At 51.0% G+C, this 141421-nt stretch overlaps 3 protein-coding genes, 1 long non-coding RNA gene and 1 pseudogene across 14 annotated transcripts; 4 read left to right on the top strand and 1 right to left on the bottom strand.

Moving 5' to 3' along the window:
- Positions 1-34801: 34801 nt before the first annotated feature.
- LOC112932170 (uncharacterized) lies at positions 34802-70386 on the bottom strand. Of its 2 annotated transcripts, none has more exons than XR_011996843.1 (3): positions 70226-70386; positions 66175-66351; positions 34802-38239 (listed from the first exon to the last, which is right to left on the bottom strand). It is a non-coding gene; the product is annotated as an uncharacterized lncRNA (long non-coding RNA). The 2 variants fall into 2 exon arrangements; XR_011996844.1 differs by lacking the exon at positions 70226-70386 and adding an exon at positions 67976-68336.
- Positions 57528-58447, top strand: LOC112932169 (neuroendocrine secretory protein 55). Its single transcript, XM_072735514.1, has one exon. It carries the CDS (start codon positions 57704-57706, stop codon positions 58445-58447), a length of 744 nt encoding a protein of 247 aa, XP_072591615.1. The 5' UTR covers positions 57528-57703.
- Positions 58363-125713, top strand: GNAS (GNAS complex locus). 10 transcript variants are annotated; one of them, XM_072735512.1, is made up of 13 exons: positions 58363-58489; positions 110391-110463; positions 113744-113788; positions 118101-118155; positions 118242-118361; positions 120306-120403; positions 123573-123627; positions 123760-123833; positions 123948-124006; positions 124115-124235; positions 124411-124541; positions 124871-124938; positions 125175-125713. In XM_072735512.1, exons 1-13 carry the CDS (start codon positions 58447-58449, stop codon positions 125319-125321), a joined length of 1089 nt encoding a protein of 362 aa, XP_072591613.1. In that variant the 5' UTR covers positions 58363-58446; the 3' UTR covers positions 125322-125713. The 10 variants fall into 10 exon arrangements, with proteins under 10 accessions (XP_072591613.1, XP_025870801.2, XP_025870800.2 ...); XM_026015016.2 differs by lacking the exon at positions 58363-58489 and adding an exon at positions 70689-72612; XM_026015015.2 differs by lacking the exon at positions 58363-58489 and adding an exon at positions 70689-72612 and having other exon boundaries at positions 118098-118155.
- On the top strand, positions 95775-103539 carry LOC140595384 (uncharacterized). The gene is made up of 3 exons (XM_072736328.1): positions 95775-95780; positions 102271-102632; positions 102904-103539. Exons 1-3 carry the CDS (start codon positions 95775-95777, stop codon positions 103499-103501), a joined length of 966 nt encoding a protein of 321 aa, XP_072592429.1. The 3' UTR covers positions 103502-103539.
- A 7982-nt stretch (positions 125714-133695) lies between the features above and the next one.
- Positions 133696-135836, top strand: LOC112932216 (phosphorylated adapter RNA export protein-like; annotated as a pseudogene).
- Positions 135837-141421: the final 5585 nt, after the last annotated feature.

Genomic DNA, 141421 nt, shown 5'->3' with positions numbered 1-141421 from the left:
GGCAAACCCCTAAAAGAAAAAGGTTTCCCACTTGGATGGGCAAGCACTAACTTACAAAATCCAAATTTTGGAAGGTCTTTGTTGGAGACGATATTTGGAAATCTTACAGATCAGCCGTCCCCTTTTTATTTAGTATCTAAGTAAGTCTCTGGATTTTAAATCATCTGTTGAAAGTCCTACCCACCCCCCAACACCCCATCGGAATAATGCTTATGAATTAAAATTCTCTCCGATGCAAGCATTTTTTAATTAGATTGAGCCCTTGGAACCTGGTAACCATATTTCTTCTCTGAGTACTGTCCGGGTGATTACAAGAAGATGAAATGGAGAAATATTGGAAAGAAGATTGGCAAGGAAGGAAGACTGAAGATGGCCCTTGGCGCGTCCAGGCTCTCAACTGCCTGCCCAATCTGAAGTTCCCGGAGTGGAGAGGCGCTCAGACACCCTCGGTACTCACACAGAGTAACAACTTGGCATCCAGCTCTTGGCAAAGTCTGGAAGATACAACCACTTAATGAGATTTGAATGTATTTCTGTACTGTGGTTCTCCGTGGGTAATCTGTAAAGGAAGGAACAATTTTCTTTTTGTCTTCATTATTTTTCTAAAGATCATTGAGTCTATGTTCTGTTAATGCTTCTTTCAAATCATAGGGAATGTCTAAGATGTCAGATGAGATGTCAAGGTCAAGAGAAGGACTCTTTTTTTTTTTTTTTTTTTTTTATAAGTTGAGAGGATGCTGAGAACAGCCTCAGAGCCCTGTCAGGTGACTTGCCTTGGGAAGCCTGGACCAGCTCTGCCTCTTGGTGTTTGGAGCACCTCACCAGGATGCCTGCCTTCCCTGGGGGGCCCTTGGTCGTGGTCCACAGGTGGCAGAGCCAGGTGGCCCTCTCCTCCCTGGGGCCTGGGAAGCAAGGGAGAGAAACTAGTAGAGAAAAGAGAAGCACCAAGGAGGAAAGGAAGAAAGGAAAGGAGAGTTGGGGGAAGGCTAGGAGAGCAAGGGTGGAGGGAAGAGCGAGGTGGGCTGGTGGGAGGCAGAGGCACGGCACACCAGAGCCTCCAGGAAGAAACATGATGGTAGCCTCAGACATGGTCCCAGGAAACTCGGTAATGACCAGAATTGCAGGTGTTAGGGAACCAGTACTTAAGAGGAGAACAGAGGTTTTCAATCTGACTCAGGACATGAAAATCCAAGGAACAGGCTACCCAGGTCCTGACCTGCAGCCCAGGGCTCCTTTGGCCTGTACCAACAGGAGCTGTTAACCATAGTCAGGAAGTGGCAATGTCCTTTTTCCCCATCCCTCCACAGGGGATGGCGGCCTCTGGCCAACTTGTCCCCATGGGACCATCTCTGGGGACAGAGGTAGAAAGGGTTGGGGAAGCAGCGTGCACCCGGGTGGAAGAAGGTGAGGTGTTGCCCTGTGCCCTGCCCCTTTCATCTGAATTTGCTTTTTAGGACAGAACAGCATCAACTGCTCCTCTCAAGGCAAGCCTGGGTGGGCTTGGTGGGGCTCAACTGGGTTGCCAGACCGTGTCAGCCTGGCTACAGGAAGTCTCAGGTGTTGGGCCAAATGACTTCCAAAGCCCTATTGTTCCTCAGTACAGTGATTCTTGTAGAAAAGGGAGCTGGAGACATGGGAGCCCAGGTGCCCCCGCCCAGGGAACCCAACATATCCAGGGCAAAGTCAGCATTCACCAGAGCTCAGCACTTCCCCTGGAGGGTCCAATGGGTAGGCAAGTGGTTCAGTTCACCTTTGCAGAGAGCAGGAGGCAGCCCCAGACACAGAAAATACTGAAAGGTCATAAGACTGACGAGGAAAAGCACAGTATCTGGGCCAGACCTCAGCAATTGCTTTTCTCCACTGAAGATTCAACAAATAAATCACCCGGATGACAATGGATGAGGGAGTAGAAATCCATGCGCTGCCCTGTGGCATTGAGGGCGGCCACAAAACACAGCTGAAATGCAGGATGAAAGACATGAGACAAATGTCCATGAATGCCAACAAGTGAAAGGCAGGGGCAGGAATGGCCACCTCGGTCCCCGGGGCAAGAAGGTTTGGGGCTTTGCGGAGGGCGGGGAGTTGGGTTCGTTAACTTGTTTTGGCTTTACTGCTTGTACGAAGCACCCAGTAGCCTGGAAATTCGTTCCAACCATTTGACGTATTAGCAAATTGGATAAATAACAAGACACAATTTGTTAAAGACTGTCCAGAGAGAAAACAATTTGTTAAAGACTGTCCAGGGAGAAAATGAAGCGGAGTCTGTCGACCGCAAGGTGATAAGGAGGCAGGGGGCCGCTCTGCGGGGAGTGCTCTCCCCGGGTCTGAGGTTTAAGAAGAAAGGAAGACAAAGGGCAAGAGCTTGTGACAAAGGTCACTGGTTGTGAAATTGAGGGGTTCCCTCTGGCCGAAGACGGGGCAATCTGAGCATTGCTAAGACAACGGCTTCAAAAGATGGAAACTTTGAGAACGCGCTGAGCACCTCGGGAGAGCCTTACAAAACCAGCCCCTGTTGTGAAAAATCAAGCATTTTTCTTGCCTTTTTGTTTTTTAAATAAGAACTGTATCTCAGGGAAATTGAATGGTTGATGAGGGAGTGTTTCTCTTCATAGAAGTCTTTCAGTTAATTAATAAAGAAGACACGATAGACCCAGAATATCACCATTTGAAATGACGCCGTGGGGATGCAATCAACAGCATCTAGGCAGTAAAAAAAAAAAAAAAAAATCCTACTGCATTTGATCAGGTTCCTTCAACCAATAAATTGCAGGGATGTAGAATCTGTAGATTAAGAGCTTAAATGCTGTATCGACCAAGGAACCAATTACAACGTGTGGGCCTTATTTGGATCCTGACTCGCACAAATTTTCTATTAAGGTTCTGGGCCTGTTAGGAAAATCTGGACAGGGATTGGGGATTTGAGGAGCTGCTCACTTTTCAGGTGTGATGAGGGTACTGTTTCTATGGCTTCTGAGGAGTTCATACTTTTGAAAGATATACATGGGAATATTCATGAAGTTCAGCATTTTCTTCAAAATAATCCGTGGTTAGGGGTTTTTTTGGCGGGGGGAGGGACCGTTGTTGGGGAAAATAAAAGCAAGACTGGCCAAGAGATGATCATTGCTAAAGGCCAAGAGTGATCCGTAGAGGTTTATGATACTATTCTCTCCACTTTCACATACGATTGATATTTTCCTTGCTAAAATAAATAAATTAATTAAAGCAGCAATCTAGGAAGCGGGAACATATGCAGTGATGTCACCCCACGCCCAAACTTGTGAAATCCATTGTTGATTAAATACGGCAAAGTGCTCAGTAGTCAAGATATCCTTGAGTGGTGGTGGTATCAGCGGAGCAGGCTGCTGGGAAGCCGGTGGGCCTCTGATGCCACCCTCTGTCACCCGCAAGGTCCTGGGGGCCAAGATGGCCAGCTGCCCAGCGAGCAGAGCGTGCCTGAATCTGTGCCCGCTGCAGGGAGCCTCACTGCACGTGGCTGCTCATTGGCAAACAGCTGAAATTTGCACCCAGACTCCCCATCTTCAATCCCCTGGGGAAACCGTGGTTCAGATGATCAAGGCCTTTTACCAACCCAGCCAGCCGCGTACTCCCAAGAGAAAGCCCTCGTTCCAGCAGCAGCTCTGACAAAGAAGAGCGGCTGCTTCGAGACCCGGGCTGTCAGAGGACTAAATCATATTCCCCATGTTTCCCAAATACTTCCTTTCATTTCTTCCTATCAGAGATGCTCTCCACAAATACCAGGGTATTGATTTTCCAATTGATCGAGGTAGAGAATGCTTCATACAGTTATGACTCTTGACAAGCTGGGAATAAAAAGCCAATCATAATGAGTTCATTTACTTTGCTTGATTATATTACTTTATAACACAATGTGTATACCATCACACCCTTTCAAGGACGCCTCCCCTTCTAAGCGGCCGGCTCTTAATAATGCTACTGGTTAATGCTCAAATCCATCTTGCTGCATGATGTGTGAATTTAAAAATCATCCTTAGTGGGCTACTGCTGCTGCTGCTGCTTCTGCTTCTTCTTTTTCTTCTTCTTCTTCTTCTTCTCCTCCTCCTCCTCCTTTTTTTTTTTTTTTTTAATGCCATTGCCATGCTATGGAATCTTTCCTGCACCAAGAAGTCTTGATTGATAGAATAAGAACCACTCAGATTAGGGTATAGGGTCTATAGAGGGTGTTTGTTGATGAGCAACGGGGGGTGGGGGGCAATGCAGTGAAAGCCTAATTGTGGGTTATAAATATGCTGTATTTTCCCTATTGATTATATGACACGGAAATGAAAAGGATTACCTTATTAGATCATAGCCATAAGTATGCCCTGTGTGCTTCAACTCGGGGCCCTTGCAAGAGACTAACTAATTATTTGAGATGAAGAGCGAGGTCTGTTCGGGGCTCCAGACGGTCCGCGCACTGTCCCTATTCCTATGCAGATGCTGTTGGCCTCTTCGCCGTCTTTCATGAACCTCATAGAGATTCTCTGTTCTGACCAGGCTCCCATGGCTGCACAGGGACGTCCTATGCATCTTCTCCGCAAATTAGAGGCTAAGGCTAAATAGGACTTCTGTCTGAGGATTTGCATGGCTGGCTCATCCTATTCCATAAGTTTTTGGGGCAAGGTCTGGAGTCGAGTGGTAACCAGAAGAGGCTGACACTTCTTAAAATAAAATGTCTCACAATGAGGCACCAGCTCTCTAGAGTTCCCAAGAAATGAACAGGGGGGTGAAGGGGTGCTGCCCATGGTCACTTAGAAGACTGCGGAGCGTTGGCCCCCTGGGAGCACTACAGAAGCTTGTTGTTAATCTTCTTGGGTAACTTGTTTGCAAAAATGGATTGTCCCCCCACCGGCCCCCTGCAGCCCTTGCCTTAACAGTGTGTACTGAACACAAGCAGTTCTCCTTCCTTGATGAGCGAGGTCGGTCTTCTGTCTCTTTTTGGAGCCCATTTTGAGAACAGGCTCCAAAACCAGGCCGGTATGGTCGGCCTCTCCCTATGGAACTGAGCAGTGGTGGTCCGAGCCCTCGGCATTGAACGGTGCTCTTCTGAGAAGTGTCCCTCTTGCAGAGCCAGAAGAAGAATTCACTGAACAAAGGCAGGGGTCGGCCCGGGGGGATGCCAGGGAACCGGTTCTGGCACACAAGCATTAGCAGCTTTTGGTCATCACCTGCCCAGTGTCTTGCACTAGATTTCTGGCCCGCCGTGCTCGCTTCCTATGTGCGTAGGCAGCGACTCGGGCCTCCCTTTATTTCCTAGCTAAGTCCTCCTCTTTGTTCTAGGCTGAACCGGGAGCGCCCGAGCACCCGGAGTGAGGACAGCGGCACGTCCCACTCTGCTGCACCTGACCTTCCTGCCCTCTGTCCTGCTGCTCGGGGGGCAGGGAGAGGGGGAGTCTCCTCTGCTTCATGCTCCTCAGGTGTGACCTGGCAAAACGAGATGTTCCACCAGCTAAGTGGTGGCCCTGAGATGGGATCTCATTCTGGCCCCACCGTTCCTTCTCTGCGTGACCTTGGACATAGCACTCTGTCTCTCCGGGCCTCAGGATCCTCCTCTGGAAAACGGGGCTACGACCCTTATGCCACGGGGTTGGGCTGAAAGAGGATCACGAGAGAGAATCCCTTGCAAACTCCCAGCACTTTGGAAGGGGCTGGGGAAAGGGAGCAATTAATCTCCCCGCTCATACAGGCAAGGCGCTACCAGGCTTCGATTTTGGCTGAGTTGTTTAATTTTCACTTCTGCTAACAGCCCGGCTTTAATGTCACCTCTGTCCTTATTCATTCCTGGCTTTCCGAGCTGCCACAGAAACCTCTCTAGGCAAAACAGTAAAAGTGAATGATAAGTCGGAGCCAGGTTCATTCTCAGTAATATATAACTTGGCCACTAAAGCAATTACTTAATGTAATGCTCCCCGGGAAGGGAAGGGGATGCTAAGCTTACTGAGTAGGTGCCTACCGTGTGCCAGGCCTAGGCCGGGCACTTCAATCTCCTCCCTGGTGTATGGATCCCAGAGGGGTGCGCTTCCCTGACGCCCCACTTGTCTGTGCCCCCACCTTCAGACAAGGTGACACTTGACCACCACACCTCCTCAGGGCTCTGGACCTCTCTGCGGGGCCCACAAGCTGCAGGTGGAGGAGCGATCCTTTGGCAAACTTGGCTGGTGGGCACATTCTGCTTCTTTCCACACCTTGGGGTAGACAGAAATGATGCCAGGGCACTTGGTGGTGAGTCTTCCCCATCCGTGGATCCTAGAAGTGACCCAAGCTGCAGGATTGCCCAGGAAGGGCCTCTGGCTGAAAGACCAGGTGGGCCCTTGCACCCTGCGAAAGCCCAGGATGGACCAGAAGACCTTTCTGATGACTTGATCCTTCTTTGCAAGTCCTACAGGCCTCCTGCCTGTATTCCTTCCCCAGCTTAAAGCGGAAGGCCTGGTGGAGGAGCTCCCCGTTAAGAACGAGGCCATCTTTTCAAAGTCTCTTCCAGCTCCTTGTCCAGGTGGGCTGAGCAGGCCTTGGACCAGCCTGGGCAGGCTGGAGTTGCAGAGGGGTGGCACAGTATGGCCTCTCTTGTGCACAAAAGTCCTGCGCCTTCATAGGCATGGCTCTCAGGAAGCTGCACCTCTCACGATCCCCCACTTCCATGCCTGGCCCCCCACAGAGGTGACTCTGGAGCCTCCTGCAACGTGAGCAAAGGCCACGGCTGCTCCAGCCACCCCTCTCCCCACCCAAGATGGGCTGTGTTCCCACCTCTTGCATGCACTTCAACGAGCCAGGGCAGGGGGGCACCCAAGGCCCTGTCCCCTCCCTGTCCTCCCCCTACCCCGACTCTTCCTGTGCCCTCCTCAGGGCTGGCTTCTTCACAGCTCCTCCCACTCCCTCTAATTACATGATCTCTGTGTCCCTGCGGGGGCCCGTCTATCCCTTCAGAATCTCATCACCAGGGGCTCCCGGGGTGCCCCACTGCCAGCACAGCCCCCAGTGCAGGGCAGACCTTCCGTGGAATTTGTGGAAGGAGTAGATGGATGGAATGTGGCTCTCCAGCGAGTCCTTCGCACCCCTCCCACCCAAGTCTTAATTTTCTCACTCTTGAAAGAGCAGACATTGCACTAGACAGCTTTTTCCAGATCACTGTGTTTTAATGGTTCGTCCAGCAGCTCTCCTTGTAGAAGACTCCTCGAAGCCAGAGGCTGGGGAGATTGAGACTCAGTCCCTGCCTCTGCACAGGGAGCTCCAGTGGGGAGAGAAGCTGCAGCTCAGAACAGAGCTCCTCTGTGCACGTGTAGGGTAGACAATGGTTGGCCCACCATCTCGCAGGCCAGCATCACACATGCCCAAAGGGTGAACACAGGGCCGGGGATGCAGACGGGGCCGGGGATGCAGGAGGGCGTGATTTGGATAAAGGTGTGGCTGCCACCAGGAGGGTATAAAATGGGGAATTCATCAAAGAAACCTACCGGAAAAGCGTTGAGGTCTGAGGGTGATCAGAGCATTTCAAATTAGGGGGGAAATGGGAGTTAAAAATACACCCACCAGATCTTCAATAAGAGGTCAACGTTGTGCAGAAGAAAGAGAAAGGCCTCAAAATCTGACTCTAAGCCTCCAAAACGTGACAGCACCTCGTCCCCCTGAAAGGCCACTGGCCTCCTGCAGCGTGAGCCAGATGACTGCGAGGACACAAATCTAATGACGTGGGTTTCCAGGACGCACCACAGAAACACTTGAGTTCCATTAACCATTTCTAGAAGCTTCAGAAAACCAGCGGTCAGCTTGCCAACTGCCGAGTCCCAATCACTCATTCCCTCCTCTGGGGGGAGAGAAAGGCTTTAACTGGCTGCCCCCGGTGATGCTGTGGGTCTAGTTCCTTGTTTAAAACAACGCAAAGGCCTCTGCCTTTGAGAGAAAGCCAGACAAAGCCGAGTACTAGGAAGTGGTTGTTTTTGTTGTTGTTTTTTTAAAGAATGCTTTTTCCCGGTAATACTAACTGCCTATCCACATGCTGACCTCCCCCTCCGCTGCCTGGGCATCATCTGTGTGGCCGTCTGCCATCACACAGCCCCCATGGGGACACTCCCATCCCCCTCCAGAGGGCCCCATGGCAGGTAGTGTGGACACGGGGTGGGGGTCACCCCATCTCTGTCACAACTCAGCTCCACCCATGTAGCAAGAAAGCCCCTGCGGCCAGTGGGTAGGTAAGTGTGCTTTTGTCCACAAGCAGGAGGGCGGGATGTGGCCCAGGGGCCACGGCGAGCCGGCGTGTACGAAGCCGTCAGAACAGGCCAGGCACCACACCGAGTGTCTCCGTGTTTCTTCTTCTGACCCGAAGCAGCACAGGATGAGTCAGACACATACGTGGGCTCCAGTCACCTGCAAGCAGCTGGCTCCCGAAGGAAGCAACACAGATTCCAGGAACCTCTGTCACTTTTAATTCACAAACTGTGTTGTGATTGAAAGTATGGCGGCAACTGTCAACCCAGCCGCTACCAGAAAGGTCATGGAGACCTGACTTTGTGGGTCCAATGGATGGGAACTGGCTCCCCATCTGGAGAAGGAAGAGAGACAGGGCGGTGTGGGCCAGTGCAAGTGGGCAGATGGCAGGGGGGACGACATCCGGGCACCCTGCACCTGGGACAGCTTGCACGTCCCCTAAAATAAAATGTGAGGAGGGTGTGCGGAGGCTGTGTCACATCACAGAATCAAGTCAACCACCTTGGTGGATTATTTTTTTAAACGCATCAACTATTTGCTTATGTGCCCAGGGTTCTGGGAAACACCAGAAAGCAAGCTGGACAGCATCATGCAGGATTTCTTGGGGCCGGGGGGCGGGGTAATGGCATCTCCGACTCAGACCTCCCCCATCACGGCTTCCCAGCCCCCTTGGCTTCCATCCATTCTGCACAACACTGCTTGCTTTGTCTGCAGAGTTCGGAGCTCCGTCCCGTCCCCCACCAGGTCCTAGGCTAAAAACTGAACGCAGAGCACCCTTAGGCGCTTAAACACAGGGAATCAAGTGCCAACTGGCAAGCCTGTTTCATCGAAGCCCGTACATGAAATGGGTCCAAGGCACGAGGAAATACGCGTAGGGGACACAGTCAAGTCCTTGGTCATTAGACAAGTCTTCTGTTTGGGCTGGTTTGCTCCGTACTGTCAGGAGTCACATTTATGCTTTTCCTCAGGGCGCCGCCGACCGCAGACGTCAAGCTGAAGAACGCATTTTCCTTCACTATTTGGTTCTTCCTTCTTCTGAAGTTTCCAGAGTGTATGTAGCCTTAAACCTGAGAGAGAAAGAGAGTGGGAGGGAGGGAGGGAGCCTCCTCTGTTTATAAAAAGCATCAGTTTTCTATTGGATTTATTTGAACAAAATCTCCAATAGATTTTTAATAGTGTATTCATTTATTATATTGGCTAGACGGTGCATGCTCATAGTTAAAAAATAATTCAAAAGGTACAAAAGGGTGTACGATGAAAATTAACTGACCTTCCCACCTCTATCTCCCTCCCCATTTACAGGCTTTTTCTGAATTCTTCTGGAGCTACGCCGTGTATGCGTGAGCGTGTGTGTCTATATATCTTTTCCTTAAACAAATGGTAGCACATTCCACGTACGGTGTTCTGCACCTTGCTTGCTTCGCTTGGCACTCTATCTTGAAGCTGATTCCCTATCAGTATATACGGAGCGGCCTCATTCTTTCTAGCGCCTGCAGAGCGCCACGCTGCCGAGACACACCATCATTTGTTTAGCCAGGCCCGAGTGATAGGCATTCATCCACTGCTGGAATTTTTTTTTTTTTAAAGAACTAGATTAACACTCGAGCGCACAGGAGCTCGGGGAGGCTGAGCTGGTGCTCCCAACGCGGGGCGAAGGCGCCCAGGAGAGAACCCCTTGCAGCAGGAATTTTAAAGAAGAGTCTCACACGTCTGCCAGGGGCTGCACGTCGGTTTCCTGCGTGTTGCTGGGGGATACAGATCACAGGGCGCTGGTGTTGGCAATGCAGTGGGGGCTGGTGCTCGGATTGCGTTACCATGGCAACCTGGTCCCAACCATCATCAGCCGCCTCTGAAAACCTTCACCCCTTCATGCCATCCCAGGAGCTGACCCGGTGGGGCCCTGGGCGGCCTCACAAGACAGTGTTTGTCCCCACGGCTTGTCCTTCCTCCACAGCAGGGCTCCGTTGGGTGTCACGCGTGTCCAAGCACGTCACTGGGGGGAGTGGGGGAGAGCGCGCCACGCTGCTCCCGGGTGTGGCTGCCCTGCTCCCGGGGGACCCGTCGAGCTCCAGCTCCCAGCACCCTCGCCGTTTTCTTTAGAGCTTTCACATCCCACCTCGGATCCGAACAAGAACCGAAAACAAACCACACGATGTTGACAAAAAGGAATGTTTTACGACCCCTGGGGAATAAAAGAATCAATCTGCGGTAGTACACAAAATACTCTGTGTACTTTTTCATGTAACCTGTGAGGGGTTTGCACAGTTGGAGCTGAAAAAACAGATCCGGGCCTTCAGAAGACCACAGCCTCGTGCTTCATTTTTCTTAGTGAGAAAACGAATGGCTTTGGCAGCGTCCCCCCCTTTTAAAGGAAGAATTCTGCGAAATAGCCTAACGTATTAATGACTCAGTCTAAAAATTAGGAAACCTTTAAAAGCCAAGTTTCACAGCCAGAGTCTTAATTTAGAGTGCAGAATGGTAAAAAACTAAAATAAACAAACCCTCAGGCACATAAAACATCCCATGAGTAGACTGCTCTCCCAGTGTCGCCAGAGGAGCCAGAGGGAGAGCCAAGTGCCAGCTCGCCCGAGCGCGGGCCGGCCCTGCAGAGAGGTGCGGAGTCCCGCTTCCCCACCAAGTTCACAAGAATCCCCACAAATGGATGACTCAGCAGATGGAAAGTAAATCTAATTCCCATCCCCTGAGCAGAGCCCGTCCCTGAGTCTATTAGCAGAATCTCCAAATGGTACCCCAGGGACAGCGGTACCTGTCACACGTGCCCTTCCACTTAATGGGAATATTATGCAGATTGGAGATCTTTGGGCGGCTTCAGCAGAGTAGCAACACTGAAGGGCACATGTCAGCAGAGAGGCAGCAGGCTCCGAGCGGGAGCCCACAGGGCTAGGCTGCCAAATTCCTCCAGGCCCGCGAGGCACGGCCAGGAGCAGGTCGGGAGGATAGCCGAGGAGCCTCAGGGGCAGGCCCCCACCTGGGTCCCACCTGACAAAGACACCTTCCCCCACAGGCCCCTCAGCCCTTCTGTTGGTAACCACACGGTACTGATCCCAAGGGACCCAGGCGTGGCTACCACAGGCAACAATGGCCCAGCTTTGGGCCCCAAGGGGTTCCTTGGTAGGGGTGTGTGTGTGGGGGGGTGTGACCTGGGAAGCCCAGCTCTCTCAGGAGGCCATCTGGGACGTGTACTCTCGGCGCAAATTCAGACTCCCAGTTGAGAGTGAGGGCTGCGCAAGTCCGGCGCAATCCCGAGGTTGGGGTGAGGCCCCAGCTGCAGAAGTAATCTGGTAGCAAAGTCTGGATGGGCTCCCCGCTCCCTGGATTTGGGGCTCTGACCTGGAAGCCACAGACCTCGGGGAGCCGAGAACTTCGCAGACGTGCCCAGAAAGCACAGTACCGACTGGAGGGGCCCCGAGCCTGCACGTTCACCTTCGGGGCTCCCCGTAGGGCCTCACGAGCAGCTCCTTTGGCAAATGCCCACCCCGGTGAGTGATGGCACTATCTCCTCTGCAGGTTTCCACCTGATACCACATTTGGTCCTCATCCCAGAAAGTCATGGGTTCCGGCAGGACTGGGAGCCTTCAAACACTGTGGGAGATGCCACCCACCCACTTCAGGGGCCAAATTCTTAATCCTCCCCAGACCTCCCCAGACAGCCCCCAGAGTTGGGTTGGAAAATCCAGCAACGATCTAAAGTGCTAAGTGTAGACTGGGATCAGGACCACCTCTGAACGAGAGGCCGTAGCCATCACAGAGTACTTTGGACACTTCTCCATGAATTAGAGCAAATCTGCAGTTCAGACACGCACCCTGGTAAATGCACTGCAGTGATTACAGAAATGGACAGGCACCAGAGCCAGCCAGGGCCGGAGCGGCTGCCACCGGAAGGGCCAAGAGAAGGTTGGGAAGGAAAAGCTCCCTGTGCAAAATCATCTTTTTGAAAGACAGAGGCTTTGCTGGCTGGAGCCCAAGCTCATTCTCACATGAGCGTCGAAGCAAGTTTTTATGAGACGCCGAAGTGAAGCTAGGGGTCCGTGCCTTGAGCTAAGTCACCTGCAGAAAAGCAAACCGAGAGCTTGAGAAGTGCACCACCCAGAGAGCTTGCGGCCCCGGGGTGGGGAGTTGTGACTGTTGAGCGAGGGTGTGGGGTATTGGAAATCCACACGTCCCTCCACGTGTGTGGCTCTCGTACAGGTGCCCTGTCTTTCTACCTGGGCGTCAGAACTGCTGGGTCATCTCAAGTGAAGTGCTGATGCGTCTAGTGGTGGGTCAGGCTGTATGACCTCACTCCCCAGTGCGGGACTCTCACCCCCCAGCGGTGGCTCTCCAGGCCTCCGTGGTCCTATCGCGCTGCGGGAGGCGCCGTGCTCGCCACTGAAGAGGCCCGCAAGCCCAGCCCCTGGCCTGCTTAGTTAGCTCTGTGGTTCTCCAGGCCCTCTGGCCAGAGCGCTGGAATGCAAATGGTACGGGTGCCCACAAAGCCAGAGTGTCAGGGTGGGAGGGACCCGAGGTCGCTGGGCCTCATCTTCCGCCCATCGGATCCCCAGAGGCTGCTGTACGAAGCCCCTGCTCCCTCCGCATCACCTGGTACCGGGACGTACCAGCCAACTCAGCCTAAGCGTGCATCCCTGAAGCCCTCGACTCGGGGTCAGGCACTGAGCTAACCACAGGGGTGGAGCACATGTGCGGCGAGCTCCCCTCCGGCACAGCCTGGCTGGGGCTGGACGTCAGTGTGCAGGGGTTGGGGGGCACCCGCTGCAGGCAAGGGAGCAGGGACGGGAAAGTAGAGCAGGGGCTGGGGGCTCGAAGACAATGGTATAAGGTCACACAGGACAGGAAGAGAGAAATGGACGTGATCTTGCACGTTGCCATGGTGAAAAACATGGCAGCACAGATGTAGAGCCCGTCCTTGGCCAGGAGACCCTTGAAGACAGAGACTGGGATGCCCACCAGGACACCACTGGCCCTGTGCCAGAGTGGGGGAGGTGGGGGGAGCAGGCAGGCAGGCTCCCCAGTTCTGGCTTTCTTGCCTCTCCCTAACTCCTCCTCAGCACCTAAAGACAGTGCCAATGTCCTGGGGTGACCAGCCATGGCATTCACCTTTTTGGGGTTTCTACCGCGTTCCCTTCCTAAAGGAGCTAGCGTGGCCCTCAGTCAGATGTCTCTCACAGACAAGGGCAAGAACCCTACAGGGGTGCTGAGAGAACTGGACCAGAGGTACGGGAGGTCAGCGGGAGACCCCCTCGCCCCCTTCCCAGTGGCCAGGAAGAAAGTGTATTCAAGGATAGGGCCCTGGACTCAGAACCATGAGCGGCCAGAGGGCTTCCTCCAGAGACCCCCTGCTCACCCCCACCCCAGGGGGATTGCTCTTTTCAGGATGGGGGCTGTGGCTCATGTCCCACCCACGGCCAGGGAGCTCTAGATTCAAAGTCTTGAAAGACACAGCCCAGCACCAGAAGAGACCTTGCTTGACGCTGGGCACCTCCCTGATCGAGGGGCTTGCTGTGGACCCCGCCTGAGCTTCTGGGAGTAACTGGGGCCGGTGGAAGGCAGGCCAGGCCAAGGGCCCAGAGTTTCTTTCTCTTGCCCTCAGATTCTGGGATTCCCAGGAGGAATGGTTAACTTCAAAATATGCGCATAAATGTCCTTTGAAGCTTCTAGGGCAGGAGGCAGGCCATCCAGGGTCCTCACGACTCTCCTCCCTTGCTTCTCCAAATTCTTGCCTCTACGTCTTCCTTGGCCTGTGCCAGCATCCGCCTCTCCAGGACCTGCTGCCGTAGCAGCAGCCAAAATAAAAATGCATAGAGACTCTGCAGTGGAAAACAAACGATAACTTCATTGCTTACCCGCAGCCTCCCTGGGATATGAATCATGAGTCTCCATCCTGTCACTGAGTCCAGGAGCGGAGATAGGCTTCTGTTTCCTTCGGAGGCCCAGGGGGTGTGAGCCGCAGAGCCCTGTGGGAGGGGGCACTGCTGGGGGGCTGGGGGATGGCCCGGACGTGTCCACCCTGCTCTGGAGCACACCTGCTTCGCACCACTCGAGTCATGCCCCACAGAGCCCACAATGTCAGATTGGAGGGGTCGTGCTGCCATCTCCTCCCCATTTCAGAGGTCAAGGAATCTGGAGCCCAGAGCTCCAAAGATGACTGTGCACGGATCCCCAGGGAGCTGGGGGCTCTGATTCCCTACCTGCCAGACTCCCATCCCTGCCCCACTGGACCAAACCTGGTGCTGTGGTCTGATCTGCAACGGAAAATCCCCAGGCCCCATCCCCACCCTGAGTGACCCTACATTGGCACCCAGGTGGAGACATGGCTGGGGGTAGGGTTTGAGATCCAGCTTGGTGGGGATTGGGGCCAGCACCCTTGCAAACAGCTCCTCTGAGACAGAGACCCACAGCAAAGCTGAGGAGGACCAGGAGGCTGGTGTGGCCAACCAGGCAGGGCGAGCCACTCAGGGCCAGGCAGCAGCCCCTCTGGACCACCCAGGTGACCCAGGCCCAGAGCAGTGGGACGAAGCCCCACCAGCTGGTGTGGGGGATGCTCCCCACCTGCGGGCAAGGCAACACAGAGGCCCATGCATCTCTCACCGGCACATCTCGGGGACCATGAGTTCCAGAGCCTTCTTAGGACCATGTTTCCAAATCGAGCTTCTCCCTCCCCCACCAGGAGCTGTCACCCCGTCACCAGGGCCGCCAAGCTAGGCTTTCCCCCTTGCAGCACGCACTGATCTGGTCCCTCTCGCAAATCCCCTCTGGATCTCAGGTCTTGGGGGCATTGCGTTCTGCCAACAGCCGGAGCTCCATCTCGAGCAGGGTGGCTGGACACTTGGGGCTGCAGGACTCGGGTCTTAGTGTCCCGAGATTCTCCCATTCTCGAAGCCACCATCAGACAATGAACAAGGAGGCCCAGCCCCTCCTCCAAGATCCCCCTTGACCTGCGACATTATTTCCCACATGAGGACCTTTTTAATAGTGACCCAGGCTTGGCCATCCCAACCACAGGGACAAGCAGAAGACACATTTTACCCAAAAGAAGACTCTGTGAAGATGATACATGGGCCTCCAGCCTACCCCTCCTGCCCTCGGGCCCCGGCCAGGGCCCTCCAGCTCACGTGGGCTCCCTGAGCCTTCATTCCACGTGCAGGGACCACAGACACACCTCCTTGAACATGAAGGCCATCCAACGGCCATGGGATGAGGTAATGCCCAAGAGGGTGCCATCCCCAAGGGCACCCGTCAAAGCAGCTGGTGAGAAGTGGGGAGTTCATGGAGGGGAGTGAGTGCATCTATAGAACGAGCTTAGGGTTTCCTGAGCCAGTCTCCCTGTGTCCCCGAGCCTAAGCAGACTGCACCCCCAGGAACTCCCTCTGCTCCCCAAGTTCATGTGCCAGAGTTGGGCACAACGCAAAGAGCCTGTGCCTTCACCTGCAGGCAGCCCATGGCCTGCTGCCCCCACGGTGGCCGAGAGATGGCCTCCCCCAGTTTCAACCTCTAGGTTACAAAGTGCCCCAAACATTCTGGGTCTCCTTTAGAGACTTTGTGTTCCCTGCACCCACTGATTCACCTGAAAGCCTCCATAAGGGTCTGCTATTCCCGGGGACCCAGGCCTTTCCTGTGGGAGTGTCTGTGATCAGCTCCAGGAAGAGGTGGCTCTGCTCCCAGGGCTTACCACCATGCTGTCAGGTGGCCCCGAGTCATGACCCCTGACTCCCTGGGGGTGGTGATGTGCCCCGCCAGCAGAGGACACCTGCAGGGGAGACACACTGGGCCCCCATGGCAGCACAGAGGACCTGGGACATGCAGGCGGACTCGGTCAGCACATCAAGGACTCTGGCCTAACTCACCCACCGTGGCCAGACAAGAGGGCCCCGGCCAGCTTCGGCCCCCACCCACCCACACCTTCGCTCGGAACAAAACACGCATCCTATGAGCCTGGCCTGTCCTTGGGCCCAGTGGCACCTCTGGCCAAGTCTTGAGCCAACATCATGGCTGTGAAGGGCTGTTCCTGGAGCCTCCTAGAGGGCCCAACAACTGGTAGGTTCTTGGTAGGTATTAGCAGAATAAATGAATGAGACAGAAGTCCCCACTACAAGAGCCCAGTGCAGCCTTGGGAATCCCCTCTCAGTGGTCCCTGGTATCCCCTCAGGCCAGAGGCCATGATCGAGTCCCTCTGTATGCCTCACCCATGCCAAGTATCACAGGGGCCACCAAAGAGGTCAAGGAGGTAACATGTGGTTGGTCAGAGACAGTCCCAAGAAGTCACTGGGAACCAGAGAAGATGGCGGGTGACCCCAATGGGAGTGAGGATGGGAGATGGGGACGTCGAGGACTGCCCTCACATCTTTGGGTCATCCCAACGTGTCTGGAGACATTATTAGCTGCCCCAACAGGGGCAAGGCCAGGGCGATGAATCTGGTGTCTGGGCGGGAGGTGGGGGTGTCTGGGGTGCTGCTCAGATCACGCAACGCCCAGGACAGCTCCCGGCGAGGAGCCTCCGGCTGCAGGTGCTGATGGTGCCGAGGTCCGGAGACGCTGCTCTCCCCGTCGGGGGGTCGAGGGCGTGGATTGTGGCGCGTGGGCCATTGCTTAAGCACCACGACCCCGCGGCCCCGTCCGAGCGAGGAGCACGATGATAGCACCTATTTACGCTGTTCGCTTCATCTCCGGGAGGATGGGAGGAGAAGGCGGAGGTCCTGAAGGCTCCAGGGCACGGCCTCACTTCTATTCGGAACCTAAAAATCGCCAAACTGGGACAGAAAGTCCTGAGCTTTGCAGCCCCAACCCAGATTGTTCCTGCCCCAAGAACATTCCCCAAGAGAATGTGGGTGGCTCGTGGCTTCTCTGGGGAGCAGCTGTGAGGCCCCGCCCTGTGCCCATCCAAGCGCCAAACCCCTCCAATGGGGGGACAGGCCTCACCCTCCAAGGTCTCCGTCCTTCCGTCCATCTGTCCAGGAGCCTGAGATGTGCCGCGCATATGACAGTGAACAAACCCTCCCCATGCCTGCCCCTGTCCAGCAGAGGGACGTGACAGGGTCACACGCACCAATGTGAAATTACAGCTGTGATCAGAGCCCCGGGGAGAGGCGCAGGCGTCACGCAGGTCAGGCGCAGTCCCGGGGGATGGGGGGGAAGGGGCGGGGCGGGGTGGGGGGCTCGAGGGAGGAGTCCGGGGCCCTGCGGCCCAGAACACAGGGGGAAGCGGGTCTGCCCTGAGACGGGGACATCGTCTGGCACCCACCGCCAGGCTGAGGGTAGTGTCTTGATCCTAAGAGCGATGGGGCGCTCTCCTGAAGGCTTTCGGGGCACGGGGCAGGGAGCAGGGCTGGACATCTTGAGACTGGACCAGCAGGGACAGGACAATGGAGCCTTTGCAGAGGCCCAGGGAGGGTGGGAAGAGGTGTACGCAGTGCGCAGGGGTGAAGAGGGACCTGGGGGCTCCTGGATAACTCAGGGCAAGGCGACAGCATCCTTACGTGCCCTAGGTTCCGCCTGAGGCTGAGGGAGGGAACTTGTTGGCAGAACTTTTGGCGGGACAGAAATACCGTGTCCCTGAGAGGGGACATTCAGGGAGACCAGATCAGGGGGACGTCTAGTCTGGTTTGGGGGCAGGTGCGGTCTGAGGGCCCCCCAGAGCGTGATGCACTTCGGCCGATGCCTTTTTCCGACCCGAGGGCGACCTGTTTCCTACCCGCACCTACAGACTTCGTCGGGGCCATTTCCGCAGCCAGGAGTGGGCTTCCGCCTCCCCTCGACAGGGCCGGGGACCCACATATGCTTGAAGCCAAGCTCTGGTGCAGGAACCAGCCGGCACCCACCCAGGGGCGCCCGGCTACAGCGGGCAGGGGCTCCCCTCACCGAAGGGCTTCCGATCGGCTCCCAGGCCTCACCCCCCGCAGCAGTGACGCTCGCACACCTCCAGCGCCCCGGCCGGATGTAAAGCCAGAGGACAGGAGCCCAGCCTTGTAGTCCCTGTAGCCGCCACGACCCCGCGCCCAGGGGGCTTGCCTGGAGCCGTCACTCAGAGCCTCCCCTCGGCGCCCCGGAGGCCCGGAGCCACATGTACCTCGGCACACGCATTCCAAACAGGCCGCGGGGGTGCTCGCTAAAACACCTCTCCATCCTGCGCTCAGGGCCGAGGTCAAGCAAATGGATCTGTGCAGAAAATGCTCTTTAAAATGCATTACGTGCCGGGGTTTAAAGAGATGCCCGCTGCTCGGTGAATTTCAAAAAGGCCCAAGCCGGTGATGAACGACCTCGGGTTGTTAGCAGCTAAGGAACAAGGGGCTCTGTCTGTCTGCCGGTAAATAAAGTATGGTCATATGTCACCTTCGGGCTCTGCCGGAGGGAGGCTCCCGAACCTGTTGGGCAGGAAAGTGCACTTCCCAGTTCATCCGAGCATCATACAATAAGGTTCTGATTGGGATGAATTGTGGAAGGAGCCACAGTGTGCAGCGAGGGGCCCCCGTGGCCATCTGGGGTGCGGGGTGGGGGGTCTCAGCTCCTCTGCTCCTGGGCAGTAAGGAAACTCTGGGAGGCGCCCCCAGGCATGGACCAGCATGGCCTGATGGCTGTTGGTTAACTGTCGGGCCGATTCTGCCGTGGGACGTTTCTCCCCCGGGCAGCACTCGAGACTGCACTCGAGGCCCACGTCGTGGGCGGAGAAGCAGTCGGTTCACCGACAGTGTATGAATTGCATCCTCCGTTTCCTTGCCTCTGAGGGCGGTCAGGGAAATCAAACCGGGAAAGCAGGGTGGTTTGGGGGGGGGGGTTCTTAACAAGCCGGCAGGACACATGCCCCGTGTCCTGAGCACCCCGCCAGGCACGGTGGAGAGGCCGGCGCCGCCCGAGGCCACTCTGACACCCCCCGGGTCTGCAAGCACGTGCAGGGCGGCCATGGGGCAGCCACGACGCGTCGCTGAGTCCAAGTGATAGACTCCAAGCAGACGAACTCGGGAACGCGCCCGGGCAGAGGAGTCTCAGGACCGAGAGGGAAGGAACGTGTCCCGCGGCTTGCTCTTGCTTCAGGGGACCAGGGGACGGAGCCGGCTGTGTGCACGTTTCCTCTCCCTCGTGTCTGACAGATGCATCCTGGGGCCTGGGCGCCGGAGTGCGTGGTCACGGGGCTGTGCACAGAACCAGATGCGAGATAAAGGATGGGCCGTCCCGCCAAGGTGAGCGGGAATATAATCACCCTGGAGAGACTGGCGTGGGCAATTACTCATCCCGCCCCTTTCTTCCAAGATGGACAGCTTCTCATCGGGGCTCGGGCAGCTGGGTTTGTGACCTTGGGCAAGTTGTTTGCTTCTGGGAGCTCCACCTCTCATCTGTGGACGGGCAGCGCCTGCCAAGCAGTCCCCAGCACATCTGCAAGCCACTCGAGTCGAGCCCTGCCACCCAGGTGCGAGCGCCCCGGACTCGGCCCCGTGCAGAGGCCAGGCCCCTCCCCTGGCTTCCCCCCAACCCTGTAAGCCGCGTGCACTGAGCTGCGTGTCCCGCGCTCGCCGGGTGCTGAGGCCTGGAGCCCCCGCTGCCAGGCTGCCCGTGGGCACCATCTCAGTTTGCAGACGTGGTGATCCTCCTGGCAGTTTGGACTCCAGTTGGGCCTCGTTCACAGCAGGCCTCCCGCCTCCCTCCTGCTGAGGAGGCCGTGGCGCGTGCTGTGAAGGCCGAAGCTCTCATATCACAGTGCCCGGGCTAGGGTTTCGGTTTTACCACCTGATCCAGGCATCGGCGGAGTGGGTGCTACTCCTCTGGGCCTGGTCCTCATCTCCAGGACGGCGATGAGGATAATGCAAAGGACTTGAATCCTTATAGGGAGGAGCCCCTCAACAAATGAAGGTCTGATTGTAGCCGTTACTATTATCATGATGCCGGTCTGAGAAGACAAGTGGGTGGTCGCTGTGGCATGTGCCCCCCCAGGGATGTCTTGCTCGGTCCTCCTCGCTTACCCGAGATCCACGGGTCTTCAGCTTTGCGCGGCCACCCTGTGCGGAGCACCTCGGTCTCTTTCCATCCTCAAGGCAAATCCCCGGGCACCAACGGGATCCCCCCTTGAGACCCCTCATTACCCGAGAAGCCCTCCACCGGACAAGGCCTCAGGGTAAAATATTTAAAACTGAGGCTTTCCTGCCAAGAATCCCTGGCCTCTGAGGTCTCTGGGCCATAGCGTGGGAATCCCTCCTCGAAATCCCGGCTCCTCTCGGCCCTCCAGGGGCAGGGACCACTCTGCTGGTAGGAGTGGGGCTGTGAGCCGCGCGTGGCCGCTCACAACACCCGAGACGTGAGTATTTCAACAGGTCAGCGATACGCAAAGCTGTTGGGATACCTCGCGTTCTTTTCGCCGCAGCAAGTTCTCAAAATCTGGTGCGTGTTTTCCTCTGATCACGTGTTGCAATCTGGACGCCAAGTTCTCGACAGAAGTACTCGATGTGTATTGAGAGTTCATAAAATTTAAAGCCGAAAACACAGATACACGGCACCCAAGTTGCTCCCAACAAACTTCAAAGTTTTCCGATAAGCGAGTCAAGCGTTAGCTTTTAAATTCTCGGTCTTAATTAAGTAGAACGAGACATCTGTTCCTCAGTCACATGAGCCACATTTCAAGCGCTCGGAAGCCACGTGTGGCTGGTAGCGGCTGACGGCACCTGACAAAGACCGTCTCCTCCATCATCAGAGGAAGTTCTGCTTGCTGGGCAGAGCTGCTGAGAACGGTGCCCTGGGGGGCCCTGTGTAGACGCAGACCCCGACCATCGGGGGTGGGGGGCGTCTAGGGTGCAGGGGGTCCGGTCCCATGGATCGCACTTGGGGTGGCGAAGCTATAAAGAGCAGGGACTCTGGACGCAGCCGGGTGTCCGGTTCTGGCTCTGCCTCCCACTAGGGCGGTCGACTCCCTTCGCTTCCCTGGGGCTCCTGCCCCACTGATTACCAGGCTTGGCCGGACCTCCATGGAGTTCTGTGAGCCTGTCAGGACACTACAGGGCTTGTGCGGGGGATGCTCAGGGACCTCTGTCTCCGTCAATGAGCAGCTGTAATCTCGTACAGCTCTTTTGCACAATAAACTGAAACTTGCCTCTTCGTACCTCACACCCTCCCACCTTCCTTCTGTTCTCCACGGCTAAGCGGAGACACGCAGATTGCCTGAGCCACACAGTTGGCCTTCAAACGGTTTAAAGCAACTATCCCATCTCCTTACTCTTCCCTTCCTGCACTCTAAACCATCGCACCCACTCTGTGTAGTACCATGGGAGGAGAAACCTCGTAAGCCGCTATCAGCCGTCCACACTTTAGTGAGAACTGGCTCATCAGCTTACTTTCCTCTGTAGGAGCGGGCAGGCAAACAAACAGTCTGACTCCCCGGGAACAACTTACCTGAGGTTGTGGGGTAGCAGGACAGCAACAGAATTAGAAGGTTTACAGGCTCTGGCCATTTGCCACGTGGACTGTATGGTTGGTCCTGATGAGCCCAGTCATCCCCAGCAGCCTGCATGCAGAGGCAAATGGAAAGTCGCGAGATTGTACCATGGACACCCCACATCCAGCCACCCCTCACCTTAGCCTTCTCTGCTCCAAACAGCCTTTTGCTTGGAGGGTAGATGACCTGCCTTTGGGTGAGGCGTGAGGACAGGGCGAGGGGTCCTTCTCCCCAGCTGCCTGAGACCAGGCGCTTCCTAGGTGGCCTTTCTTCCCTAATATGCCCCCGAGGTCAGCTTCAGGGGCTTCCCATGTACAGTGCCAAGGCCCCCTGCCCTTTCCCTGCTGTGCTACCGTCGCCCCATTCAGCTACTGGTCTGCCTCCCCCGACAGACTCCAAGACCCCCTGGGCCTCGGTTATTGTCCTCAGCGCTCACCACCCCGTTGTGACTCCCTTTCCCTTCAGAAGGGCATTGGAAGCCAGTCTGCAGGTAAAAATCCCTAAAAGAGGCTGTGTCTTTCCTGCTTGTCCCTCTATCCCCCTGGGCCAGTGTCTGGGATATTATAGGACCTTAATTCAGGCTTGTTGAGTGAATGAATGACATGACATGACATGACAGCAGGTAGGACGGTACTGTGGGCACAGAATTTGGATTTCCCACTCTCACGAGGCTCTGCCAGCCCGAGGCTTCCCTGGGGTCTCTCCCGGGGATGCACGGCCCAGGGTGCCAGCACAGTGATCAGGCACAGCCTCCAGGCTGCATCAGCCATGGAGGGTTACGAGACCCTAAACTGGGGACACGCCAAGTAACTGGGCCGGAAGGGTTCACCTGTCCAAACAGAGGCCTTCCTTTAGCCCGGGCTCCTGGGAGGAGGAGATCTCTAAGCCCTAGGGATGTCCTGATAGGGTGCCAGTGTTTACCTGGGAGTCTTGGGTCACGCCTGACGGTCTATGCTGATGACATGACTCACCGTGGGCGCCTTGGCCCACCCAGTCTATCAGCCTGACCTCCAGAAGCACTGGACGCCAAGGTCAGCCAGTGGGCCGTGAATCATGTCTATGTGGTCAGGCGCCCACAAAAACCCTGGGCCTGAGGGGTGTGGGGGAGCATCCTCGCGGGCAGTGGCAGGTAGTGGCCAGCGGCCAGATCGTGGGTACTTTGCCTTCATTTATAAGGATTTCATTTCTTATAATGAGCATGGATTTCCATTGTAATCGCAAAAGAGCTTAGGCCATAAAAATATATAAAAATCGATTTAGAGGGAATAAATGTAACTTCATGTTCTTACTCGACCTCTCCACGGCTCACGAAACCTTGTGGGGAAGGCCCAGGAGGGGGATTACAAGGGGGGGGGGGTCAGCTGGGGAGTGAGAGTGGGGCTGTGGGGAGAGGATGCTCTCCTGGTCAGGAGGCACATAGAATACAGCACAGATTCCCAAACGGGACAGACTTGTACTGAAAAAGTATCCGTTGTTTCTCTGAAATTCCGTGTCACCGGGCATGCTTTATTTGAGTTTGCTAACTGGCAGCCCTGTGTTGTGGCGACCTGGACCCCTTCGAGAGTTTGATAGAAACCCCAGGCTTTCTTCTGGAAAAGTGCCCGGGCCCCAATCTGCCAACAATTCCAGGGAATTCATGGAACCCTCTGAAAGCCTATCCAAGAATTTAGTTAGATCAGGGCTCAGCAAACTTTTTCTGCAAAGCTCCAGATAATAAATATCTTCAGCAAAAGCAGCCATAGCTGATACATACACACAGGCATGGCTGTATGCCAATAAAACATTATGGGAAATTCAAATTTCAGTTCCCATAAATAATTTCTGTGTGTCAAGAAAAAATCTTTTTGATTTTTTTTCCCAGTCATTAAAAAAAAAATAAACACCGTTCTCAGCTGGCAGGTCACAGTGTGCCTAAGCCCTGCTCCAGAGCCCCCGCCCGCCCCCCGGTGGGGTCTCCTTGCCCCCGTGTCCACCCCACCCCACTGATGCCGCTGCCCCCTTTCAAATGAGGCCTGAGCAGTTTGGGAGGTGGGTGTTTGTTTGTTTTAAGAAAACAGTTGTTGGGGAAGGAATAAGGGCAGGTCCCAAGTGGTCTTTCGGTGATGACTGAGTCACCGGCCCGCCCACAGCCTGGGCCCCTTGCTTCCGTGCTACCTGCAGGGGTGGAAAGGTTGAGTGACCTGAGCAAAAGCCGGTCCGCATGGCCTTTTGCAGCTGGTGGAAGAGGACCCTGTGGCCCACACGGCTCAGAGGACGTTCTCGCAGGAAGCAGGGGAGGTGACAGACGGGTAGGGGGTTCGGCAGCACGGGAGGTCACAGGCGACTCCTTGTGATGCCAGGCCCTGCCCTCGGCACCAGCTAGGTCCCTGGGGACCCTACAACCTCCAACAGGGTGGTGGCTTTCTCGAGGTGCTCCGGAGCAGCAATTGAGTGGGCCACCCCTTCCGCCTGTCTCCTGTCACTCAGCCGTCCTGGAGATGTGGGCTGACTGGCTGCCCTTCTGGTGCAACGCCGTCCCGCCTGGCTAGCTGTGACACAGGCGCGTCCCAACCCCGACAGCGTGCGTGACTGGCCGCTGCAGGGGAGAAGCAGGCACTTGGTCGGCAGCGTGCTAGTGAGCATAGCACGGCGGCCCGAGGGTGGGGCCGCTCCACGGGAAGGTGAGCCGAACGGGCACAGACAGGTCTTCGTGGGGCTGGACGCTCTCCAGTCAGGGGGAGTGTGTGCTGCGGGACCCGGTTCGCCCCGCAGCCCGGGGGCCTCGAACGCTGCTAGCCCAAGAGCGGGTGCTCAGCAAACGTCGGTCTGGGGCTGAGTGCTTCCAGCTCCCACTGCCCTTAGAAAATCTAGGCGGATCCCTGGGTGGCTCAGCGGTTTAGCGCCTGCCTTTGGCCCAGGGCGCGATCCTGGAGTCCCGGGATTGAGTCCCACGTCGGGCTCCTGGCATGGAGCCTGCTTCTCCCTCTGCCTGTGTCTCTGCCTCTCCCTGTGTCTCTCATGAATAAATAAATAAATAATCTTAAAAAAAATAAAGCCTAAAAATAAATAAATAAATAAATAAAGTCTAGATGCTCCCCCTTTCTGGAGAATGCACCTTGGAAGGTGGTTGTTTGTTTTGTTTTACTGCTCCGCAAAATCTCGAATCCGACAACCAGTCAGTCCATCGGTGTGTTCATTGCCTGGAGAGGGGTATCCCTAGAGCACCTGAAAACTGCCCATAGTTACCCACCTCCTGTATATACTACAAAGGGTTTTTTTTTGATACCGGATGTTTCTGCCTTGCTCTGCCAGCTTTGTAAAACAAGGCACTGCCAAGTATTTAATATTGATCTCTGGGAAGACACTGAGGACACTCGGGCTCAAGCCAACACGCATTAAAAGGCTGGTTTTCTCAAGGCTACACAGTGGAATCCACACGTTCGGCATCTGTTTTTGTCCCCCCCGCCCCAAGCCCGCTGAAAGAGGCGCTCCAGGTGGGGTCGGCCTACCCCTCCCGGAGCCACCGAAGGGATGGGGAACAGTGGAATCCATTATACCTGAATAAAACGGCTGAGGCAGACATGAGAAGGGAGCTGGGTCTAAGGTACCTTGGGTAGCCAGGCAGGAGAATGAGTGGAGAACAGATGTGCTGAAATTTCATTAAGAGGGTCTTGAAAATCAACCTGTCAGGATTAGATGCTTGTTCTTTCCAAGTGGTTTCTGAATTTTCAAGGTTTTCTTTTTCTTTCTTTCTTTCTTTCTTTCTTTCTTTCTTTCTTTCTTTCTTTTTTTAAGGAAATAAATAATTCTATAGGTCCTTCTCCCCAATCAGTGGCCTATCTTTGAAATTAACCATTTCTCTGGCTCTCCCTCTGATTGGGATCATGTTCCTCCTCAGTCTTTCTGAAGTGCTATTGTGCCGGGTGTTATTCGCTTAGCCACACACAATGTAACTTCGAAATGTGATGGAAAAAAAATTAGCATTTCCAGTGAACTGGAAAGAATGCATCTGATTTCAAAATGTGTACTTAGAAAAGAAAAAGTGCACCCAAATTGATTCTACCAACTTGAGGGCTTATTCCGGCAAGCCAAACCTGAAATGCATTTTTGCAAAGGGACAACTTTTATTTATGATTCTTTAGAGGAAGGAAATATGAAGATCCAGGCACAGGGAGGGAGGGGGGAGCGGGAAAAAAGCATCTTGAGGATTTAATATAGCTTGGATTAATCAAAGCGCCTGCTTTTAAGCTGTGTGCCCCCACAAAGGAGTGAATTAATGAGCGATTTTATGCAATGAATATATTTTTTTCTTTAATTATCTAGGTATTTCAGATGAGCATGCTTCTTCTGACTTGAATTCTCCAGATACTTCTCTGAAATTTTAGCTTCACTTTGCATGGATAATTACTGCCTCCAGTTGTTCGGAGAGCAAGTCTCGAGGAAGTGGAAACCTCTCTCGCCCCGGACCCTCATGCAAATCAAGTGGGTTGCTCGCCACTCAACCTCAACTATAGCCTGAATCCTTTTGAATGAAGAATCTGTTTTAGAATTATCCTTAGGCCGGTGTCTCCTAGGTTGGTTTGGGGGAGCGGTTGTTGTTTTTTTTTTTTTTGGTTTTTTTTTTTTTTTTTTTTAATAAGAGTGCAGACCCTGGACCCCACCCCAAGAGACTCAGGACCAGCAGGCCTGGGGTGGGCCTGGGAGCCTGTATTTTCAAAGGTCTCCCAGCAGAGGGGCCAAGCCCTCCCCTCCCCCTACTCTCTCTCTCTCTCTCTCTCTCTCACACACACACACACACACACACACACACACACACACAAGACACAGAAGAAAGCCTTTGATGAGGCAGGTTAGCTTCTCCGCTGCGTAGACCCAAGGCTGATCCCAAAGGCTGAAGGTCTATGAGCATCGAGAAGATGGGTGTCCTTTCCCATAGCACTAAGCTCAGCAGCAACGCAGACCCCCAGGAAGAGGGTGGGGGGCCCTGGAGACAAGCTGAGCGCGTGGTCGGTGTCGCCCCATTTGTAGGTTCCATGACTGTCCCAGCCTCCAGGAAAGGGGGGAGGGGATGAGGACGCTGGGCGGTGGAATTCCCAGGCTGGGGCCTAAGCACTCAAGGTCAGTCTTATCTCTGCCTCGCAGCTTGACCCAAAAGGACAGTCAGGTTTTGAGAAACAATAAGTGGGCACCGCCAAGAAGCCTGGAGCTATTGAAAGCCCTGGGCGGCAAATGTCGTTTGGAGGAAGGATTGCCCCTTCCTCTCGTAAAAACAATCCTGGATCTTACCTGAGCATGGGGGCAGGGCAGCAGGGCTCAGGGGCAGGGCCAGAGGGGGCCTCAGAAGCCATGGCCCCCAGGCCACCCAGCCCAACCCCCATGGGCACCTGCCTGTCCTCCCCTGGGTCCCTCCCTGACCAAGCCCTCTTCTGAGGCCAGAGGAGGGGGGAGGGGGTGGTGCCCCACCTGATAGAAAAGTGCTAGATCAGCGGGAAGCCTGGGCCCTTCCGGCCCTCGGCCCTCTCCCCTCGCAGCCAGCACCTCTGGGGTCTGCGGAGTCAGATCCCACCTTCACTCCTTCCCACCTTGACCCGCTTCCGAGGAACAGAGGGAGCCTACTTCTGACGCTGGCATCTCCTCTCCCCAACTCAGAATTTTTGGGAACCAGAAACCTCAAGTTCAGGAAAGTACAAGTGTGGCTTCTTCTTCCGGCCACCCCTCCCTCTGCCACATTTCCATTAGCACCAAAATCATAGCTGCCAGAGCCTCGGCGGCTTCCCGGCTTGGATAATTATTTTCTTCTTATTTCCATTCACATTCACCTGCAAACTTCATTAGACACTGGTGTATAAAACAGTCATGTCTCAGTACACGTGGCCAACCGGGCCCACGTCGTGCCGGGGCCTGCCTCCCAGCCCTCCCTCCCACGCCCTCTCCCCCTCCTGCGGGAACCAGGACGAAGCCATCCTGACCAGGGGCCTGCAGAAGGTGGCCTCCTACCCTCCAGCAAATACCCTTCTGCTGCCTCTCTGCGCCCCCCGCCCCCTCGGCAGGTGTTGATCTGGGTTAAAGCGAGTGGTCTTGGTCTTCCCTTTCCCAAGCTCAAGCCTAAGTCAAAGTTGGACAGAAGGGTTGGCGGGGCTTTCCAGGGGAGAATAACCGCCAGAAAGGTGTGCAAAGGCCCACGCAAGGCGACCGTGCTGTAACCAGCTCCAAATGAGCAGACACTCTGGGCATCTTCAAGGTGAACGGGAGAGCGACGGACCCAGGAAGCACGACCTCCGTGTAGCAGTGACGGCGACACGTGGCCCTCGTCCCACTCTGCTAGAATTCAGGAGAAACCACCCTGTCCCTTCTCCACTGGAGCCCCTCCCCTGGGTCTCTGACATGTAACTCTGCTCCGCGGAGTAAATGGAAAGGTCACTGCAGGTGCCTATTTCTTCTCTTTTCTTGAGCCCATCGAGTCAGAGAGCCCAAGAGACCAGGCCACTGAACGGAAAGTCACTTTGCTGGGGGCGGGGGGCGGGGGGATGCTGCACGGAGCCGCGTGCCCCAAAGTTCAGCCCACCACGTTTCCACGTCTGTGGCTTCTGCGTATCTGCTGGCTTAGCTATTGTGCCATTATTTACTTAACTTTGTTTTGCTCTTGCATTATTTAAATGAATTACTTGGGAGAGATGTTTTACGCTACACCACGGTGAATGGAAAAATCTGTATCACTCGCCACAAATAGGAAATGCACATAAAAACAAGTCCATACTTATCAAACGTGGTAACAGCAACCCTCACCACCTCGCTTAGGGGCCCAGGACTAGGGGGACGAGGGTCCCGGAACACGACTAGAGGGTGTCGGTGGCCGGGTTACAGTGTGGAAGACACCAAAGTATCACCAAAGAGTATTGGCAAAGCAAGAGAATACTGCAGAGTTTGGAAAAATTCTGAGGGCCAGAGAGGGGCCTGGGTGTCCCCAAGGCGACACACTTGCGTGCTTCACAGGAATTCACCATCCCTTCCCTATGGTGTGTTTTTCGTAACAAATTAGCACGGTGTGGGGTTTGTTTGTGTTGGTTTTTCTTTTTTTTTTTTTTTTTTGTAAAGGGAATTTAATTTCATGTATTTATTTCTGAGCACTTATTCCTGGTTCTCAAAAACCAAAACATACAAAAGGGTGTGCGGGGAGGTGTCCCGTGGCCTCCCTCCTCTCTCTCTCTGGCCTCTCCACCCCCCTCCTGGGAGCCAGCCAGACTAGGGACACACTAGGTATATACAAGCCAATGCATACGTGTATATTTTTTCCTTTTTTTATAAACACAGATGGTAGCATACTATAAACATTGTTCCCCACCGTGGCTTCAACAATGTGATGACGCATCTCCTCTCACTATACAATGAGCCTCCGGGTTCTGTTTTTAGCGCTACATGGTAATTCCATCGCAAGGGAGGAATGGGGTTTATTTAAGCAGCCCTCGATGGCAGGCATCTACGTTGTTGCCAGCCTGTTGCTGTTACCAACCACTCGGCAATGAATAAACCTGGGTATTCATCATCCCCGGCCTGGGCAGGGCATCGGAAGGAGAAGTTCCTGGCAGTGCAATTAGCAGGGGCCTTAGAACGTTGTTCGCACGTGTTTGTGATGTTCCTGTCCTCGTGGGACGGAGGGCTCCACCAAGGAGGTCAACGTCTGGGGACAGGAGCTCCAAAGAGCTGGTTTTATTTCCTCCAATTTAAGAACAGGCCTCTCCTAGTCTCCATCTTTGGGAAAAAAATGGAGAATTCCATTGAGCTGCACATACACACACACACACACACACACACACCATTGGGTTCTCCATGAATTACGGATTTTTCAAAAGACAGGAAGGGAGGTGAGATATTGAATTTCCAAACTGGTTTTATCTTACTTAATTGAAAGTTCATCTTGCGCTTCGGATTTTGGCACGGGTGTGCAAAGTGGCCGCGGCAGCCCCTCACCAGGCCCCCTCACGCTTAGGAGGTGGGCTCATGGGCTCCCCAAGAGACGCGGGCTCCTTCTGGGTGCCCCGCTGGCGGGGCTGCTGGAGCACGGCCTGCCCGTGCGGCAGCATTTGCAGGATCACTGGTACCCCAGCCTCAGGCCTCGCCGTGGCCTCGTGGCCGTGGGACGTGTCCCAAAGACGCGGGGGCACCTGGACCTCTGGGTGCCCCCCCTCGTGAGGGGCTCCCCTGGGCCCGGTAGGCACAAAGGGAGACTTTTGAAGGCGGACACTAGAGGCAGTGACTCAGAAATACGGCCACACGTGGGGTTCTGGTTCAGGAGCCCGAACCGCCTCTGGGGGTCCTCACCTTAGAGCACCACGTTAGAGCCCACACCGTGGTTCCACGCAGGTCCCGATCTTGGCGCTCCCGCGTTGGACTGTTTGACCTCAACGAGGAGACACTTTGGGTTGTCACGACTTGGGCGAGGAGGGAACTATTCGTGTTCTGTGGGCGGAGGCCAGAGAGGCTGCTTAGTACCCTACGACGTCCAGGATGCCTCCTGGCAGCGGTGCGTTACCCCACCCCAAATATCAGTAACGCGCGGGTTGGCCCGACCGTGCGACACCATCAAAAATGGTCTGGGGACTCAACGCTGTCTTTGTTTGTTTGTTTTTAATTTTATTTGTTCATGAGAGACACAGAGAGAGGCGGAAACGTAGGCAGAGGGAGAAGCAGGCTCCATGGGGGGAGCCTGATGCGGGACTCGATCCCAGGACCTTGGGATCATGCCCTGGGCCGAAGGCAGACGCTCAACTGCTGAGCCACCCAGGTGTCCCTCAACACTGTCTTTGAAAGGTGGAAGCACCCGGTCCCCTCACCTGAAGGCAGGAAACGTGCTTGATGTCCCCACTCCCCCTTCTCTGTTTCCAGGTCTCTGGCACTTAGACCCTCACTGAGTCCCCCGTCTCCTCAAGTCTAGGCTGCAAACATGTACACATCAGCTCAGAGGGGAAATATATGAGAGAAGCAATATCTTCGTATTCTCAACAATTTTTCTCCTCTGAGCTCAGAGAGCTTTTCCAGGACAATGTTACTTTATATTCCTATAATATAATGCAAGAAGGGATTGCTCTTCTCACTCTCCAGATAGACATATTTCCCAGAGAGCTGTTCCTGACAGCTAGTTAGTGGGAGAACTGGATCAGAATCGATAAGTCCTGAGTACCCCCCTTTTATTTTTTATTTTTACAAAATGAAAACAGTTCTTTTTTTCCTGATTATAAAAATGATACATGCACATTGTTCTTTAAAAAAAAAAATTCAAACAGTACAGAAAAACATAAGAAAAATAAAAAATTACCCAAAACCCTTCAGCAAGAGATATAAACAAATGTAGACGTTTTGGTGCCGATCCTTCCAGCCCTCTCTGCATGCGGGCGTGCATGTACTTTACCCACAACACCCTGCTGGCCGCTCCCGGGTCTCTCCACCTGCCCCTCACATTCTGGGCTCTGCTGCAAGGCCGTCCGGGGCATGGCAGGGTGCTCAGCAGCATCCCAGGCCTCTACCCATTAGATGCTCAGAGCATCTCCCCATCCCTGAACTCTGAGAACCCAAATGTCCCCCCAGAGGGAGGAGGCAAAAAGGACCCTAGTTGAGAAGCCCGGAGATAAACGGAATCATGATTCTACTGCTCTGTTTATACCCAATGTTTGGAGAGAGAGAAGGTGGGGGCGGAAAGAGTAAGGGTTTTGACTGTTGTGTCCCTTGGTATTTAGCATCAGTCGCGGGCAGGGGGCGGGGACCAGCTGTGATGTTTATGAGGTCAGAGCTGCAGGTAGATGACCTGAGGTCTCCAGAAACAGGGACAGGGTGCCTGTGCCGGGAATGACCCCACGGGCCTGTCTGAAGTCCTTGCTTGGGTGGTGTCACCACGTGCCTGGCTCTGTGGCTCTGGTGGCAGGGACCCCAGGGCCGGAGGGAGGCTGGCCCCTCCTCGGGGACGAGGCCGGCTGCAGGGTTTCAGGGTGATTTATTCCAGGCACCGAGGCAAGAGGAGCAGCAAGGGGGCTGGTGCAGACAGCGTCGTGAGGTTCTGTTTGTGGGCTTTGTTTTTTAATTCAATTCTTTTGGAAAACAGATAAGCACACGTCTGCTTCAATCTAGTGTGCTAGGTTTTTTCTTTTCGTGTAAACTTTGGTTTCTTTTGAGCTTTAGATATTAAAAAAAAAAAAGACAAATGTATGAGATCAGTTGGAGGTTTAAGCAAATTGGTTTATTCCATTGCCGGGGGAATTGGGGTGGATGAGTCACAGTCCTCCCGTTGTCAGATTTTTACAAAGTAGCGTATGGTTTCAATGCTGGTGCAAAGCCTCTGGCTCCTTGCTCTCCCCACCCCCACCCCCACCCTTCCCCCACCTCTGCACGCACACCCCTGGGTCTTCCTCAAAATGCAGACTCCAGCACCTGCCCCTCACCCAGCCCAGTGGGACCAGGAGAGCCTGACTGCTTCCTAAAATGATCCCCACTCCCTGAAACATCAGTGCACCCCCCAGCCTCAGGTAACAAGTGCAGTTCTTTCCAGAGCCCACAGGCCCTGCGCAGACCCTGATTTTCTCCCAGGTGGCCCAACCTTCCTTGGGCCCCCCTGCTCCCGTGGTTCCCTCCCACAGGGCCTTTGCACATGCAGTCTGCCCGTGCCAGGTAATGCCTCCCTGTCCTTTGGATCTCGGCCCCACAGAGCATCATCTGGGTCGGGACCAGCCCCCTCTGCTGCACGTCATCGTTGGTGGCAGTTTGACACGTGTTTCTGTGATTATCCAATTAATCTCATTGGGCCATAAGCACCCTGATGGCTGAGGCACAGCTGATGAATATCTGAAGGAAGGAAGGCAAGAAGGGAAGGCGGGAGGGGAGTCCCCTCCATCTTTAGAAGTGTGATTTCCTTTTTTTTTTTGTTTAACCTTCAACATCCCAGTCTTCCATATTCACGTGGCACCTGAGTATCAGCACTCTCTGCCCGCCTCTCCTCCCCTCCTGGGGACCGAGGTGAGCATCTCCCATTAGTGGATTGGGGAGACACATCCATTAAGCACCTGCGACGGCCATCCGCTACCAGCCAGCGCGGGGGAGGAGGAATGACTCAGTGCCTCCCCGGCAGGAGTGACCAAATGGCCCGCTCCAGCCTTCCCGAGGAGCCGTCCTCCGCCCGTAATGGAGAAATTATGTGAGGCGTAATTTATAGTAAAAATCAAATGAACATTAATTCTGGTGAGTCACCCATGCAGAAAGGGCACCCGGCGGCTGTGGACGTGGGCTGCGGTGGAGGACGGCTAAATGTTCAATCAGAGACAGGGGACCGCACCGCACACTGTGGGTCCCAAAGTTTGGGGCGGCGGGTGGGCGCAGCAGCACGGGTCCACCGCACCTCGGGCTCCCGAGCTGGGAGGGCACTTGGCCAACGGCCAGTTAAGCTCCCCTATTTCATAAAGGGGGCCTCCAAGACCGCGGGAGATGCCAACCTGCCGCATGTCCTGCCCAAACCGCCTTCCCCAGCTGTGCCCATTGTGCGTCTTTGGGACCCCCTCTGCACCGGGGGGCTGGCACTCCTCTCTCCTCCCTCTGCCAGCGCCCTTTCCCCGTTCAGGGGCTCCCATCGACCAAGGGGTGACGCCTCCAGGCTTCTCGAAGGAACTTTCCCAAATGCAAGCTGGATTGTCAATGTGTCTAAAATGCTTCAAGTGGTTCATCCCTGCCCTCTCAGTAAAATCCAAGCTGGGGTGGTGGGGGGAGGTTGGGGGAGTCCTGAGGGTCAAGACCACCCCATGCATTCCCCCTCCCCATCACGGGCACACACTTCCCTTCCGCCTGGCGAGCTGGCTACCTCCTCCTCATTCCGTGTCCGTGCCGCCTCCTTCAGGCAGCCCTCCCTGCTTCTCCTGGCCAAGCCCCTGTCATTCACAGGGTCACAGGCTCTGAGCTCTACATGCACAGACCCATGTCCATCTTGTCCTCTTCTGTGTCCCTGCGGCATACGTCATTTCAGACTGCTGTGGGGAGGGATGGGTAGTGGCTGGCCCCAGAGAACTGGGGATGGCCGGGGGGGCACCTCTGCTTCCCTTCCCCTGCCCTTTCCGGACCTCTTCCCAGGAGGAGGATGGTCCTCAAGAAAGCCAAGTTGGGGGGTGCCCCACCACAGCCACCCCAGCCTTGGTCAGGGGACAGGGACCCCGTCACGGCCCTGGCCTGGACCACAGGCATCACAGCTAGCTGTGAAGGAACAGGCCACAGATGGCTCCCATTCACAGGCAGGTGCCAATGCCCAGTACACAGGAACACCTTCATTCTGAGAAGCTGGTATCAGTCCCAATTCACCTGATTACGAGAACATTCTTCCTTTTGAGAAAGTGAAGAGAGTGTCAGTGGAGTTTGGGGAGATACTTTGGGGCAGACAGGGCCCCTGCCCTGGACTTCCTTCCTCCAAGAGTGTGTTCTGGGTTTTCTTCAACTTGTGCAGACCGTGGCCTGCAGCTGGGAAGCCCAGGCCCCACAGACTCGGGGCCATGGGGAGAGCACCTGCCAGGCCCGAAGTGGTCATGGAGGCTCAGGAGTTCCAGCCCAAGGAGGCCTGGGCCTTTCCCGGGAGGTCCTGGTGCACACACGCTGGAGTATTAGAGCTTCCGTAGGGCTTCCGGGCAAGAAACCCCACCCACCCCCCTCCTGTGACCTACCTCCGGCTCAGCACCACCCCTCTGACCTACCCACTGCCCCGCTGGTCCCAGCCAGGGCCCCAGGTGCCTCCCGGGCACCAGCTCTTCTCCCTCACCAGGTATCCGGGCCAACTTCCTCTCTCCTGTCCAGTCACCCCCACATAAGGGACGGTCCTCTCTTGTCTCTCCTTCCTGATGCTGGCTATGCACCTGCTGGTGCCAGCATCCTAGGACATGCAGGGACACCAGTGGGCAGAGTAGAGCAGCGCCCCCATACTGTGCAGCCTGCATTCAGGCAGAAGAGGAACCCCTTACACTGTAAATACACAATGCTGTGAGTCAGGGCACAGAAGAGAGATGAGGATGGGGGGTGACGGGGCATCCAGAGCCCACGTGGGTATGGGAGAGGGTGCGATTTTACCTTAGTTCTCTCTCTGTGGTGCTGACCTGCATCCAGGAAGGCCTGGTGCCTCAGTTTCTATTTCTCATGAGACTGGGCCACACGTGCCTATATTTTTAAAAAAATTTTATTTTAAAATCGTTTTAGATCTATAGAAAAGTTACCAAGAGAGTCCAGAGTTTCTGTGTGCCCAGCACCCAGTTCCTACTATTGTTACATTGCTGGGCTAATTTGCCGCCGTTACTGAGCCAATATTGATACATTATTAACTCAACTCCAGGTGTTACTCAGGTTTCACCAAAAGCCCTTCCCCCCCCCCCTTTTTTTTCTGTCGCAGGATCCATTCCTGGACACATTACATTTTACTGTTAGGTCTCCTCTTGGCTTTGAGTTTCTCGGATTTCCCTTGTGTCTAATGACCTTGACCATCCTGAGGAGTGCTGGTGGATATTTTGTAGGACGTCCTCAGGAGGGACTCTTGGACATGGAGGCTACTCATCACACCCTACCTGGGTCCGTGTTCCCGGCCAACAGTCAATGGGAGATGTGAACCTCGGCCCCGGCTGCTGTGCGGTGCTCCCCTCAGCCAAGGTTCTCCGCTGTGCTCTGGAAGCAAGACCCTGAGCATTGCCCAGACTGAAGGGGTGGGTAGTTGTGTCCCCGCTTCTAAAGGGGCTTTTATATTAATTCTTTGCAATTCTCCATACAAGAGATTTGACTCTCACACGCATTCCTCTATTTATTCAGTTATCTACAACAGTGTAGACTGGATCCTAATCCCGGGCTAGCCTGTGAGTCAAATGGTTCCACTCTGGGTCCCTGGGAGCACTCTCCTATGTGCTCCTATGGCTCCTATGTCCCTTGCCGGGCCCTCATTTTGGTTTTTGAGCACATCCTTACTTTCTGCCATGACGCCGGGTTCAGGCTCATCACAGTCCTCGCCTCAGCCCAGGAAGAAGCTCTTGTAACAAGGAGGCTGGTTCCTTCCACCAGATACTGGCATCGGAGACCAAGTCCGAGGTGAGGCACGGATGCAGCTGCTGGGGTGCCCCTGCTTCCAGGGCTTCCCAGGGCCCCGAGCAGAGCTGCGAAATCCGTCTGTGTGTTGTGCCCCACGATGCCCACTGATCTAGAGCTATTTCTGCAATGTCGGATCAAAGGCCCTCCATCACCAGGACCCGCGGAAGGGCACAGACTTCACATCTCAGCTACCCTGGGACAGGAGGATCGAGTCCAGAGCAAATGGTATGTGAAATCTTTTTTTGTCCTGATTTATTTCTTCCCATCAGGTCAAGGTAAAACTTGGCTAAGTCTCTTAACTGTAGTCTCCCAGTGGGGTGTGGGATCCCTCCCAGGATACCAGGTGATGTCTGGAGATGGGCAGAGGGGCGGCCACTGGCATCTGGTGGGGGCGGAGGCCCAGGGTGTGGCCAGGCACCCACCGTCCCCAGGACGGTCCGCACATGGACAGTGGGCCAGCCTCAAGTATCAGTGATGCGGAAGGTGGGGAAGCCCAGGGCCTGGACACAGGGTGGGGAGCGCAGGGTCCCCAGATTAAACCTGCAGCCTGTCCTCCTGTTCTGCCCGAGTGCAGGTACACAGAACACTAACATGCTACCTAATTCCTAGTTCTCCTGTACAGCCTTCCACTCCCCACGGAGGGAACGCCTCGAAGGGACTCCTGCTTCTCCTGTGCAGCTCGGCGGGGCCGGCGTGCCCACGGCTGAACGGGCGGCAGGGAGGAGGAGGCCACAGTGGGCAGAAGCCACGAGGAAGGAAGGCTGGCCTTGGCAAGGACGGGCATGTGGTCTTCGCTGGGGACAGGAGGAAAAGCTACAGGCGAGAGAAGCAGGTGGCGGTTGGCATTACAGCTGTGCTGGCGGTGGGGAGTGGGTGGGGGTGCCTGGCCCCAGAACCGGACCATTAGGCCCATTACCCACCCCCACCCCCCACCCTGAGACACGGGCTCCAGAGCTGCTGATGCTGAGCCTCCCCTGCAGCTGCACTCTGGGAGCAGAGGCCCTGTCCTTCGTTCTTCTCTCGGCCACTCACAGTGCCCGCGGCCCGAGCGTCCCAAGCACTGTCAGGAAGCCGCCCGGCACTTGGGACACTCCTTCAGTTGCCTTTTTCATGTCCCAAGGATCTGAATTTTTCTGCGCTGTCCATCCAGTTGCCTGCTTCGTTCCAAGTGTGTGACAAAGACAGGCCCTGCCCTCGGGGGTTCAGTCTGCGGGGGGAGCCAGGCATTAGGAAAGTAAGTTCTACGCTACGGTAAGTGCCACGAAGGAAGAGAGCCACCTGTGACCGTGGGAGAGGACGAGGGGCACCTGGGCATCACGCTCCCTGCGGAGCCCCTAGAGCAGCAGCCACGAGCTCCAGGGAACCAGAGAAAAGGCGAGGGAGCCATGGGTGCAAGGCGAGCAGGGAGGGCTCTATGGAGAATGAACAAAGAGAAAGACGTCTACTCTACTCAAGCTCAGGTATTTATTAGGCACCCACTGCACACCTTGGGAGAAGGCCTGGCTGGTGAACATAGTAATCCCCAGGACAGCTCTGGCCCCCAATCCCACAAGCTCTCGGACTAGCATAGGGGCAGCAAACATTACCAGCAAAACGACAGGGATGATGGGGGCTGTGAGAGCTGGGTGGCAGGGGGCTTCCTGCAGGTGGGAAGCCAGGGTGAGAAAGACCCCTCTGGCCCCCAGGAGAGGAAGAGCAGGCCCAGGTGCAGGTCTTCAGGCAACTGTGGGCTGAACAGCGTGTGGAACATTTGGGGGCATTTGGGGGCAATGCTGGTAGTCAAGGCCAAGCTCAGAGGGTGGGCTGTACTGCAGGTAGCCACAGGAGGCTTGGGGCAGAACAACAGTAGGACAGGCGACCGCGTGGGATACTCGCTGGAGTGGGGACAGGCTCCCCATATCCCGCCTCCTGACAGTACAGCCCAGCCAGTGGGCACAGCACTCCTCAGAGCCCTTCAGGAAAGCCTCCACCCAACCCTCTGCATCCAGCACAACAGGATTGGGGGGTGCCCTCCGGAAGAGCCCTTCATCTTCATTATCACCCCTCCTGGCCCGGCCCTGCACGGGGACCTCTGGTGGCCCCAGGTGGACAGACAGCACAGGACACCGGTGGCCCCTCTGCCCCCCAAGGGCTAACGCCACCACGAACCTCATGGACTCCACTCAAATGCGCATCGAAGCCTGCCTTCCGACCGACCGCCCGCTCCCCATCCCAGTTCAAAGGCAGCGCTGTTGACTTTGAAGAAACGGCCTTTGAACGTGGGTTCGCAGGGGCCTTGGCGGCAGGCTCTGAGCACCACGGAGAGGAACTTCATCACGGCTCTGTCTCGGCCTCACGCGCTGACAGCCGGCCTCAGCAGTTCATCTTCTGAAGGCTTCTCCCTGAAGGTTCTGTCGCCACCTTGATTTGAGCAGCGGGTGCGTGCTCACGACGCTGTTCTGTGCGGGGCCCCAGGAGAAGAGTCTATGAACAATGGCCAAACTTGAGTGTTGCCACCACGGCGAACCCCTGCCTCGTTCTGAACAAAAGCTGCAAATCAAAAAGGAGCTGTCAGTTCACTCCTGGGGAAGCAGGAGGCTGGTCCTTCCTGGTGGTGCAAAACCACGGGAGCGCAGCCTGCCCTCCGCCCTCAGCCCACCGTGCGCCCTGCGTCCTGCTCCAGGGCTCACCCCCACCGCCGACTTGGGTGGTTCTAGGCCGATGGCACTGGAGGGTGAGGAGTGTCAACGGGAGCCTGGACGTTCTGCCTAGAACATTCACTGCGGCCGAGAGGAGATAGTGAGAAAATGACGACGGCAACCGGAGCAGGAAGAGGACGTCTGAGTGGGACCTTCTCCTCGGGGGGCAGAAGACCACAGACCTAACAGCCTGGCGCCCCAGACAAGCAGGTAGTGGGGAGACAGGCCCATGGCCACCCCAACCAAGGTCACCGCATTCCACATTTATTATGCAGCAGTACAAAGTGTTTGCTCTGTGGATGTTCCGTTATTAAATTTTTTTTTTTTTTTAACAACAGATGGTCTGGAGTTCCCTGCTTTCACCTGATATGGCTTGGCAGTAAACTGGTACAGTAAATCCTCTCATTTCAGGTGGCTTTGGGTGGTGGGGTTGCCACTGTGAATTAATCAAGCCACCTTACAGAAGCCCGGTGGCGAACCCAAAGTGAGCTCTGACGCGGTGTCTGTAAGGGGCCACCGCCCGGCCTGTGCTCAAAGCTACAAATGACTCAACTCCCAACTGACATTTGCAGAGAACGTGCCTTAGAAACCCTTAAGAATGGCTGGGTTCCGGTAGAAGGCAAAGACCAGTCTTTATCTCCTAAGACCTTGTTCACACAAATCTATGTTTTTAGCTGACCTTTCCTTCAGAGAGCAAATGGTAAACGCCCATGGAGAAGAGTTTGAAGCATTAAGATGTCAAATCAAGGAGGTGGCATTAACAAGGCTCAATGGTGCTGGAGTTTCAAAGGGGACACTGTTGCTGGAGGTTCCAAGGACACCCGAGAGCAAACAGACTTGGGGTAGAAAGAAAGCAGAAAAGGGGAAGGGTTAACAGGATAAACAAAGCCAGACACACACACACACACATGCACACACACCACAACCCCCAAGGTCACATTCCGGGGGCTTTTCTACTTGATCTTTCCTCCAATGGCCAGAAGAGCCATCAGAGCAACTTATATTTACAGGCAATCTCTAGACTATTGTCTCCTGTCAATCTGAGAGAGAAGCAGCAATGGTTTTGGAAACGTGGCCCCTTTTCTGATGAGAGAGAACGATGGTTCACGAAATCAGCCGCGAGCCACATTCTCCAAGGCCTTCCTGTGTGATGATCTTAGATCATCCACCCACAGTTGACTCCAGAGCCTTGGCCAGCCAAGAGCAAAGCACAAGGAGTCAAGATCTCAAGTCAAACCTTCTCTCAAATCTTTCTGGTTGGCAAGAGGAAGGAGACAGAACTTGGCGGGCCTGTTGATCTTTTCAAGCAGGGACAGGGGCTAGGGAACCCAAGAAGACACAAGGCAGTTGAATTCGTGGCATCGTTCACCATCGAATGACTGCGCCGATGGAAACCCATCATCTCTGTACCCAACTGGCATTCCAGACAAGGAAACACATGCAGGTGCCACCACTTATCTGAGACCAATTGGCCAGGTCCAGAGCAGGTCCAAGAGGTCCCCTGGGCCAAGGGGACCATAGGAACCCCCACCCCAGGGACGCTCCTGAGAAAGGGGCAGGGAGAGCAGTCGACATCATCACTGCAGCTGCGCCACCTAGTGGTGAGGGACTGGGGCACTTTGTGGCACGGTCCCAGCCCCTGGGAACATCGATCACCCAAAGAGAGGAAGACGGAGGGCAGGGCTCCAAGCCAACATGGGGCTGTCCAGAAGACCTCTTCACAGTGCACCCACAGTGAGCAATGGTCACCCACACACCCACTTAGTTGACCATTTTCATGGGACGTGAGGCGTGGCTCAGGCACTGACCTCTCAAGGCTCAGTCCTCCCCTACCTGAGAGTGAAAATGGGGAGTCTCTGGAACTCCACATGTACAGGTCCTACTGCTCCTTCCAGAAGTGCAGGTGAGAGGGAAGGCACTGCTGGAAATCGGGTCACCATGCACACACTGGTGTCTGCCCTCAGCCTGCCCACACCCTAATAGTCACATCCCACACCCCAGTCAGTGCTCCAAGGCCACCTTGCCCCAAGGCCATGTCTGCTCCAGGCTGGAAGGAACCAGCTCTGACCATAGGCTGACAAACATTCCAGAAGTAACAGGGACCCTCCTCTACACTGTCCAGACACAGGCCTCAGAGCCAAAGCCTCCTTCAGACTGGACCACGTCAGGAAATCAGACCCCAACTACCCCAGCTCAGCTCTGTTCAAATCAAATTGACCTCTCACCGCTAGCACATCCTTAGGCAAGCACTATGAGCCTCCAAATGCATCCCAAACATGCTCATCATCCCCGCTGACCATCCCCACTGACGGGACCAGCCAGGCCTCCTCTGGACCAGCTGGTCTCCCAGCTGCTCCTCTTGCCTCTGGCAATGCCTCTTCCACACAGTAGCAGAGAGGGCGCTAGAGGTGGTAGATTCAGACCCTGGCCCTGGTCCAGCCCATCCCCTCCCTCTCACCCCTGCAGCCAGCTCTTCCCACCCCAAGCCCTTCCCCTAGTGTGCGACACAAGGGGACACAGGGGCTCCTGACTCAGCCCCAGCACCACCTCAGACTCCTCCCTGGAGCTCCCCCCTCCCATCCCTAAGCAGCGGTTCAGAAGGTGGGCTCCGGAGTTGGAATCCTGACTCCACACTGTCCAGCTGTATGGCCTTGCACAGGCTATCTGACCCAGGTGCCTCAGTTTCCCGGTGAAGTTGCTATGAAGATTGTATGAATTGCTGTATTTCCCTAATGCCTTGGATGTGGGAGGCACCACGAGACATACCCAATAAAGGAGCAAACAAGTCAGGAGCAGGGGCCTTCCCGAGCATGAGGCTGGCTGTGTGCGCGTCTCTCCCACAGAAGAGGTGGTTCTTCAGAAGAGGAGTGGTCTCCCCAGCCCTCACACCGGGGCCGCCCCACGGCTGCCTCGGGCTCTTCCCAGGGGCCTGGATAAACAGGAGGTTCTGCACAGCCACGGGGGTTAACTTGAGGGCCGCCTGCCCCCAGTCAAGGGTCCCAAGAGCCCCCTGAGCACGACCCCCACCCTCCTGCCTTCCTCCTCCGCTCTGGAAGCCACATCCAGGCTCCAGACCCGCTCCGGCCTCCCCAGGCCTCCCCAAGCCCATCCTCGTGGCTGAGCGGCCCAGAGCCGCACGGATGCTGGCACGGCCACAGAAACTGCCCTGACCCTGGGGTGTTCCCACTCAGGTTACCGAGGGGCCACAGGGAGGGAAACCGGAGCCGAGCCGCCTCCAGGGGCCTGCCAGAGGCCCTCGTGAGAGCTCGTTGCCCCCTTCCCAGGCCGGGCCACTCGGCGCTCTCCCACGAGCCCAGGTCTCCCAAGATCAATGTCATGGCAAAGTCAAGGAGGCCCCAGCCAGCAGTTGGGTGGCTAATTCTGACAGCCGTCGCCCCTCCTGAGATAATAATAGGTCCACTTCACTGCACGGAGAGCAAGTGCAAATGCCTACAGAGGCCAGGCCCTGCTCGGAGATGAGTGACGAGGCCAGGTGGCGGCCGGCGCGGTGGCGGTCCTCGGCTCCCCGACAGGGGGCGGCCGCCCCTCGCGACGGCCGCCTGTGGACAGGGCCCCGGGCGGCTAGAGGCTCCCGGGCGTGGGCCAGGAGGTCAACCCTCCAAGCTTTGGTAACATCTCCTACCACCTGAACGCTGGCGGCTTCCATGATGGAGACTTGGGAAAACCGTTGTGTGCGGTCGAAGCACGAGCGGTTTCCAACTCCCTTCCAGAACCGATGTCCTTGCCCCGACGTCAGTGTTTGCCGGCAGTAATAGCGGCCCCCGTTTCGGACTTAGCTCTGGGCGTCAGGGGCTGCTCATCTAGTTTAAGGGCGCAGAGCCTTGGTTCCTTCCTCGTAAACCAGGAGACCGACTGGGCAGGCCATCGAGGCGCCCCCAGGGGCGCGGGGCAGACAGCGGGGGCTGAGGTCGGCGCTCGGTTCTGCGTGACACCAGAACCAGGGACCTCACCCACAAGGCTTGCTCCCTGGGGCCGTTGCTGCGAGCGAGCGAGGGGGCTCAACCCCGCTGACCTCTGGGCTCCACACTTGTCCTTGGCGTTTCCCCACGTTTCCACCCGCCCCCGCCCCCGCCCGCCGGCGCCTACCGCTTACTCAAATGACCCTCCTGCTACCTCTTCACTGAGCTGCACACGCTGGGCTCCTTCCCAGGCACTAATCCTTCCCAGCTCTCCTGACCATATCTAGCCATGGTAGTGCAGTGTCCTCCAAATCCCCCTGCCCCTCCATCCTGCTGCCAACGGAGCTTCCATTTGGCCTGTGACATTTAAAAATATCTGTCCAGCCTTGGCATATAGAACCCAATACCCCCAGCTGTTTAAATACCACTGCCTCATTCGGCCCGCACATGCCCGTGCTTCCAGTAAAAGCGTAAGTTGACCCAGAACATCGGGCCACCCGAACCCTCTATTCCAATCACGCCAATCTTAATTTGGCTCCTCCGTCAAGTGTACCATCCGCTGGAGCCCATTCCTGCCCCTACAAGGAGAAGACAGGCGTGGGCCCGGGGGGCTTTGAGCGGCAGGGCAAGGTGTGGGCCATCTGTGTGCCCAGGACACGGGAGCACATGCCTGGAGCATGGTGTGATGTCCGCCACAGCTGTCCCTGCCCTCCCTGGCTTCCCACCCCACTGGGCCCCATGGCCCTGCTATTAATATAGCGCCAAGAGGCCCAGCAGCTGGCCGTGGCAAAATCTTTCCACACGGACAGTGACAACTGACATCACACTGATTTGGGCTCTGTACGTTCCAAATGTGCATTCTTGGAGAAAGAGCATTGCTGAAATTTGCCTGGTCACTGAAAATGTGTCTATGTTGTTTCGGGAACTGGGAAAACATCTCCAGCGACCGATTTGGGGGCCTTGAAAAAGGGATCCAGAAGATGGGTGGGAGCCCCAGGAGATTCCTGGGGCTCATGGGGATTAGAGTCTACTCCCCTCTCGAGGGTGCCCCAGATCTGTGCAGTGACTAAGTGTCTCATGGAGAGGAGGAGGGAAAAGCAGGGGCAGTTACGTGACTTGCTCTTCTTAACGGAAAGAGGGTGGCTTCAACAGAGCCCAAAAGAGCCCAGAAAGAGCAGAGTGAAATGGTATGATTTCTGGGACATGCCTTAATAAAGCTACCCGAAGGAGTAGGGGTGAAAGAGGGAGCAAGAGCTGATGGGCTAGCACAGCTGTGCTGGGGCCCCAGGGTCTCGTCTCCACCTCTGTGTGCTGGCAAACTTCCCTAACAAGGTTAAACTTCAACATGTGAAAAAAGACTCAACAAAAATTCAACAAAATCTGAACTCACTCAAAAATACTCACAACATACATGTGAAAAAACGAATCAACAAATCACGGAGAACCTCATGTGTGCTAGGAACCCTTCTGGGACACTTCTCAACGTGTACGAAAGAAAGAGAGGTGAGCAGAGAGCCCTGGTGTGCCGGGCAGCAACTGCCCCGCCTGAAAACGACCTCCTTTTGGCCACAGCACAACGGGTCTCCTCCCCAAATGCCCTGGATTTGTTTCAACTGTCCCATTCCAATGACCCATGGAGACAGCCTCAACACATACTTTTTAAAATTTAGTATTTAAAAATACACAACGAGCCAACCCAAGCAAGACACAGCCGGTAACCTCATCTACTAGAACGCCTTTCTCGCCTGCCCTCACCCACCTTCGCCGCCACAGCAACACGGTAACAAATCTCCAGTTTATCATACGCTTTCTGTGAATGTGTTTCTTCTATCATGTATATACTGGCTTAGTTTTGCTGGCTTTTGACCCATATGAAAAGCATATCCTACCACACTTCTGAGGGCGTATTTTTAGGCACAGGCTCTTTTCTGGCATTTTCTGGCATCCAATCAAGAACCAAGTGCATGATGGGAGAAAGACCCACCTCCCCCCACCCAAATCCCCAGAAAAGCCCAGCATGAGAGAAGAGGCCTCAGCTCAAAGGGGGTGTGGGTGGGCCCTGCAAGACGTGCCAGCAGGAAGTAGAGAAGGTGCCTGAGCTCACGCTCCTGTTGTTTGGGACAGAGCTCTGCTGAGGCCAAGGGCACGGGTTAAAGCCTCACTGATAAGCCTGTTTCTTGGCTGCGTCTGCAAACAAAAACATGTGAAGTGACGGCAAATGTCATGGTAAAGGCAGATCAAGACAACTACATCTGTCGATTTATTATTAGAAGGCAAATGTCATGGAAAGAAAATATGCCCCAAGTAATTTAGTCCTGTGCAAACTCAACAGGCTTCAGCTGGTTGGAACCAGAGGCCTTCCCAGCACTCCTCAGCTAAGAGTTGCCTCATTAGATACTGGGGTCAAAATCTAATTTGTCCCCCCTTGATGGTACATATCTGTTGGCGAGGGAGACCAGAATGTGCTGTCACCTGTCATGACATCTTTTCTCGGGTCCAGACAGTACCTCCCGAGGGGGATGAGCAGACTCAGCTCCTCGCCGTCTGCCAGGGAGAAGACAGTGCTGCACTGGACCAACCGAACCTGGTGCCCAGGATGACCCCAACGGGCCAAGGGCCAACGTGGCCCACTCTGAGCTTTGCATTTATCTTCTCACGTATTTAAAAAATTCTTAGCCAGAAGCGAAGCAATAACGGTGTAATTTTCCTTTAAAACTAAATTCATTTACACAGATACAACAAGTTGATTTAAAGAAAACCATTAAGTGCAGCTATCGTGCGGGAATATGGCAAAACTCATCCAGCTGGTATGGAAATAATTGAAGTTTGAGCAAAAATCTCAATTATTTCTAAGGGACTGTAAAATTTTTTCTAACTTGTATAGTGCTTTTGAGCTCTGAGAGTTCTGACCACATTCCATCCACACCACAGGCCAGCCACCTCCAGCCTTCTCTGTCCCATCCGTGTGCATGAGAGGGGAAAGAAGGAGCCCAGAGTCCCTGCCGCTGATGCTGAGCGGAGCCCCTAGGCCGGTGGTCACGCACCAGCTCTCGGGTCAGGAACCCACATGAAAGGTCAAGTTAGTGTTTTCTTTTTCCCAAGTTTGCTCTTTTCCTTCTTTACGTTTCCACGATGACTTCAGAAACACAGATGAGCAAACCTCCCTTTTCACGCTGATAGTTCACCCAATGTAACAGGTGCTCCTAAGAGCAGACCTTTCTCTCTTCAGACAGAAGTCTATTTTAAAACTAGTTGGAAATGGGAAGTTACTCTTTTAAACCTACTAAACATAATATTAATGTCAATCATATTATTTCATTAATTTTGTAGATATATATCTCCCTACAATGTTACATTATGGATAATAAATTAACGTTACTATTGAGGAAAAGCTAGGCAGCCCGTACAACCCGGTCTGCAGGAAAGCCCTACATTACCCCTGTCATCCCAGAAACCCCTCCAGTTAACACGGCCTTCCACACTCAAAAACGTCCCAGCTGGATGACAAATTACACAGTAACCCTGGTTATACACCGTGACTAACTCGTCTAGCCTGCAAAGAGCAGGGCAGGGAGGGGAGTGGGGGACAGGGTCCCCCGATCTCGAAGGCTGGAGAGCATTCTTTCCATTGTGGCCATTCCCAATTTAAACTGCTTAGATGGGGGATTAGGCGGGGAGGCCTACCACGCGGGTTCAAAATGATCAGAAGACCAGAGCGCAGCTCAGAGTTCTTGAGGGATCGCCAGCAAGAACGGTTTGTCAATGCCGCCTCCCCAAAGGCACGCTGCCCTTCACCAGAACTTGAAGAAGCTGAGTGCACAGCCTGTGTCCCGGCCGCCTCTCGGCCAGGTCTCCCCCCACCCCTCTGGGCGGCAGGTCTCTGAAATGTAGTTCACTAAAGTTTCACTCTTCTTCCTGACCGGTCAGAGCCAAGGTCATGCCCCTCAGACCAGGTGGGGGTCTGGGCACAGCACTGGTACCACTGCCCTCCTGGCCAGAGCAACTGGGTGCGGAGAAAGTGAGGGTCAGACACATGCTGCCTGGTAGCCTCGGGCTAAAGGGCCACGGAGGCAAAGCGCTGTGTCTACCTGTGACCTCCCTTAGGACTGACCCTAGAGAACCCTAGTAAATGTGTGCAGAAGTATGTGCCAGGATGGGGCACCAAGTCGAAACAGCAAAAATACACATCAACAGGGAAAACGGCTATTGGCAGTCCTTTACTGGGACCACAGCCGATGGGGCGACGATTAAAAAGAACCACAGAGATCTTATGTGAACCGACGCACGAGGGTCTGCAAGATAACGCTGCCAAATGAAAAGGCTGCAAGGTCACTACTTGTCTTTAAAAAAAAAAAAAAAGACACTTTTTGAGGGCACTCGGAAGGCTCAGTGGGTTAAGCATCTGACACTTGACCTCGGGGTCACAGGTTCGGGGCCTGCACTGGATGTGGGGCCTGGAAGGGTGGAAGGAAGACGTTTTCCATGGAAATAGGTCATTCTGTGTGAAGCTGGTCCCTCGGGGGAACGTGAGGGGTGGGCTACGGAGGCTGCGGCTGGACGAGGGCCACTAAAGCAGACTCTAGGCTTAAGCCTCGGTCAGTATCACCGAATTTATGGAACGTATCTAATCCACGCCCGCCATACGTAACGCAGTGCTGTATTTTTTGCCATAACGGAGAGGAGACGCTGCTAGGACATCACAGCTTTCAGAGTAGGCATCTCACAAAAGGGTCTCTGAGGGAAACGGGTGTGCCTTTCTTATACTACTCCCCCATATCCCAGGGGCTGGCTTCAAATAATAGCTGGCGCTTTGGGCCTTGGCTGGATTTTTGAATAACCAGCAGGAAAAGAGCACTACCGAGTGCTCTTGGCTCTCACCTTGCCCAAGTCGTCCTCGGCTGCCGCGGGGACCCTGCCAGGCCCGAGCAGCGAGGCCACGGTATAGTTCTATTTCGAGCTTCCGAGCCACGTCCAGCCAGCTCTCGACCTGCTCTTTCTCTAACAAGAAGCCAGCAGAATGTCAGTTCTAACGTGATCAAGAAAAGAATGCGAAGCTGCGAATTGTCCGTTTGGATGCTGACAAAAAATAGATCTGCTATCAAGGGGGCTGACATCTGAGCGCGGGGTTCACGTTCCATCCCCCCACAAAGACACTCGGCTCGGGGCGGCGCACGGGGACAGCAGCAGGGCCCAAGAACCCGATCTTTGAGGGCTCCCGCCCCACGTGGAGCTGTAAACTCAACTCCGGGGCCCTGTCATCCCCGGGCTTTCCCACTAGGCTCCCGGCTTTCACCACAGCCCCTCCGTCCAACTATGGAGGATCCTACCCTTTGGCCTAGTGGATTCCTTCTCGCAGGGCATGCAAGGCACCTCTAACTCAACGGGCCGGGGGCAGAATTTGCCCCACAAGGCTCGGCAGGACTTGAGGTCCGCCGACCCCCTGCGCTCCACACCGCCCGCCCCTCCCGTGCTCAGTGGAAGGTAGCCACTATCCCTTCCAGTTCCAGCTGCGTGTCCCCCCTCACACAGCCCACTCCCCGACTCCACGCTGCCGCCAAGCTGTCAGCTGACGTCCCCAACAACGACTCTCGAGGTCACTCTCACTGCCACCAGTTTTGTATTTCTAGAATGACCTTCCCCAGACCCAACTACTCCTACCATCTCTGGCTTGCCTCCAAATTCTACCCCCAGACCCCAGCCAGAGAGAGTTTTGCCACAGACAACTTGATCGTGGCACCTCCCAGCCACCAGGACAAGGGCTTCCCACCGTCCTAAGGGTGGTCGAGACACAAGACCACTTTCTGTTCTGCTGGGCCAAGGAGGCCCCAGCCCCTGGGGCCACCTCCCCGACTCACTTCACTCTTTCCCCCAGGTTCTGCTGACTTTCTGCCAGTTCCCCTCATCCGTCCAGTCCCTTCCAGCAGAGGGCCTGCAAACACGCTATTCCTGCGCTTGGACCCGGGCCACCCCTGCCGCTGCCACATGCTCATCCTTCAGTTCACAGCTCAAGTGTGCACATATCACTTCCCCAGGAAAGTATTGCCTGACATGCCCAGATCTAGGGCAGCTTCCTCTGCTGTACGCTCTGAAAAAAGTTTCTTTTCCAGTGCCCTTAGCTCAGGTTGTAACGAGACTCTCCTTAGCGTGATGATTCATTATTTCCAGATCCCCCGCCGAATAAAGAGGCTGGTTTAGCTCACCAACACATTCCTGGTGCCTAGCACAGTGCATGGCCCACAGCAAGTATTCCATGCACTTCTGTACATCAAACCACCGCTCCTAAGACCTTCATCAGGAAGCCACTATGAGAGAACTGGAAACAAAACCCACCATCACCACCACCACCACCATCACATTCACCACCGTCACCAGCACCACCACCAGCACCAGCATCATCGTCACTACATCATCCCAACCACCACTCACATCACAAACTTCACCACCATCACTGAGAGCTGCCATCAGCCAAACTACTGGTTCAGAGTTCACCTGTTCTAGACCCTTGCTGGGCACTTTCTATTTCTTTCCTCATTTGATGCTCTCCATAACCCTGGAAGGGAGAGTTTTTTGGACCCTTGGAAGACCTTTCCTGCAATGGAGGAGATGGAAGTCCAGACAGGTGATGCCACTGGTCAGCTATGAAGCAGAATATATAAGACGCACATCCGGGTCCATCCGGTTCCAACACTGGCTTCTCACCTCTCACACTTCTCAGCCTTTCTACTGAGTCCCTCTCATTAGATGCCATCTTGCTTCCTCTTAGAAGCCACCCAAATACACTCAGAGAAAGGACATTAAGAGAAAATCCCTTAAAAAAAGAAAAACAGTGAGGTTCCCCCCCTCCCGTTCCCTTGTTTCATAAAGGAATAAGGGCTCTTCTCTGCCATATGCTGTCAGACAGCATGTGGAGGCACCAGGGAAGAGTGAGGAGACTAGAAAAGGATGAAAGAAGACATAAAACATCAATCTAATGAAATGACGTGACTAACCAGAAGAATATAAAAGAATAACCCAAACTTATTTTTAAATAAAAAGAGAAGCCCAGAATTACCAAATATCACAAACTGTACCACTGGTCAAGAGGACAATGAGGTGGAAGTCCCTGATTCAGAGATTTCAGACAACGCTAAAACTTCAAAAGAAATGTGAGATGCCAATCTGGGGCAGCCAATTTATTTTTTTAATATAAGTAAAATCATTTTTAAAAAATGAAATAAAAACATTTTGTGAAGCTCTAAAAAAAAAAAAACCTCTAAAATCTTAAAACAAAAACCTCAAATTACTATCTGTTTGATTCAAAAGGGGGGGACACTGACATACTAATAGGAGGGAAGCTTCTGTAGGCTCCGTGGACAAGAACAGTCCCTGCGGTGCCTGGCTGGCTCAGTTGGTGGAGTTGATCTCGGAGTTATTAAGTTCAAGCCCCACGTTGGGAGTAAAGATCCATTAAAAATAAAATCTTTAAAAAAAAAAAAAAGTCCCTTCTCTGAATAACTTGAGCCTGATGAAAAACCCACCCCATCGTCTTTAATTTTTCACACTTCACCGCGGGTTTGCATTTAGTGACCACTGACGTTGTTCACCTCTCTCTCTTATGTAGGAATCCCTTCGACAAAATCCTCTTCAACCTTCGTTGAGTATTTGCTTGAGCAGGCTGCTGGTTGCCTCATAAACCAACCAATTCTAAAAGTCACAGAATATGAGAAAAATGCACAAAAATCAATACCATTCCTATAAACGCACAATAAACAGCCTGCAAATAAAATGAAAAGAGAGAGCCCATTCATAATAGCAACAAAAGTATCAAGTACTTGGGAAATACATGATATATTTTCACATACCAAACTCTACATATGATAGGTGGACATTATATAATGAAAACACAGATCCTTAATGGGAGAGATAGAAACTCAAGTAAATGAAGAGTGAGATCATACTGGGGCTGAAGGCTAAACGCAGAAAAGATGACTGTATTTCCCAACTTAATTTACAGATTGAATGGAATTCCAGTCAAAAGATCACCAAGGTCATTACAGAACTTGATAAAAATGGTTCTTAAATTCTATAGGAAAATAAGTGCACAAAACTATCAGAGGGTTCTGAGATAGTATCCAATAAGAAGGCATTTGCCCCAGTAGATCTTAAAATATAGTATAAAGTGATGATCATTAAGGCTGTAAATCAATCAGGGTAAAACAATGGAGAAAGACGTTACGATTTAACAAATGCAGCAGGAATAAAGTAGCTATCAATAAACAAAAAATATACAAGCCACCTAATGTCACAATAGTCTGGCCCTGATGTTTTTCAAGACCCTCTTATCTCAAATGTGGAAAGGAAGTTTTAGCTTTAACTAAACATCAGGCAATTTCCAAGTGACAAAGATGAAGTTGTCTGACAGTCTTAAAAAAAAACACCTTTCTGCCTCTTCTGTTTATTTCCCCATGGTCATCTCAAGCCCCGCAGCCTCCTTGCTGGGGTGCTTGTTAATTAGATCCTCTTGTTCCCTGTGAGCACCAGTGTGGGTGAAGGAGACATGGACAGTGGACAGGCAAGAATCTCCCACCGGGGCTCCCTGGCCAGGGCCCATGCCCGGCGTCCCCCAGCAGGCCCCACGCGGCCCAGCTTACCCGCTGGTTGGCTTCCTAATGGCAAGGACTGTCCTCAAGGGCAATTATGATTGAAGTCCGCACTTGCCTCAAAACAAAACAGACCTCTGTGCTTTGGAAAAACAGGAGTCTTCTCTTGCTCTATGAGTGAAGAGCTGGGAGGGAAGTGATGGTGTTTTGTGAGCGTATTTCTAGACCAGCAAAGGGAAAACCCCCAATTTACAATGATGTTTAGCCAAAACCATGAGTGCAAGAGGGAAAAGCCATGGCCAGCCTATTGATGAGTTTTCATTTCCGATTTTGTTCATTTCTGTTGTGTTAGTCTAGTTTCACGATGTTTTCTGTGTCATGCATAGTTCATGTCTGACCGTGGGCCCCGCTGGAACCTGGATGGTCCGGGCATAGGGATGACCCTGTCAATCACCTGGCCCATGTCTCAGGATCCTTATGGATCCTGAGGAGGGAAGGGGTGTGGAGAAAAGACAGGCGAGCCCAGAGCTACCTCCACCGGAAGCAGAGGTGGTCAGGTGAACTGCTGATTACATAGAGATCCATTATCACTGTCCCCCACGTCTGACTGGTCAACAGTGCCCTGCCGCCAAAAGCCACGTGCCCTAACATCTGTGCAGGGTGGGATGCAGCTTCACCAGACTGCCTTTTAGAAAAACAAAGCCCAGCTCAAATAACAAACAAATACCTAGAATCCTCTTTAACTCAGAGCAGCGTTACAGTGAATGCGGCTGATTTCCCCCGTTACCAGGCCGGACTGATTACAGAGCCCAGAGCCATTTGCCTGAAGATAATTGCCCCAATTCCCCACTTCACTTTGCACGTATAGAAACAGTCCCAATCTACCAGAGCCTCAGTGACTAGACATGTAAAATTGGTCTAATCATATTTTGAAGAGCTCGAGCTGAAAGGGTTTCTGTGAGCATGAGCCTGAACCATGACACCAGGCAGAGTTTCTCCCCTCTGGGTGCGTTGCTCGTTTGCTCACTCCCCCACCAAATCTGAAGGGGTGAGTCACTTTCTCAGCAGATGAGAGAAAAACAACTTTGAGGCTCTCTGTCAGTGCTGGTGGCTGAAGGTAAAGGCTGGATGCCCAGGAGAGCTGGACACGAGCTAAAAGCACAAGCCAGAGGACATTCCTGATAGCAGAGCCCTCTGCGATCAGCAGCCCACCTCCAGGAGGAAGATGGTGTGCAGGGCAGCGGGGACATCAGACACTAGAATCACAGGGGCTGTGGGCATCTTGGGACACCAGTGTCTCAGCGGGCCATGGGAAAGAACCAGGCAAGCTCAAGTGTAAGTTGAAGGCAGGCAGATGGAGAGAACCTAGTCCTAATTTCTGTAGGACAAGGCCAGGCAAATGGCCAGAGTCCAGGCTGTCAACCAGGGACCACATGAAAGCTGACAGCTAGAGCAGAAGCAGAGAAAAGGAGGCACCATGCCCAAGGAGGACCTGTGTGCCCAAGTGTATGCTTTGCCTAAATAAGGGAGCTACCAGACACTTCCTGTTGGATTAGGAGCCTAGAAAGTGCTCCACCTGTGGCAGAGGTGGGTACGTAGGTAGGCAGGTAGGTGAGTGGGTGCTGGATGGATGGGAGAACACTGGTAGAACCCAAACCCAAGGGAAAGAAAGGCCATTCTCAAGAAGACAACTCCCAGCAGCTCTGTCCACAGGGCACAAATAGAGTATTATAATCCCAACAGTGGCCTGGACAGCATCCGGCCATGTCAAATAGGTGATTATTTCACCCTATCATTTGCTTTTAGCTCGAGATGGCATTCCCCCAAAATCACAGAACCAGGAGTTTGGGGCTGTCACTATTTCTACTGGTGAGAGCCAACCCGGATCAGTGCAGTCTGAGTAACAGCAAAATAACGCCCCAGAGAATTGAGCCAAATGCTCTTGTACTGTACCCAGACCTGGGGGCAGGTGGGACGTACAGTGCCAAATTCTCAGTAGGGCTGAGGCTTTCTGGCTGATTGCCACAGTCAGGGGTGGGGAATACTTCAAGCTCCCTGAATTCATTTCTACCCAAAAGAAAGTTTGAAAAGCTCTCCATCTCGAAAAATAGTCCTTTTCAATGATTGTCCAAAAAATACATTCAAGGGTGATTATACCCACTCACCTGGCGGAGCAGAACCAGTCTTTTATCTCGTGTCTCATCTTGGAAACTGTGTTGGTGTCTAGGGGAACCCATGACAATAGTCTGTCAAGCCTTTTGAGAACTCATGGGATTCCTCTCGGTCTCTCTGAGAGACCAGCACAGCGATCTTCTCACCACAGAACTTTTAAAAAAATCTAAAAAGTCAGGCGGGGGGGGGGGGGGGGGGGGGGGGGGGGACGACAACAACAACAACAACACCACATCTTTTTCCAGAAATCTCCCCCCACAGATGAACTTCCCCTGACTGTATCAGCACTTCCCCAATACTGTAGGGTTCACTATTTGGCACTGGTTGGCAGCCCACTTTGTAGAATTTGGGGCACCTCGCACTGACATGCATGTTGGAGGGGGAGCTGCAGTTCATTCTGTTACTGCCATCCCCCCACAGCGCCTGCGACAGCGTCCTGCTCACACAAGTGACTCAACTCCTGATCGCTAAACAGCCAATTTCATTCCTAATTTCCGAGACAGCTCTGGGAGGGGAGGCAAAGGACCGACAGAATTAATAGACAGGGGATCCCTGGGTGGCTCAGCGGTTTAGCGCCCGCGTTCGGCCCAGGGCATGACCCTGGAGTCCCGGGATCGAGTGCCACATCGGGCTCCCTGCATGGAGCCTGCTTCTCCCCCTGTCTATGCCTCTGCTTCTCTGTGTGTCTCTCATGAATGAATAAATAAAATCTTAAAAAAAAAAAAAAAAAAAAAGAATTACTAGACGGACTTGACAAATTTCTTTGCTCTGACAAGAGGGCTGTGGAACAAAGTGCCTCCGAGCCTGAGCCCGATTATAGAAGCCGCACAGCAGCCCTGCTGGTTCCCTCTGCATACACCTGTTTGCTCATGTCCTGAAACTGCCACCCAAACATTCCTTCCTGTCACTGAGCCGCTTGCACTTTCAAATGCTTCTAAAATAGAAACAGAGTCGGAAGGGCATGTCCATCAATAGAGCCCCCAGCCCCTCTCCCAAGGTCTCCAAATGCCTTTCATGGAATCAGAATCTGAGTTGAAAAGAATTTTGGCGCGCATCGAGTTCCAACTCGGCCTGGCTCATGAGTCCCACGGAAAACATCTCCAATATGTGCTCATCTGTCCTTTGATTTAACACCGCTTCTGACAAAGAGCCAACTGCCTCCTGACAGCCATTCCATTTCAGAGCCCTAATTGTTAGAATATTCTTCCTTGGGTTGAGCTGAAATCTGCCTGTTGTAACTACTACCCATAGGTTATAATTTTGCCCTCTGGAGCCACGTAAAATACATCTCAATGCCTGTTCCACAGGACAATCCTTTAAGGGGCTGAAGACAATATTCTTCACAATTCATCCCAATCAGAACCTTATTGTATGATGCTCGGATGAACTGGGAAGTGCACTTTCCTGTCCAACAGGTTCGGGAGCCTCCCTCCGGCAGAGCCCAAAGGTGACATATGACCATACTTTATTTACCGGCAGACAGACAGAGCCCCTTGTTCCTTAGCTGCTAACAACCCGAGGTTGTTCATCACCCACTTGCTCCTCTTTGAAATTCACTCTGCAGCAAGCACTTTTTAAAGTCGTGCACGTAATGCATTTTAAACAGCATTTTCTGCACAGATCCATTTGCTCGACCTCGGCCCTAAGTGCGAGATGGAGCAGTATTTCAGTGTGGTCCTGCTGCTCCTCCCGGAGACTATGCGGAATGTTCACCAAAATGTATGTGTAACTATACAGGACCGGGGCTCTAAAATGCAGTGTTTTGTTAAATGTTCATTTGCTGATTAAAATGCATCTTGCAAAGAAAGTGCATTACTAATGCAGAATCTAGTCCAAAAGTACGTATTATGTAATGCACATTTGTTAATAATGCAGGCAATCTCGGTGTATCTATATTAGTGGATCAGCTCGGGGCTGCCATCTCCATTATAGGCATAAAGCACTCCTTCTGAAAAACGAAGTACTTTCTTATGAACACTAAAGAATCATAATCCACCTTGTTGCTGACAGCTGGCATTCGTCTCCATTGAAAGGGCATTCACCAGCACCCACATATTCCTGATTTTTTTCCCCAGCGTGCCTTGAAAATCCCTTGAACAACATCTTTATGCTCCATGCACTGTCAGTGGGGCTGTGCTAATTGAAAGAAATAAAGCAGGTGGGTCAATGTGAGCAAAACCTTCAGAGACGTCCCTCCTTGATGGAGGCAGAGAGATATGGATTTGAGGTATGCAGGACCCAACAGCCCATCCAGTGCCCCCTACTAATAATCACATGATGACTGGAACCAGGCTCTTGTGATGAGACCCTTTCATTTCCTTTGCAAAATGTGACAGTAGGCACAACTAGAATACAGACGTTTGTCCTCTTATGGGGTTTGCCAAATCAACCCTACTTTCTTAGACCAATCAGTATTTTAATGCCACAGAAGAACTCAAAAGAACACAAGAGGAAAGACAGACACAGCCAAGAAGCCGAGTCAGGAACATTCAAGAACATCCACAGCCAAGATGCAGAAATAAAAAAATAAACCCTCCGCACATCAAAAGCAGTTGCTAGAATCTTGCTAAGGTCTGGTCTACACTCTGGTTTTGACAGCTGCATGTAAGCACGGTGTTGAAGGTATGAGGACAAGTTCCACCATGCCAGGTAATGGCTGTAGGCACAGGACTCTTCAGCCTCCAAGAAGGGGGTACCAGGAGCAAAAGCCTGGTGGGTGACCTCAAAAAGGAAAGCAGAATTGTGAGGTCATGCCTCTCCAGATTTTCCCCATGTTGACTCAAAGACAAAAAACCCCCATGTGTTCCAAGTGGAGCAACTCTGTTGACATGTCCAAGAATTCTAGGAAAGACGGTGTGGCTCTGAATTAGGCAACTACCTTTCGACTTGCCACCATGGCAAAAGGGCCACTCCATACTCTAACAGGGAAGGCGTCATATACAACCCAGAAGCAGCAGTCAGGTTATAGATGGAACTCAAGAGCTTTCCGAGGACCATGCTTCCCTGAGCTAAGATCACTCCAGGGATCCCCCTTCAGGAGGACATGGAGCTCATTTGATTTTCCAGGGCTGAGAAAGAGAGGTACTAATTTCCTCCAACCTTTCAGCCTCCGGGGTTCAACAAGGTCTAGGAACATCTAGCCACATCACCTAACCCTAATGCTCTGATGGACCCAATAGTTTTCTCAGAGAATTAAAGACGGATTAAATATTGGTGGGCAAGGAGGAATTCGGAGTGGCTTAACGCTCTGATTAACAGCAGATTAGTCCTAAATGGGCTTTCCTTAATGTAAGTTTCTTTTCTTCATTTTTAACTTCACCTTCAGCACCTGGAACAGGGCTTGGCATGTGCCAGGCACTGAATAAATATTCACTGAATGAACTAGCTTTGTTGAAAACCTATCTGTGTATGAAATGAAAGCGCTTTAAGGGGTACCCCGTGAGATTTCCTTGATGGCTAACCGGCCTGCAGCGCCCCACAGGGGTAGAGAATGGGCTGTACCTACTGAATATCAGGGCAGGCAAGATTTGCCTTAACTAGTGGTTCCAGCTAATTAGAGTCTGTCTTCCAGCAGCACATGTTCTCAGCTAGAGCTCATGGCAGTCCACCGATGGGTCTGTGGACTCGCAAACCATCACCCTGTCTGTGGGGCCCTTCCTAGGAACGATGCTTACTTGTCCACGAGGTAATTAGCCAATTGAGACTACAGGGGGGTGCGGGGGATATTTTTCGGAAACGCTCTAATTACAGTCACTATAAGGGATCTGCCAAAGGTGGTTTCCTGATTAATGACTGCCTGAGGTTACCATCCTCAAACTATTAAGCCCCTGGAACTCGCCCGGGGCTGGATCATTAATACCCACGCACAGACCCCCCCCCCCCCCCCCCCCCCCCCCGTTTCATTCCGCCGAATATCTGCGATTTTGCGGTCTGGTCTTTTGGCTTCCTTTTACCGATAATCCTGGAGTTGGGAAGGTGTATGGACCCCACGGAGAACCGGCCCCATGCCCGGCTGCCCGAGTCCCCTAACCTGTGGCTAGCTCGCTCACTTGTTTTGCTCCTTGGCACCCGCCAGGCCCCCCCGCCCCTCGATTCGCCCAAGTCGCCCAAATCGTTTCAAACAAGGTTCCCTCCTGCCACCTGCCGGCCCACTAGGGTCTGCGCCACGGGCTCGGCGCCACGGCGCAGCTCGCGGGGAGGCGCCCCCGCCTCCCTACTGCACATGCCCGGCAGAAGTCCGGGCGCGCAACTTTGCAGAACCTCTCCGCCGCGTCCCTCCCGCCTCAGTCTCCTCTTTCCTCTCCCAGGCGAGAGGACCAGCGGAGGCACCTCTCCCGAGTCTTAGGCCGCAGAGTCTGAGACTTAGAGAGAGGAGCCCCGGAGGAGGAAGACTTTTTCTCCCCTGACCCATCCCTTCTTGCTCAGAGAGGCAAGCAGAGGCGCGGAGCTTTAGAAAGTTGAGTGATCAGGAAGGTAGGTGCTTCCTTTTCTTCCCCCCCTCACAGCGAGGTGGGGCTGGGACCTCCGGACCCAGCTTCTCACCTCGTGGGGTGCACCTCTGTCGGCTCTAGCAGCCAATGCGCATCGGAGCCCCGCTCTGCAGAGCCAGAGGGCGGGTGGTCTTCTCGGTGTGCGCCTAAGAGAATGGATCGTAGGTCCCGGGCTCAGCAGTGGCGCCGAGCTCGCCACAACTACAACGATCTGTGCCCACCCATCGGCCGCCGGGCAGCCACCGCGCTCCTCTGGCTCTCCTGCTCCATCGCGCTCCTCCGCGCCCTCGCCACCTCCAACGCCCGCGCCCAGCAGCGCGCGGCCGCCCAGCAGCGCCGGAGCTTCCTTAACGCCCACCACCGCTCCGGCGCCCAGGTGTTCCCCGAGCCCCCCGAGTCGGACCACGAGCACGACGAGGCCGACCTCGAGCTGTCCCTCCCCGAGTGCCTAGAGTACGAGGAAGAGTTTGACTACGAATCTGAGACCGAGACCGAGACCGAGTCTGAAATCGAATCCGAGACCGACTTCGAGACCGAGCCTGAGACCGCCCCCGCCACTGAGCCCGAGACCGAGCCAGAGGACGAGCGCGGCCCCGTGGTGCCCAAGCACACCAGCTTCGGCCAATCTCTCACCGAGCGTCTGCACGCTCTGAGATTGCGGAGCCCCGACGCCTCCCCGAGTCGCGCGCAGCCCAGCACTCAGGAGCCCCAGAACCCCAGGGAGGGGGAGGAGCCCGAGCCCAAGCCCGAGGACAAGGATCCGAGGGACCCCGAAGAGTCCGAGGAGCCAAAGGAGAAGAAGCAGCAGCGCCGCTGCAAGCCGAAGAAGCCCACCCGCCGCGACCCGTCCCCGGAGTCCCCTTCCAAAAGGGGACCCATCCCCATCCGGCGTCACTAATGGAGGACGCGGTCCAGATTCTCCTTGTTTTCTTTGATTCAGGTTAGTTGCCCGCCGCCGAGCCCGGGAGCCCGGGAGCCCGGGGTCGGGGCGGGAGCCGCGGGCGGGAGGGAGGAAGGGGGAGGGCAGGGCAGGGGGCCCGGCTGGCCTGTCCGGGGGGCCCTCCAGGGGGCCAGGGCGAGCTGGGGAGGGCTCCTCGGGGCGCCGGGAGCGCCCAGGTGGCCGAGGGGCTGTTGGACGACGGGGCGCTCCGCGCGCCCCGCGCGCCCCGCTGGAGACAGCCCGAGGTCTCCGAGCTGGGGTCCAGGACGCCGGCGGAAGCCCCGGCGCGCCCCGGGTTTCGAGCTGCACACCCACAAGGCACAGGTAAGTCACCTGTTTTACACTCTTTTTTTCTAACTAAACACTAGTCTCCGACCAGGTGGCCTCGGCAGGCGCCCGAAACGTGGTTCTGAGGTGCGCGCGCCAACTTTGGCCCGGGAGAGCCGCCGCGCTGTAGCGACACTGTTGCAACGTGCGGAGAGTAGCCGCGCGGGGATTGGGCAACTCCGGGGACTGGCGGCTCCGGGAAAAGTCGCGCGCCGCGCTTCAAGGCGCTCGGAGCCCGGAGCCCGGAGCCCGGGTCCCAGCGCTGCCAGTCTGGAGCCGCGGGACCTCGGCGCCGGTGCTCCCCGCGGCCGTGCGCCAGTCCTGGCTGCCGCCGCCGCCCGCCGGCGCGCGTGGGGCCGGAGCCCGCCGCAAGGAGCGTGCGCACCTGCCCGCGCGCGCCGGAGCCGACCTCTCCAGGGCGGCCGGCGGCTCCCCGCGACTCACGCGCACCTGGAGGGCTGGCAGAGAAGGTACGGGGGTCCTAGGGGGTGCCCCTACAGGCTACCGGGGTGGGCGGCGCGGGTCTGGTCACGTCGGGGCATCGCTAAAGCGTTTTGGCGCAGCTGATCTGGCGGCGGGGCCGGGTGCAGCTCGGCTGGAGAGGTCTGGGGCTGTTTGCGCAAGGTCCTGGGGATGGAAGCGGGGCTAAGCGGCCCGCGAGGCGGTGCCGGCAGGAAAGGTAAAGCGGCACGAGAAACGGGGCTGGAGAGGGGATGGCACCTTTCACCGGGATACCCTGCACCGCGTCCCCACGCCGCGCGGCACCGCCGAGCTGGGGAAGGGTGTTGGATCGGACGCGAGTCCTTGGGCGCCTGGTCGAGAGGGGGCAGGGGCCGGCGGCTTGGGCCGCCTCGGGGAGGGGAGGCAGCGCACCGGCCATTTTCAGCTCGGGTGGAGCTAAGTTTGGTATCTGTAACCTGGAGGTGAAGCCGCCCTGTGGCCAGAGGACAGCAACCGCGGCGGTCCCGGAGCGCGTCTTCAGTGCGTGAAGTGTGCCTTGCTGCCGACCCTGGAGGAGAAGACGGATAGAGTGAAATAGATTTTACAAACCCCACCTGATGTGGCAATTGATCTTTTCTTGGTGCGCGCGTCTTGGTTTGCGCCGGTTTGAGCTAGTCTGATGGGAATGATGAGATGGGGGGGGGGGGGCGCGTTTTGAGGCTTGAAAAGATAAGATCGGTCGGGTTTTATAGACTCAAGTAAAGGATGAGGGGTGAGGCCAGAAGGCACACACTTGCCACGGTCTTCCTTCCAGGTCTCCTCCATAGGAACCGCGACCCGGTGCCCCCAACCTAGTTTGCCTGCGGCGCTAACGCCCGTTGGATGCCTTTAGGGTCTTCACTAGGAAGGACCCAGGAGGCTCTTGATGAGCAGAGGCTTCCTTGGGCAGCGGGCAAGTGTCACAAGTCTTAGGCTCCTGAGGACTTGCCGAAGGGCCAGGCGTGCCCTGCCTTTGGCTCAAATGTGTGAAATTGCCTAAGTGGGATGGAGCTCCCCAAAGTTGGAATTTCTAGTCCGGGTAAACAGTGATGGCTGTGGTTCCTTTCTGTGGCATGAAGTGTTGTTTTCCCTCTGGGGACGTCTTACCAGCCTGAGTTCAAGTAAAATGTGTCTAGTGAATGTGCGACAGAAGCCAGGGTTTGGGTGGCTTCTCTTGGCGTGCTTTTCCGGGTGGGAGCTCGCTTCCCAGCTTGGGGGAGGGGGGCCCCTGCAGAGCTAGGTTTTTCAGTAATTAGCATCTTGCCTTGTTGCGGGAAGAATAAACAAGTTTAAGAAGTCCTCAGTGCCTAAGCACACACCATTCACGCCAACCTTGGTCTGCTTTTAAGCAGAACCCCCATATTGGGAGGCTTGCTTCTTAATTGGAAGAAATACGCCAAGATCATTGTTGGGGAGGGGGTGGTCCCCATCTAGGAACGCACAAATAGTTGGCCCTATTTTAGACGCACTCTTCCATATAAACTACCTGATTGTGAAAGTCAGTTGCCTACCCCCACCCCCTGCGCCACTCAGCTCCCTTCCCCCACCCTCCATCCCCCTCCACCCCCTCTTTTCTACCCCTTCCCTCCACCCCCATTCCAGAGTGGAAAAGCCATTGGGGACTCTACAGAATAACTGAGGAAACTCAGTTTCTATGCCAAACTCCTAGGAAGTGCCCTGGACCCACCCAAGGATGGGATTTTACTGCACAGACACTTCAGACCCTCTCTCTACCTGAGACACTGGTGCTACACTGCCTTTTTTTTTTTTTTTTAATCCCCAGAGGCATTTCTGGCAAGTTCTCCCAAGCATTCCCAACTCACTAGTCTCCAAACTGGCCCTTTGTCTCACCCTGCTAAATTGGGGTTAGCATTTGAATGGGCTCACTTGCCCTTTCAATTTAGGTGGGGTGTGTCTGGTGAGGAAATTCACTCAAAAAAAAAAAAAAAAAAACCACAACCAAACCAGACTTTCTAGTTGACCACATAAGTGATTTACTAGCTGGTTGTAGTATCTCATGTGGAGAGGGGGAGGAGAATAAAGCTAGTTAAAGGTGATGGTGTGCTCTGGCATTTAGGATTTTCCTTTACTACATTAATCATTTACTTACTAGAAATTTGCTTTTTCTTGGACAAAGGTCTTCTTATAACTGAACTTTTTGAGTTGGAAAGTCATAGCAGTGTTCAAATATTGTGTGCTGTCAGCCAACTGGTGTAGGTTTACTTTTACTAAAGTTTGGCGAACTAAACTTTTATGTTTATCAGAATTCAAGAACTGGGAATTTTAAAGTTTGGAACTGTTTTAGGAGGATGTTTCTATAATTCGCTAGAGGCTGTTTTTTCATCCCCCTGGAACTGCTTACAGCCCTTTACTCTTTAGCCTTCACTTCTAGCAGCTGGGATTGAAGATTTCATGAGGGAGCTGAAACTTCAGCGTGGGTAAGAATGAGGTCTTTTCCTTTGTTTTAATAATCTGAATGGATTTTACTTAATTTACCCGTGTTATCACAGCTCCTCATGCAGAGGGAAGCTATTGAGAGGAAACTGAGCAGAAACCATGGCGTTGGGGAAAGTATGTATCTTAACAGAAAGGTGACCTATAACAAAAAACAAATTACTAAAATCAAATTAAGCTTCCAGAGGCGAGTGATGTCATATGCCAGCCCCAGTGCTGCCCTTCTCTTAGACATTGCCCAGCAAAAGGGATGAGGTCCTCAAATTCCATCTTTAATCCTCATGTTCCAGAATGGGGGATGGAATTCCTCGTCCTGCTCTTCGGGGTTTTGACATTAATGAGTATTTCCTAAGTCTGGATGCCCCAGGGATGGACAGGAGGACCTAAGAATCTTCTAGGCCTCGTCCTGCCCAGTGGCCTTGGGTCAGACCTAGCACCTCACTGCCTCCATTTCTTCAATGAAAATGAAGTATGTTCCCATCATTCCCTTCAGCTCCAAATGCGTGCAGGTTGATTAAGCCCAGGGTTGCCCAATTTGACTCTACCCATGATTTTAACATTAATGGAACAAAAAAAAGGTTTTCAAGGTTAATCAGATAAAAAGCACCAGTTGTGAAGAAATCTGTTTTGTGTTGTTCCAATTTCCATTTTATCCAGACTTTTTGAATGGGTGGCAAAAAAAAAAAAATTTTTTTTTTTAAAGGCAAGTTAGAGAATACAGAATTCCACTGTGTCTTGTTACTAGCCTGGGGGGGGAGGGGAACTGGCCATCCTTGAGCAGATCTATAGTGTGTGTCTTCTGTGTGCCCGTTTCCCTCACCTCTCCCTGATGGTGTGCGAAAACAAGCTTTTCTGAGTGGGAGCAGGCAGCCTGGAGCCAGCATTGCACTGAGTACTGCAGCCTGGAGATGCTCACAGCTCTGGGAGCAAGCAGTCTGACAGCAACGTTAGCTAACCGACCACAAGTGTTGAATATATTATTTGGTAACACTTGTAAGTGTCCTGATTAGGCCAGACCTGCAAACATGGCTCGGAGGCTGCAGTGAGTTTGGATAACCAGCGTCCTCGGCCTTTGTTTCTATTACCCTTCTCTCCCAGGAGCTTTTTCAGACTTTTTTTCTTAATTGCTCCTCCCATGAAATTTTAATACCACAGTTCTAGAGATGTATCTGTTTCTATACTGCAAGACCTTGTGAGAGCTAAGATTTTTTTTTTTTTTTTTTTTTTGCATTTCCTCCTAAACCAATTTCCCCCTGTTGCAAATGCGTGGGATAACAATGCAAATGAAAAAAAAAGTCAAATCAATGATTTAACATCCCATTTTTGTTTTGTTTTGGCTATATATCACAAGGCTACATATAAGGTGAATTTTTGCTGTTTGGTTTTCCCTTTTTAAAAATCTTACCTCCCACTCCCAGCTCCACATCCCCTGGCACTGGTCCTGGTGCTAGGTCCTAGCTAATTCAGAGCAGAGGAGCCAGAGTGAACAGCCTACTGACTTAGATTCTCCCCAAGGCCAAGAGTCTGCAGTGCAGGGCTACCGTCACCTGTTGACAGCGCTCAGCCAGTAAGGCAGGACATCCAAGAGGAGCTGGCGCCATGGCACCCCCCCACACACACACACACACACTCCCTTGCCACTGCCGGTGGTGGCAAACTCCCTATTGCAAGGTAGAATTGGGGAGGCTGCCTTCCTGGCTTCGCCTGTGGACAGGGCCTATTTTTACTCTATGAGCTTATTTTAGGGCGAGCACGCTGCACATGAACAGAGGGGCATGGCCATCAGAAACACCAGGGTAAGACTAGACTACATGCACAGATGGTACGTGGTATCTGTAATGTGCAGGAAGAGTTGAGAACAGAGGGAAAGGAGTGTTTGGGGGGAATCACAGAAAACACTGGAAGACAAAGACAAGAACACTAGAAAAGGAAGAGAAGATACTATCTGGAACTAGGAGTCACAGAGCCCGTAATATTAGGGCTATTTAGAGTCTTATGAAGAAATAGAGATTCAGGGAGAAAAAGGTTTAGGGGAGACTTCATGGCCATCTTCAAAAATCTGGTGGCAGCAGAAGTAACGTCAGGAAGAGCATTTTTAATAGCCACACCTGCTGTAGAAGAGCACCCTGGGGACTACAGATTAGGCACGCGGAAGGCCAGAAATTTCAATTTCATAGGTGCAGCGGGGGTTTTTGTACATTTGCCCCAACGGCTTCCGCCCAACAGAAAGATTTAAAACCTAGGAAATATTGTTTTTAGAGTTTAAATGCTAAATCTTGGATTTCAGTTCAGGGAGAGGCCCCAACTCTCAAACTGGCCAAGGACTGCCGCCAGCTGAAGACAACCAGTTTCTCCTCCCCGCCCCACCCCCAGGCGAGAGCCGGCTCTGAGTGCCCTGGCTTATGTTGCTGTCTGTATCTGAGCTCAGGAGGAGGATGCGCTCTGGGAAATTGAGGCCAGGCGCAAACATGGAATATACCGTTCCCCTTACATTCAAATTATGGTGCCCGGCCGCCCCCAGGGTGCCTGGACTTTCCACCACGATTACTGAAATCTTAAACAGAGCTTCCACTAAAGCCAAATTTCTCTTCTGAGATTCCCTCTTGCCCTTCTCGTGTCCCCCCTCCCCCCCGCTTTTACCCCCCTTTTAGTCCCCCTTCTCCGGGCACTGTTCATCTTTTCTGGAATGGCCACTCCCCTCCAGGTTCTCTACTGCATCATTGGCTAGCTTAAAGGAGGAGTCCACAGCCCAGGCCCAGCAACTGTCGAGAAGGCATGGACCCACCATACCAGCGCAAGTGGTCAGGGGACAGTCATGTGCCTGGCTGCAGCAGGAACGGGTAGCCCTTCCAAGTGGAGGGCTGCTGAGTTTAGCAAGTGAGCTGAATGAAGGGGTCTGAATTCCTGGTAGGAGACCCTCAGCCCCCAGGGCTCCAGCACGGGGCTTTTTAATCTGAGCATATGGAGTAGATCAGCCCTGCACCTGCTCCTAACCTCCATTTGAGGCATTTTCTCTTCAGCTGGCATTTGCCTGAAACAGCCTGGTCACGCAGACCCTTCTGCCGACAGCAGTAGGCTGCTGCTGCCTCCACCGGCCAAGGCTGGCAGAGGAGATGCTGGAAGGTAGAAGGATGGGCACAGCAAGTCTTAATTGAACAGTAATTAACTGAACAGCTTCAAAGTCTTATGGCTACTCAGTCAGCACTCAAAAAACATTTGTCACTGGGAGGTTGAGAAACGGAATAGTTGCCTGAATTCTCTTCCCAGGTTCTCTCCTTTCTGTCCCCCTCCCCCTCACAACTGGTACAAAGATTCTCCTTTTCCTCCTTTGAAAGCAAGCCACTGACAACAAGTGACAGAGGTGGTCTGCAGAGCCAGCTCTTGTGCAAATGGCCCCCACCCCCACCACAGGCTAGGACGAAATGCTACTGCCAGAAAAAGAACGTTTTTCCTAGGTTTCTGCTCCCTTCCCTCTCGACCATCCCCTTCTCTGTCTGCTTTGCTTTTTCTTTCTTGGATACAGGGATGAACTAAGGAAGAAAACTGACAGGCAGCTACTTAAAAACTTGGATGTGTCTGGTGCTTTAGGCAATGAATAAGAATCCCCCAAATGTAAGTATCCCAGTGGCCGTTTGCTGACTGCAGTGCGTGCTAGTGGGGCAGCATCAACAGAGCAGGAAGATTGAGTTTGGGAAGCCTAGGGCAGCACACGGGTCACCAAGGAAGGGGACCACGTCCCTGCAGATGGCAAGGGTGCTGCTCGGAGAGCCAACAGTGCAGAAATACCTTCTTTCCATTGGGGATTACTCATTTGCAAAAAGCCAGCAGATAGTCCACCTAAGGCACCCGCCATTTGGCGAACAGGCCGACCATCCTCAGAAATGCACTTTTACTGAACCATGAGTGGTGTCTGCTGTTCCTTTCTCCATTGTAGTGTAGAAGACATATTCTTTTTAAGTAGCTAAAGATACACAATTTCCCAGAAACCTTCGCCTAGACTTTGACAGCCAATCCTTCCCTTCCCTGACGGGTATACCATCTTGCCGCACTCCCTGTGGGAACAGGGCCCAGACCCTGGCACATAGCTTCTGCCCTTCACCTCAACTCCCCCTCCTCTCAGGCACCCTGACTAGCCAGTCTTGCCTCTTCCTGTCATCCGCGTGAACTCATTAACCCACCTGCCTTCCTCGTTCCTCCTGCTTCCTGCCAAATAGTGGCCTCTTTCCCTGATAGAAATCATCCAGAGGTGGAAATCTGGACTAGGCTGCCCACCACACCTGTAACTGGCCATCTCCATCCAGGGCAAGGCCACATTTATGTCTTGAGGCGGAAAGCTTGCCAAGTCCTTGGTGGGCTGACCAGACAGCCCCACCAATCACAGCAGCCCCCAGACAACCCTCCCACTCATTGCCCCCAGTGCTCACCACACCGGGCTCCTCAGGTCCCTGTGGCCAGGTGCACCAGCTGCCTTTCAGCCAGCTCCTCAAATATCTGGCTGTACTTCTGAGGTGTCTCAGGTCCCACTGCTCATCTGTGATGGTTTCTGCTTTGAACCCCCTCACATAAGTGATTTGGGGTTTTTAGACTCTGGTGGCCAATGCCTACAGAAAATAAATAAGTAAATAAGTAAGAGTAGACAAAATGGGGAACGCTGGAGTTAAATAGTGGGGTTTTTCTTCTTCGCAGTCCCAATTTACCTTTAAATTAAGATGATTCCTACTCAGGTCTAAGGGTCCTTTCTCAGCCTCCAGCCATGGTTTCATCCGGGGGCGGTTTTGCCCCCCAGAGGACATTTGGCAAAATCTACAGACATTTTTGGTTGCTACAACTAAGGGGCTGCTACTGGCATCTAGTGGGTAGAGGCCAGGGATGCTGCTAACACCCTCAAGCGCCCAGGACAGTCCACAGCTGATTCTTTGGCCCTGATGTGAACCATGCAGGGGCTCGGAAACCCCAATCTCCCTGAGGCACTCTGAGCAATTCTTAGATTCCCACCCCACCACCACCACCTCCAGCCTACCGCCACCTCCAGCGTACCCCCACCAGTCCTGTCCTAGCCCACTGCTCTCTTCCGAGACATCTTTCCTTTTCTTTTCTGTGTTCCTATCACCCAATGTATTCCTCCCCTTTGGGGTAGTCTCTGATCCAGTGATCTCATACCCTAGAAGGATGGTTGTGACTTTGAACTTAGGGTCTGTACCTTCCTTCTAAACCAGACCCACCCTCTTAAATAATAGGCCGTGAAAAACTCCTTCCCAATTGCCCACCCTTCCTTCACCTCTGCCCAGTCTAAAACCAAATGGGCTCCGCTACCACCCAACTCCTCCCCAGATCCTCTGGGCTTCCCTGTGTCACTTGTGTCCCATCATCCAAGTGCCATACTTTGGCTTCTCCACCTTTGGTGATGTTCTGTCACAGAAGCTGCTAGAGCGCACTTTGGATCCCTCTAGAGGCCCTTCCTTCAGCCTTCCTGCTTCCTTCCATGCATGTGGTTCTCCACATCTTAAAGGTCATGACGAGCCACAGCTTCCTATGTTCTCTCCATCAGGATTATCCTCCACACCACCTCCATCTTTACTAAAACTAGGCTCAAAGCCTCACTCGCAGGACAAAAAACACTCAACATCTCCATTTGCTACTAAAACAGCCTCAAAAGTGCTTGTCCTGGAGTTTCCTAGTATCCCCAGAGAGATCCCATCCAGTTGGTCCTGCTTTCACTCCCAGTGCCCCTCCCAGGACTCCACATGGAGTCCCTCGCTTCCCCCAATTGGGTCTTTGTTAAGGGTAGGCCCACATCTCCCATTCCTTCCATTCCTTCCATTCCTCCCATTCCTCCCATTCTTCCCATTCCTCCCAGTTGTAGGCGGCGGCCCTACCCATCCATGCAGGCCCATCTGAACCGCCACCATGTTCCCCATCAAGACTTCCAAGAGTCCTCCACCTCCACCCCCAGGAGTCATCTTTCATTTTCATGTTCCCGATCCTTTAGGATGGAGGACTGGTATCTACCCAGCCTTTATCCCCTCAGTGCATGTGTTCTCCAGGCGAAGGACCAAGATCCAAAGAGTGTTGGAACAAAAAGGTCCCCCATGCCCATGAGGATGTCAAACAAAGAGACCCTGTACCCATTCCTTGATGAGCAGTGCTTGAGGACAGAGCCCAAGCGCAGTGGGGCTGGGGGGGCACACCGTCCCTTTGGGGCTGCAGACCCCAATGTCTACTGACCTTCTAGCTCGGCAGGGCGCAGCATCCCAGGGGCCTCAGGTCCTTAGGCGTCTGGGCCCCTCCTGGGCATCAGGGCCTTGGCCCTCTACCAACAGGCCCTAGACATTTTCTTCCTCCTCGCCTGGCCTCAGCGGCGGTCCCCTGGGGAGGGTGGGTTTGCCCATCGAGCCCTAGGGTTGTCTCCCGGTAGGCCCTGACCTTCCCTTCCAGCCTTGGCGACTTGTGGCTTCGGGAAGAGTGACCCCACGGCGCCAGCGAGCCTCGTGGCATCCCAGGCCTGGCCGCCATACGCACGCCCACCAACCGCTTCCAACCACCCCAGCAGCACAACCTCTTGGGGCGTTCCAACGCGGCGCCCCCTATTGGACCTCCCCTTCATATCCGGTTTCCGGTCCGACGCCCCCTGCTCATTCGCCGGGCAACCTTGATTGGCGTGACCCCAGCCCAATGGCTGACCCCGCGCTGGGGTCGGAGGGGAGTGAGTTGACGGTCGCGACCCAGTTGGCCCATTCAGTGGATGCTCAAACGGCTGAGCCCCGGCGCGTGGGGATAGTTGGGCAAAGTTTGAGCCAAAGTTCAGTGTTGGCGTTTCCACGTGTGTAGACCCGCCGACCTGACATGATGCGCCTTTGGGGGACCCCACGTGTTGCCCAGAGTCCGACTTTGTCAGCTCTCCTCTGCAGCACGGCCACGTGGATGGCGGATGCGGGGCAGTGGTGCGCCGTGGCTGTGGTCCCATCGTTCTAAGAGGGATGCGTTCGACTTCACGAGACGGAGCGGTGCGTGGTTCACCCGCCCGCGGCTCGTAGATGCAGCGATCCAAGCGGTGCTCCCGCTCGCCGCAGCCCACCCCTGGCGACGCTCAGCCTGCGGTCTCGCGCGCCCGCCCGCCAGGCGACCACCCGCCCCGTGCCCGATGCCCTGCACCTAAAGGTGGCTCGCAGGTCCGCTTCACCCGCTGGCGAGACAGACCTCATGCCCGTGTCCCGGATCGTACGTGATCCGCAAGCAGTAATTTTTTCCCGCGGCCCCAGTCCCTCGGCAGGCACCAGCCCCCAGACCCAGAGCAGTGCGCGCGCACCAAGCCCACCTAGAGGGCTGGCGTTCCCCCCCCCCCCCCCCCCGCCGGCTCCAAGCCCCCCGCGAGCCTCGGCGACCGGAGCGCAGCCAGGCGGCCGGCGGACTTGCGGCCGGGCTCAGTGCCGCCTCTGAGGGCTCCAGCGGTGGAAAAGTGGAGCGGTGCCCTGGGATACCCGTAGCGAAGGGAGAGGGGCTGGAAGGGGGCCGGAGAGGGACTGGGGCCGCTGACCGACCGACCCTGCAGCCGGCATCCGAGGCAGATAAGCGGCACGTTCTAGCCGCTGCCGCCGGCGCGGCACGGTTGTCTGTCTTCGGGTTCGGTGCGCACAGGGCTGTCCGGTCTCTGAGACCGCGCTAAGCCGGCCGTAAATCCCCACCGAAATCCCCTTCGCCCTTCCCCCAGAACAGTGGGACCCCCGGAACTCTGAGGCCTGCACGGGATGGGGTCTCCTTGTGCGTCCCGCGCCCCCCAGTTCTGTGCCGGGCGACTACCGCTTGGAGGGTCTCCGTGGGGCGCGCCCAAGACCCTCTTAATTCCTCTGCATCATCATCCACATAACCAGGGGAGACCCTTGCGCGCACCACCCTACACTGCTGCGAGGACCCCCAGAGTGTGGTGGGGATGGGGGACATTGAAGTGCTTTACGGGGAGCCAGCCTCGCGAGCCAGCAGACAAAAGCTGCAGAAGCTGCGGAAAGTACCCCAAGGCATTTTAAAAACAAATTATGTGCGCACACACCGCAGCCCCTTGCCCCTCGCCTGCGGTCCGCTGCGCCGGTGGGCTCACGACCACCTGTCGCATCCCCGCGCGCGCCGCGCCCCCTTCCCACGCGCCCAAAGCCTCACACTCCGGACTTGGAGCTTAAGGTGGGGGGCTGCCCGGGTCTGGGGGCTGCGGCTCAGGGGTGCAGGGGTATCCTGGGGTGATGAAACCCTCCTGCAGTTCCCCCCTCCCCCCAAGGAGAGTCATTTAGGTCTGGGAGGGAGGGTTTCAGCTCCTGCGCTCGAGCAGCCCGGGGCCCACGTCTTGCGTCACGTGTCCCGCAACGCAGGAGAGCTCTCTCTCTCTGGCCAGGGGATAAGAGAGGAGAAAGACTCCAAATCAGTCAGGGAGAGGAGTGGAAGGAGCCAAAACATCCCTGCGAGGCCTGCGCTCCTCAGCCCCCTTACCCAAAGTCCGGGGCTGCCGGCGCCAGGATCCGGCTCCCGGAGCCGCCTCGGCCCGGGGCCGGCGTCCTCTGGTGGCAGCGAGCGAACACTACGAGCGATTTTCGGACCGAATCGGCACGCTCCTCAGATCCAAGCAGGCGGGGCTGGCCTGGAGCAGAGACAGAGAGAGAGAGAGAGAGAGAGAGAGGAGGGGACAAGGACAGGCCAAGGGGGGGGGGGGGCGCCAGGGGCCAGCCTGAGGGGATAAAAAGTGGCCAGGAAGGACCAAGACTCCACCAGCAACGGTAGAGTTGCTTCCGCCACCATCTTAGGTTTGAGGCCCTGAACCCCCAGACCTCAAGGGGGTTGAAAAGTGAGGTTGGAGAACTTTCCAGCCGCTACTTTGAATTTTTTTGAAAAAAATTTTTTTCACCCTAGTTCGGTTGGGTGCTCCGTGTTACGGGGCCCCAAGTTTATTTTAAGAGGCCGCCACCGTGTTATGGGCGTGCGCAACTGCCTCGACGGCAATAATATGTCAGGACAACGCGATATCCCCCTTGAACTCGGGGAACAGCCCGAGCAACCATCTTTGGAGGCCCCAGGGGCAGCTGCCCCCAGTCCTGGGCCTGGCGCAGCCGAAGAGATGGAGACCCAACCGCCTCACAGCGAGCCCATCCCCGTCGAGACTGAAGGCGAGGCCTGTGGACCCCCAGAGGTCTCCAGGCCCAACTTCCAAGACCTGGGCGAGACCGTCAAGGAAGCCGGAGCCCATGGAGCCTACAGCCCACCACCTGAGGAAGCCATGCCCTTTGAGGTCGAGCAGCCCAGCTCAGGAGGCTTCTGGCCTACCCCCGAGCAGCCTGGAGACACCACTGGGGCCCATGCAGGCCTTGAGGTCTCCCGCCCATCGCTCATGGAGTCCGGAGCCTTCGATGATGCCAGACCAGGCCTGGGAGGCTACAGCCCTCCACCTGAGGAAGCCATGCCCTTTGAGTTTGAGCAGCCTGCACAGGGAGGTTGCAACCAGCCTCCCCTGCAGGTCTCAGACCTGGCTCCAGGAGGCCCAGGTGCAGGGGTCTATACCACCCCTCCCCAGGAGCCCCGGGCTCTCAAACCTGCAAACGCAGGCTTCAGAGGAGACCGGAGCCCTCCCCCTGAGGAGGCTATGCCATTTGAGTTTGATGGAGCAGCCTTCGGGGACGACAGCCCACCCCCCGGGCTCCCCCGAGCTATCCCACAAATCGACGGCGGCGGCGGCGGCGGCGGCGAGTCCGCGGCAGCCGCGGTCCCGAGTGCGGTCCTCCTCGCTCCCGCCGCGAACGAGCCCCCCCTCTGGGTCCCAGGCGCCATCGGCAGCCCATCCCGAGAGGCTGTCAGACCTCCTCCACACTTCGCGGGCGACAGCCCCCCGATGGAGATCTCCGGACCCCCGCTCGAGATTGGCAGCGCCCCCGTTGGGGTCGACGACGCTCCCGTCAACATGGACAGCCCCCCAATCGCGCTTGACGGCCCGCCCATCGAGGTCTCCCGAGCCCCAGTTAAGAGAGCGCGAGCAGAGGGAGAGAGACCCCCAGTTGAGGGAGAAGCAGCCGAGATGGAAGGAGGCTCGGCCGCCGCTGCTGCGGAGGGAGGAAAAGTCTCCTCTCCGGGGGACGGAGCCCCTGCCGCCCGGGCCAAGCCTGCTTCTCCAGCCGCCGGGGCAGCCGCTGCCGCCCCTGACGCTCCAGCCGCCGGGGCAGCCGCTGCCGCCCCTGACGCTCCAGCCGCCGGGGCAGCCCCAGCCGCCCCTGACGCTCCAGCCGCCGGGGCAGCCGCTCCTGCCGCCCGGGCAGCTCCTGCCGCCGGGGCAGCCGCTCCTGCCTCCCGGGCCGCTCCTGCCTCCCGGGCCGCCCCTGCCGCCCCTGCGTCTGGAGCCCGACCCAAGCTCCGCTTCCTTAGACCCCCCAGCCCCGAGATCCAGGCTGCCGATCCGCCTACTCCGCAGCCTCCTCGCGCATTTGCCTGGCGGGGCAGGTCTGGCCGCAGCCGCGACGACGACGAGGGGTCGGTCAGCAGCGACGACGACCACAGCAGCGATGAGTCCGACGATGGGACCTCCGGATGCCGCCGCTGGCTGCAGCCCCGGCGGAACCGCCGCCGCCGAAAGCCCCGGCGCAACTTGCTCCGCAACTTCCTCATGCAGGCCTTCGGGGGCTGCTTCGGCCGAGCTGAGAGCCCCCAGCCCAAAGCCGCGCACAGCCCCAAGGTCAAGAAGATTCCTCTGGCGGAGAAGCGCAGACAGATGCGCAAGGAAGCCCTGGAGAAGCGCGCCCAGAAGCGCGCAGAGAAGAAACGCAGCAAGCTCATCGACAAGCAACTCCAGGAAGAAAAGATGGGGTACATGTGTACGCACCGCCTGCTGCTTCTAGGTAATGCGGCGGACTCTGCCCGCGGGGAGCAGGGCCGCCGGGGGCCCCGGGCGCGGGTGGCAGGGCTGCCCGGTGGAGCTCAGGGCCTGGCAGCGGGAGGAGGGGGTCCAGGCCCAGGCGGGAAGACACTGCGAGAAAGTTCCAGTGAGGGGCCCCAACTTTGCCCTGGGAGCGGGAGGGGGCCTCGGTTGGGCTTGGGTGGCCGAAGTATGTGCCCTCCAGGGAGAAAAGTGGTGCCGAGCAACACTGAGGGTCGTTTCCGGCTGGACAAGCCAGCGCCAGCGACCGTAAGATGCCCCCGAGCCCAGGGGTGGGGGCCGGCAAGGAAGGCGGGGGTTCAGGTGAGCCAGGAACTGCCGGGGAGGGGCCCCGGGGCTCCCCAGGCTAGGCCGGTTGGGGCCGCGGTGGGCTGGGGTCGTTGGGGAAGGTGCGCCCCCGCCTCGCCTGGCACTGCTGCTTGGGTCAGAAGCTTCTCGTTGGTGTGTGTCGGTGTCCACATTGTGTCCGCCTGTGCATGATCCGCTCAAGTGCCCCCGACCCCGTCCCTGGCACCCCCAGGTTACCCGCCGACTGTGTACTCGTACCGGGGAACGGGCTGTCTTGTGTTTTGCGCCTTGGCGCGGGCAAAAACTTTCCGTGTTTGCACACTCTGGTGGTACCTGTGCGCTGGCGCTCTGCAGCGGGCGGCGCGAAGAATGCGGAGGAGAAGGTGGTGGGACGTCTCGGGGAGCGTGTCGGGTCCCTGGCGCGGGGAGAGGCGGCCACCCCTCGTCGGCCTCCATAACCTTTTTTCTGTATGTCTTTCTCTCTTTTTTCCCTTTGCGCTAAGCGTTTCCTCACTTCTCATTCGTTCGCCAAACCCTCCCGCCTTTACGGTTGAAAAACCAGACACTCAGGTATCTGGGGCGCCGGGGCTGCACACAGAAGTTCAGTATTCTGCACACACTCAGCTCACCTGGTGGGGGGATGGAGGGAGGAGGGGGAGAAAAAAAAAAAAAAGCAACACCTCACTTAATCTGCCACGGGCAGGTCTGGATGCAAACCTACACGGGGCTGGTTCCAAGAGGGTGGGCGTGGCTGTGTTTAAAAAATATGAAATAATTTTTTTCCTAGGGAAGAGCCCGAGGTAAGCCAATCATTTACGCTATTACAGAGAGTACAGGAGGAGGGGCTTGGTTTAAAAAGAGTGTTATGCGTTGGGAGTGGAATGCTGTCTTGTCTTCGAAATGCAATTAAAATAAAAACATTTTAAAAATGTTTCCAGTGTATTTTAAGTATGTGGACGAAACGTGGTAAAAATGTGACTCTGACTTGTGAAATATGTAAATGTTTGCATGTGAATCTTTTCAAGCAGCTTTAGCTGGGGGCAGAGAGGATCAAAGGTAAGATCCTCTGCGCACGGACTTGGGATACCAAGAAATTAAAAAGGTCTTGTGTTCATAACCATATCTGGTACGTTTGGCGGCCCTCCGCCTTACCCCCCTCCTCTCTTCATCTTTCTCACCTTTGAGAGCCCCACCCCCACCCCTCTGGGAGTCTCTCCCCCCCTCCTACACACACACACAAGTCCCTCCCTCACCCCATCCCTACCTCAGTGGTCCTTCCCACTCCCCCCCCCACCCCCCCACTGCCCCTGCTCCACCCTCACCTTAGCTCCCATCTGAGGCTTTGGCTTCTTGTGCCACAGTCCATCAAATTAGCAGCAATTAGCAAGGGTCTAAATGTGTGGCTTGAATGAAGATTTCAAAAGTGAAACTCCACAATCTTAATTTCTCTATTTTATTCTCTAACACCTTTCAAGGGATTTAAAGATCACAACTTCTAAAGCTGGGCTACATTTGTTTGTTAAATATTTTATAATGTGTGACGCTTTTTTATTAATGACATTATGGACATAACTGTGTGCTTCTGTGACATGTGTGTCTTTCACAAATCGCAGTTTTACATATGGTGGTCACTTCAGTGACGCCCACCCAAGGAAATAATGACATCATCACTTTCCCAAACACCTATAGAAGAGAAGCAGGTTTAAATTTGGGATGTCCCAACTGTACTACAGCCAGAGCCTTAGAGGACAGTGCGCTGTTCTCCTGCAGACAACTGGCTTTGCCCTGACAGTCCCATCTCAATATTCCAAGCATAGCTCTAGGGAGCCAGCCTCTGATGGGGAGGGGACATAGTGGGTACAGACAGGAAGCCAAGTGACAACTGTCCGCTTGACCCCTAGTTGGCATTGTCCCTTATCTCCTGGGGTCTTGGTTGTCTCATTTGTGACATGAAGCTTTCCCAGCAGGTCTCCACCACAGTCACCTTTCTTCCATGTCTTGAGTCCTCTATTGGGGGAGGAGCGGGGGAGGGGTGGAAAGCACAGTCCACTTAAGTCAGAACTGGAAGCTTGAACCATGGGTTATGCAGATGCCCACCCTGCAGCAACCTGTCCATGTCTGGGGTCAAGTCTTAAGAATAGTAGAAGTTTACCTTGCTTACCCTTGTTTTTGTATTCAGGGTGCAAAATTAACCTTAATTAAAGGGAATGTCGTGGGGTCATCCTGCAGTTGTCCTGACTCTGCTCTCAGGGAGTCACTGGTCAAGAAGACTAAACCTCAGGCCATGTCAGACATGACCCTGAACTAGGGCAGCCACTGTCACCTGCTGCCATAATGCGGTTTGTCGAACCAGGCTAATTTCTGACCAGGCTTCATTTGCCCAAAGTGACCAAGAGAGGCACCCCATCTGGGTCTGAGTTACTGATTGAGGAGGAGGGGGAAGAAGGATGAGGACTTACACTTAGGACAAGACCTCTTATTAACAGTCTAACATAAAACAAGACATCCATGTATTGCTACCAGTGAAAAAGGCATGTCAAAAGACCATCTTTTCATATGGTTACTAATTTGTGACATGCATATTCATCTGTTGCTTTACAACTGTGTGTGTGTAATTCTGTGTATACGCTGTTTCCATTTTTATTGCCCAAACAGTTTAACCACATTACAGGGAATTTTTTTTTAAAAGAAGATAGATAGATAATCAATAACATGACTAAAATTTTACAGTGTGTAAGAGATGAAGCCTTTTTCTTATTTGACGCTATCAATAATAGACTTAAGTATTCCCATGTTTTTGGAAACCCAATTTGGGTATGATCCCCCCGTATTTTAAGATTTGAAGGAGATTGCAGATTAGAATTTTTTAGTATCTGCTACGTTTATTAAAAGTGTGCAGGCAAACGCTATAGATAATAATGGCCATCCTGCCATGACACTTTATTTATACAGTGAATTTCAATTAATTGTATGATAATTTATTTATGCCACCAGGTGCAACAATGATGCATTGCATCCCACATCGTGCAGGAGCGCCTTTTTTTTTCTTCTTCTTCTTTAGTACAGCCATTTTCCCGTATTCAGAATGCCTCCACTGAGCTGTTTGGTGCAGTGAGAAGGGCATAGCTTATCAGGCCACCAAATCTTTAGAATTAAGAGAGACACTTATGATTTTCCCTCTGTCTCCCAGTAGTATTTTATGCTTCTCGAAACCCAAAATTCTTCCTTGCCTTTTAAAATCCAATTTCCCATAGATTTCTCTCTCTCTCAAAAAAAGTTTTCTATATAAGTAGGTTCATTTTTATAATTTGCCCACATTATGTATATCATGGGAAATTGGTATTAGGCAAAGAAAAGTGGGGTCCTTGGGCTTTTTGCATACCCCCTCCTGACTTGAAAGGGATAGTCCCACTGCCTTCAGGTATTAGTAACCAGTAACAGTGATGATCACAGATAATGATACCACATTCTTACTGAATTTTTAAAAGCCTTTCATCTAAGTCACATTTGTCCTTTGAAACAGCCTTGGGCAATAAAAATGTGGTAGGACCACATGTCATAGGCAAATAAAACCAAAAGCTCAGAGATTAAATGTCAGGGACTTTTGCTCAAAGACTGCAAGGTAAGTGAAGGAGTCAAAAGTTTCTAATTCAGATAAGACCATGCTTAACCAAAAAAATATGGTAATAGGCGATAAGGCATTATTTAAATGTAAAGCATGACTGTTGAGTGTGCTGTGTGCTCTTCAAATCCCTTGTCAAATGACAGGTGTCTAGCAGTCTTCTGCTTTCTGAAGGATAGCCAAACTCTACAGATCTCTGGTTATAAATGTCCATTGAGTGTACATGACACGTGAGCTCCCCCATTTCTGAGATACCTGTCATCACTACGGTGATATTTGGTTTCCACATTTGTTTTAATTCATCTGCCAACACTGCAGTCTTAGTTTGTTTATTGGGCTTTGTTCTCTTTTAACTGCAGGTTTCCTTTAGAATCCTCTGTGGTTTTCTTCAGTGGGGTTGAAAGCTTTCCTTACTTAGAGTCCCACTAAAAAAAAAAATAATAATAATTTACAGTAATACTAAAAAGTGTGCTTTTATGCCTCCCTCCCCTACCTTTGCAGTGTTAGAGGAGCAGACTGTTTTAAAATCCTGGCCTGGATCTAATAACCCTATTAAAATAACTCTTTGTTTTAATATTTTTCATAGTGATCTTTAAAAAATAAAAAGGTATTCCTTACTTTTAGTTGAGGCTTAATTCCTACTTAGCAAGACTTAATGCATAGGCTTAGGAATCACCTTTGACTTTTATACAGGAATGTTGGCATTAAGCAAAAAAAAAAAAAAAAAAAAAAAAGGTATATATATTTTTTAAGAGAGGGTAGCTTTGTTGCCTAGATTTGAAATTCCTCATACCGTCATGCCTCTCCTTTTTTGAGTCAGTTTCCCCACCAGATAAAACTTACCCTCACCCCTAGCAAAATGTGGCACTTCCAATGCTTCTACAGAAAGTAACTTCCAGGAGACACAGGAATAGCCTTTCATTCGATAGAATTGAAATTGGTTTCTACACTTCTTGGTTTCTTTAACTGGTGGCAAAAGGGTTCTTTCCAAACCCACCTTGTGCCTCCTGGGGTTCCTAGTGGAATGTGAAATTAACATGCCACTTGTCCATTTCAGAATCAGATTTCTAAGGAAGATGAGCCCTTTCCAAAATAGGAAGGGCAAAAAAAAAAAAAAAAAAGGAAGGGCAGGGCCAACTGATAGGACAGGGTTGCCCCCCACCAAGTGAAACAGTCAAGCATTGGTCCTGCTAATTAACCCTCCCCAGCCCCGGTGGCCCCCCAGGAACAGCGACTCTGACTATGGCTCTGCTGACACCCTCCCAGACAAATTTCCTTGAATTAGACTGGAAAGGGGCTTGGTCCCATCAGCTTCCTGTTCTGGCCTGTGGTCATCCTGGGCATGAGATCCTGACCTCTTCAGGGAGGGAGAAGAATCTGCCTGAGTCTGTGTGTCTTTGAGAGAGAGTCTGCTGGAGAATCAGCAAATCCTCAGTGGCCTTTCTAAAAGTGGAGGACAGGGGGGATGCTCCAGCTACGAGTTACCATGGGGGTAGGCCAGGGGGCCCCTGGACGAGGGAGAGGAGGGGCATCCAGAAGAATCCAAGGAAGATAGGTCTTCCCCTCTCCCCCCAATAATTCCTCTAAAAAGAGGGCCAGGTGCTAGAAGTGAAGTTAACCCTCTATAAATTCTCAACCCCGTGCCTGGCACGTGTAAGGGCACAATAAATGGTAACTGTTTTTAGAAACTCTCTTGGACTTTTCTCTCCCTGCTCTGAGTAAGATTCTGGGTTTTTTTGGTTTGTTTTCTGTATTATCCTTGAGACTTAACTTGTAGCTTCTAAAAGTACTAGGCACCCTTTCTCCCTCTACGTTTCAGAGTACACTCTTTGTACACCCTTTATAAATAAAGGTCAGCTCAAACAGGAGACAGAGGACACCTTGCCAAATTTATGCTTGTGTGAAGTCACTCTCAGGTGAGTGACATGGCCAAAAGGAGATAGGAGAGAACTTGTTTTTACTTGTCCTGAAAAAGTTTCTCCTCACACCACCCCCCCAACACCTCTTTCTCTTTTTATTATTTATATTCTTCTATCTATAAACCATCTCCATACCATGACTGAACCCAGGGACCTGAGCACAGCTTGTTCTATATTTACTACACATGAAAAAAAAAAAAAAAGATTCTTTCTAGTTTTCCTTCTCGACAGCTGGATGATGAAGCAGACCAGCCAGTGAAAATTGAAGATGAGACCTCCAAGAATAAGGTAAGAACAACACGAAAAAGCAATGTTTGACATTTGATTATTGTTGATGATCATACGCTCAGTTGGGACTTGGGGTGCTCTGGTCCCCAACAAACCGTGAGCACACAGACGCGCACCTTTCACGTTAGAATTATCAGAGCGGTTGTGCCCCGGTGCAGGAAGCAGGGGCTGTCACACGGGAAGAGTGTTAGGGAGCTGATCTGTGACAGAGTAATGGAAATGAAGGGAGTGTGCCTCTGTTGTACTCACTTAGCGGGAAAATCCCAAATTGCACTACAGAGTAATTTGTTAAACCTCGGGAGAATTCGGGAGCCTTTGACTCGTGGAGCTCTGCCCACAGAACTTGAACATTAGATCTTACTAAATGCTTCTTAATGATTCAGTTTGGGGCGAGGAGAGAGGTGTATAAATTGTTATCTGATCCCAGACTTATTATGAGTCAGTCAGTGTTTCCGACGTTGTCACACACATTTGGTGTGTGGGACAGAGTGAGTACCTTAAACTGCCTCTAATGAGCTGATAATGGGAAGGAAGATCTGTACCCACTTCCTGAGGAGTGCCGTGATCCAGCTCCACGGCCCCCCGAGACCGCAGTTGAGTCTAACAGGGAGGCCAAGGACCCCAAGAGGCACGCCCTTGATTGGCACAGCTTTTGCCTCCCCCAATCAACAGACCGTGTCACCTCCCTCCTCGTACCTAATTATTAAATGGAACGGTTTTTCCTTCCATCAAACCAATGGCTAGTGTGCAGGTGATGATCAGATTTTTTTTTTTACAGGGAACTTGCATTCAGGTAAGTCTGCAGGATTTTTGAAAAGAAAGACTAATGTTCATACGAATGCCCAAAACCAGAGTCAGGTGGCAATGCTAGAGTCTGGGGCCTGTTTCACTGGCTGGGGTCCGACTGAAAATGAGGAACCCCCTCAACCTGTTGAGAATAGATGGTGTTATCTAGGAAGGGTCCTGGGTCCTTAAATGTCTGGAGCCAGGTGGACATGTCCCTTTCAATAGGTGGCTGCTTCTTGTCTACAGAAAAGCAAAAGCCTGTGTGGCCCCTCTTTATAAAAAGTGGAACCTCATTTGTCATCAGTCCCCTGAATTTTTTGGTCTTCTTGGGTTCTCAGATCCTAGAAAGTGTCCATCTTAATTCTTTACAGCCTCTGTGTATATAGGCCCGTAAGGCCTTCGCGCTGCATAATTAACACAGTAAAGAAATCTTATCGGTCATTCAGGGGTCCTTTGCCCACTGCCCCCGCAGGTGTGAATTTTTTTGATGACTGACTTAGTAGGGTCCAGAGATGGTAAAGGTGAGTTGATATTTCAGGTGGCCACTAGATGGTGAGACGATATAAGGCAGAAGAAAGGGGTCATATCTGTCCTTAAATGAGCTGAGTGGGGAAGGGGACAGGGAATGGGTGGGGGAAGGTCCTGCTCCACTTTCACCCCTCCCCCATCCCACGACAAAGCCCACATCTCATAGGCCCCAAAGCTTTAGTCCATCCCAGCCTTTTGTTTTTAAGCTGTGACATCTCCCTGTTGGCCAGGCACTGGGATTTGGGGAGCACTTTAGGGGGCCATATCTAACCCTAGGGTTCTCTATAGGAGTTCTACTGATACTTTGTCATGGAGGCTGTCTGTGGGAGGGATTGTAGGATGTCTAGCAGCATCCATGACCTCTGCCCATTTCTATCTCTCTCTGCCCCTCCCCCATACAGACAGACAGACACATACACACGTGTCCCACCCCACCATGCCACCAGTAGGTGCAGACACAGTGTGACCACCACAACTATGTCCCCAGGGGGATGACATCACCCTCCAGTGGATAACTTAACTTACTGCCTTAGCATCATTAGTATCAAGTTCTGGGGAAGATAGGGATCACACTTGTCATAACTTGAGCACCTGAAAAAGAAGAGAGATCTTCAGAGAGCGGGTGGTGGACTCCAATTACTAATAACCAGTCAGAAATGTTTGCTGCCTGGTGGTGGCGACCCCGCATTCGTGAATAGAAGTAATTTCTAAAAATCGCAGAAAAGGAGGTGACCCAGATGACCCTAAGTAGAAGAGAAAAGGGAATTATTCCAGGGATGTAAGTAATGAATTGGCCTAAGACTCTGATTAACGAAGTCAGTCCTGTAGCTAATCAATGGGCCAGGATAAATCAGGGCTTAAATAGATTTTAACCCTTACATGATCATTTCTACCACTTAGAGGTTGTTTTAGGGGCCCTGGGAGCAGGCTGGGGATTCTCTCTTCTGTCGGGAGCATACTAAATTAATTTACTGGGTAGTGTAAAGAAAGATGCCAGGATAGTCAGGACTAGTGCTCAGATGGCTGTTAACATAGCAGCCCTGGGATGGCTGGGCCCCACGTGACCCTGAGCCCGCCAAACATTAATGGAGCCTTTAATTGGTAGTGTGTGTGCACACAAGGGTATAGGCTCTTAGCTGGGTCATCTTGGTCCCAGGTCCACAGGGAAGCAGCCCAGTGCATGGAAGTGACCCTATGACCTTTAGCAACTGATATTTCAAGGCAGGAAGTTACCTTGTGGGGTGGGAGGGGCAAAGGCAAGGAATACCTCTGAATGACTGCCTGAGAAAGGTAAAATAAGATCTTTTAGAAATAAAACATAGTTGTGTCAGTAGAAGTAATAATCCAAGGACATTTGCTGGTCAAGAGTCTTGTACTTGGTCTTGGATAAGATGGTCAACGCCCCCTTCTCCATCCTAGGGTGGATTCTACAACCAGCACCTCTTGTAATAATCCTATCAAGACTAAATCATGATTTTAGTTTTAAACAGTGGCCTGACTGCCCCCCCCCCCCCACACACACACACACTTGCACCTAAATAGCCTCTCCCTCACTTAATCATTATGGTAGAAGACTTTATTGCTTCTTTATTATATTTTGAGCCCAACACATTTATAATCTTGCCCCCATCTGGTCTTTCTATAGAGCTTTCAGATCTTACAGATTCATCAGAGATTGAATTTTTCTTAAGCAAAGGGTTGTGGGTTTTTGCTTAGAGCATTTGAAATTTGTGATCTTTAATTGTAAAGTCTAGAAGGGAAAAAAATTAAAAGAATAACTACTTCCCACCCACAGACCTCTATATGAATGTAAACACTTTTGCTTTTATTATTAGGATGACTTTAGGGGTAAGGGGTAGAAAGTGATTGGGAGTTTGATGAATTATATATTGGATATGTAAAAACTTAAAAATATCTTTTTATATGTTTCGAGTTTAGCTAAGTAAAGTGCCCCTGAACTAACACATCCTTGCAAAATCCTCGAAATTACCCAAGGCATGTTTTTTGAATGTTGATTTTGACACTCTGCCTGGGACCAAGTACAGCATCTTTCCAAGGAAGTACTTAGACTCCGGGCAGAACCCAAAAACAAACGCCAGACATTAGGGGAAACTTTTTAAAAGTTGGATTTGCCAGAAAACTAATAAGCTATTCATAATTAAACATTTGTGTGATTTCATTTCTTCCTTTTTGCTGCTAAAAGAGAAGCATACCAGATCATTTTGTTTTACAAACAAATGGCCAGGGCTGGTTTTAAGATGGACACTTGAAGGAGGGTTCCCCTTTCCAAGTGGGAGTCTTTGGAAATTTTCCTGATGGGATCCAGTCATTCTGGAGCAGTCTTAGGAAATCATCTATCGTGGGGTGGTTTGGCATCGGGTGAGCTTATGGTGATTATTGCTTACTGTCTTCCCACATTGCCCTGATGGGAGGGAGTCTGGTCTGATGGGGGAGGGAGTGGGCAGAGGATCCCCAGGTTTTCTGAAGGGTTCTAGGAGATTGGAAAGAGAGCACTGGCTTAGGCATTGGGGGTGGGTGGGGGTTCTCATTCCTGGGACGTTGGTGGTTTCTAGAGATCCCATGACTTTGCCAAGTGTGACATCCAGAAAAGGCCAAAGTTTGATCTTAAAAATGTCGACAAGACTTCATTTTGTGATGATTCTGCAGGAGTAGTCCTGGGGTCCTGCCATGGTCAAGAGAGGGACTTAAATTTGATGGGTAGTCTAAGGGAAAGCCAGGTGGTGTCCCTGTGTCCAACTTTATGTATAAAGAGGTAACGACCCAAGGCAGGGCTTGAGAAAAAGATTCTGGGTAGAGAACATCAAAACCCTTGCAAAAACCCCTATCCTGAGACTTAAGTTGGCAGGTAGCATAGGGCTCTCTTCTTTTTTTCTTTCTGGCCCTAAACCTTCATTCCCCAGAAGTGGGGGTCTGACTTCAGATGTGAAGGCAGGCTCAAAATTGGGGGCTGACCTCTCATCCCGCAGGAAGAAGGGGTCAAGACAACCACCATCAGGGCTTGTCCTGTCCCCACACAGGTCAACCCGCTCAGAAATGGAAGCAGAAATCAGCCTCGTAGGAAGTTCTTATTCCCTTCTTGCTTTCCTTTTCTTTCCCCTCTCTTTTGAGATTTTTTTTTTAACAATTAGATTCTTAATTTTAGGGGCAGGGGGGGGTGCTTCTGAGTAGGAAATAGGTTGTTTTTAGGGAAAGAGGTGAGATCCCCAACTGTTGGAGGCTGAGATATAGAAACAGTAAAATAAAGCAAGTCTGTTCAGAGCTGGCTGGCAGATGGCGCTCGGCTTTTACTATTGGGAGCCTGGCTTTTCAAAACTCACCACGTGCTCCGCCTTAGGCGACTCTGCCTCTGCATCCCCTCCCCTAATCCCCTTTCTCAGGGACACAGACCCCTCCCCCACAGCCTAGGGATAGTTTTAAAGATTTTTCTGTTGAACAATTGATATCTGAGGACAAATCCTGTCACTTTTAACTAGTGGCTCTGGGGACTTTAGCCAGTGCAGAAAAACACACTATCACAGTGACCTCCAAGGTCCCAGCCCACGCGTGTGCCGTGGTTGTTCTAGGAACCAGCTCTGAGACCTTGGGGGCAAATTGCTTTATCTTCTGGGTCCCCTTTTCCCTCATCTAAAAAATCAGAGGGATGTCCTCCTCACTTTAAAACTTTAGTTCCGGGCAGCTCAGTGGCTCAAAGGTTTAGCGCCGCCTTCAGCCCAGGGTGTGATCCTGGAGACCCTGGGATCGAGTCCCATGTTGGGCTCCCTGCATGGAGTCTGCTTCTCCCTCTGCCTCTCTCTCTCTCTCTCTCTCTCTGTGTGTGTCTCTAATAAGTAAATAAAATACAATCTTTTAAAAATGAATAAATAAAAGAAATAAAACTTTAGTTCCCTCGTAAAAAGTTTAACTAGAACAGGTAGGATGGCCCTCTACCCCCCACCGCCTTTAAAGTGTCCTTTTCAAAGTGGCAGACCGTCCAGGAAATTTTCAGCCTATCTCTTGTCCTTTGGTAAATAATGAATAATTTCTGGATAGCCATGGCTGGGAGAATCTTTGCAGGAAGCAGGGGTTGAGTGGTGCATCTTCCCCACCCCAGTCAAGGGCTAGAAAAGAGATTCAGAGGTGGGCAGAGGTCCCTTTTCTACCAGGGAAACCCAAGGAGCCTTCGTGGAGGAGTTAGCATTGGAGACAATGTGGGAAGATACAACTAGATGAGGGAGTAGAATCTGGGTTGGAGGCTCAGTGCTTTCTGACAAGAGAAGGTTCTGGCTGAGGATGAATTCCTATTGTTTTTTTTGCTTACGAGGGCGTCCTTAGGTTTTTCAGGGACCCTGAGGTTTCAGGGCAAGTTTTAGTTTCCTCTGCCTTCCGACCCTCTCCACTCTTCAGTGCTACAAACCCACAATGCACTAGGGTATGAAGAGCCTTCCCTGCCTAAGGATGGGACCCCCACCTTACCCCTCAGGACATGGAGCAGGTCACCTCTGCCACCTTTAGACCAAGTTTCCTTGGAGGGGCAGCTCGCTCTGGTGATGTGCGGGGCTAGGTTCCTTGGTTCCAAAAAGAACAGGCCCCCTTCTGCCATCTTTCCACCCCCGTTCCCTCCCTCCCTGCAGTGGCTGTACAATCATGAGGTCATCCATTTGAGAAGGGCCTTCAAAGCCAGTCAGGGGAATCCATCCCTTTCCAACAAAACGCATCCTCCATACACCATTCCTAGATACTTTCCCCCCGTTTATAGTTGAAAAGCCAAACGGACTGAATAAAATGTATTAATTTCAGGCAGGAGCTTCCCCCATTCCGCTATTAAAATTCTTTTAAGTTAACAAAGTTTATTCCAACATTCCTGTCTTAAGCCCATAATCTTCTGGGGCTCCTTTAAAGCATTTCTTGCTCTTTCTTTTCTCCCCACACCTCCCAACTTATAGCCCTGAACCTTGGCCAAGGCAAGTGACCATGGTGGCCCCCCCGGGGATGTAACTCAGGATTTTGGGGGTGCTGGGGAACTGGACAGGTGGGCTGCCCCTATTTAGAACACCTTTTTGGGCCCAGTAGAGCTCCTTTCCCACCAGAGGTCAGCAGAGAGCTCAGAATGGCTTTGCCCGCTCGCAGGAAGTGGGATCACTTAGAATTCTCTAGATGGAATGTAGGAAACCCAACGGAAAAAAGCCCCACCTTTTAGGGACATCTTAGGTTGGGGTCTCCTTTTGTCCTGGGTCCCTAGAGGGATTAGTGTTGACACCAGTCCTGCCATTCTGGGCTTTGAGGGGGACGGGGGGGGGCTTTGGTCTGTTCACTGGGGTCTCTTTGCCAGTGCCCCCAGCCCCCCAACCCATACATACGCACAGACACCCCGTTTCCTTACAAGGGACCTCGCCCTCTAGAGTTCAGAGCCTTCCACAGGTGACCAAACTGCCCATGTGTTGCCCACAGGACTGGGAATCTGTGCCCCAGACTTTCCCTGGCCCCTTTCCCTTTATCTTCCAGAAGGTTGTCCTTATTGTTAAAATGACATTATAATATTACAGGAAATCCCCCTACCCCGCCCTCATCCTGCCATGATTTTACATCTCCTTATCTCCTGTTCTTCAGCCAGATGTATGGATGTTTCTAAAGAGGGTATTAACCTCGCCATACAAACCCTTCTGTGCTCGTGCCTCACCCGCCCCCCAGCACGCACGCACACACATGCACACGCACAGACTCCCTTAGAGGTTTTCCATGTTTTCCATGGTGCCTACCACTTCTACTTGTGCTGTCCCCGCACCGGGTGGGGCAAGGACTGTGAATTCCCTTCCTTGGTTTTTCCTCGTCTGAACTCTAGAAATCCCAGAGTGCTTGTGAACCACCCACCGCCGCACCCCCCAAGTCAAAAACCATCTCCCCTTCACCAGTCCTTTGTTGTTGAAAGGGAAAGAGAAGGAAAGAAGGTGCAAAAGGAAGTAAAGACTTAAACACACAGATCAAATGGAAGTTTTTAAAAGAGAGAGAAAAGGCGCCTTGGCTAAATTTAGGTCTAAGCGGCAGCCGGGGTCCCTGTCCTCTGGGAGCTTACAGTTGAGAAGGGAGGAGGAAAGAGGATCGGGTTGCAAGTCAGGGCAGCAGCAGCAGGCGGAGGATGGAGGGCTGCCAGCGGCCAGTCCTGTAGGAGCCAGCACAGCTGAGGGGCCTCATCCTCCCCATCCCTCTGGGCCCTCAGGGTTGGATGTCGATGCCAGGAGCCCCCTGAGTGGGACAGGGGCAGGGGCGGGGGGTGGACTAGGAGGTGTGCATGGCAGGGACAGTGGCTCTTCATTCCCTGAGCTCTGATCACCGCCTCCTCTCTCACACAGTGGGCCCTTTCTGCATCCCCACATTCCTCTCCTGGTCCTACAATGATTGTTCAATTCCTGGAATCCTTTTTTTTTTTTTTTTTTTTTGAAACTAATAACTAAGCCCCGTCTAGCACAACCTGATTTTCCAAGCTGCTTGCGCAGGCCTTACCCCCCACCCCACTCCGTGGTTTGGTTTTGCTTTAAGAAATCTGGCACCCAGTGGACCTTCTTTTTTTCCTTAAAAAAAAAAAAAAAATCCAGTCTTCATGAGTTCTTTGATTCGATAATTACTCGAAGCAAAACAAAGCAAGTCCCAAAGTTAAAAGCAAAACACCCTGTACATTACGTATACATCTCAGATGTTGAGGAAATCCTTAGAAGTTTACAGGTTGGTGTCCTCGAGAATCTGGCTCCAGCCAGACCCAGTATAGGCATTGTTTTCTTTTCTGTTCCTTCCTTCCTCCCTTCCTTCCTTTCTTCTCCCCCCCCCCCCTTTTTGGAAAAACAAGTTTTATTCTCCTGGGTATGTTCATTAGAGAGGGGAGACATTCTATTCAGTGAGGAAGAATGGGGGGCAGGGTTCTGCAGGAGGAGACACAAGATTGATTGCCCTGTGCTGGGGGGTCGACAGTGACCATCACGCCCAGATGCAAATCTCTCAGGCTATGACAAGGAACAACACGCTAGAGCAGACCTTCAGCTTCCTGGAGTTAGTGGGGAAAATATTTCGTCAGCGGCCTCTCTGTCCTGCCTTTATTCATTAACTCAAGTGAAAGAAAAAAAAAGAAAGAAAGAAAGAAAAAAAAAATCAAAGTCTTGTCCTAATTTGTTGTGGTGGGACCCCAGTCTCCCAAGTTTTTGCCCTTTTTGTTTTGTTTGTTTGTTTGTTTTAAAAAAGCACAGCCCACAGAGGCATAAGGGGTTTGCTCTCAAGGCTTAGCTTCTCTCCACCAGGAAAAGTTCACACCAAGTGCCAAGAGTTAGAAATGTGTCACTAATTGATTTGACCTAAATTTGTATTGCTTTGAGACTTAGCAAATGGTCAATTAGGGGCCAGTGGGGGGAGGCGGGAGGGGGAAGCAACAATTGCTGTTCTGATGGCCAAGAAAAGGGACCAGCCACAAAATAAGTTCATAAAATGGGCCTTCTCTGATGTTTAGAAATCACTGGGGGGTGAAGGGGGTCATGGTGGTTCTTCAGAGCAAGAGAAGGGTGGCTGGGAAGCGTTTAATGGGAATCTAGCATAAAACGACACGCCTGGCCCAGCAAAGTCTCCGTCCCAAATGAAAACAGTTGTCACAAATTAATTTTTCAAATTCTTGACTATTGGCAGATCCGAGGTTGACCTCATACGCAGCATCATGTCCAACTTGGCAAAGAGCATGGAATATTGCCCGGCCCTTGGTAGATGTGTACCCATTCTCCCTCCCTGATAAGTCATCTCCCAAAGTGGGGGTCCAGTCGAATGCTGAAACGGCTTTGTTTCCTTTTTGCCTCCCTAGTAGCATCTCTTAGCTTGCGTTAGCCGCCGCCCGTGTGTCTGCCAAGCCGCTCCGAAGGATGCAATGCTTGCCGGGTCGGTGAGTTTGCCTTCTCTTGGGCATTTTCATTCCTTCATTCATTCATTGACTTGTTCAGTGGACATGCGTGGTGCCCCACATGTGCCCTTCCCCACGGGGAAGACGGAGGTGTAAGACTTGCAACTCCCTTTGATGGTCCTACCGTCAGAAGGAACCCAGGAGGTCTGTGCTGAGAGGACAGTGGAGGGACGGTCAGAGAACTGCTGTCAGAAACCCCCCAGCGCCCCCCGGGCCGGGGCCGCGGAGCAAACCCGGCCAGCGCAGGTCACAGGACTGCGCCCTGACCTTTAACCACAGGGAACCCGCCTTAGCTGCTTTTGGTCAAAACAAACAGTGGTGTCTCCACGTAGGGCAGGTACCCTGTCGCCTGAGGCTGGAACTGTGTACCCAGGGGTCGGGGTCAAGCCCTCTGCGGGCCTCTCTCCCGGGGGAGGGACGTGCCCCCAGGTCACTGGAGGTCACTGGAGGTCACCGGCCGGGCTGCCCGCCAGGCCCCTAGCTAGCCGCCCCCTCCCCTGCTGTGTGTGCCCGGGCCTCCCGGACCTTCTAGACCTGGAAACTCTGCAAGGGGATGGGCCCAAATTCCACCCCCCCCAACCTGAGGATCTGCTTTGGGATTCCTGTGCCGGGGCGGGAGGGGAATGTGCTCATAATTTGCCGCCCGAGGTCCTGATGGGCTGTGGAGTGCTTTCATTTTAGCTCCTCAGCTGCCCTCCATCTTAGTTCCAAGCCTCCATCTTAGGCCCTAGCTGCCCTCCATCTTGGGCCCTAGCCGCCCTCCATCTTGGACCCTGAGCTGCCCTCCATCTTAGTTCTAAGCCTCCATCTTAGGCCCTAGCTGCCCTCCATCTTGGGCCCTAGCCGCCCTCCATCTTGGACCCTGAGCTGCCCTCCATCTTAGTTCCAAGCCTCCATCTTAGGCCCTAGCTGCCCTCCATCTTGGGCCCTGAGCTGCCCTCCATCTTGGCTCCAGGCCCCCATCTTGGGCCCTCAGCCTTTCTCCTGCTCTCTGAGGCAAGTAGAGGTTTTCTGCATTCAAGTAGCGCGGTTAGTTCCCAGTCATTGTGGAAAGAACACACAACCTTAAATTCCAGAATTAATTTCCAACTTCCGTTTCTCGGAACTACTCTAAGCCTCAGCGTGGAGGGGCATGGTGCTACCTGTAGGCCTCCCGTAAGGCTCAGGGCCTCCGTGATCTCTATAAAAGACGGTTTTTTGACGTGCGAGTGTCTACAGACGGGGACTGTGCTTTAGCTCAGGGCAGGCACAGACGGTTGGCCGTGACCCCGTGACCTCTGCCCCCAGAGAGCCCCGCGGCCCGTGGAGGGGCCGAGACTCAGGGCACGAGGCGGCTCAGAAAAGTCAGTCGCCCAGGTTCCCTTGAAAGCATCCTTCGTGACATGCGTTAGTCCGGGTGGCACCGTGTCCCAGGCTGCTCTGTCCCCCAGCGGCGTGTCCAGGACAGTAACCAAGCCGGGTCGGCCCGAAGAGAAGCGATGGGCAGAGGCGAGGGCATCAGGCCGGAGACGCCGCAGGCAGCTGGTCCGCCTGCTGGGGTGCGAGGCCTGGAGGTCGGGGACAGGGATGCCGCGTGGCTCCTGCGCCCTCCCAGACGAGCCCCTGGCAAATCTGAGAAATGGAGACCTGACCCGGGGCCTCCATACCTCCCTGCAGGTGGCTGTGTTCGGTTCAGTTAATCCCATTAGCTGGCAGAGGCTTACAGGGCTACCCTTAAGGGAAATTTGCATTTTAATAAAGAGCTCTGTGAGGCTACAAAAAAAAAGAAAAAAGAAAAAAGCAGAGTCACATTTTTAATGGTGGAGGCCTTAGAGGTAAAAATGTAACTGGAGGCACGGGGAAAGGATGAGGAGGGGGCCCTTGGGCAGTGGACTTCCCTCCCCATTCCTTGTCCTGGGCTTTACCCCCATTCTCCCCGTACCCCCCCCCCCCCCCCACACACACACGCAATGCAGTGAATTCATGGAATTGGCTTTTTTCCCTTGTGACCCTGCAGGACTTGAGGGTTCCACCCACCCCCCCCAGTCCACCCCCAGCTCTCCAGGTGCTACCAGGGCGCCTTACTGGCTTCCGCTTGGCAGTGGGGGGCCGGGGGTGGGCATCCGAGTGGCCGAGTCAGGTCCAGATCGAAGCCTTTAGGTGCCTGACTCATTCCAGCTCAGGTCGATAATAACAAGCCCCATGTTTTCCTCTAGCATCCTCTGCTATGACACACAGAGCAGTCAGGAAATAAAAAGCTCCAGTACTATATGGTGGCTTTGCTTTCTTTAAAAAAAAAAAAAAAAGAGAGAGAAAAGGAAAAAAAAATCCTGTCGGGGGTGGTTAGAGAGAGGGAGCAAGGAGGCAGGAGACCAGGCCGGCAAATAATCCCGCAGCAAAAACACTCTTGTTGCCCGGATGTTACATAAACAGCCCCCCAACTGTCCTGCGTTGCAGCCTCAGGAAAAACTGGTGCTTAGTGACACTTGGGTTGATTTCACACCTTAGCTTCCAGTTACTCAGAGGTGCATTAACAACTAATGATTCAATTGAGGGAGGCCTGGATTGCCATTTTGACTTGCTAGATATTAGCATACCCTCATAGAAACCCGGAAGCCTGCCAATTAAGCTCCCCAGTGTAACTCAAAAGGGGCCTTTCCAAGATGTGTGATCTTTAGGAAAAGGAAATTAAGCTAATTTTGAAAGCTCCTGACATACGAGTTTCCTTAAAATGTAAGTAGTTGAAGGCTAGGATGAATATTATGATTTCCTCCCATAATATGTATTTGAACATATGTCATAGATTCCAGCGGCAGAGCTCAGAGCTACCCGGGGCCCTGGGTTCTCTCTCTCTCTCTCTCTCTCTCTCTCTCCTCTTCTTTCCTTCCACGTTTTTCCCCCCTTTCCTGCCTTTTGTTTTTCTGCAACGTTGATGGGCGCCCCACCTGCGAGGCTCTTTGCAGAAAGTTCTGCGATGGCCAGCAGGATTAACGTGACGTTTTCACAAAACCCAGAAGGGACGCCATTGCCAGGACTAGAGCCCTAAATGCTGCAGCGTCCATGACAGGCAGGAGTGTCACCCAGTGGCTCGGTCGCGCTCGGCTGGGAGGAGGAGGGCATTTAATTATGCGTGTAAGTTATAGCTTTATTTCGAACACAAACACGCAGGCCGCCGCTGATATTAAACACACAGTCACGCTTTCCCGGGGAGCGTGAAAGGCATCCGGATTTTATCTTCCCAGATCCAGAACCTATTGGCTTCCTCCAAGCAGCATCCCCCTGCCCCTCTGCTCAGTCACCAGAGGCGGGGGGACCGGCCCCCCGGGGTGGCTGAATGGTGCACCCTGACAATGGCTGGTAACGAGGGGCCGCCGCCACCGCTCCCGCCCGCTAAGATGGCTTCGCCGGCACCTTGCCGCAGAGAGAGGCCGCTCGAAACATCGATTTCCGCCCCCCCCCACCCTCCCAAGGTTAGGCTTGTGCTTAGAACTCTCGGCTTCGAGCTAAAATTTCCATCCCCAAAGGGCCTGATTTCAGGCGGAGAAAGGACCACTTTAGCAAATGAGAGAAGAGGAACGAGAGGGTCATTTCAACTGCAGCAAAAATCAGCCATGCCATTTCCCTGACAGCACTTTAATTATGATGAAAGAACAAGATGTTTTTTGGTTTTTACAGAGGAGGCTTGTGGCGGGGGAAGGGAAGGGACCTGAGGACTGCAGAGCGGGAGTGCAGAGCGCCTGTCACCCGCGTGATGGATACACTGGGGGGGGGGGGTGCTGCGGGCAGACAAGCGGCAGCAGCCTGGGGTCCCGGCCTGGCTCGGTGGGTCCCGCCTTGCTGTTTGTCGTTTGTCGCAGGGGTGAGGAGTGAATAGGAAGGGCCTACAGGACAGAAGTCGGCAAGCTGCAGGGTGTTGGCCTCTCTCTTCCCTTCTGTGGGGGGTGAGCTGGGCTTTCACCCCAGGAGGAGGAGGCCAGCCTGTGTTCGGCTCCACCAGCGCTGGAAGCGGTGCTGGAGGGCTTTTGAGTGGTCACACACACCCCATCGTTGGACATGAAGTTTTTCCTAAAGTCAGGTGCAGGCTCCACATGGCCGTTCAGGGGCCTTGGAGCTGCAGGGAGAGCCGGGGCCTGATGCTCCGAGGGGCAGGGAAGGGAGTTAGGAAGGCAGGTGTCGATAGGCTGGGTTCAGTGCCCGCAAGGCAAGCATCGGGGACAGAGCCCTGGTTCCCCCTTCCATCCTCTCCGCTCGTCTATAATCCCTGGCCCCACCCGAGGCACTGGGCCCACGGGGCTGGCAGCGTTTAGAGAGAAATGTAAAAGTGAATGCCGCCTCTCGTAGCTGGAAAGGGCCGTAGCTGCTGGGACTAGGAATGTGAGCAAGAGAGTAGCAGAAGGCGTCCAGGTTGGCTGTGGGGTCCCCAGGGATGAGGGGAGCAGAGGGAAAACACACAGACATAGAAGGTGCATTATTTCCTGCTACCTTGCACCTCCCCGCTCTGTGTTAGGGCTCTTTCATGCCGCAAAACGCACGGTGTAGGCTGCGTCCAGAGCCCCCAGCGCGGAATCGCACAGAGCAGGAGACATGATTTGAACCTGCTCATCTCGGCTGCTTTTGTGTAACTGAATTACACAATGTCTCTGTTAAAAGTGATGTCGCCGCCGCCGCCGCCACTGCCGCCGCGGCTGCCGCGCGCCTCGGCCTTGAATTAAACACCGGTGGGCATTATGTCCCTCCGAGGAGGCCCTCTCTGCAGCAACTTCCCCCAAACAATTTGTGATTTTTCTGGGGCTCCTTATTGCCCTCGCTAAATTGGCGAGCTGCTAGAGACACTTCTAATTTTGACAATTATTAACGGGCAGCGGATAATGAAACAGCGGGGACTTAGGGCTTTGTGGTAGATGAATTATGGACATTTACCAGTAAAACCACTTTATTTCTCGCACTTAACAAGAGGATTAACAAGCAGAATGCCACATCTGTAGACTCGGAGAGGAGGGGGCAGCGGTCGGTACTGCAGGCTGGGCTGAGATGCCTCCTTCCCTGGAACCGCTGCAGTCTCCCCGTCTGAGCCAAGCCGAGATGCAAATTCTTGCTCTGTCTAGATACTCGGGGATTCTGTGTGCTATGGAGATGGAGGCACCATGATCGGGCTGATTTCAGTGGACTAGTTGAGGGGAAAACATTAGAAAAAGATGTTCAAACCCATTCCCCTCCCTCTTTGCTTGGAGAATAATATCAGGAGCTGGCAGTTCGGTCTGCAAAGAGAAACGTTCGAGGACAGCATCTTGACTTACAGCCCTCAGGGTACTTCGATATTTTATTTTATAGTGATTTTATAGTTTGGAGGAACAGAAAAGCAGACAAGATACAGAAGCCGGCAGAGTGGGAGACGGGGGGCGGTCAAGGCGAGCCCACTCGAGGATACTGCGCCTTTCCGATGTCAGAATAAGGACAGTGAGGATTTCGTCCCCTCTTTGAGAGAAATAGGCACTTCGGAAAGGGGAAAATAGCTCGTTCTTTGAGAAACACGGTGAGGCGATCGGTTAATATCGGGCGGCGGTGGTCATCATGCTGCCCGGAGAAGTGGTCTCATTTTTCATGTCAGAATCAGAATTAATATTGGTTGAGATTAGATGGCTTCTTAATTTAGACCATTTACATTTTATTCAGTGCTGAAAAGGAGGGCCCGGGCCACTTTTCTGGCAGCGGCAACGCCAAGTAAATAGGAACAGTATAACCTTTAAAAAAAAAAAATCCATTCTCTCTGCGGTGGCTTTGTTCTGGCAAATTTGGAGTCATTTAGCACGATCTGGAAACTCGGATTTTTCATTGCGAGAAAAATGTAATGCTGTCCACTCTCCTACGGCGTCTTCGCGCCCACAAATTTCCTGCTCTGGTGACCTTCTTGACTTGAGTTTTTTTGTCTTCTTCCCACCGAAGCTTCCAATCAATTTGGTCAAAAATGCAATCGTGAAAGAGCATCTGGTTGTTTTGTCTACAGCCAGCCAGTTTGCCCGAACACTTGAGAGGAACATCCGGCCACCTACCCTGACATCACCCCAACACAACCCCAATGCCGTAGATAAACTTATTTTTTGGAACCAGAGGGAACAGACCTAGGAGCCAGGCTGCGCTCCGAGGGCCGAGGAAGGGAGGGCACGAGTGTCTCGCTTTCTCTGCAGCGGCCATCGGAAGGCTGCGGAGGGGCGGCGGGACCAAGTGGCAAGGCGGTCCCTACAGGCAGGCGCAGGGAGGCAGAACGATGCCAAGAGACAGCTTTACGACTTCGCTCTCGGCAACATCCTTATCAAGGTCGAGATTTGTCTGGTGTCTGCAGCCATCTTAGAATTTAGAGGAAGCTAAAACCTAAAGCCACCTGCCCCGGTCCCACCAGTCAACACTAAGGATGAGAGATGCAGCTTTTATAGAAAAAGAAAGAAAAAAAAAAAGTCCACGGTTCATTTTCTCAAAAAAGCTGGCCTCCCATCCCCTTTATCGCAAAGTCATCACAACTAGAGCTAGATCATCTATCTTTTCTCTCTTTTTTCTTTCTTTCTCGCGTGGATAGCCAGTTTCAACTGTCTGGGCTACATTTTGTCCTGATCTTTCAGTGCGGTGAGCAGCCAGGCAGGTGGAGGAGGAAGGGGCTGAGGAGAGGCAGGGACGGGCACTGGCGCCCCCGGCGTACTCCAGCCTCCTACCCTTCGTTCCTGTTTGCAAGACAGCTCAGCCCAACGCAGCCCGTTGATATTACCCCCAGATGCTGTCTCTACCGGGTCTTACTTTCCCTCCGGGCCACAGGGAGTGCAGAGCCCAGATGTGCTCAGACCTCCAAACCCACCCAGCCTCGATCCTTTATTTTTATGTTACAGTTACAGAACCTGGAAAACGTCTTTGCAGCAGTTGACCACAATACCGAGAATTTCGGGAGAGAGAGGTCAAGAATTGATGACTTAGATTTATTAGTAGCCCCATTAGGCAGACCTCAGAATTCTAATAATGGGTCTCGGCCAGACAAATCAGTGTCACGTTCCTAAAAGGAAGAGAGTGACAGCTGGGTGATTTCACAGAATTGCCAGGTATTGGGAAGAAGGTTAAGCAAAGGTTCCATTATGATAAATCAGAACGATCTTTTTTTTTTTTTTTTTTTTTTTTTTGTCTGTTTCCCTGGGGTTTGTGGGCCGCTGGTCGCTTTTTAAAAATTTTTTTCTTTGCAGAATGTGCTGTTGTGCTCTGCACGCTTTAGAAATGACACGTGTACTTTTCTTCCCAAATCCCCCCTGCCTTTGGCATCCATTTTAGAAACTAGATGTTTGTCGCAGAATTCTCTCCTTCGCCTCGGGTCCTGCCTGCCTTCTCCTTTTTCCAGAGTCCCCCTCGCTGCTATCCGTAGCTTCAGTCAATCTGTCAGATAGATAGCTATGCCAGGTTGAAGAAAACACGTTTACTTAACACATTTAAGAATGTGCAAGGGAAATGAAATATCAAGGTATTTTATATTGAAGATTCAAGCATTAAGTGTCCTTGGGGATCACACTAGTTAGTCAACAGTTTGGTTTTTTTTCCACATTTTGCATTCAGCCAACTCATGGCAGCTCATTGAAATGATATATTTAGAGTACTCCTTGACTTAATTAACAGAAAACCATCTAAGAAACTCACTTTTAAGGCACAGAGTGGTTTTAAAATTATCCTGCTCTGGGGCGCCCCCCTGAGGCATGGGTTAATAACCTCATGGTAGGAATTTGGGGTCAGGGTTTCCTAGACTTGTGGGGATGCTTTCAATGGCGGTGAGTAAATGGAATATCCATTTTAACTTGAAGATTAGGTGTCTTTGGGTTCCAACTAAGTTCTAGATCAACTTCCTTTGAAAGGTTCCTTCACAGCTCTGCTTTTGGAAGCAGCTCTGGGGATCCAGTTATTAAAGAAATACTGGTACTCAGAAGGCAGAGATTAAGAATGAGAATCTTTTAAGAATAAGAAGCAGAGAAAACTAACATGGCTTTAAGTTGGTCAACATCTTCAGCCATCTTCATCTTAGCGAGAAGCAGTCTTGAACCAGTCTCCAAAGTGGGAGACGTGGCAGCATTTGGAGCTGGTCTTCTATCCATCAGCCATGTGGCGCCATCTTGCCAGAAGACGGGGGACCCGGGGCCTTTGTAGTCAGTGGGAAGGACCAAGGAAAGCCTGTCCAGGATCCATCTTGGCTTGACAAAACACAGCCCAGCCTTCTTCCTTCTCTCTCTAGACCAGGACACCCTGTGGGCATAATCCAGCTTGCCCCGGCCAGACTGACATTTTAGAGTTGCCCTCTTCCCAGTGTGCTGACATCACCCCAGAATTCCCAAGGTTTGGTCTAGAGCCTCACTTGGCTTCTTTCATTGCTTCCAAGTTCCCATGAAAATCAGCTGCCTTCATGGGTGACTGCTGCTTTCTCACCCCAGAGAGGACCACGGGACTCAGTGAAGCCATTGTCCTGTGGCACCCCCACTCCCAAGGTGTTCATGTCTTACATACGCAAAGGGCCAGTTTTCTAGAGATCTTGTATCTTGGTGTTAGGTCACGGCAACCCTGTGATAAAAATAGGTATAATTAGTATGTTACAGATTAGACTCTGCGTTTCTAGCTTTGTGCCACTTCCTCTAATAATACCAATTTTGGTGACACATTTCCTAGAATCCCGGGCTCGCTTCAATTGCTAAAATCCTCCAAGAAGTGATTATAGGACAGACCTGTTTGCTCTAAAACCGGGAAGGGTTTGGTCCTAATCAGTTCTCTCCGCTCCCACCTTTGCGTTTCCCCCACCTTCCAAGGTCTGCCTGGATTTCTTGTTTTACCTTCAGGGAGCAGTGCTTCCATTGTGCCCCCCCCCCCCCCCCCGCAGCTCCCCCAGGCTGGCGTTTTTTGTTGACGGCTGAGCACACATGGTCTTCTGTGTCTGTGGCAAAAGGCACTTGCTTTCCTGGCTGGCTCCAGAGTCCCCACCAATTAATTGGGGGGAAAATTTGAGTGGGGCATTGCAACTCCAGCCAAGCTGGGCATACATCAAGTACACCTGTCACTCGAGCCCGTGTCCAAAATTCAGCCCTACGGGTCACAGCTGTGGCATTATTTCAGCATGAGCAACTCAGTATTTAATGTTCCTTAGAAAAATAAATCATTCCAAGCTGCTACTGCTCACCTATTAACCCTTAGAGGAGGATTTCAGAGAAGGAGGGGTGGTGTAATCCATAATTTGCCTGGCTCCCGGGGATAGCTCATCCTTTCCGGTGTTGTCTCTCCCGGGGCCGCTTCTTACCTAGTGGAGAGCTGGGGCAGCAGAAACCAAATCCTCTGCTCGGCTGCAGCCACCGCCTTGGAGCAGGGGAAAGTGAGGCTTGCATTTCATTGATGTCTTTACCTGCCTTAGGACAGGTACTGCTTTCTGCAGGTCTGCAGCTTTGGTCTCTTCCCTCTTCCCTGGGTTGCCACGTTAGCCTGCCATCATTGGCAAGTCATAATTTACAATTAAGTGCTAGGACGGGGCGGGTGGGGTGAGATGGGGGGGAGCTCATCGTTAATCAGGTCTCCTCATTTTATGTAAATGGCCCCCAAAAGCAACACACATTTTTAATTTGTCCTCCCAATCGCTGGGCCCTTCTGTCACCTGGGTCTTAATAAATGAATTGACCATCTGCAATTAATCCGCAAAGTGCAGCTCGTTTGAAAGCCGAGTTGTCTGCCTTCTGAAAGAAATTGGCTATATTTAGGTTTAAGGCAACCCTGCTTTGTGTTCTTTGTAAAGTCAGCGACATTCTTTCCATTTTTTCAGTGTAATTAAAGGAGCCGTAATCTGAGAAGGTAGTAGAGACTAAGGCAACCGATGGGCAGGAATGTTCAGGAAAGCGGCAGAGGCCGCCTTCCCAGTGCTGGGCGGGCATGCAGAGACCCCGAGACGCGGCTGTGGCTAGGGCTGAGGTCTGGAGCTCATGGAAACATCTCCTTTTCATCTGATCCCCAGACTGGTTGCAACTGCTTGGTGCTTTGGCTGAGTGATTTTTCTCGTCCTAACTTCCAGAGGTCAGCAGAGACCTCAGGAAGCCAGAGTGCCAGCGGGGCTCTGCTGATGTCCAGTGGGCTCCTGACGGGCAGGCCGGCCACAGTTGTGCACCCTGCTGACCCCGTAACCTGAGGGAAGGGAGCCGGGGGGGGGCCCAGCCTCGGGCCTCCCAGCAAACCCTGAATTACACCGAATGGTGGCTGAGTGGAGTTTGGGGGGGGGGGGACAGCCAGGAGGAGGTGGCTTTCCCCATGTGGGGGCCATGCTGTTGGCGGCCGGATGGTTTGTTCCCCCCCTCCAAACAAAAACCCAGGGAAATAGGTGGAGCCACACTATAATTACACATTTTTCTATTTCAGTCTAAACGTGTGTGGGCAAACACAAAAAGATGAAAAGGTAGATCCATGTCTAGATGAAGAAGGCATGTGACTAATTATGTCACATGAATTGCTTCATTCAGGGTTTACCAACAGCAGATGGAAATGGGACGAGGGGAGGGGGCTCCAGCCAGGAGGGCAGAGGACACCCCAGCCTCGCCAGCCAGCATGTCAGTGATGGCAAAAGGGGGGCTAGTAACTAACTGCAGGGCCACTTGAAAATGATCACCTGCATTTAGTTGGTAGGGAAATGAAGTAAAACCCAGGACGTAAAACTTGAATCTAGAAATTGTTGCATTTGCGAATGTTATATACACAAAGCAGCATTTAGTGAAAGGAAATTTATTACCTGATTAATCTGGAGCGTTTAACTCTCTAAACTCTTAATTAAAGGGGGCTGAATTTGAAGAATTGAATGCGATGGGGAAAAAAAACTAAAATCTTTAAAATCAGAGCAATTAGAGGGGCCTCTTTAATCTGAGGAGGTCTGATTAGGACTTCAGCGCTGTATCGATCGCGCCAACTTGCTTTTTGTTTATATTTTTCCTGTTACGCTGTTCCTTGTTTAGTGAGATGTCGGATCAAAATGCCATTTAAATAAGACACCCTGTAAATGAAAATAGAAGTTAGCCGGCCCTCCCTCCACCACTCCCCATCCTGGATGAGTTTCCGTCCTCAAGGCCAACTTAAAAGTTCTAAGCAACAGGTTTTGCCATTACCTTAGCCCTCATGAAAAGACTTTCCCCCAAGGGGAGTTAAAAATATTTTAAGTTGAGGAAAATTAATTTTCCTGCTCAAGGGCAGTAACACTCGTACAGCTTTTTTTTTTTTTTTCAAACCCAATTATGATCTCCAGTTAGTGGGTCCATGGATCTGTTATGTTTGATGTCATTGTGCCCCTAATCCAAAGGGTCTGTCCATCTAGAATCTTCAGTCAAGGTTAACATGTGTATCATATTATTTAGGTTTAAGCTTTAAAAGGAACAGAGTAAAGCACATAGTCTCTCTTGGATGGTTTCCCACTTTTAAGGTAGATGGTGGCTGGCTTTGTTAAAGGTTTACTCCCACCCACTCTGGGGGCTCTTGGGGGTTTGGTGAGAAAGGTAAGGAGGGCGCTCATGGCCCCGGACACAGGGCATCCGTGGAGACCAGAAAGCTCCCTTCATAAATGGGGCCCACTCATCAGAGTCAAGAAAGATCAGTAAAGAGGCAAAAAGTCTCAGTCACCCTCATATTGTGCACCATCATTTTCAAGTAGATGCTTCAATGGCATCTCAGAGCACTGGCTCTTGAGCCAGTGCTCAAGAAATTGGGTCCAAACACATGGACCATTGTGCTCCCACATTCTGTTTGGATCAGCTGTGTTTTGAATTTGAAACAAATTGTTTTGAAATTAGTTGATGGCAATGAAATAGGGACTTTTCACATGGCATGTAGTTAATTCTTTGAGTTCAGATCTTCTGAAATGAAGTTTTACTGACTTAAACATTGCGTTTAGTTTGGAATGCAAGTTTAGAAGTACTTTGCGATTGAAGTTACTAACTAGGGAATATGACAAGAAAAAAATGCCTTGGGTAATCACCAGGTTAGATTTTAAGAACTCTGTGGTCCTAAGTAATAGGACCTCCTTACCAGGGATTTACTGGGTCTTAGTTCTTACTCTCATCATCTACATAGCACAGGTTTCAGGTCACGTTCATTTGCAACCATTTTAGTCCTTCTATCTAAATAAAGTACAGAATGTGCTTTAAAGACTGAAAACACTGTGGAAGCACTGAATACTATTAAAATCTTACAGCTGAGGTTTCCGTTTCAGTGGAAACCTATTTATTGTTTCCGAGGCTGTTAAAATATTACTATATTTTCCCTGGGCTCTTTCCATGACCCCAACGGATGAAAAGCCAGTAAGAACACCCTTGTCCAAAAACTCAATTACATCATTAAGTGTAACAATATTTTCAAGATTCCAAGCTATAGCGAGTCTATTGCTTCTAAAAGCAGACTAGGCCTTCTTACCCAGGCAGGAAGATGCAAAAGAGCCAAGGAACACATCCATCCCTAAATACGAAGCTCGCAAGACCACAAAATTCAAACCGAGACTTGGGAATTCATTGTCGCAAAATGTCGTGTTGGGAAGATCTCTTGCTAGGCCATCCCTCTGGGTAGTGTGCGGCTCTGCTTAATCCAAGGCGTATCATGAGGGGACCTAGTGTTTTAGGTTAAGGGTGTGCTATCCCAAGTTGCTGGCTTTGGCCAGGAAGCAGGTCACCTGAGCCAGGGACCTGTGCCCTCCCTAGACATTTTATCCTCAGGACATTCCGGCCCTTTGCCCCTTTCTGGAGCCTTTAGTTTTCCACAACTTCCATCTCTCCCAGAGCCAAATGAGAGGCCCCTTCCATTAAAAAACTCTAGCTGAACTGTTCCAAGAATTATGCTAATGGATTGCTGTACTTTCAAAGCGTAAGCCAGGTACTTAAAATGGCAGCGACCTATTAGAATAAATTACTAATTCATATGAAAAGGTCACGCATGGTGGCCTCCAAATGTGAAAACCTTTTTAAAAAAAAAATTAAAGCTTTTAAGGCCTGGGTAGGTCAAATGCTAGACCGAAAACTCTAGACGGTGTCGGCTCACCACGCCAATTAAGTAAAATCTCGTCTTTCAGTTTGTGTCGGGTGAAAACAGAAAGCCGAACAGACCACAAACGAGCTTGTGTTCCAGGGTGCTCGGTGTCATTTGCTTACCTGTAAACCCTTGATTCCACCTGCTGTCATTTATTTACAAAGTAAATGCTTTATTTGTCCATCAGTGGTCATAATGACATATAGGTGAAACCTACACTAAGACAAAACAAAGACCTCTGGAGGATGGCCTGCTGGGTTAGAGGCTGAAATGAATGAAGTCTGACCTTGCTCGATACATTTCCGGGACAATGGTCCCAATTGTACCTTGCCTGGAATATGTTTCTGAGTGTGACATGGGACGGGTTCGTCCCTTTGAAAGTTTAGGTGTGATGTTTATCTAGAAGGGGGGGTAGACGGTAACCCACCTCAAGGTTTTCCAAATAAGGAGACTGGGCATTAGGTTCACTGTAGTAAGGTGTAGCTACTGGCATAAGTATCATTGGTTACTATTTACCTTGTTCCTCTTAAATACAGTATATTTGTGTTTTGCCACATTAGGAGCAGGAAGGAAGATGCTTTTGTACAAATGGAGCGTAACAAATTTCTGGCCTGTTCCTCCTCCTTATAAATCTTTGCCAATTTTTAAAAATCCACAGTCAGTTAATCAAATTCAACCAAGAAGTTTTTATTTAATATAGGAAGATAGAAAACGTGGGCCCTGTCTTCAACTAGTGTCTAATCTAGTCGGTGAATGACTGTGAGTCACGATCTCTCGGAAGAGCCACAGAATAGTTGCTCCGAAGGCCTTGCTGTGGAGGTGGCTTTCAGGCCCCTTTGGGTCCACGGGTTCACTATTTTTACCCGCTCTGGTTTAGGTAAAGAAAAAAAAAAGCGTCAACCTGGAACAGCAGTTCTTTTGAGCTCTTTTCAAAAGAAGGTATATTTTTGTGTGGAAGAGAGGCCAGACGTGTGTGATAGAGACCTGGTGAAGTTTGCGCGTGAGGAGGGGAAGGCAAGCACAGCAACCGGTGGCTGGCGGCTGGCGGAGAGCTTCGGAGGCCCTCGGCGAGGCCGCTGCTGAGGGTTATGAGGGTCTGGCCTGCGGCTTCTGCTTCCTGTGCTTAACTCCAAGTGTTCTTTTAGTGACTTTGAATTGCCCTGTTGTCTCCCGGATCCATAAAAAAGAGGCCTTGTAGAACAGGGATGGAGGTGTACCTGATGGGGCCAAGAAAAATAATAGGTGACATCTTCATCTGTCACAGCTTCTCTTACTTTTGGGAAAGGGGATTTCAGTAGTGCCGTTGAACGGTTACTAGTGTCTTTCCGTGTCCAAAGAAAACTTAGGAACTGTTGGCGACAGTTGGCTCGAGGCGTCCGGCGGGATCAGTCACCCCTGGCCCCTAGCTCTGTTAGGTGTGTTTCCATTTACAGGTGGGCTTCCTTCCTCACTTTAACCGGAGGCTCCGGGAAGTCTGTTAGGTCAACGAAGGTCAAGGGTGGGAGAGAGTTCACGACCACCTTGTCTAGGTGGTGGTACCCGCCCACCCATCAAAGGCAGTCGCGGTGTCTTAGCCTGCTCACCTGCGCTCACCTGGGCACAAGGTGAGCCGCATGAACCACCTTTATTGATTGAATGAATGAATGAATGAATGAATGAACGAGCTGCACCCAAGCAGACACCCGTGCAAGTGACTCACGCGGGGGCTCCGCGCGTGGGGAGCAGAGCAGCGTCCTTGTTGCAGAACTTCAGTGTCGCTGCTCCGCACCCCGCGTGCTGTGCGTGTGCCTGGTGCCGGGCCACACTTTTATAAAGTTTGTAAACGACGCTCAAACTAATTCGTGTTCCGTAAACTACTTTTCCCCTCTGTTGCAGAGCTCCCCAGCCGGGCCGCGGAGAAGCAGGCGTCCCGTCCCGCCCGGGGAAGCCGCCGCGGGCCCCGAGGGTGCAGCCGGGAGCCCGCCGCCCGGAGCCCGCCGCCTGCACCGTGCACCCTGCGCCCTGCACCGTGCACCCTGCACCCTGCACCGCGGCCTCTGCAGCAGCGCCTCCCGCCAGGACAGCTGAGCACCCTCCGCGGGCGTCGCGATGCATTAGTGTCTCCGACACCCAGCTCCGCGGGCGGGCGGGCGGGCGCGCGCCGCGGGGAAGGGGCGGGGTGGGCGGCGGTCCCCGCGTGCGCCGGCCGGGAGCTGGAGGTAAGGAGGCGCGCGGCAGGGGCGAGCGCCGCCGTCGCACACTTTGCACGCCGCCCAGGGCTACACCACTCACCGAAAATTGGGAGGCAGGTCCGGGAGGCGGGGTCCGGCGCCCACCGCCTTGGGCGCCCCCGCGCCCCGCGCCGCCGCGCCCCCCGCGCCCCCCGCCCGCGCCCACGCCCCCCACGCCCCGGCCCGCGCCCCCTGCGCGCGCGGCGGCCCGTTTGGGCGCGTCCTCGGCGGGCCGATTTTTCGGCTTCCCCTTCGGTTTATAGGGGCCGCCGCTGTGGGTCCGTCCTCTGAAGAGGCTGGGGCGTCATCGGGCGGCTTAGGAGCGCCGTCTCCGGCGGGGACACTCAGTCGCGTCGGCACCGCGGAGCGGGCTGCGTCAGGTGGCTGGCCCGGCGGCGCTCGCTGGCTCCCCGGCTCCCGGCTCTCCGGTCGGGGCTGCGGCGCCGGCTGGAGCGAACCCCTGTCCCGGCGCGGGGCGGCGGCGGGCGGCCGGCAGGCAGGCAGGCAGGCCCTGCTTGCGTGTGAGTGCACCTCACTCACATGTAAGTCCGGGTGCACCGTGGCCTCCCGAGGAAGTGCGAGTCGCCCGGCGCGGGGCACGAGCCGCCGGGGCCGGGACAGGGCAGGGGCGCCCCGGCGCTGCCGCCCTGCCCCGAGCCCGCCGGGCACCCCCCCAATTCTCTCTTTTCTCTTTTCTCCTCCTCTCCATTGGCGTGCCCAAGAGCCAAACCGAGGAGCGCCTGAGGGTAACAGCAAACTCGTGCCATCGCGCCTCTGCACTTTTCTTTTTTGAGTTGTCTGACATTTCTCGGTGCTTTTTGGTTTCTCGCTGTTGTTGGGTGCTTTTTGGTTTGTTCTCACCCCCTTTTTTTTTTTTTGTTTTTTCCGTTTGCTCATCCTTTTTGGCGCTAACTCTTAGGCAAGCCAGCCCAGCAGCCCGAAGCCCCGGCCGGGCGGCCGGGCGGGCGGGCGGGCGAGCCAGCCGCGCGCGCTCCGCGGTCCCCCGCTCCGGGCGGCGGGGATCGCGGCCGCCTCCCCCCACCCCGCCCCCTCCCCCGACACGGGGCGCTCGGGGTCCGGCCAGGCCGAGGCCGGGGGCAAGCAGGGCGCCCCGAAGGGGCCGAGCCACCATGCTGAAGATGGCCATGAAGATCAAAGCCCGAGCGGCGGCGGAGAGCGAGAAGAAGACGGCGGCGGCTGCGGCCGAGGTGGCTGCCGAAGCTGCGGCGGCGGCTGCGGCGCTGGCCGAGCCGAGAGAGCCGCTCGCCCCGCGCAGGAGCGGGGACGCCGAGGGGACCCCGGCGACGGCGCGGGGCGCGCCCCCCGAGAAGTTCCTGAGCGACAAGGAGCGCAGGAAGGTGGAGAAGAAGCTGCAGGAGCAGAGGAGGAGAGAGGAGAAGAAGAAGGAGAAGGAGAGGAAGAAGTTGGAGAAGATGCAGAAGAAGAAGAAGAAGAAGGCGGCGGCGCCCGAAGCCCCGGAGGAGGCCCGAGGCCCGGAGGCCGCCGCCGCTGCCGCCGCCGCCGCCGCCGCCGCCACCACCGAGGGCGCCGCGGAGGGCGCCGGCGGGGGCGGCGAGGGCGCCGGCGGCGGGGGCGCGAGTAGGGCCTGGGCCGCGTGGGACACGGACTCGGGCGACGAGGACGACGCCTACTACTCGGCGCCGCGCGTGGGGGGCGTCGTGTGGCGGCCCGGGCCGCTGAAGGCCGGCGCGCTCAGCGCCCACCTGCCGCTCGTGGTCTTCCTGGTGTTCTCGGTGCGCAGCCCCTCGTGGGTGCTCAACTTCCTGCTGCAGAAGCGCACGGAGCAGGGCCGCGGCTGCGGCTTCGTGTTCGGGGCGACCTGCTGCTTCCGAGTGTTCCTGGGCTGCGCCTTCTTCTCCTACTTGGGCGGCCGCGCCAGGCGCAGAGGCCGCGGGCGCTCGGGGGCCGGCGGCGCCTTCGGCTCGGGCCAGGGCGCCCGGCGCCGGGGGCGCGACGAGCGGCTCATCTAGGCCGCCCCCCGCCCCCCGCCGCCCCCCGCCACCGCCACCGCCACCGCCACCAGACACCACCATCGCTGTGTAGTGTGGATTTTTATTGAGTATTTGTGTGTGTGTGTTTGGACACATTTTCCTTTTCGGTTGCTCTGTCCTTTGGTTCGTGCTCGCCTCGCTTCTTCCACACTCTCCCTGCTCTCCGGCTCTCTCCGTGTCTCTCTCTCTCTCTCTCTCTCTCTCTCTCTCTTTTCGAAAATTTTCCGAAGTCCGGGCTCGGGCTCGCGCTCCCTCCCCTTCCGCCCACCCCGGCCCCTCGGCGGCGCCCGCGGGAGGGGCGGGGAGGGGGGTGGGGGCGCTCGGCCTCGGGGGCCGCCGGGCTGCGCGGCCCGGGGGGTGGAGCGTTGGCGTCGTGCGAGGGGTCGTCACCGGCTCGGGGCCGCCCCCTCTCCCCCCGCGGCCCGGCCCGAGCGGGGCCCGGGCCCGGGGGGCGAGGGGGCGGCTCCGCGGGCCGTCCCGGGCCGGGCGCGGGCGCGGGCGGAGGGACCCCCCTTCCCGGGCAGCCGGGGGGGCGCCTCCCTCCGCCAGCTCGCGCCCTCCCCGCCGCCGCGGCCGCCGCCGCCGCCGCCGCTCCTCATCCCTCCTCCTCCTCCTCCTCCTCCTTCCACCCCCCTCGCCGCCGCCGCCTCCTCCTCCTCCCCCCGCCTCCCCCCGCCCGCTGCAAAGCTTTGGGTCGGGGCGGCGACGGGCCCGGGCCGAGGCAATAAGAGCGGCGGCGGCGGCAGCGGCGGCAGCAGCTCCCGCAGCTCCTGCTCTGGTCCGCCTCGGCCCGGCGGCGGCCATCAGCCCCCCTCGGCCTCGGCTCGAGGGGCGGGGAGCTTCGCGCTCCCCTCGGTCCGACCGCCGACCTCCCTTCCCCGCGCGCCCCGCGGCCCGCAGTCCGCCCCGCGCGCTCCTCCCCGAGGAGCCGAGCCCGCGCCCGGCCCGCCCGCCCGGCGCTGCCCCGGCCCTCCCGGCCCTCCCGGCCCTCCCGGCCCGCGTGAGGCCGCCCGCGCCCGGCCCCGGCCCCGCCGCCGCCGCCGCAGCCCGGCCGCGCCCCGCGCCCCGCCGCCGCCGCCATGGGCTGCCTCGGAAACAGTAAGACCGAGGACCAGCGCAACGAGGAGAAGGCGCAGCGCGAGGCCAACAAAAAGATCGAGAAGCAGCTGCAGAAGGACAAGCAGGTCTACCGGGCCACGCACCGCCTGCTGCTGCTGGGTAAGGGCGGGGCGGGGGGCGCCGGCCCCGGCCCGGCCCGGCCCGGGGGCCCCTCGGGGCGCCCCGCAGGCCGCGCGCGCCGAGCCCGCCCCCCGCCCCGGGCGCGCGCTCCCGAGCCCGCCGCCCGCTCGCGGGCCGTCCCCGGGGGGGCGAGGCCGGAAGGGGGACCCCGGGGCGCGGACTCGGCCGGGCGGGGGCTCGGAGCGGGGCCGGGGGCCGCGGCGGCGCGGGCGCGGCCCCCCCCCCGGCCCGCCCGCTCTGTCCGTCCGTCCGTCCGTCCCTCTCTCTCTCGCCTCCCCCTCGCTCTCCTCTCCTCTCTCTGTTTTCCGCGAGGCCTACACGACGCCAGGGGTTTGGGTGCATGTTGGGGAGGGGGAGGGGGAGCCCCGCCGGGCTCGGGAGACTGCGACAAAAAAGAAAAAAAAGGAAAAAGAGGGTTTCGGGGACAGGAAATGGGGTGGCGGGCAGGGGGAGGGGGACCCGCCTCCGTGGGATGTGTGATTTGTTGGGAGAGGGAGAGAAAGGGGCCGCAGAGGAGGGGGTGACGCGGGCGGGGGGACCTCGCCAAGGGGAGGCTTCGGCGGGGGCAGTGGCCGAGGAGCGTGGGGGGGCGGGTGACATCAGCCCCTCGGAAGGGATCGCGGCGGCAAAGGTGGTGCAGTGGGGGGGAGGGGGCGCGGGCGAGTCGTGGCGCCGGAGCGGGGGGGCGGGGGGCGGGAGCGCGGCCGCCGCTGGGCGCGACTCGGTGCGTTTCGGGCAGGACGCGCCGTGTGCGCGGAGCAGACGTGTCCCGGGCCGGGTCGGGCCGTGGAAGGAAGACCAGGAGAATCCAGTAAAATTAAGACCCCAAGAAACAAACAAACAAAAAAAAAAAAATTAAAAAAATTAAAAAAAAAATTAAAAAAAAAAAAAGGGAAAATGGAGTTAGTACGCTAAGTGCCCAGTGAAGCCAAATGACACGTCATTTTTACAGTATGACCTTTTTATCCTCTTCCAGACATGCAGGCTTTTTTGAAAAGCAAAGAGAATTTAATTGTAGCCCCTCCACCACCGCCACCAGCACCAAACCATTAACACACGCGCGCGCGCACACACACACACACACACACACACACACACATTTTCCTGTTAGTCGGCCACATTGAGAGTGCTTTGTGAAAGAAGGGAAAAAAAAAAAAAAAGACATTCACAAATCAGAACTGGAAAATGACATTTGTCTGTAAATGGCTTCTTGGTCTGGAAATGGCGTGGTTTTTTTTTTTTTTTTTGTCCTTTTCAAGGTGGGAGGGGGCATGGAGAGCGCTTTCAGGAGAAGACTTCTTTTCCAGGTGGAAGGAGATGAAAAGACGTTAATTAGTTGTTTGTCAAGTGACATTTGGTTGTTTGGTTTTGGGTTTTCTCTTGATTGCGGTTTTTCTGCTTTGGCCAGGAAAAAAAAAAAAAAAGGCGGGGAGGGGGGGCGTGTTAACTATAAGGAGATGGCCTTTCCTCCTTTTTTCTTAAGGGAGGGGGGGATGGGACAAAATAAAACAGAAGCATAAAAGAAATTGTTGAAATGACCAGAAGAATTACACAAGCATTAATTAGTATGGAAGTTTTCCACTTCCTTAGTAATTTGGCTATCTGAGTTAATTTGTGAATTTGCTAGGTTGAAGCCTAGTTCATGGTCACATTTCAACAAAACAGCTTGAGTATAAAGAATAAAAATGTAAAAAGGTTGATTTTTCTTTGTTGGTGGTGTTTGGTTTGCTTTTTTTTTTTTGGATGGGTCACCCCTTTGTTCTCCTGGGTCCAGATTTCTATAAAGCTGAAAATTAAGTGGTAATAAGTCTGGTGTTTATATGCATTTGCCATTTCAAAAATTAAATGATACCTGTGTTGAAGTCTTGCCTAAAACTGCTAAAGGTAGAATTATGCCATGTGAATATTAATGTGTATATAACTTGATTTCAAAGTAGAAGCCTGGAAAAGTCTAGAATCTTTCCTAGGAATGCCATCTTGCTACCTGAATACTAATTTGAAGCAAATGTGATACTAAAGGTGCCTTAAATTTCTGACACCTTTGCTCAGAGATCACAAAGTCTCCGCTTAATTTGAGACTGTTACTCTGAAACACACCTTGCATCCCTGTAGGCTAATTTTCCCCAGGTGTCCTAGCTTTTATGGCTACATTTTATCATGATTTATTGATAGCCCCTGGCATAAGGGTCTGCAGCCCAACTCAGTGCCACACATTTTGCATTTTTAAATGGTAGTTCTCACCAAATAATGTCCCCCCCCCCAGGAAACCTTAATGATACCCCAGATCCTCTTTGTAAATGCATCTTATTAATCACATGAAATTGAGTAAATTACAGCGCCACTAAAGCCCCTGCAGTAATTTTTCAGCCCAGTCCTCTAATTTCATAAATGTGGAAACTGAGGCACAGACCTGTTTGTGTCTGTGAGAGAGAGGTGTTACACACGTTAACACTTCTGACAAAAGAATTTGCAGATCCCTGATTAATGTCCTGTATTCTCTGCATTATTAGAGAAAAATATTTTGACTTATTAGAGTTGGTCTCATTAAGATACAGTGTTTGCTTTGAAATCAATGTTTCTGTGGAAACTAATTTTAACTTTTACAGATATTGATTACAGCCTTGTGAAAAGGCAAGAGAAGGAGGAATGCTTTGCTCTCTGGGCAGTAAAACAGAAGCAATTAATAAAATGAAAAGTGAAAAAAAAAGGGTAAAAAAAAAAATTAAAAAATTAAAAAACCCAAACAGGATTGTGTGGGAGGAGGGCAAAAAATTTTTCACACAAAGAGTATTTGTTGAAGAGAGTGTACATTTGCAAAAAAGAAAATGAAAAAAATAGCAATCCTCCTTCTAGCTGGGTGGAAATGTGCCTTTTTTTTTTTCCCCCATAAAATATATGTTTACAAATGAAAGGTGACTTAAAATGGAGGCATGTGCTCCTTCTGACTTCCAGAGAAGGGCTTGGGGGTTCTGAAAATTCAGTAGCTCCCAGGGAATATTTTTCCTCATGATTTAAGTCGTGTCCTTTTAAGACTTTCTACAGTTGTTGCTGTATGTGAATATGGTTGTTCTCAAGCACTACGTTTGATATGAAAATGTATTTTTCGAGAAAGATGACATACGATTGATGGGCTTCCACTCCCCCCACCACCACCCCAGCTGCACCCCCCCACCCCCACCCCCACCCCAGCCCCTGCAACATGGTGGTGCTTGTATCCAGAGATCATTTATCTTTAGGATAATACCTTTGGCGGGGAGGGAGGGAGGATCCTCGTAACCTTGAGGGTTGGGGTTGATTTTTTGAGTAGCCCAAGGCTAGAGAAAGCTGCCCGCAAAGAAGCTGCATTGTGAGAATTTGCGGGAGGGAAATGCTGCGTCAGTGCAAAGCTGAAGGAGACTGCGGTGTCTGGGCATTGTTTGTGAATCCTGGGTGCTTTAACCATGAAACCTCCAACAAACAGTGAATTCTGTGGCTGCCTGCATTGATGTGTGCGTTTCACCAAGTGAATGCTCCTATTTCAAGAATTCAGTTTCAGTTTTAACTTCAATTTTCTCTCCCCCCCCCCCCCATATGACAAAATTGCATCATTCCTTCCCTTTGCCCCTTGGCTTCCCCACCCCACAAATTTTAAAACAACCCAAAGGGGGGGGGGACAGAAAAATCCTGAAAACAGCAATCCCTTTTGAATTCTCGTTAACGGTGATGGTGAATACTGCAGGTAGACAGAGTTGTACATGTGTTTCATTTTTCTCTGCGTCGAAATGTCAAGGAAAATTGCAAGTCTTGTCATTTTGTTTGTTTTTCTGCGTGCTGCTCCTATGGAAAAGACGGCAGTCCTCTTCCCTGCCCAAAGTGTGTAAAATGCCTCCTTCATAACCTGAGACTTACTTTCATTTTCTAGGTGCCGGAGAATCTGGTAAAAGCACCATTGTGAAGCAGATGAGGATCCTGCATGTTAATGGGTTTAATGGAGAGTAAGTGTCAACTCTGTGCAAGGGCACAGCAGGATTAACACGTTTGATACTAACCTTTAGGAAGTTTAGGTAGATTTGGGGGGCTGGGTAGCCAATTTTCACTTAATTTTTTCAGGCTACATGTTAGAAAATCCAGGGAAGAGCTCTTTGGGGATTCCCCCCCCCCCTCCTTTTAATCTTTGGTGCAGCAATAAATAATAACAGTAATAATAAAGCACCAGGGTTCTTAGGAAAACACCCCCACCCCACACCCCACCCCAGGAAAACAGCACCTGGCTGGCCCTGTGACAGGTCTGCCGCAGACCTGCCCACAGATTTTGGTGCAGTGGGTCTTCAACATGGCTGACACCTGCCGAGGCCACCCCCTTTGCGGGCACCCTGGCCACTGCAGAGAAGCCCCCCCCCACCCCACCCCCGCATCCCAGTAGATGTCAGCGCAATGCACCAATGCAGGATGTTTTAAGCTATTAGAGAAAAACACTGTTTCAATAATGTCCTCACCTAAAACAAAGTTAGAAGAGGCAAGTAGTCCCTGTTAATAATTGTTCCCCCACCAGCCCCCTTTGGAATTAATATTATGGGCAAATCATTGTTTCCCTTTCTTTAAAAAAAAAATAAAATAAAGTCAATAGTCTTGCCTAAAGAAAGAAAAAGGCGACATGTAAGTGATGGAGATTGGGAGTTAGGTATTTCCGGCCTGCTGGGTCAAGGGGCATTTTTGCCTTTGAAAAGTCCTTGCAGGCATCCTGGTATAGGGACAGGGTGACAATACCGCATTGAGAACAAAGATTAAGAGAGAGGGACCTAAGAGAAATGTAGGGTCCTGTTTGCCATGAAGAATGCAATCGGAGGGGAGCTTTCAAGATCATCAGGGCACTGGCTTTTCTTTCCAGACCCCAAATGGACACCCCCCCCCTCCTGGAAACAGAAGACACTAAATCTCTCATCCTCTGCTTTCACTGGGGTGACAGCCATTCACTGCACCAGACTGCAAACACCTGAAGGCACTAGTTTGGAATTACTAGCTGGTTAGCAGTCCTAATCCCTTCCTTAAACCTGGGTTCAGTTTAAAACTTGTCTCTCCGTTGCATCCCCTTTGGTTTCGAAAGGGGACATTGAGTCAAGGCTGCATAGTTTGTTATGCACCAAAGGCACCCCCTCTGTCCCTCCCCCCAAGTAAGATGCCATTTACGTACTTTACGTACCGATGCCTTCTACGCACCAGGCACTGAGGACACAATGATGGATTTTATTACCTTTCAGAGGTAAAAGGACTGCACTTAAAGGCAGCCCTTAATGGAACATTCTAGAATTTTCTTAGGTCAGCTAATCGGGGCTGAGGATGATGTCACACATACAACTGGGTGTTTTAGTTTAGGATGATTTCTATGCTTTAAGCATGGATTCGCAAGGATGGGCTACTTTACCAATTTTAGGAGTGACCCGACGTGTTATCAATATGCACATACAGGTCACTAATAGAGTGGCTCACTCTCACTTGTCACAAAGCAATTCTGAGATTCTTAATTCCTGACACACCCTTCAATAAAGCCCTATTCCCAGAGATTGCCAGCAGTTGATAAACAAAAAGCCCAAAACTGACTTTTAGTTATATGAATTTGTAATTTAAAGATAAATCTTGTATAATTATCACACACACCCCCCCCCCGCCCCGGCAACTTGCCGGGGAGTGCTTCTTCACGAGGCTAGTTAAGCAAAAATAATTTGACCATGTACCCTCTAGATAAATATTTTGATTAAAACTGGACATGGCTAGCATTTTTAAAAGGACGCAGCCGCCACTGTTTACCTTCTTGAGTCCAGCAGAAGGTAGGACATCCTTGCCATAACTTAAGGCTTCCTCACTCTCCAGGCTGCCCTACAGTTCTTTTTAATTTTTAGAGAAAGGGTTCTCCCTTGACGAGCCAGTCTGTAACACACACGAGGCATTTAAACCAGAACTTCTCTTTTCTATTTTCTTTTTAAAAAGAGGAAGCAACATTCCCAGTCTGCCTGCCTGGTAGAGGAAGCCATAGGTAATCTCTCAGGATGTTAAATTTAGCCCGTGGAAGTGACATACAGGGGAATTCTTCGTGTGAGTCTAGAAACTTTATTTTTGTCTCCTTCAAATGAGCCTCCTCTTTTCTTTTTCCTCACTGCGGTATTGCAACAAAAGCGGTTTCCTTCTTCACTAGGAATTCCCTATGAAATAATGGTGACATCCATCCACTCGGGGTGTTCTGCGTGGCGCGGGGCCTTTCCCTCCTCACTCCCGTAAATGTGCGCTTTGTCAGGGCTGGGCTGAGCTATTAAATTTGCCTTAACTATCCGCAGACTGCCGGGCCGGTTACATTTTGAGGGTAAAGTGTAATATTAATCTGACCTTGAGAAATACAGAGGTCAAGTGTGGATTTTCCTAACTCAAAGCTAACTCTTCCTCATGTTGGGGTGGTGGGGGAAGGTGCCATTAACATTGGTTGAGCTAATAAGCTAATCAATTAAAAAAACCCATGTAGAACGCTTAGCTGCGCTGCCCTTCCCACCTTCAAGGAGGAATTCCTACCATTTATGAAGATTAGGTTTTGAGTACGGTTTTGGGGCTTTTGGTTGTTTGTTTATTTTTTATTTTTTTATTTTTTTATGGTGGTGGTAGTGGATTTTGTTCTTCCAGGTTTTTTTTCTTTCTCTCTTTTTATTTTATTTTATTTTTTATTTTTTATTTTTTTTGCTGCCTCACGGTGCAGACACAATTTTAATTGATGACAATTTATTGGGAACAATTATATAAATAAAAACACTTTAGAGGTAGTTACCCCGACTACAAGAAGGGAGGAAATTAATACTGCACCAGGAAATCATGGGCAAAATTCAGGCATGTCTGTGCCTTTGTGTGTTCAGATACAACATGGGAAAGATTGAGATCTGGGAGAAATAAGCCTTACGAGCTGCTATATTCTCAAAAGAATTGTGAGATAAATCACTGCTTTATCTCCCTGATGCGTGTACATTTAGTGAAAGCACAAGAAAATAATTATCCGTCCCTTCTGTATACCCGACCAGAGAGTCTCCAGAGGGCTCGGCTAATAGGGTGGCGGAGGTGTGGCATTCTTCCCTCCACGGCCGCAGTCTCAGTAGACATTCCAACTTAGCCAGGAAGGCGACCAGGATTGACCCGGGAGGATGGCGGACACTTGTTTAGGAATGTAGAGAGGCTGTGTGGGGTTTTTGGGAAATCGCGGTGCCTTGCAGATTAGGTGAGCTTTCAATCTCTCTTTAAAAGGGGCGGCGAAGAGGACCCGCAAGCTGCAAGGAGCAACAGCGATGGGTAGGCACATTCAAAAACAGAAAAACTTTTTTAACAGACACACACACACGAAGATCACACTGGGAAACCGAGACCCGGGGAGGAAGCAGAACTCATTTCAGGGCCATCAGCCATCATGGTCTACGTTCGCACATGACACATGAACAGTCTCTTAACATTGCAGAGCCAGGGAAGCGCAGAACGTAATTGGGGGGGGGGGGGGGGGAGCCTTTAAGTATAATTAAATCCAGCTGGGGACAAAATTATAGATTTCATTTCAGCTTTGGCTGATCAGTTTAAGATTTCGAGAATTGATGTTTTTCCGTATGGTTTGTTTCCCCACTCCCCACCCCTACCCCAGCTGTCCATTCAAATTGGCTACTTGTTTTTAAAAACTACTAAATTCCCTCCACCCAGTGCTTGGTCTGATTTTAAAATTTCAGACCTTTGAGGGGGAAGACAAAAAACCTTTCTCTCCTATTAAAATGCGTGGTGCTGCACTGTCTGTAATTTGGGGAGGAAAAAAAGTGCCTTGGCACCTCGCAGGAGGTCATTGTTAAGAATGATCTCGAAAAGTCTCCGATCTTTTCAAGATCTTCAAGTACTTTTTTAATTGGAGGCATTTTGTGTTAGCTAGTGGATAGGAAATTCATGATGGCATCCGCTTTTTTTTTTTTTTTTCTCCATTCATTATCAATTTTTTTGTGTTTCTTCAGTTCTCCATCCCCACTCCCCATCACATGCCGACACGCACACGCATGCCAGGTAACCATTGCAGGTCTGCTTGCACATTCAGCATGCAGTGATGAAGCAGCTATTTCTCATGAGAACACGCAGAGCCAATTGACCTAGCCTAGGGTATCTCAAAGAAATAGCTTCTGAGGCCAGGGTGGGGCGGGGCAAAGGATCCTGGGACAAAGTAACTTACACATGTTTGTTCATCTGTTTCTTTTAGAATATATTATCCCTAGATGATGGCTACAGTTTCTCATCTTCCTGGCTATGTCCTATCACACTTTGCATGCTGGAATTGCCTGGTCTTAGGAACTTCTAATAAGAATACTATTCTGTTGTGGGGGGGAGGGGGATGGGGCCCTACCACCTAACCTCTAAAGATAACCAAAAACCAAAAAAAATTTTCAAAAAAAAACACAAAAATTTACAAAAACCCCACAAAAAAAAAAAAAAACATGACATGAAATCCTTCATTGGCAAAAACTTAGTGTAACAGCAATCCAAAGGCATCTACGTAAAAGTGACCGTTTACTGTACCAAAAGTTGGCGTTTGAGAACTACCTGACAAGCCCTTAACTGAACCACCTACTGTGTACTAGACCCTTGCACCCTACTAATACCTTGCCTGCACTTCTATCTGTGACTCTGTTCTGCAAGTAAATATAAGAATTAACATACGTGATAAATAAAAATTCTCTGCATGTCTCAGCAATCCCTGTATCCTGCGTCTGTCTGCTGTCTTCTTTTGTCTGTCCTTTCCCACAAAAGCACAATGATAAGGTATTATAGGACGGAAAAGAGACTCTTAGGACGACCTAGCCTCCCCCCTACCCCTTAGGCAGCTGACGAGGGGGAGGGGACGGTCTCTTAAAATTCAAACCCTGACGACAGGCTTTATATACATATGGGGGGAGGGGGGAGCAATGTGCTAAAAGCACTTCAGCCCCAGTCCTGATATTTTAGTCCATCCAGACTTGGTCATGGATACATAATTTGGCTTTGTAAGTAGTTTTAGAGACCTCTGAGGGATTTTTCTCTGATTTTCACAATCAACGTTAAATTCATTAAGTGATAGTAAAAATGATGATAAACCTGCCAGCCCCAGTATAATATCTCCATCTACATAGTAATTGCTTCAATGGAAGAATTTTATGTTTTAGTATTACACACCCGAATTAGATTTTAGATTTCTATTTTAGCTGTTTTATACTTGATATACTCCCACACCTATTCACATACGTAGATGAATACTGAACACGTTCTCAAAATATCCGTATTTAAGACTGGAAGTTTTCCAATTATCATACTACTACTTAGACCAAAATATCAAACTGAATGAAAGAACCTAGTTTCTGGAAGTACTTTCCTCTTGCTGTACGTACATTTGGGTATTTAATACCCGGACATCTCTAATTTTAACTACTCTGGGACGTTGAAAGCGAAGGTTAATGGCTCTCATTACCATGCAAATGGAGCCTGTTTTTAATGAATGGGAATGGATCTGTCCCATGGGATTTTAGGTAAATTTGAGTCCATAAGTGAACTTTAGGGGCAAACACACATCCTTTAGAAATTTCTCATGTCTAAATAACTGATTTTGACCCTAGTAGCACTGGGTCTGCACAGGGTTCCTAATTTCAGAAATGAGCTTCAGTGGTGCATGTGGAGAGCAGAAAAGCCCCACAGGAGGGTCAGGACAGCTAGGGAGGTTGCATTAAGAGGAGGGGGCTAGAGCCCAGCCTCCCATCGAGGCATGAATGCCCACACTCCCGGTTTGCAGGACTGTTTGCAGGATGCCTCTCACTGTCATGTCTGCTCCTCAAGCTCTCCTGACTTCAGCATTTTTAAGTGGGCGTGACGGGGGGGGGGAGCGTGTTCCTGGGACCATATTTTACCCCCACCCCACAACATACCCTCCCCCCACTAATGAGAACACTCCTAAACCAGCCTCTTCGATATCAAAAGCAGTTTCTCAGAGGCCAGTTTAAGGGAGAAAGAGGGCTGACTCTGGAGAAGGGGTGAAATGAAATCCGAAATCTGGGCTCACCCCTCAGATCAATATGCAGATCTTTATTTTAATAGGATTAAAACAGGAAATGTTAGCAATTCCTTAGAACGCCCAAGGCCAGGATGGGGGGTGGGCAGTGCTGTTGGCAGGTGAGCACACGACCCCCTGCACCTCCCCTCTACCCTCCACCCCTTGCACCCTGCTCTACTACTAACCACCCTGCAGCCTGCAGGAGCTGTTAACCAACCCCCCCCCCCCTTGTGTTTCCTCTTCTCCTGGGTGGTCACAAGCCTGATTCTCCCCCCATTCCAGGACTCCTGGTGAATCCACCAAGTGAAAGCTTCACAGATACGAATCTTGAGCTTCTTTTTAAAAGTCCTACACAGCAAGAAAAAGAGGAGGCTCTGTCCCTTCTGCTTCTGTGACTCACTTTTCCTCAGCCTTAGTTCCCTCTGAGGGGTGGCACCCTCCTGCCACGTGACAGTAATATCAAGTCCCGCGGTGCGGCTCTAATGCACTGTAGGTGTGTCCTGCATTCGGGTTCCCTTCCCCCCCCCCCACCCAAAACCACAAGGTTGAGGCAATAGGTGTGATAAGATTTATACCCCAAGGCAGAGGTCCTTTTTATTCCCTGAAGACACAGACTCTTGAATCTGCTTGGGTCCTATCTCAAATGACAGCGCTGAAAGACACCTGCTGCACTTTGTTTGACACATTCCATCAGGGTCCCTCCCTGCCCACCCCCCACGAGCCAAAGGGTGTGGCCTTTACTTACAGCCCCAGTGACTCTGAATAAAGATCATCCCACATGTCCTATATGACTTAAGTTCAAATCGCAATTAAAAAGACTGCTAAACCTTTAACTTCTCCTAACAGGTACCCCTCCTCTTGCCACCCCCCACCCCCAGCACACAAGTCCCAGGTCATGAAGACTTCTGGGGACAGAATCTTACATTATCCCTATTCATATCAAAGGATCAACCTATATTAATGTCACTGAAAAACATCATTGCTCTGGCTGGTGACTGACATGGTGACTTAATAAAAACGGCCCCAAATTCTTAAAATTCATAGTATCCTCATCTGCATTCACTGGTTCCCTGTACTAATCCAGTGATGGAGTAAGCCCCAAGTGGAACCATGAAACCTTTTCTCCTCCCCAATATGTGATTGACCTATCAGCCTCCCCCAGCCCCAATATATACACCACACACACACACACACACAGGGGTGTTGTAAAGGGCCAATAGGAACCTTGTAGGAGTGTTGCTGTGCAGTGGGAGCTTCACAAAATGGAACCCATCTGAAACGGTCAATGAGCCAGGCCTGACTTCTGGTACAGTAGACTTGATCATTATCTTGATGCCAGTTTGCTAAGCTGCCCCAATCGGTCATGTCCTCAGGACACACCTTTGGGAGTGATAATTTGAAACCATCCTTTATTCAGGAACCTCCAATCTGGACAGATTGGAAGCCATGGCTCTTACAAGAACAGAATACTATGCTTTTAGTTGGAATATCTTGACTAAAGAGGCCCTGCTCATCAATGTGATGCAATATGATCTCTTTCTCTTTTCAATCCCACTGTAGTGAGAAGGCAACCAAAGTTCAGGACATCAAAAACAACCTGAAAGAGGCGATCGAAGTACGTGTCTGGGTCCTTTCTCTTTTCTCTTCGCCTCCCTTTCAGACAGTGCTGTCCCCCTGACCTCTTTGCTAAATTGTTTTCAGACCATCGTGGCCGCCATGAGCAACCTGGTGCCCCCCGTGGAGCTGGCCAACCCTGAGAACCAGTTCAGAGTGGACTACATTCTGAGCGTGATGAACGTGCCTGACTTTGACTTCCCTCCTGTAAGCTCAGCTCCTGGATTGTCCCTTTAACCCCCTCCCCGGCACGCTGGGCGGCACGGGTGGTGAGCTCTGTTGGCGAGTCACCTGTATGTGGCACAGGAACATGGGTGACACACAACCCCCAGGCACACCTGTGCCAAAGCCACACACTTCAGGCAAAACTCGTTTCAGCAATCCTGATTCTTAGGAAAAAGTGAATTCCCTTAGGATCCTTAATGTTCAAACAAACAAAACAAAACCCTAATAATCAGATCATTAGAGCTTTTGCTCAAAATAGGTGAGCAGAATTCCATCACCCCTTGTAAATCTTGCCTCGCCCATCCCCACAAGTAAACACACTTTAATCTTCAACCTGATTAGATCGTAAATTTTCATGCGGGAAAGTGTCAGGAGTTGTGTCGCAGCCTTAATCATGCCCTTGTACACGACTTGTGACAAGCAAAGCTGTATGTTAAACATGGCACACAAATGCTAATTGTCCAGTTAGAGGAAAGTATCCCAAGATACCAAAGAATGCAGAAACGAAGTGCCAGCCCTGAGTTTTCTCATTTTAAACAATTTGCTAGTTGACCTTTATTAAGGTTTTTTTGTCTTGTTTTTCCCAAAAATCAGTCCTTGGCAACCCTTTCTCATTTTTTTCCCCTTTTTTGCAAAAAAAGGAAAAGAAAGGACTTTCACCTAAATTATAACTTGGAGATTTTCTTATGTGCACCCTGGTTGGTGTGCAGGACGCTGTTTACAAAAATCCTCTGTTCCATAAAGGACTATTTTTAGGTAACACAAAACTGCCCAGGCCCAAGCATATACATTTTGGACCCCCCCCCCCACCCTTGTTTGTAGGGGAGGAGTAGTTTATGAGAGGAAAAGGGGGAAACAAGATGGAAAGATGCGCAAGTTTATAAGGCCCAGAAGGAAAGGACTTGTCTACAGTTAAAACAATGAGTTATTGTTGCCTTTTGTCAGGCTTTCCTGGGAATTTGTGTTTGTGTATTTTAAATGGGCTTGGCTGCAAACTACTACTACTAGCAGGGAAGCAGTATTAATAAGTAGGGCTAGGTGCTTTTTTTTTAAACAGCATTTGCTTGGGAAAAAAATTCAAGCAGTCAGCACAATATATATAATGCCTATTTCTAATAGAAGAAGAAATGGCAGCCTATTGAAAAAGCACCAGAACAGTAACCTTTTATTAGTTGTGCTGATAGCTAGACTGTGTCCCTTCCTACTTTTAATCCTTCTCTTGCTGAATTCACATCGAAGAAAAAAACCTCTTTCCTTGTTAAGGGAAGATCGCCCCCAAATAATTAAAAACGTTTCTATGTTCAAATGAAATGGGCATCGTAACCCCCACTGCAGTTCAGAACAACCCAGAGGTCATTTGCTCCCTTTTTTTCTCCCTATCACCACCCTCCCCGAGGGATGGGCACCAAGAAGGCCAGCTTTGCCAGCAATTCCTAACCATCATATTTTTGGGGTAAAATTCAAATTTTCCTGGAAGGGAAATTTCATCCCAGCACATCTTACAAATGAAATATCTTGTTTTCACAACACTGAATCATTCCTTGGCATATTCTCCTAATTCAGATTAATGTATATCTTTCCCGTAAAGGCAATTGTGTGAGGAAACAAAATGATTCAGTAGTTTACTCTGCCCTGTGTTCCCCCTCCCGCCACCCCCCCCAAAAAATAACATAGGAGGAACAGTACCCAGGACCAGTTAATTCACAATAAGAGGACAGCAGGAATTAATTACTTTGGCTTTTAATTACGTTTAACAAATTGAATGAAAGTTCTTGTGAGCTGAGAGTCATTAATTTGGCTCGCCACCGGGAATCCCACCCCATGCTGGTCACGGGCGCCTGGTGGTGCCTGAGTTGGAGGGTTGGAGGGGTCGTGCTCCTGCCCAGGCACATGCTCATCCCTGGCCTTTCTTGTGTTTGCTCTCAGGAGTTCTATGAGCATGCCAAGGCTCTGTGGGAGGATGAAGGAGTGCGTGCCTGCTATGAGCGCTCCAACGAGTACCAGCTGATTGACTGCGCCCAGTAGTGAGTAACCCCTCTTCCACAGCCACACGCGGGATACGCACGCGTGGAGAAAGTGCTCAAACTCTCAATTCCCGCTTGTGAAGTTACTGGCAGAGGGCTTCTGTTCATAGACGCCAGCCAGTCAGCTCCACCTGCACGTAGAAAGTTCTAGTCTGATTCATTTGTTTCAGAAAGCCCTTAATTGCACTTTTCAGTGCAGTGACATTATTTTATATAAACAATTAATGCCTGTGAGAGCAAAATGATAATTACTTGCAGTAAAGTGATGTTCGTAATTAATTAGCTTGAAGTAATTAATTGGATTGACCTCCAAGCTTTTGGAAGGAAGACTGGGCAGCTCTCGGGCTTTGAATAATGTAAAAATACTATATTTTATTGCTATAATTTTAAAAACCTAACAAATGATGACGACAGAACCATGCCCCGCCCCCTCCTTGGTGGCTGATGATGGCCTTGCTATTTCTGCGATCAGGTAAGGGACTGCAGGACGTGTCCAGCATTACTGGATGCTGTTCATGTGGACTGAGGTTTTGTGTTGAATTCCATTGCCTACCCGTATTATTCATTCATTCATTCGTTCATTCACACGGGGCTTTAATTCAAGGATGCTTCCCCCTGTGGGGTCCTTGCCCTGTCCCCTCCTGAGCTCTCTTCCAATGGACAGCACCGTACCTACCTGGAACGTTGCCTTTTAAATAGCCTACAGCCTCCCCGATCCCGTACCTGACACAGTAAATACATGACGGTCAGAGCCATAAAGGGTTTTTGAAGGTAGCGCAAACACGCTACGTGGTCTCGGTGAAAATATTCTGAAGTTGGGGTGTCTTACGACTTGGTGGGGGGAGGGAGGTGACAAATGGTGATGTAGGTAGCTGAAACTCAGAAACGACTTTGCTATAGAAAATAAGGAGTCAGGAGCAAGGTTCCCAGTTGGCTCAGCAAGAGCAACAAGTGCATTACTTAGGAGCCGCAAACCTGAGGGATTTATTGTGACTCTACCACCGGCTGAATAAATAGGAGGGAGGAACAGGTAACAACAAACAAACAGCAAGTCCCCTAGAATCCTGTTATCTACAAATCACAGAAGCTTCTCGTAGGGTCTGTAAAACCTATCAATTCCTCCCTCCCTGGCCCCGCCTTCCCATAGGAAGTGCCCAGTGGATTGTTTCCAGTTGTCACAGACAGAGCTGTGTCGCAGTGGACTAGACACGCCAATCTGTGTGTTTTCTCAAGGAACAGAAAAACAGTCCATCTTGGCCGGTCCCTGTGACCCCAACCCCCTACCACTTCTTTAACAAAGTCCCTGATTTTCTCAAAAGTTTGAACTAAAAGCTGGAAGTGCTAATTATAGTAACTCAAAACAAATGGAAATCCTGGAATTGTTTGCGTTTTGTATTTTGGATCCAAGTCAGAAGCACAGGTACAAGATTAGGAGGGTTTAACCCTCGAGGCTTTGAGTGCCCTGGAAGGGGGCAGGGGAGGGTGTAACAAGTTCATTGACCAGAATTTTAGCCAGGTTTCTGGGATTTTTTAAATTATTATTATTATTTTTTATTTCCCACCATTTAAAAGTTTTCTCTTAAAGCACCATTCAGTTGCTCCTGCACTTTATCTGAAAATGGCAACGTTTGCACAGTTTATGGAAAGTTTTAAGGAAACTTGGAGGGGGAAAAAAAACCAGCTTCAAACTTTTAAAATGTCTTCCCTGGCGGGATGATTGGAACAGCACCGCATTCACGCTGACCAGCGTGTGTCTGGTTTAACTGCCTTTACGTTAAAGTTGCCATCCTGGTCTCTTGCCCATTTCTTAAGCTGCCTATTTTTATTTGTTGAGCTGGGGTTTGGCTGGCGGGGCTCCAGATGTCTCTCTCACAAGATTTGGTGCTGATGATCTATTTATAGAACTGTGGTTCTGTTGCCATGGCAACATGCTGGAGGCCAGGGCGGCTGGGGAGCTATTTCTGGACCGGTGCTGTAATGTGGGACTGATTGGGCAAGTTAGTGTATCCTCTAAGCCAGACTAACTCTAAACTGGTAAAAAAGAAGGGGAGAAAAAACTTGCAGAATGTCGTTCAGTAGACTTCTTCTCCCTTTGTGATTTTTTTCTTTCAGTTTTCAAACAGTTCCATACTCCCTCCCTCCTCCCCTCGGGGCGCCCCCAAAACTCCCCCCTAGTTTTAACATGAACTTGCATATTAGTTAAATGACCCCCCAATCTTTCCAAAGTTATTTTTCCTAATGGTGTGTCTAGTCCAGCAACACCAGCAGGGTCCTCTTTGCTCTGGGAAGGTTATGGCCGGGGCCCCCTCTTCCACATAACTTCCCTTCCAGTGGAAGATCCACTCTCAAGCCCCAAGCCCCTCTTTTGTGCAGGATCCGAGCCAGAGAAGGATCCATAACCTTGGAGGGCTGTGGGATTTTTTTTTAATAACTAAAAGTCTCCTCTCTGGAGTGTTCTATTTCATGGACCAAATAGAACGGAAGGGAACTTTGTGTTCGTTTCCTGTTCGGTGTGGTTAGGCCAGAAAGGGCCTCTTGTGTCAACCTCTTTTGTTCTCTTTTAATAAGTGAGATTCTTAAAAAGTAGGAGGAAGGGATACCCATTCTGAGTAATTCAAACAATCTCATTTTCATGAGTCCCTTGAGGGGAAAATCCTTGCTGCTTTTAAGTGTGCCATTTTACTTTAAAAAAAAAAAATGGTATGGAGCATAAGTATACAGTTTTCAGATTACTTGTCATTTTAGTCCAAGCCAAACAACCCGAGAAATTTTAAATCTTTAGGTCAGTCATTTTCAAATGGCACAAGATCAGATAGGCCTGGCTTGGGGGCCTCTGCTGGTTGCACAGAACCAGAACCCCACCTTTTGTCCTGTGCTGTACCTGTAGGCCAGGGGCCCCAAGAGTCCATCCTACTTCCTGGTTCCTAGATCTCCTCATCAGCCGAATGCATTTATCTTAAATGCTGCTTGAGCTAACCTTTCTGAGGCATAAGCTTTGAGTCATAAACATACCCAACGCAGGCAAAACTCCCATTGACTTAACGCCACGTAACAATGACACCATCATTTCCATTGAGCTCAGCTTTGTAGCGAGGCAGGAATTGGGGGCCAATCACCATGAGCTTATGAGCTCCTTGAAAACCGCGGTGTGTCTCTCCTTGCCTCCCAGCTTCCTGGACAAGATTGATGTCATCAAGCAGGCTGACTACGTGCCCAGTGATCAGGTATGCAGAAGTTCTTGGTTGGGGGACTCTGAGCCCTCATTCCAAGCTAGTCAAGATTTTGCTTTCCATTGGCAATTACTAATATTGCAGTTGGTTTTGGGGAGATCTGTTGACCTGGGTTTTTTGTTTTAGGATCTGCTTCGCTGCCGCGTCCTGACTTCTGGAATCTTTGAGACCAAGTTCCAGGTGGACAAAGTCAACTTCCAGTAAGTGAATGACTCCCATTTTGAAACAGAATGGTTCCCTCACGTTCCCACCAGCAGAGTGGTGGAGTGGTGTTAGCCCTTTGCAGCAACCCAGTGTCCTCTTGTCTTCCGCAGCATGTTTGACGTGGGTGGCCAGCGCGATGAGCGCCGCAAATGGATCCAATGCTTCAATGGTATGGAAGCCATGGACTTCTCGGCTCTATAAGCACGTTTTGCTCTTTCGATCGTTAAGGGTCATTTTCACCTCTAACGTGCATTGCTTTTGCTTTCTTGTGCTGAAGATGTGACTGCCATCATCTTCGTGGTGGCCAGCAGCAGCTACAACATGGTCATTCGGGAGGACAACCAGACCAACCGCCTGCAGGAGGCTCTGAACCTCTTCAAGAGCATCTGGAACAACAGGTTTGTGGAGCATCTTCCCTGGCTTCTCCCACCCTCCCACCCAGGGGTCCTGTTACTGTGATCTCAAGGCCCTGTATTTGCACTATTATAAAAAGACTCATGTAAGAATGTCAAACCCCTCGCAGAAAGAATGATTTCTTTTCCTGGACATTAAACCTGCATCCCTCTTTGTTAGATGGCTGCGCACCATCTCTGTGATTCTGTTCCTCAACAAGCAAGACCTGCTCGCTGAGAAAGTCCTTGCTGGAAAATCGAAGATTGAGGACTACTTTCCAGAATTTGCTCGCTACACTACTCCTGAGGATGGTACGTGTGGCCTTCTGCCATTGCACTGGGACATGTCTAAGTTCATTAGTCCTATACATTCATGAAAGTACTAAAAGTTTCCATTTCTGGAGGTTTTTCATGTAGGTAGAGTTGAAGAATCACCTAAATGAACCACCTCTAAGAATGGCAATCTCCCTTCACTTGCACCACCAAACTATAAGGGGGTCTGTAGGGAAGCAAGAAAAATTTATTTCTGCTAATTTGCATATGGAAAAATCCCAGGAGTTAAGGGGCTACAAGGATGCCAGCATTCAAGCTCTGCTCCTAACCTTTTAATTACCTTACCAAAATATTTCTGTTCTTCACAGCTACTCCCGAGCCCGGAGAGGACCCACGCGTGACCCGGGCCAAGTACTTCATCCGCGACGAATTTCTGGTGAGTAGAGACCATCTTTAGATCTCTCTTTACTGGTTCTTTTTCTCAGAAGTGCAAATTTACTTGAACATTTGGGGATTAAACTCTTGAATTCTTCCATTTTATGTCACTGATAGCCACTGAGAATTTTAGCTTTAACATAACATCAGTAGCTGGTCAGCTAGTCCTCAGCAGGTCCCCAGTTGATGATCGTAGAGAGGTGGCACTGACTCCATTTTCTTGTGTTTGTGCCACAGAGAATCAGCACTGCTAGTGGAGATGGGCGCCACTACTGCTACCCCCACTTCACTTGCGCTGTGGACACCGAGAACATTCGCCGTGTGTTCAACGACTGCCGTGACATCATTCAGCGCATGCACCTTCGTCAGTACGAGCTGCTCTAAGAAGGGAACACCCAAATTTAATTAAAGCCTTAAGCACAATTAATTAAGAGTGAAACGTAATTGTACACGCAGTTGATCACCCACCATAGGGCATGATTAACAACGCAACCTTTCCTTTTCTCCCCAAGTGATTTTGCGAAACCCCCTTTTCTTCCCTTCCGCTTGCTTAAATATTCCAAATTTAGAAGGCTTAAGGCGGCCTACAGAGAAAAAGAAAAGGAAAAAGGCCACAAAAGTTCCCTCTCTCTTTCAGTAATTAAAATAACAGCAGCAAACAGAGATAATGAAATAAAAGAAATAAATGAAATAAAAGAAATAAATGAAATAAATGAAATAAATATTGTCTTGTGCAGCATTAAAAAAATCAAAATAAAAATTAAATGTGAGCAAAAGATGTGAGTCCTGTGAATTATTTGCAGTTTTGAGCAAATACCTGTTAACGGTTTTGATGGCTGTAGGAGATGGGAAGCCCCACGTGGAAAAGTCCCCAAGGTTTATGAAATGGGGTAAAATCTTGACACTCTCTGTTTTTTTTGTTGACCTGATTTGGGTATCTGAAAACAATTTGCAGATAACTCATAAAGGTCCACCTCTGTCCTTTGCCCATGCCCATGCCCCATAGAAAACCATTGGCCCATGTCTAAGAATTCTGCATTGATGGTTGCCACCCTACCCATTCCTCCAGCTTCCCTGGTATATAGCATCACAGTGTGCCTAGAGTCTCCCCAAAATAGGTTTTCAGTTTGGGGCTCTGTCCAACTTGAGGGTAAGGGCTCATGTATACAGGGGAAATTCAGGAATGCAGTTTCAAAAGAGAGGAAGTGGGGTTACTCAAATTGTGCATAATGTAGACCTTTATCAAATCCTCACATTGTACACTTCTAATAAGTATCTCAGAATTTTGTCAATTACCCTCAAAGCTGGCAGAAAAAATGAACAAGCTATCAGAAAGAAATGGTTTTTAAACCAATGGACAAACATTTGGGGACAGACTTAAACTGGATCCCTACCTCACTCCATACACAAAGGAATCTTAGGTTGATCAATCACATGTTTAATTTTTTTTAATGTACTTTAAAATGGGTATATTTACAATCAGAATATTGGTTTATAGGAGGCCCCTTCTATATGACCTAATAGCCACAAGCCATGGGGGTGGGGTGGGCTATAGGAAGTTAAGATAATATAAAACAAAATATGAATGGGTGGAGACTGGGTAAAAATCTGTAACAAAGGGTTGATTTCCCTAATAAGCCATCATAAAAATGCAAAGTTCATAAACTTAGTTTACTTTAAAAATTACAAATAAAGGGAAAAATGGGGAGTCTTACTTATAATGAAATACACACTATAAACTCTGGTGGTGGGGGTCGTCAGCATTCACAGGCCCCACATGAAACTCAGTAAAGCTGTAATGAACTGTGGGTGGCTTGGACCTGAGGTCCACTTGGGCTCCCTAATCTTCATCCCCAGGGTCATACCTTAAGCTTGTGGTCACCCCTGGTGTGGCTTCCTGGGGAAGTGGGAGAGTGAGACCAGCTCCTCTTCAGCATCAACCACTGCACCCTCTGAAAGTGGCCAAATGAAACTTTGATTCTGTAATTCAGCCCAAAAATCCACTTCTGGTTCTATTTTCCAGATAAAATTAATCCTCTAGCATAGCTCACCAGAGGTGAGCAAAATAAGCCCCAAGGAGGGCAGAAAAAGTAGCAAATGCCTCCATGAACCCGTTGAAAGCTTCCTACGTAATATTCAGTCTCAGTCCACACAAAAATTGTGTGCATACTCTGTAGATTTTGTTGCAAAACAACCCTCAAAAGTACCCCCAAATTAACATACAATCCCCCAAATTAACATCAATCCACTTAAGTGCTTATTATGCAAATAAAGCCACAAGACCAGCCCACCAATCCCCATAATCCTCCAAAGTACTCCAAATAAACAGCTAACTAAAATCTGGGTAACAGCTATCAAGGTCAGCCCACCAAGATGGCCAGCTCTTCTAAGATGGCTGCCTGTATGCTTCCCTAGATATTCTGGAACCTTCTCTGAAGAATCCACAGGAAATGACCACAGCACTAGCCACAGATCCATCAATATTAAGAAACAAATTCTCAGGCCATAAAGCAATTACACCCAGAAAATGATACCCCAGAACCCCACCCCCTGGCCACCCCCTGGAACTGGCAGACTTCACAATAACCTCTAGAAGGAGGGACACATAAGTCACAATTATCCAGCCCCTATTATGTGCCGACCACTGCCCAATGAGACAGTTTCGGCCGTCACCACCATTTTACCAATGAGTCAACCAAGGCCTAGAGAGGTCAAAATCACTTGCTGCAAGAGACATGGCTGGTTAACCAGGAATCTGGGCTTCAAACTCTGGTAGCCAAAGCCCACTGCTTGAGTACCATACCATACTGTCCTTCTGGAAGATACCAAAAAAAAGAGAAAATGGCCTCCTGTTGTTGGGTCCAGGATGCCAGTTGTCAGGAGGGGAAATCCTGCAGGACTCTTCTGGATTCCAAAGCCAGTGGTGATGATGGGGTGGGTGGGGTCAGTGGCTGAGCTGGGAGGGGGTCCTCTCCCTCTGACAGTGGCATTGGCCATACTCCTGCCTCCCCACCAGTTCAGACGTTTGCCATGGGGCCACCCCTAGTCACTCAAATGTGTTTGAGGGTTCCTTCTGTTCCTATGAATTTATTCCTTCTACTTAAAACATTTCCATTTCTATTTTCTGTCGGACCTGGTCCCAAACATTCCTTTTATAGGGCTACTTTAAAAATCTAAATTCTAGGACCTTCAGAAGACCAAAAAATTATGAAGAATTTCATCTAAATCTTTGATTACAAGTAGCCGTTAGTTTTCAAAATTTCAGCTGAATTTTATATCTCTATATGAATGCAAAACAACATTTTTCTAAAGGTAACAATTTGTGGGCAGCGGGGTGGCTCAGCGATTTAGCACCACCTTCGGCCCAGGGTGTGATCCTGGAGTCCTGGGATCGGGTCCCATGTCAGGCTCCCTGCGTGGAGCCTGCTTCTCCCTCTGCCTGTGTCTCTGCCTCTCTCTGTGTGTCTCTCATGAATAAATAAATAAAACCTTTTAAAAATTTTAAAAAATAAAGGTAACAATTTGTGCCACCCTTTCTAAAGGTGTATAGACCATATATAACTATTTAGTGACCTTTTAGAGAATAAATAAAAATAATAATAAACCAGCAAGCTCTCCAATAAGCCCTAGTATATGAGGAGTATCTAGAATTGAGCAGAATCTTTATCCACTGTCATTTTTACTTAAATGTGGGCAAAATCATATCCAAAAAAATGACCACCTCTGCAAAACCCTTCTACGTCAAATGGCCTTCTATTATAATTGTTCCTTGGATATTACTGGTCATCTTTATGCAATACAAGCATACAAAAAAAAAAAAAAAAATACAAGCATACAGAGTACAGAATCCCTGCCAGCTACTGAGAGTTTTGCTCTCATGGGGTTTACATTCTATCAGGGGAGACACACATTTACCAAATAAATAATCAAAAGAATTACAGATGGCAACAAGGTCTCTGAGCTAATAAAAAGAACGGGGCAATGGGGAATGGGAGGTATTTGGGGAGGGATTCCACTTTAGATAGAACAGCCAGAGAGGGCCTCTCGGGGGAGGTGATTTTCTCATGGGAATGCAAAAGTTGAGAAGGCGCTTGCCATCCATAGAAGTAGCTCACATCAATGGGTTTTATTAATCCTGATTATTAAAAGATTATAATTAATATTTATGGAGTGCTTTAACATGTGATAGGTGCTGTCTGAGGCCCTTTTTGTGAATTATCTCATTTAATCTCTTTGAAACCCTTTGAGGATGTATCCTGTCATCTATACAAGATGTACCCAATCTGTACCCCATTGTACAAAATTTCAAAAAGTGATATCTGAGACATGGTGAATAATTTATGCAAATTATGCTTTTTAACAATGCCTACGCTAAAAAGGCCATTGCAGTAAGCACTTGATTGGAGTAATTGCTACCCAGGTTCCTATTTTAGAGTTAAGGGATTTGGCGTCTCTGTGATAATTTTGGTATGTTTAAACACGCATATACTATGAGCATCTAAAGTTTGCTGGTTTTGTCTAATTTATTCTATCAGTCAGGAACGTGTTACAGCCCTTGACTTGGAGTGCCACAGAGAAAGAGAGGCCTGTAACTCACTTCACAGGAGTCCTGAAGAATTCTGAAAGTGGTTCCTCCTGTTACTTAAGCAGCTCATCAATGGCAGGGCCGGTGCCGCCACAATTCTCCTGGCGTCTCTATCCTGGTTGCAAGACATGGTATCACATCTTAGCCTAAGGCAGAGAGGAGAGGGAGAGAAAGCCTGGTCAACTCTCTCTTTTATCAGGAATGTAAATGCTTTGTAGCTGCCCTTCCATTTTCTCAACCACGTGAAATACACATAGATACCTAGAGAGCAAGATAGTTAGATGCCTAGATAACTAGCTAGACAGACAGAAAAATGTATGCTTAATAACACTATCACAGAGAGAGAAGGATTTGCAATTTTCTGTTGCACAGACCTTGATGGAGCATCTAGAAAGATCTATCTAGTGCTTGTAGTTTTTAAGGATTAGGGAAGATAATAGGAAAAAACCCTCAAATCATAAGAGAGCAATTTGGATAATTCTATGCATATCAGTTTGAAAGCCCAGATGAAATAGATAGTTGTCCAGAAAAATGCTGTTTATCAAAACTGACTCCAGTGGAGACAAAAACAATCTAAGCAAATCAGTTACTGTAGGAAAACAAACAAACCACAGAGCCTAGTGAGCACCATGATAAGATGGCTCCAGGCTGATGTTGGAGTGGGAAGCTGGCAAGTGGAAGGAAACATGAGGGAGGCTTATGGGACATCTGTTTCTTGACCTAAATGATTATTAAACAAAGTTATTTAATAAAATTCATTTAGTTATATAGCCATGATTCATGAAGATTTCAGTCTGTACACTATACTTCAAAAACATTTTTTTAAATGAGAGGAAGGAAGAAAGCACTAGACTTGGGTAGTTTCACAGAGAATTCTACTAAATCTTTAAAGATCAAATAATTCCAATACTACTTAAATTATTCCAGAGTATAACCAAAGGAAAATTTCAAAATTATTTTTGTAAAGAAATTATAATATTGATTTTCTAAAAAATGTTTTAAAGATTTTATTTATTTATTTGACAGAGAGAGAGAGTGAGCATGCACAAGCAGGGGGAGTGGCAGGCTGAGCAGAGAGCCCAACACAGGACTCGATCCCAGGACCCTGGGATGATGACCTGAGCCAAAAGCAGATGCTTCACTGACTGAGCCACCCAGGCACCCCTTACAATGATTTTAAAATATGCCAAAGACTGCATCCAAAAATAGAATACAGACCAATCTCATTTATGATATTAATGTGAAAATCTTAAAATATAAGCAAATAGAATCCAATATTACATTTAAAAAATAATACATCATGCCTAGATGAGATTTATTCTATGAATTCAAGGTTGGTTCAATCTTAGCAGAATAGTAATATTTGCAAAATTTAATATCCATTTATATTTTTGGAAATCCAATAAAATGGTAATGGGTGCTTTCTTAATGACTGTATGTATACTACATATATATATGTATGTGTGTATATATAATATATAAAATACATTGTGTATATATGAACATATAGTATCTAAAATGTACTTTCCTATGTTTTATATATGTAAATGTATTAAATATTAGAAACACATTATACACACACTAAATATAGATATAAATATATTATAACTGATGATTAAGTAACCAATTAATATAGATATATTAAGTATCTCTACGCATTTTTTCACTCCAAACAAACCAATATTTTACTTAATGAGAAACCTCTAAAAGCTTTCCCATTAATGTCAGAAACAAGAAACAAAAAAGACCAGGATGCCATATCACCATACTATTTATCATTGTATTGGAAATATACACCAATTCATTAGACAAAAGAAAGCAATTAGAGGCCTGAGAATTTGAAAGAAAGAAGTAAAACTTTTACTTTATCTTGTACTGCAAATTATGTAACTATCATAAGTTCCCCCCAAAAATCTACAGAAAAGTAATTACTAAAAAAAGGAATTTAGTAAAGAACAAGTTTATAAGATCTACATGAGAAATCAGTAGCCTTTTAATAATGGATAGAACATCTGGAGAGAGGTTGCTTGTGTGGCTCAGCAGTTGAGTGTCTGTCTTTGGCTCAGGGCATGATCCCGGTGTTCCGGGATCAAGGACCACATCCGGCTCCCTGTGAGGTGCCTGCTTCTCCCTCTGACTATGTCTCTACCTCTCTCTCCATCTCTCATGAATGAATAAATAAAATCTTAAAAAAAAAAAAAAAAAAGAACATCCAGACAGAAAAATCAATAAACAGCTGACTTGAACAATTCTATAGACCAAGTAGACCTAACATATATACAGAACTTTCTTCTCAACAGTAATAGGATAAAGCAATGTTAGGTCACAAAACAAGTTTTAACAGAGTTAAGAAGATCAAAATTATTCCAAGTGTCTTTCTCATCCAAAATAAAATAAAACAAAACTAGAAATCAATTAAAATATGTGTAATTGGGCAGCCAGGGTGGCTCAGTGATTTAGCACTGCCTTCAGTCCAGGGTGTGATCCTGGAGTCCTGGGATCGAGTCCCACACTGGGCTCCCTGCATGGAGCCTGTTTCTCCCTCTGCCTGTGTCTCTGCTTCTCATTGTGTGTCTCTCATGAATAAATAAATAAAATCTTTAAAATAAATAAAATAAAATATGTGGAATTTAAATATGTGGAAACTAAAGAATACATTCTTAAGTGACTATTGGGTCAAAAAGAAAATTGATAGGAATTTTTAAAGTATCGTGAGAGAGATAAAATGAAAATACAAATTACCAAAACCTAAGGGATGCAGCAAAAGCAGTACTAATAGGCAAGTTTATAGTGATAAACACCTACATTAAAGAGAGAGAGAGAAAAAAAGAGGAAATATCTTAAATAAACAACCTAACTTTATACCTTAAAGAAACTAGAGAATAACAAACTAAGCATAAAGCTAGCAAAAGGAAGGAAATAATAACGATTAGGTAGACATATATCAAATAGAAAAACAATAGAAAAAACCATTAGGTTTTTTTTGAAAAGATAAACAAAATCAAGAAATCCTTAGCTAGGGATGCCTGGGTGGCTCAGCGGTTGAGCATCTGCCTTTGGCTCAGGTCATGATCCCGGAGTCCCAGGATTGAGTCCTGTGTCAGGCTCCCTGAATGGGGCCTGCTTCTCCCTCTGCCTCTCTCTCTGTGTGTGTCTCTCATGAATTAAAAAAAAAATAAAGAAAAAAAACAAAAAAGAAAAAATAAATAAAAAGAAAGAAGAAAGAAAGAGAAAGAAAGAAAAGAAAAGAAAAGAAAAAAAGAAAAGAAAAAAGAAAAGAAAAGAAAAGAAAAGAAAAGAAAAGAAATCCTTAGCTAGACTAAGGAAAAAAGAGAGAAGACTCAGGGGTGCCTGGCTGGCTCAATCATTGGAGCATGTGATTCTTGATCTTGACAGTTTCAAGTCCCATGTTGGGTGTAGAGATTGCTTAAAAATAAAATCTTTTTTAAAAAGGAGAGAGAAGATTCAGTTTGTTTATGTATTTATGTATTTATGTATTTATGTTTTATTTATTTGACAGAGAGAGTGAGCACAATCAGGGGGAGCTGCAGAGGGAGAGGGAGAAGCATGCTCTCCACTGAGCAGGGAGCCTGATATAGGACTTGATCCCAGGAGCTGAAGGCAGATGCTTAATCAACTGACCCACCCAGGTGCCCTGACTCAGATTTTTAAAATCAGAAATGAAAGAGGAGACATTACAACAGGTGCTTCAGAAATAAAAAGGGTAAGGGAATATTATGAACAATTAAACACCAACAAACTGGATAATCTAGAAGAAATACATACATTCTTAGGAATATACAACCTACCAATACTGAATCAAGAAGAAATAAAAAGCCTAAACAAACCAATAACAAATAAGGTGATTGTATTTGTAATCAAAACCCTCCCAACAAAGAAAAGCCCAGGACCAGATGGCTTCATGGGTGAATTCTGTCAAATATTCAACGAAGAATTAATACCAATTCTTCTTAAATGCTTCCACAATAATAGAAAAAGAGGGAACACTTCCAAACCCGTGTTTTGAGGCCAGTGTCACCCTGACACCAAAGCCAGATAAAGACACCACAAGAAAAGAGAACTATAGGCCAATATCCCTGATGAACATAAATGCAAAAAATCTTTGATATAATACTAATAAAATTTAATAGCACATTAAAAGGATCATACACCATGACCCAGTGGGATTTACCCCTAAGATGTAAAGATGGCTCAATATATGCGAATCGATCAGTGTGATACAATACATTAACAAAATGAACGATAAAAAGTACATGATCATCTCAATTGATGCAGAAAAACATTTGACAAAGTTCAATATCCATTCATGATTAAAACTATCAGCAAAATAGTTATAGAAGGAACTTATATCAACTCCATAAAGGCCAGTATGAAAAAAGTCCACAACTGGTACCATAATCAATGGGAAAAAACTGAAAGCTTTTCCTCTAAGATCCAGTACAAGGCAAGGATGCTAACTCTTGGCACTTCTGTTCAACATAAAACTGGAAGTTGTAGCCAGAACAATCAGACAAGAAAAAGAAATAAAAGTCATCCAAATGGGAGAAGAGGAAGTAAAATGATCTCTGTTTGCAGATGACCATGATCATATACACAGAAAACTCTGAAAGCTCAACAACAGCTGTTAGAACTAATAAATGAATTCAGTAAAGCGGCAAAATTAAAAATCAACATACACAAATTAGTCACGTTTCTATACACAAACACAAATCATCCAAAAAGGAAGTTGAGAAAACAGTCTAGGCCGTGGGAAGACAGTGCGGGAGGCTGGTGACATGGAGGATGCGCAGCTTTCCCACTTGGATTCTGACACCACCGCTGCTCCCAGTGACAGGCTGCTGCAGGTACTGAAAACACTAGGTGGGGGCAGCACGGGGAGGCCCTCCCTGGGTGCAGCAACACCATATGCACCCGTATCACATTAGCAGACTCTAAACGTGTGGATCCAGGGGCGCTTGGTTGGCTCAGTCCATTAAGTGGCTGCCTTCAGCTCAGGTCATGACCAAAGAGGTCCTAGGATCGAGTCCCAAGTCAGGCTCCCTGCTCAGTGGGGGCGTGGGGGGGCGGCTGCCCCTCTCCCTGCTCATGCTCTCTTTTTCTCTCTCTCAAATAATTAAATCAAATCTTAAGAAAAAAGTATGGATTCAAGCAAAGAGAGTTTTTCTGATACAGATGATAATAGCTCTCTTTGGAAATGCAAGCGACAGAAATGTTTTAAGCCTCCTCCCCAGTCAGAGCAGCCAGAAACCACATGTGCCCGGACCTAAGAAGGTTGACAACATCCGGGGTGCTGGGCTAGGGGAAGAGAATCGAGGCGCAGTGGCCACTCAGTATCTTGGGAGTGGAGGGTGCTGTTGACAGAACCAGACGGTGGGGGACCTACAATTGCTAGGAAACTTAAGAGGAAATCTTGAGAACATACAAAGGAATCAAAGACCTAGATGAATAGAAGCATGGTGGCAAAAAAATGAGATCAAAGGGAGAGAAAAATGGGTGAGGTCACCTCACCCAGAACTGACCCGTTAAAGACAGGCCTGGGGACATACTAGAAATGACCTGTACCGGCCGGTATCAGATCACGGAGGACGATCCACATGAGAAAGCGGCTGATAAAATTTCTTTCGGGTTGCAGGCACCAAAGAAAGATCTGATAGCGCAAGGAGTGAGGATAATTGGGAACAAAAAGGCAAATGAACTGATAGAAATGCCAAAGTTGAACAAAATGCGGCTGGCCTTTTCATGATGGATGCTACTTGAAGAAGAACACCAGGTGGTGTTTTCCCAGATCTCCTGGGAAACATTCTTAGTGTCGGCGAGGAACAAATTAAGGATGTTTTCTACACTGAAAATCAAAAGGAGTATGAACATGAAAAGGCTGCTAGGAAGAGAACACAAGTGTTGGAGAAAAAAGATGAAACAAGCTATTAAAAATCTAAATTTTTTTAGAAAAGATTTTACTTATTCATGAGAGACACACAGAGAGAGAGAGGCAGAGACATAGGCAGAGGGAGAAGCAGGCTCCATGCAGGGAGCCCAATGCGGGACTCGATCCCCAGGCCCCGGGATCTTGCCCTGAGCCGAAGGCAGAAGCTGAACCAATGAGCCACCCAGGTGTCCCAAAAATGTAAATTTTTAAGAAGATAGAGATGCATTATAAGAAACCTTTGCAAGTGGCACGAATGGGGCGCTAGTCTCTCTTGATAAGCCCTCAGAAGGCCACGGAGAGGCAAAGGTGGACAGACACAGAGGATGCCATTGACATTCATCATCCTCACGATTTGGACACATTTTAGTACATTTTGGGAAAAAAAAAAAAACTTCCTAAATTAAGACTGTAATAAGCAATCTCCTGAGATTGCTTTGTTTCACTTCGCACTGATAAACATAAAAATCTGGAGAGAAAGAATTATTTTCTTGTTTAAAATAAAATTGAATTTGTGGGAAGATGAATGTTATTGATAGAAACATTCCTCATATCTGACAAAATACTTAAAAGCGTATAGCAGAGGATTTAATTTCTCAATCTGTCGCGTGTGTTAATTATTACCAGCTGATAATTACTTTTTTCCAGGACATTGTAACATGCCATTCAAAAATTTGTTTTCTTTTTCTGATTTATCTTTGCAGAGAATTATGATTGATTTCAAAACATTCCATTAAAAGATCCTAATAAGGTCCATAAATTGTTAATCTATTACAAATGTATTCAAAGTTAGTTTTTCTGTGTTCTAAGAACTTCTAGGCAATTTTAAGGATAGAGACTGAAATTAAAATAGGTTTACATTCATGGTTCTTCTCATTTATTTGTCCAGAAGTAAATTAACATGAGAAGCTTTTCAAAGAAGTATTGGTTCTTAACTTTAACTTTGTTTTTGACTTCTTTTTAATTAGCTTGATCATACACTAAAGACTGAATGTGATCCATATCTGTGTAATTGCCATGGACATTTAAAAAATTCTCAGGGGTTACCTGTCTAAGACTGTTTTACCCTATGTTCAAAAAGCTGGGTATTGGGGGATCCCTGGGTGGCTCAGCGGTTTAGTGCCTGCCTTTGGCCCAGAGCATGATCCTGGAGTCCCGGGATCGAGTCCCACCATCGGGCTCCAGGCATGGAGCCTGCTTCTCCCTCCTCCTGTGTCTCTGCCTCTCTCTCTCTCTCTCTCTCTATGTCTATCATCAATCAATCAATCAATCAATCTTAAAAAAACGCTGGGTATTTAAAATGTTATACTGGCAAAGAAGGAGACGGAGAAGGAGAAGAAGAAGAAGAAGAACAACAACAACAACAAAGAGGAGGAGGAGGAGAAAAAGAGAAGAGGAAAAAGAGGAAGAAGGAAGGAGGGAAGGAAGGAAGGAAGGAAGGAAAAGAAAGAAAGAAAGAAAGAAAGAAAGAAAGAAAGAAAGAAAGAAAGAAAGAAAGAACAATCCCATTCACAACAGCAATAAAAAGAATAAGATATTTATGTATAAACTTAACCAAAGAGGTGAAAGACTGGTACGCTGAAATTATAAAATGAAGGACATTAAAGACGACACAGGTAAATAGAAATATCTCTCATGTTCATGGATTGGAAAAATTAATATTGTTACAATGTCCATACTACCCAAAATTATCTATAAATTCAGTGTAACCTCTATTGGAACCCCAAAGGCATTTTTTACAGAAATAGAAAAAAATCCTAAAATTATCACGGAACAAAATTATTATGGAACAAAACAAATAATCAAAGCCATCTTGAGTAACAAGAACAAGGCTAGAGGCATCACATGGAAATATATTTCAAAATATATTACAAAGTTACAGTATTCAAACCGACATGGCACTGGCATAAGAATGGACAAATAGATCAATAGAACAGAACGGACAGCCCCAAAATAAATCCATACATCTATAGTCAATTGATTTTTGATGAAAGTACTAATGAGGGTAAGGACAGTCTCTTCATTAAAGGGTGCAGGGAAAACTGGGTATCTGCACACAGAAGAATGAAATTGGACTCTTGTCTCACACCATATACACAAATCGACTCCAAATGGGTTGAAAAGGTAAAAGTAAGACCTGAAACCATAAAATGAATAGAAGAAAATATAGGGGTGGCTCAGTCGGTTGAATGTCCAACTCTTGATTTCACCTCAGGTCTTGATCTCAGGGTCTCCAGACACTGGGCGTGGAGACTACGAGAAGAGAAGAGAAGAGAAGAGAAGAGAAGAGAAGAGAAGAGAAGAGAAGAGAAGAGAAGAGAAGAGAAGAGAAGAGAAGAGAAGAGAAGAGAAGAGAAGAGAAAGAAGAGAGAGAAGAGAAGAGAAGAGAAGAGAAGAGAAGAGAAGAGAAGAGAGAGGAGAGAAGAGAAGAGAGGGAAGAGAAGAGAAGGAAGAGAAGAGAGAAGAGAGAGAGGAGAGAGGAGAGGAGAGAAGAGAAGAGAAGAGAAGAGAAGAGAAGAGAAGAGAAGAGAAGAGAAGAGAGAGGAGAGGAGAGGAGAGGAGAGAAGAGAAGAGAAGAGAAGAGAAGAGAAGAGAAGAGAAGAGAGAGGAGAGGAGAGAAGAGAAGAGAAGAGAAGAGAAGAGAAGAGAAGAGAAGAGAAGAGAAGAGAAAGAAGAGAAGAGAAGAGAGAGAAGAGAAGAGAAGAGAAGAGAAGAGAAGAGAAGAGAAGAGAAGAGAAGAGAGAGGAGAGAAGAGAAGAGAGGGAAGAGAAGAGAAGGAAGAGAAGAGAGAAGAGAGAGAGGAGAGAGGAGAGGAGAGGAGAGGAGAGAAGAGGAGAGGAGAGGAGAGAAGAGAAGAGAAGAGAAGAGAAGAGAAGAGAAGAGAAGAGAGAGGAGAGAAGAGAAGAGAGGGAAGAGAAGAGAAGGAAGAGAAGAGAGAAGAGAGAGAGGAGAGAGGAGAGGAGAGGAGAGGAGAGGAGAGGAGAGGAGAGGAGAGGAGAGGAGAGGAGAGGAGAGGAGAGAAGAGAAGAGAAGAGAAGAGAAGAGAAGAGAAGAGAAGAGAAGAGAAGAGAAGAGAAGAGAAGAGAACATAGGGGAAAAGCTTCTGCATTGGTTTGGAGAGTGATTTTTTAGACACGACCAAAAGCATAGGCAACAAAAGCAAAAAAATAGATAAAGGGATTATGTCAGACCAAAAGGCTTCTGCACAGCAATAGAAACAATGGACAGAATGAAAAGGCCACCTACAGAAGGGAGAATATATGTGCAAGCCACATATCTGAGAAGGCGTTAATACCCAATAAATATATATCCAAAAACCAACAGCAAAAAACCAAGGAACCCAATTATGAAATGGACAAAGAACCTAAATAAGTTCTTCTCAAAAGAAGACATACAAATGACCCAAAGGCATATAAAAGGTGTTTTGGGGGATCCCTGGGGAGCTCAGCGGTTTAGTGTCTGTCTTTAGCCCAGGGTATGACCCTGGGGTCCCGGGATCGAGTCCCACATCGGGCTCCCTGCATGGAGCCTGCTTCTCCCTCTGCCTGTGTCTCTGCTTCTCTGTGTGTTTCATGAATAAATAAATAAAATCTTAAAAAAAAAAAAAGGTGTTTTGATGGCACTAATCACCAGGGAAATGGAATTCCAAATCGCCATGAGGTATCACCTTGCACCTATTGGGATGGCTGTCATCCAAAAGGCAGAAGAGAAGTGTCGGAGTAACAGAAAACCCTGGCACACTGCTGATGGGGATGTGAATTGGTTCTGCCGCTACGGAAAACAATATAGAGGTTCCTCAAAAATGAAAATAGAACGAACTTAGGATCCAGCAGTCCCACTTCTGGGTATGGAGACAGAAAAATGCAATCAATATCTTGAAGAGATCTTTGCTCTCCCACGTTCATTGTAGCATGATTCACAGTGGTCAAGACAAGGAAACAACCTAAGTCTGTCGAGAGATGAACAAAGAAAACGTTTTATGTATATAAATATATATATTATATACATATATAGTATATATATATACACACACATACACACACACTAGAATATTATTCAATCTTTAAAAAGAAGGAAATCCTACCACATATGATAATATAGATGAATCTGGACATTATGCTAAGTGAAATAACCCAGAAACAGAAGGAAAAACACTGCCTGACCTCCCTTACATGTGGAATCTAAAATAGACTCATAGAGGCAGAGAGGATGGTGGTTCCCAGGGGCTGGGGTGAAGGGGGAAAGGGGAAATATTGGCCAGAGGTAACGTTTCAGTGATACAAATAAGTTCTGGTGATCGAAAGCACGGCAATGTGACCACAGTTAATACTGGATCGAGTACTTGAAATTTGCTCAAGAGTAGGTGGTAAATGTTCTGGCCACAAAGAAGGGAATAGTTACCAGGGGAGGTGGTGGGTATGTTCATTAATTTGACTAGGTGATAGTTTTACAATGTAGACATATATTAAAACATCAGGCTGTACAACTCAAATCTGTATTTTTATTTTTATTTTTTAAAAGATTTTATTTATTTATTTATTCATTCATTCATTCATTCATTTATTCATTCATTCATTCATTCATGAGAGAGAACAGAGAGAGAGAGAGGCAGAGACACAGGCAGAGGGAGAAGCCGGCTCCATGCAGGGAGCCTGACATGGGACTCGATCCCGGGACCCCAGGATCACATGCTGGGCCAAAGGTGGTGCTAAACCACTGAGTCACCCGGGGCTGCCCCAAATATATATATATATATTTTTTTTCCAAATATATATTTTTAAATCATCAATTATACCCCAGTAAAGATGGGGGGATCAATAACACGTGAAAGGTGAAAATAATAAAGCTTTTAGGAGAAAACACATGAGACCACTGGCTGCATAGGTTTATGTTGCATCTGGAACATAGGTTCATGTTGCATTTGGTTTATATGTCTTGTTTGATTTGTGGCTCCCTCTCCAAACCCCCTTACAGTTTCGCTGTTGAAGGAACTGGGTTCAGGGGTACCTGGGTGGCTCAGTGGTTGAGTGTCGGCCTTTGGCTCAGGTAGTGATTCTGAGGTCCTGGGATCAAGTCCCGCATCGGGCTCCCGGCGGGGAGCCTGCCTCTTTCTCTGTGTCTCTCATGAATAAATAAATAACATCTTTGAAAAAATAAAAAAATCAAATAAAAAAAGGAACCAGGCTCTTCGTCCTATAGAGCTTTCCATATTTTAGATTTTTCTAAAATACTGCATCCCCATAGTACAGACCTATGTGGAATTCTGGTTTGAATAAACCAACTATTTTTTAAAGTTTTATTTATTTGAGAGAGAAGATTGGCAGGGGAGAGGGAGAAGTAGACTCTCTGCTGAGCAGGGGTTCTGACGTGGGGCTCCATCCCAGGACCCTGGGATCATGACCTGAGCAGAAGGCAGACCCTTAACCGACTAAACCACCCGGGGGCCCCCAAACCAACTATTTTAAAAAAATCACAAAATTATCTGGGAAACTGGAACAGTGATGGACATTTGACAATATTTTTGAAAGTTGTGTGAAAAAAAAAGTTGTGGGAACTTTTTTTTTTTTAATTTTTTTTTTAATTTATTTATGATAGTCACAGAGAGAGAGAGAGAGAGGCAGAGACACAGGCAGAGGGAGAAGCAGGCTCCATGCACCGGGAGCCTGATGTGGGATTTGATCCCGGGTCTCCAGGATCGCGCCCTGGGCCAAAGGCAGGCGCCAAACCGCCTGCGCCACCCAGGGATCCCTGTGGGAACTTTTTTACATGCAATGGGAAATTACAGTTATATTGTTTTAAGGAATTCTCATGTTTTAGGTGTACCCACTGAAACAAAATATGATGTCCCCAAATAAACTAGCTGGGCGGAGGGAGGAGGGGAGCTGGAGTGAGGGTGTGCTGGTAACGGCCTAACAGCAGGCTCCCTGGCCTGGAGGTGGGGGGAGGGGAGCCCTG

Source organism: Vulpes vulpes, chromosome 14, assembly GCF_048418805.1.
Source record: "Vulpes vulpes isolate BD-2025 chromosome 14, VulVul3, whole genome shotgun sequence".
In the NCBI taxonomy this organism is placed as follows: Eukaryota; Metazoa; Chordata; class Mammalia; order Carnivora; family Canidae; genus Vulpes; species Vulpes vulpes.
Note: the sequence above shows the minus strand (reverse complement) of the source record. Positions and strands in the feature narration are given on the sequence as shown.

Excerpts from the sequence above, each read along its gene's own strand:
- LOC112932169 (XM_072735514.1), top strand. The coding sequence starts at position 57,704 with ATGGATCGTAGGTCCCGGGCTCAGCAGTGGCGCCGAGCTCGCCACAAC.
- GNAS (XM_026015015.2), top strand. The coding sequence starts at position 70,704 with ATGGGCGTGCGCAACTGCCTCGACGGCAATAATATGTCAGGACAACGC. Across the intron at positions 123,834-123,947 it reads GTGGACAAAGTCAACTTCCA|CATGTTTGACGTGGGTGGCC; the intron begins GTAAGTGAATGA and ends TGTCTTCCGCAG. Across the intron at positions 124,007-124,114 it reads ATGGATCCAATGCTTCAATG|ATGTGACTGCCATCATCTTC; the intron begins GTATGGAAGCCA and ends CTTGTGCTGAAG.
- LOC140595384 (XM_072736328.1), top strand. Across the intron at positions 102,633-102,903 it reads TGCGCTCACCTGGGCACAAG|AGCTCCCCAGCCGGGCCGCG; the intron begins GTGAGCCGCATG and ends CCTCTGTTGCAG.